This window comes from Labrus bergylta, chromosome 18, assembly GCF_963930695.1.
Source record: "Labrus bergylta chromosome 18, fLabBer1.1, whole genome shotgun sequence".
Lineage (NCBI taxonomy): Eukaryota > Metazoa > Chordata > Actinopteri > Labriformes > Labridae > Labrus > Labrus bergylta.
The window spans coordinates 25467096-25594051 of record NC_089212.1 but is presented as its reverse complement, the minus strand read 5'-3'; the positions used below and the strand labels follow the sequence as shown (position 1 = coordinate 25594051).

Below are 126956 nucleotides of genomic sequence, written 5' to 3'. Positions count from 1 at the left end.
AGTCTGTGAAACCTGAAGAGCAGCTTCAAATGATCTTATTTATCTAGCATCAGTAAAAACCCTCATTTCAGACAGTTAGTTTCAGTTGCCATCTCTTTAAGGCCCCTCTCCTAACGTGCCCGCTTCCTTCTGATTGGCCAGCTCTCTGGAAGCCTTCCAGTGATGGCAGAACGCTGCAGGGCTACCAGGGGAGGGCTGCTCTCCAGTGCTGGGAGAAGAGATGTTTTGCTTGTTTTTTGTTGAATTATATAAAAAGACAGTTAAAGGAGCAGTATGTAACTCTGACCCCTAGTGTTTAAAATGGGTACTGCAGTCTAAGTTCTAACCTCTCTCCATTTTTCAAAAGCATCTCCAATATTGATCCTAGTTTGAGCACGTTTCTGCTCGTGGAGCTTATTAGAAACATGCAGAGGCTTTTTAGGTCGGGTACAATCACTTCTATCTGAACCACTTCTCTTGACCGCTTCCATCACTGCAACACCTGTTGACCTGATAACTGCTCTCATATCTGACAAACAGAGGGGTGTCCAAACAAATCCAGAGCATTCAGGAGCAGAATCTAAAGTTAGAAGGAGGACATACTGGCTGCTGCATTGTTGTCAGAGAAGCCAGCACTTCAACATAGCATGTTTCCTTAATGATCAGATAGTAAGATACCTTTATCATCTCACTCTCTACACAGCTTACTGATTGAACCTTTAACAAGATTTTTATCCAAAAGATAATAACTGCACAAAGGGAACATTTGCTCAGCTGTTGGCCTTATCCTTCACACACATTCAGGGTAATGATAATTAAGGAAAGGACGGGGAAATCACTTTAAAAAGAAACAAATCAATTTGAGTTTGAATCTGAATGTTTTAAAGTGGATTCCTCTTTTTGAAACCTAACATACATTCAAAATGGACAAATGCCTTTACAATTAAATCCTTCAGCTGTGTTTAATCCCAGCTGACCCTCCAGTCAGTCATCTGTTCATCAGGTTATAGAAACACTGATCAGCTCACTGGTGCACATTCCTCTAAAGACCAGTCCACGAGCTCTCAGGGTATTGATTAACATTTTAGAAATGAGCAGAGTGGAGGATCAATGTTTGCTGTTCTATTAGTAAAACGTGCCCAGAGCAGTTTTGTTGTTTGTTATCTGAACGGAGATAAATGCAGAGCTTTGAGGCTTCACTCGGGTCGACCTCCTTCAAGGAGAACAAACGCAAAACAGATTGTTGCTCTTATTTTACTTTTTATAAAGAATACACAAAAAACACCAAATCAGAAATGAGTGGGATATGAGAAATGTTCAAAAAGGAGGATGAAGCTGGAGAAATGTTGCAGAATTAAAAATGTTCCAAAATACAAAATAATTCAGCAGACCTTGGGTCAGATTTGCCCAAATTCCTGAACGTGTAGTTTATAGGCATGATCCTCTAGACTGGATCTGAATCACAAGTAAAGTAACAAAACACAGGGATGGATTCGACGTATGGGTTGAACATTGTTTTGCACTCAGTGTGCAAAGTTTCTGTGTTACAGCTTTTATCGGATTACAAATCCAAAAAAGAAGGAAAATGGACTCAAAGTGCAAAGACTGAAAGTCACATTAGTTACATTGTTCTGTGCCCGAGTACACAGTCCACAGTCCGATACAGCAGGGGGCAGTATGCACATTAGTTGGTTTGCAAATCCACCTAGAAGCAGAAAGGAGAAGAAGTAACCATGGCAACCAGCTAGCTGAGTCCATCCTGCTAACTTTGGATGTTTTTGTCATTTCTGAGACAACGACCCTCTTAACTACTTCAGTTGGAAGAGTTTATTAGGATGGGGAGGGAAATATGGGGGAGAAGAATGGATATATCAGTTTTCTGCAAGTGTGCAAGCCATAGTTACAGTAACCAAAGGGGGCGGGGCTTGACGAAGGGTCAATTAGCAAAATAGCAACATATTGAAAATGTCTACGTTATTATATGAAATATGAGGGTTGTTTCCTCTCACGCTTATGTTACTTTTCTAACTAGTTACTAAGTTTTCAGTAACTGGTCGTGACAGGTTCGGCCACTAGAGGTCGCCACCTCACGAGGAATGTAAAAATGTTGTAAAAATAGTTTTGCACAGACGACCTTTACAAACGATTTCTGTGAGGACGGTCCAGAGTTTGAGAAAAAGAGTATCACAGGTCAAGTTTAGATGATATTATAAAAGTTATTAAATAATATTTATTATGATTATGTCACACAGAAACATACTTTAGATTCTTCCACTGAAGTCCAGCTCAAACATGAGAGGAGGAACCGGTTCTGTCTATGACGTGTCGCTGATCGTTTGCTTTTGCCTTTGTGTCCTCCTGCCACCTTAAACCACAAGACACCTGTCTCTCTGTGTGACACTTTCAGCACACACACACACACACACACACACACACACACACACACACACACACACACACACACACACACACACACACACACACCCTTTGAAAACCTCTGTGGGGGGGGGGGGGGGGGGGAGTTCTGCCCAGCCATTTGGCACATTTTTGATGTTGAATCAAAAAAGACAAAATGAGAGAGAGGAGAGAGGAGAGAGAGAGGAGCAATCTACGCTTTCCCACTCCAGTGAAAGGCACTCTTTGTTGAGCACTCCTCCACTCCCCCCCCCCCCCCCCCCCCCCCCTCCAAAGCCCGGGTGGATTTTTCATTAAATGCTATCAGAAATGTGACTGGTCTCTATTCATGGGCAGATGGAGGGCTGGCTGTGCGGCTGGAGACCAAATACCCTGAGTGGAGAATGACAGGAATCTGAGCTGTAGGTGAAAGTCCAGGTGGATGGACGAGGGAGACTTTAGAGGAAAGTGTTCTTCTGCCTGGTTTTATTTGTGTGTAAAAGCCCCCTTTTTCCTTATTCCTCAATAGAGTTTTTCTCCGCTCCATCCTCCTTTTGTTTGCAGAGAAAAAGAAAAACAAACCCCACTTGTTTTTATATTCTAAAGCAGCTGAGGGTTTTCTCTCTTTGTGTTCTGTGACTCCTCCTAAGTAAGACCTCCTTGTCCTGTTTTTGTCCCCCCCCCCCCCCCCCCCCGGACAAAACAAGGTGACCGGATCCGTCCGCTGTTCATTTCTTCACCAAAGAAAGAGATGAACCTCTCGTATTGTCAGAGCGCCTCTCGATTATGTCACAGGACAATGGGAGGCAACGGGTTGGAAGAGAAAAACACAAACAATGATTTCCGCAACAGCAATTTAATCCTCACGGTGTTAAAAACCTGACACAAAGTGGACAAAAGCGAGGATGAATAAACCGCCGAATCTGAAGATTAAGCACAAAAAAAAGGCCCTTTATCTGCGTTTGAAGTCTGAGACCTGCCAGCCGTCCTCAGCCTCTCTTTGTAAGCGGCCCCCGTGTCCCACAGCAAAACCACCTCCTCACTTTCATCTGCCCGTCATCTTAGAGGGCAATTAATGCCATTCAGGCCTGCACACACACACACACACACACACACACACACACACACACACACACACACACACACACACACACACACACACAACACACACACACACACACACACACACACACACACACACACACACACACACACACACACACACACACACACACACTACTTGTTGAAGCAGGTTATAACACTCTGAAAATGCTTTTTCATATTTTTTTCTGTCATTTTGTTTTATCAGTGCATCAAGTTAAACTAAATTAATTTCCAGAAGTATTTAAGTTGATTTACATTTCTAAGATCATCAGTAAAATAAAACAAAGTTATAAACAGTAAATACTGTGTGTTTTATTTCATCTACCTTTAAGATTAAGACACTGGCCCTTTAAGAGCGGCTCAGTGAAGAAGACACAGAGGAGTGTGTAGGCTGAAAAATGAAGCTTGTGTAAAGCTGTGGGCATTTTCTTTAAAGTCTTTGCAGTTATTTTTCACACTTAAATATAATATAAATCAAGTATCTCCTCTGAAAATAACTCTGAGTCATGACTGTCTACAATGGGTGTAACACCGAGTCCCACTGTCTGTGATGTTTTCAGAGTTTTCAGAGTCCTATCTTCACTTTGTTTACATCGCCAGGACGGCCGGCTGACTCCTCCCCTCGTGTATAAAAGTTGTTTAATTGAGGGACTAGAGAAAAGAAGAATAACATACTGTACTCACTGCTTAACTGTGTTTCTAGATCACGCTCATTTCAGGTAAATTTACATGCAGTGTGAAGATACCAGCATAATAAAGATCGCTAGCATTAGCATGCTAACACAACAATGCAGCGCGAGTTGTTTTGGTTTCATGCTGGTGCTCAAGGGCGACATCTGCTGGATCAAAACATCACATATAAAGCCTTTAATAAAAGTTGCTAAAAGTGAAGATGGACGAGTTCTGACCATTTCATTTCAAGGGTGCAACACGGGCTCTTGACAACAGTTTAGTGGAGCCTAATTTGGTGCATATATGCAGCAGGAGCCATTTCTCCATCCGATCAAATTCAGCGGCGCCCTCCCCCCGTCTCCCCCCCCCCGTTATTATCTATATTTGATTTGATTGGCTGCTGTTTACAGGCAGCACAGCGTGGAAAGCAGCCAGGCTGTTGCTTAATGAATATTTCACTGCCTCCACACAATAAGCCTCCCATGATAGCCGATGTGAGCAGCGTCCCACTCCGCTCGGCTCTGCGGCGTGCAATAACTCATACTTGATAAAGCTGCATGTGAGAGGAGGCGGAGCCCCCCCCCCCCCCCCCCCGGGTTATATCGTTGACCTTTTTGCGCTTCTCTGCTGTAGTTCTGCTTCACCCAGGGGGACTCCCCCACTGTTTCTGCTCTGCTGTTCTCATACAGTGGGCCCCGGCGCCGGCGCCTGCGGAGAGAGGCAGGGGAAATAAAGCCTCCCATTTGCATTACGTAATTTCATGCATTATTCAGAGCTTCAGAGAATCATTTTCACCTAGACAACTCCTCAGAGGGCAGCGAGGAGATAACTGTTAGTGACAGGACCGGCTCATGAAATGCAGATTGACTTAACCACCCAATCTGCAGATATTATCCCCGGCCTGAATTGGAAATAGAAAGCGGCGCGCTCACACAGATGTGCTCCTACACACACTGTTTCTCTCTGATCACTGAGGGGGAACGAGAATGCACAATTTACGGTAGATCTCTTTTAAGATGCTTCTGATATTTTACAGGTTATAAAAGACTACAGCAGGGGTGATTAGAGCTCTGAGGGTCAGAGGTAATGTGGCTTTTTTTAAGGCCTCACACACAAAAGAATTAAAGATTTTGATTCAGAAACTGTTAGATGATGTTCATTCTTGTCTGGTGCTCACTTCTCTTCTCTGCAGCCTGTTGTGTTGTCAAAACAGAACAGAGTATGGAAAGCCTTTGTCTCCTTGTTTTACTAAATACGACTAAGTTAAGAAGTGCAAAATATTCAACCCTCACAGGGACAAGAAACTGCAGAATGTTTCCTTTAAAGTAACACTGGTGTATGTCGCATCAGAAGACTATATTACACAACTAGAACAATATATTGCACAATAAGAAACAGGTTCGTACAAGTAGAACTCTGCATGCTGCAGAATAAATATATAGCACAAGACATAAATAACAAATAACAACAGCCACTAGACAAACATAAGGTGCTAGAAGACAAATATTCTGCACAAGAAGAAATATACTGTAGGTATAGTCGGGGGGATAAGAGAGAGGGGATCTTGCGCTGGACAACGGGTGTGAGTTTTAGTTTGGGTTCAATACTTATTGAACTTAAATGTGGCTTTGAAACTGTTTTTTAAAATGGAGTTCAGAGTCTGTTGACATGATCTGTGTCGTGAGATAGAGAGAGAGAGAGAGAGAGAGAGAGAGAGAGAAGAGAGAGAGAGAGAGAGAGAGAGCGCAGACAGGCCAATTAGTGCAAATCAAACAGCTACTGTAGCTCGTCAGCTGCATGCCACGGTTGCTCACGGCGACCGGACATTGTTTCTGTTATTGTCAGGTGATCACACAACAGAGGAGGACAGTGTGAAGAGCCACGGCCCCTCGTTGGTGGTGCGGGCTGTTATCACCGCCAGGAAAACACTGAAAACACCACAGAGAAATAAAGCTTTCTCTCCTCCGTCTAATCACAGACAATGGAGTGTATTTCATTAAGCCAGATAATGGTGTGTGCATTTCATTACCATAGATAACAAGGAAAATTTAGATGAGGGATGAGGTGCTCGTAAAGAGCCAGTTGGTAGCCATGGTAACCCGGATCTTGGCAAACAAAAGATAGGGGAGAACTGTTTTGCTCGGGGAAAAGGGGGGAAACAGAGAGAGAGAGAAAAGGAGGCAGACAAGAGAGGAACCGCGGTCCCAGGCCGAGGCAGCCGGGCCGAACGCCTCCATGTTGTTTTTTCTTCCTGTTTTCCAGAGAGAGGCTCAGGTGATCCGCCTTTGTTCTCTAAAAAGTTAAATATGCCCCCCTCTCCGCAGGATACCCCGGGATAATCACATGCTAATGCAGCCGCGGGGCCAAATGATAAACTTAATCATCCAAATTGTAAAAAAAAAATCAACGCTCGGTAAGAAAAACTAGCCATCCACGACCCCCTCGTGTCCTCCTCGTGCTGCCAGTCAAACCTGACTTAATGTTGGGCGCTTACCCCGACAATAAGAAGAAAGGCCCTCAGAGCCTGAATCAGACCCGACCGTGACCTTGACCTTGGGAGATGGTTTCTCATTCATCCTGTTTCAGAGCTGTCAGTTTGAGGACAGAAAACGGGACGGGTTATATTACTGCAGATAAAACTAAAGCGAAAGAAATCCATTTATTTTCTTTATTGGCAGCGTGCAACATTAACCCCCCCCCCCCTCCCCCCCCCCTCCACATAGGAGTCTGTCATTAATGATGCAGGAACAACATTTGCCGGCTGGGAAATTAACGGATTGTGGAGTGAGCGGCAACTCAACGCAGCTGATTAGGAGTTTGTAAATTATAACATCGATTACAGCTTCTCACATTTCTCATCATAAATTGGCCCGTCAGGCTCCCGTAGGCTGTAATTACAACGCTGCCATATAATTAAACAGATTCAAACATTCTCTTTTTCTACTTTCTTGTCACTCTGAATTCATGCTTTTCATGGAGACAAAAATGATTTGTATTCCTTTTGCCAATTTTGCATCTTTGTTTACTTCACTTCATTTATTTGTCGCTGTGATGAATCATGAGCTTCTGATTTATAAATCTCCTTTTTAAAAAAAACTCTTTTTAATGTTTAAATTCTGAGAAGACAAAGATGAAGCCTTGAGGCTCATTTTCGCTCGACGTCTGATCCACATACGGACACAGACGGAGTCCTCTGCCTCGTCTGTATTTCTGCACGTTTCCCGGAAGCTGACGTTGCAATACCACTGGGGGGGGGGGGGGGGGGGGCGCAAAACACAACAAAGAAGAATACTTTGGCTTTTTTTAAGCCTTTATTTAGAGACAGGACAGTGGATAGAGTCAGAAATCAGAGACAGAGACAGAGAGAGAGAGAGAGAGAGAGAGACAGAGAGAGAGACAGAGACAGAGACAGAGAGAGAGAGAGAGAGAGAGAGAGAGAGAGAGAGACAGAGAGGGGAATGACATACTGGGAAGGAGACACAAGACGGATTTGAACCCGGAAGGACTACAGCCTCCGTACATGGGGCGCGCTGTTAACTACGCTAGGCCTGAAAATCTTGGATCTTTTTGAGGAAAAATTGTGGAAGTTTGTTTGAAACTATAAACATATTTATGATGTTAGCTCGCCCGGGCACAAGGACAGACATGTACAACAGAACAGCGGGGCGGAGAACGGACAGGAACTCAATGCGAGTTGGACGTCAGCAAAGGAGAAGTGGAGGTCAACCTCAGGTATTTTTTTAAAAGTTTTTGCTTCTTCTTTTTTTTTACATCCATCCCGACGATAACATTTATTTAAATATGATTTGCTATTGTTGAGATATTGGAAGCCTCTGAGTTCAGTTTTTCTAAAACCCTTGACTTGCTATCAAGCGAACAAAAAACTGCAGTTCCTCGGGTGTCCACTTGAGGCAGCTTGCAAAAGCCATGGAATCCCAAATAAGTCCAACCATAGACTAAATATTACTGGATGAGGCCTGAGTGACCCGTCTGTTCCTGCAGGGGGCGCTGGAGTCCCATCGATGGCGGTCTCCATGCTGGAAATGCTGTCTCAGTCTAACTTTCAGTCAACCTAACGACAGGCTGAGAGCTGGAGCTGAGGCGGGTTTTAAACCTCCTGACAAACCGTTACACCGCACCCACCTGTCAATCAGGTCAGCTACACGCCTTATTGTGAATAACTCTTATCCTTCATCAAATCAAAACTGATGAGTCATCAAAACATTCACCCCCCGTACAGTGTGTGTCCATCCAGACATGAGCTAATCACACCTATTTGGTTTTTTGAACCAGGCTGTAAACATGTTCATCTCTGCTGTAAAAACAGGCTTTAGTTTTCACTCTTCTTTTCTGAAGTCTGGAATTCAGCGCAGCAGACGACACAGACAACAAGAAATAACTCCACATGTTGTTCCACCATTAGGGGTGAAAGCAGATAGGACTCCATATGGACGTCTCGTCTCCCTGTGACCGCTGATACTCCTTTAACAGGAATGCAGAAACGCTGCTGTCAAACCTCTGATCCTGAGAGGAAGAAAAAAATCCATCTTTTGAAACTTTTATTTATCCTGAGCACAGTTTGAGAGCGTTTTCACATTCACACACTTCCTCCCTCACATCCAGCAGCATTCGTCCATATCTGGAAACATATCGAATTCTCAGAGTGCAGCTGCAACTCGAGAAGCTCCCGGAGAAAATTCATTAAAATGTATGGATCTGCGGACTCTTTGTGACAGTATTCACGGAGGCTTGTTGGAGCGATGTAAGCAAGTGAGTGGAAATAAGAGATTCATGTTTGATACGTTTCTGATATGAATGAGATGTATTAAATATTAGCCACTGGTTGGTCCACGGCTAACGAGACGCAGGTTGCTCTCTGAAAACACACCGGGGGGGGAGCAGTGCACTTGCCCCAAAAATAACATCGACATGGACAGACCTGGAGCAGAAAACGTACCCTTCAAAGACTGTTGGACAAAATGAACTCTAAAGCCAGTTGCACATCCAGCATTCCATCCATCCGGAGTAACCGCAGAGGAAACCGTTTCCTGGGATGTGCGTTATCTAAACATGAGAAACCAACATGGAACCTGATTTTTCCGGCTTGAACAGCAAGGAAAACATCTCAGGTGAAAACACACACACACACACACACACACACACACACACACACACACACACACACACACACACACACACACACACACACACACACACACACACACACACACACACACACACACACAAGGGTGAATCCAGCCTGCGACACTCAGGCATGATAATGTGGATTCCCCTGATGATGATGTGTGTGTGTGTGTGTGTGTGTGTGTGTGTGTGTGTGTAGAACCAGACTCCAGTCTTGGCCCACAGTAATAAGATCAGCCTGTTTTGGGCCCGACAGGCTGAGACCCCCTTTCAGGGTGGCCCATCTGGCCAGCGCCCAGACCTCGGCGCCAGCCACCGGCTCCTCTGTGCGGGGACCCATCTGTGGTCCTGTGTGGTATATCGACCATCCCTCTGCCAGGGCCTGTCCCGGGTTCACACATGGGTCCACTGGTCTGTGTGTGTTCTGCAGATGGGATATCGGGGACAACCTAATAGCAGCAGATCACTCAAAGTGTGTGTGTGTGTGTGTGTGTGTGTGTGTGTGTGCGTGTGTGTTGGCCTGAAGGTGTGCAGATGGGCTGCAGCAGGATGATTTCAGGTAAGCAGACGAACCTGCTGAAAATTCACTCAAAATGAACTCAATTTCAAACGTTTGTAAATCAAGTCTCCTGCTGCTTTGAAGTAATCATCTCGACATCTTCAACTTTAATAAACGAGTGTAAGTCGATTTGTCCCACTCATCAAAATCCTTCCAGTTCAGAAAAATCAAAAGTGTCTCACAGTTCATGAGACATGTAGACACTAAGGATGTTTTTACACCTCTGGATCGTTTCCTCTGGTCTGAATCGGGGACCAGTTTGATCCATTGCTGCATGATTAGAGAGGGTCCACAGTGGGGACTTCCTGCAGTCGGGAAATGTTTGGTCAGAAAACACCTTTTGTTATTCTGGCTTTACAAAGCCAACATCAGGTGTTTTCAGATCAAACAGTTTCTGGGAACTTTTTTAAAGAGGAACTTTTCACTAAAGAGTTCCCTGAGACCTGCACACCATGGGGACTTTTTTTCATTTCATTGTTGTAAAATATGGGGTATCAAAAAGTATCGAGGTATCCAACATTTTGACAACCTGAGCTGCAGATACTTCAGTAACCTACAGCAGAGAAAATAAAGGAAGTGGCTTCTTTTTATACGCTCTTATCTTAAAGGGATACTTCACCCATTAGCATGAATCTTTGTATCAACCTGGTAGTATTTTTGAATGGTCGTGCATCCCGCCCTCATTTTCCCCTGAGACGTTAAATCTTTGTATTTCTGAGTCTGAAAAGGAGCTTCCAGTGACGCAAAATGGCGATTTTTGCGTCACTGGAAGCTGTTGCGGTTAGCGGGGTGAAACTACAACGCTAGTTCCTCATTATATTCGACCACTGAAGCTACAGACCAATCACAGATCAGTGGGTGGGAACTCACTCCCAGAATCCAAACTTAATGTCCGCCATATTGCTTGGAAGCTAAGCTAACAGGCTCCATGGAGAAAGCTGATAATGGCGAAAAAATATAAATATAGCGGTGAGACGGCTGCTGCCGACAGGCCGGTCTTGTGTTTCAGCTGCGGCGGCCGCTGCCAGCTCAGCAGCCGAGACATAAGGCCGGCCTGTCGGCGGCGGTGAGGATGAGGAGCCGGGCCGGCTCGATCTGGGGCAGACTGGTAGTGTCGGTGCTCTCACTGTTTGTCTATGGACACAGACATAGAGTCTGTTTTCTGACAGGAATTTACAAGATCAATTCTGGAAGAAATCTCTGAATCAGCTGAGGAAACTTCTTATGTGTTGAAGTCTGTAAATGTTTTTATTTCTATATTTCTCCTGCTATATTTTATATTTTGGAGAAACTGTATCGATCAATTTTCCCTCTGGGAATAATAAAGTATCTCTGAAGTCGAGGACCTTAGTGGGAGTGGCCTGCGGTGCTGTGCATTCTGGGATTTGGTGTCTTTCATCCACATGAGCCAAAAAGACACTTTCTGTCTTTTCTCGGCCAAGAAGGCTCCAACTTCAAAATGTATTTCACATTTCTACATATATGACCCAAAGTCAACACAGATTCATGTTTCAACGGGTGAAGTATCCCTTTAAGCGTGGGGGATCAAAAAGTATCGAGGTATCCAACATTTTGACAACCTGAGCAGAGAAAATAAAGAAAGTGGCTTCTTTTTCTACACTCTCATATTAAAGATGTAGACTGAAGAACTGCAGGAAGATAATAATATGAATCAATCACGACAACTCGACAAATCTCAGGTCAAAACGATTTACAGCTCATATTAAATGTATCTTTGATCGTTTTGTGTGTTTTCATAATAAAGAAAAAAAAGATTCTTCTGGGAAATATCGGACATGTTTCCTTTCGTCTCAGTCTGCTGGTGGGGCGTGTTGCTGTTTGGGTTTGATTGACAGCAGCTGGCGAGCTGAGTGGCGGCGCAATTCCGCGGGGACGGAGGCAATAAAGAGAAACTCGTGCTGTAGCTGCACGCCATGAGCAGACAGCGTGATGTTAGTACACCAAACACAAAGCGCCAGTACGGACACAAGATTAGCTCTGAAGGGGGGAATATTGCAGAGCACATGTAGACGCTGAGGATTGGATTACTTTGAGTCGCCGAGGCCACTTATCCTCGAGTATGTTGTTGTCCGTAAGCGTTCGGTTTCTCTGTAATTCAGTTCCGGCGTGTTGAGAGCGAGATGAGAGAACAGAGACGACAGCAGCTGCATCGCTCAAAGATCACAGGAGACGAGCGGAGCGTGAACTAATCTGAGAGGAGACACATCTGTCTCTGAGATCTGATGGAGCAGGAGGTGGAGGAGACAAACACGCAGCCGAGCACAAAGACGGTTCATATCTGCAGTCATGGTGGTGCAGTGGTTAGAGCGGGCGCCCCATGTATGGAGGCTGTAGTCCTCCAAGTGGGCGGCACCGGTTCGAAACCCACCTGTGGCTCCTTTCCCATACGTCATTCCCCACTCTCTCTCTTTCTCTGATTTCTGACTCTATCCACTATCTCTACATTAAAAGCACATTTTTACAGTCATTCTCTTGAAGAGAGGCGCAACAAACATCGTTTTTTATTTATCTTTAAGGTTCTTATTGGAAAACTTCCACCTTACATCACAGACCTGTTGGAGTGGAATACAGATGCCTACATAACCGATTTTCGAGACAACTTTTTGAAGGTCTCGGTCTCGTCTCAGAATCAAAAGCATTTTTACTTGGCCTTGTCTCGGACTCACCCTGCCTTGGTCTTGGTCTTGGTCTAGGTTAGTGTCTTCTCTACTACAACACTGTCTCAACTAGTGGTGCTCTGGATCACAGCTGATCTGAGATCTGATCTGGATCACCTCCCACAGTTCGATCAGCAGGTTTCACCCTAACTCCCCCGTGCAGTAATGTGTGTAGGCGCCTTGGAGAGCCGCTGTACAAATATGAAGTCTTTGCAAAAAAACGATTTGCAGAGATGTTTTCCACTGGTAACTGCCAGCGTCACTACTTGCACGTGTTCTGAGTTCACTGTCGTTGACTTCAGTTTCTGCTGTGCTGCTCGACTTTTCTTTCTAATATTTCCCGTCTGGAGCCACAAATGAAACTTTTTTTGATCCATCTCTTTGTGCTTCCTCTGCTGCTTGCCATCACAGCTTTTTTTTGACAAACATTTGATTTGTACGCCTTTGTTTTTTAAAGATCAGAGACTCCCAGCGTACTCCGAGAGTACCCCGGTTTGAGAATGAATGTTTGAAACAACTATCAGGACTTTTTCTTCTTTTCTTACTGAGTCTGCAGCTCACTTTATGTAAAAACACTGACATAATAAAGCCCCTAAAGGGAGCAGTGTCAGACATTTTGGATGGTTATGCTCAAACTTCTTCCTTTCATACACGCACTCACTCCTTTACGGCGGCGTCCCACCCCATTAAGTTCAGTAATACTGCATTTATCTCAGACATTAAAGCCCCTGGCAGTGCTGGTGTTAGCGTTACGACGCAGCCATAAAGAAGATACACATATCAGCATTGTTTCACAAAAAGGTTTATCGCTAGCGGGTGAAAAAAAAACCAGTACGAGTAGACTTCAAACGCCTCGCCGTGCACTCGCCTGGCTGCACAGTTTAAAAGCTCGACATGGCGTGTGGGACAATGGGAGCTCCCAAAAAAAAAGCATGGCAGTAATCAGGCCGATGGAATTTTTCCCTGCATCATTAAAAAGGGATTGGTCCGTTCAGCGCGTCCATGGGAAGTGCCGTTAGTTAACCCAACAAAGGTGCTCCGGCTGTGGACCCCCAGAGATGAAGGGCATCACAGGGGCTCAGTGAATCCACCTCTAATCCCCCCCCCACCCCCCCCCCCCCCGGCCCCCATTGTACCGATACACTTTAAACCCTTTGACCACTTCCCGCTTTAATCTCTGCAGATCTGAGTTAAACAAGTTTCTGATCCGTGGGCCTGAAACTTCCCACCTCCTCCTCTTCCTCCTTCAAGTTTAGTCAAAGTATCTGAGCTCAGCTAACAGTACAAACGGGTGTTGTGTAACTTGTGGGAAACTACTTTTTTATACTTTATTTATTTGGAATTGCAAAAGTAAAGTTATATTGCTCGCAGCTACCGCTGCCAGCTCAGCAGCCGGCTCGAGCTGGGGCGGACTGGTAGTGTCGTATAGACACAGACATAGAGTCAGGAATTTCCAAGATGCCAATTCATGGAAGAAATCTGTGAATCTGTTGAGGAAACGACCGCATGTGTTGAAGTAAATGTCTGTAAACCTGACCTTGGGACCTTGGATTTGGTGTCTTTCATCCACATGAGCCAAAAAGACACTTTCTGTCTTTTCTCGGCCAAGAAGGCTCCAACTTCAAAATGTATTTCACATTTCTACATATATGACCCAATGTCAGCACAGATTCATGTTTCAACGGGTGAAGTATCCCTTTAAGGAAACATGCTATGTTGAAATTTCTCTGACAACAATGTAGCAGCCAGTATGTCCTCCTTCTAACTTTACATTCTGCTCCTGAATGCTCTGGATTTGTTTGGACCAGAGAAGGTAGGAGGTTTAAAGGCGACCCCCCCACGGCCGTTTTGGACGCCCCTCGGTTTGCCAGATATAAGAGCAGTTATCAGTTCAAACCAACAGGTGTTGCAGCGATGGAAGCGGGCAAGATTTCTGACAACTTGCGCAATCCAACCCAACAGTTTAAAACCCCCAAACTGTTAACTGTTTACATTGAGGAGAAAAGCTCAAAATTCTTTTGGATATTGGAGAAAACGCAGAGAATCAACGGGGAATGTTGACAGTTTATTTTAGAAAAATATCTATAATGGTTCATCTGAGAGCAAAATAAATGACTTTTTAATCATCAAATCAAATGTTTTTTTATCCTAATTTAAAAGGACTTTCTTTGAAGGAAATCAAGCTTAAAAAAACTCTCGCTCTGCAAACATCGCTTCTCAATCCTCCACCACGTCAAGAGCATGTTGTGTATTTGTGTGTGTGAATATATGACTGAGGGTCTACTGAGAGGAGGGGGGGATGTGGGGGGGGGGGGTTTAAGTAAGTGCAGAGAGCTGCCGGTCGTGACAAAGCACTTGACAGGAAAAAAAAAGACACCCCCTAATTTCAGCTTGACCTCGCCTCCACCACTGCTGCTGGTGGCGGTGACACGCGTCTGCAGGCTGGGTCGACTCTAGGAGCCCGGGATCATAGAGGGGGTCGGCAGAAGGTGTGTGTGTGAGTGTGTGTGTGTGTGTGCAGATGGACGGACCGTTAGGGATGTTCCCAGGAGAGGAGGCAGAGGTCAGGGATCAAAGCCCCTCCCACCTCTCTGTGTCTGGGGGCACACGGAGATGCAGAATGAAGCTCTGCATTATGCAGCCTGTGCAATTAATGCAGCAGCGAGGGAGGTGTGTGTGTGTGTGTGTGTGTGTGTGTGTGTGTGTGTGTGTGTGTGTGTGTGTGTGTGTGTGTGTGTGTGTGTGTGTGTGTGTGTGTGTGTGTGTGTGTTTTGCCGGGCCGTTGCAGCTTCCACAATGTAGCAGTACAGCTGGCACGTGCCTCACACACACACACACACACACACACACGGGGTCTAGAGAGAGGTCTTTTAATTAAGGGATTTGTTAATTTTCTATTCAACGTGACAGTGATGAATGGGTTGGAGCGCCGCCTGCCCATCTCGGCTGCTCGGCAGGCAGAAGCGTCCTAGGAGGCCTCTGGGCGCCATCATCACCCCTCTGAAAACTGTGTTCACGCATGAAGATTATTAACCCCTCGGAAGTCAGAGCCAGCCACACAACATCCACTTGAGCTGGAGGAACACACACACACACACACACACACACACACACACACACACACACACACACACACACACACACACACACACACACACACACACACACACACACACACACACACAGTCTGTGGAGGCTAGATAGGACTGAGAAGTAAACAGAGTCAAACAAAGGCCTCACATTGTGTGAGCAGAGCGAGATTTGAAGCCACAGACAGGAACTCTAAATGATCTGTAAATAAAGTCGGAGTGTATCACATTAACACGACTATTATTAAAATAACGAAGCGGTTTAATTAGTCCGGTTGTTAGCGGTTGTTTTTGCCTTTTTGGGATAAGACAGACGACGAGGGACAGGAAACGCTGTGAGAGAAGAATGAGGAGGGATGACATGCAGCAAAGAGTTCAGGTTGGATTCAGTCCAACACCACGTACTACACACTCTAAATACACTAACCCGACCGTTTGCAACATACTCAAATACGGGTCGAGCGCAAGTGGCAACCTCAGGTCTTGAAAAATGAATCCAAAACGGAAGTGCAGTTTGTTGAGTGTCCACTAGAGGCTGGCTTCAGGAACACCGGAAGTCACATACAAACAACTGGCAAAAAAACATTAATTGCATAGCTGGCATAGCTGACGTGATTGACAGGTGGGCGCGGTGTAACGGTTTGTCAGGAGGTTTAAAACCCGCCTCAGCTCCAGCTCTCAGCCTGTCGTTAGGTTGACTGAAAGTTAGACTGAGACAGCATTTCCAGCATGGAGACCGCCATCGATGGGACTCCAGCGCCCCCTGCAGGGACAGATGGGGGACGACACTCAGGCTTCAAACATTCATATTTACAGTTTAGGTCAAGAAACGCACTTCTTGTCCGAGCTCTGTTCGATCAAGCTAGCGCGACCGTCTGTCCTCAAACAACAACAACAACATGCAAACGTTCATTCCTAATACAGCTTGTAGTCATTTCAATATAATTCTAGCCACAGTGCATTGTGGGTCGGTTTAGAATGACCGGTGTGCTTCCATACTTAAAAATTCTGTCCGATAAAGTAAACATTTCTTGCACGCACTTTGATTTTGTATCATACTGCATACTCAATGTGCAAGGACGGCGCTACACCGGGGCTAGGGGGCGCTATAGCCCCATCACAAATCCAGTCGAGTTAAGCCCCCTCAGGTATGGATGGAGAAAAAAAAGAGAGAACTTAAAAAGTAACTATGAATTCATGAAAATCAACTTTCCATAGCACCCTGACATATTAGTCAAGCTCCCCCTCAGCACCGCCGTCCCGATGTGACGTCACATTGAGCATGAAGTAGGAAAGTGTGCGGTTTCAGACACATCCTGACTCATCAAGTTGAATGTTCATGTTTTTTATTCATCATTATCAAAGCGTCTGTGAGAGAGGAAACTAACCAGTTCATCCGTTATCGAAGCTGCACAAGATGACGCTTTGTTTATCCGCTGCACACATGGAACCTCTTCTAACTGTATTGTTCTGTCTTTGATTAATTTCTCTCTTGCTCTTAAGTTTTCTTTTCATGCATCGAGATGATTTATCACCGCCGTCTTTTATTTTTATTTTTCATACCTTCCTTTCTGTGTGTTTTAAAGCTACTTTTCCTCCTGCATGGCTCTTTGAAATGTTCCTCTCTGAAAGCTGTAAAAACCCCTCCAATGTAAACTGAATGTATTTCATATTCATCGTCGATACTTCCTTTGTTGCTGCCAAACACGCTTTGCATTAAGATATAAGCAATATATGCACCCTGCAGCAGCAGCAGCCACATGTCATATCGTCCCCCTGTGCATTTTATCTATTGTGATTTGGCAGCCATTCATCTTTTTAAACGCTCTCTCATGATTTCCTTTGTGCACGCCGAGCCGGAGGTGACCTTGAAGACGGGAGCATGTGGTGTATTCTGATGATAATTTATTCTCACATATACAAGGAAACTGTCCCACTAACATGATTTTTTTTCTTCATGCTTTGTGCCGTCCTGCACGCGCTGGGAACTTTTTACAGCGGCAGACGATGCGTTCCCTCTGCACAGAAGACGTTTAAGGATTTATGCACTCACGCAGATTCTGTGCCGATTTCTCTTGGCATGATTTAAAGCCAAATTAAATCCTCGTGTGCCAACAAATACTGGCCTCATGTTACAGTATTTACACGGACTGGTGTTGTACATAAACTGGTAAAAACACATTTATAAAGTTGTCATGAAGTGATTAAAAAAAAACAGAGAATCCAATATAAGGAAGATAAAACAATAAATTAAAGTTTTTTTAAATACCTTTTGCTACAAGCTGTATCACAGGATCTTTTCTTCTGCAGCTGATTTACATCTGCGATGGTCTGTTGTTGATTTATTTGACTAATAAAAGCCCCCACAAAGCGTAAAGACGGATCTTTGCTCCAATTTTAAAATATAATTTGTGCAAATGACTTTTTGTCTCAACTTTGTCTCGCCCTAATATTTCACTCGGCAAAAATAGTAACAGTCATTGTCGCAGCAGTCAGGGCAGTCATCAAGCTACTCTTTTTTTTGGGGCAGTCTGCTTTGACTGACACACACACACACACACACACACACACACACACACACACACGGCACACTCTGTTTTCATGCATATTAATGAAGTTAAACGGCCCACTGTAGGGAGGAGACAATGGGCTGGTGGTGAGCACAAAGCGGAGGATTCGGGGGAAGCAGAACAGGTGCAGGGAGGAAGCTGCAGCTCCACATTGAAATATACACTAATCTGTAGGTTCACTGGTGCAGAAAAAGGATCGCTTTATGTCTTTGAATGCATCATCCTTTTGTTTTTGTTGACTAAAAGGTCATATCTGCAGTGTCGCTGCAGATTGTGTCCAAACATCTCCTTTAACCAAACACACACAGAGGCCCGTGCATGATTCATTCTTACATCCTTTAATTATGTTTTTAAATGAAGAACGTGCAACTTTTTGATCCAGTAGATGTCGCCCCCTTGAACTCCAGCATGAAACCAAAACAAACTTATTTTTGGCCACACCTCCTCCATACTGAAGCCCCCGCTCTCCTCCAACCCCCCTCCAGTCACGTTCACACCAAGGGGTTCAGCACAAGCGATGGACAAAATTGTCCTTTGCTCGAGCTGCAATCACCTGTGTCCTGCATGGTTGTGTTAGCATGCTAATGTTAGCGCTCTTTAGTTAGCTCGTAGCTTCACATTGTTGTGTTAGCATGCTAATGTTAGCGCTCTTTAGTTAGCTCGTAGCTTCACATTTCATGTAAACTGACACAGAATGAGCGTGATCTAAAAACTCTTACTAACATCCAAATAATCAGTGAGTATGTTCTTCTTCTTCTCTCTAGTTCTTGACTAAAACAGCTTTTATACACAAGGGGAGGAGCCGGCCGTCCCGTCCATGTAAACACGGCTCTGACAACAACACAGCCAGCGGGACTCGCTATGTGTACTTTAACAGAATCACAACATGAACTGAAGAGTGAAGAAGAACAAACTGGAGAACAGGAAACATGATGCAGCCATTTCATCTTGTGCACTGAGATCGTAGCAGTCGCCTGCCGACAATCAATGGCCGTGCACGAGTCACAGTATCATAATGATCATTAAAATATCCAACTGCTGCTGGAACAAAGGACCTCTTCAGGTCCTGATCCTGCTGCGTTCCCAGCTCAACAAATACTAAGAGTCTGACAGGAGAAGCTCTGAGTAAAGTCAGAGGGGAAATGGAGCTGTGCGAGTTCACACATGCAGCTCCTCCAAGAAATATCAGCATTTCCAAAATGTCGACCGCATTCTTTTAGCTTCAAAACACTGATTCAGGAACTAATGGGTGACGTCACTGAGACTACGGCCATGTTTCATACAGTGTAACTACGAACAGTTTTAGGTTGAAATTCTGGTGGGAAAAATTCCCAGTGAAGTCGAAGAGAAATATCTGCTGTTTGTGATCACTCATGCAGCTCACCCTGAAAGTTTCAGGAAGTTTGTTTCCACATGTGGAAGCACCAACAAGACTTCTATTCCTGAAGTGTTTTGGCCACGTTTACATCACTTTTAACTTTTCTTTTTCCCTCTTGCGAGTCCTCTCTTTTAATAAAAGCAGCTGGAAGCAAAGAAAACATAACTTCTACTATGCATGAAAAGTTTGTTTTCTATCAAGTACACTAAAAAATACTGAATCAAAACAGACTTTATTTATGTCAACAACAAAAAGAAACAGCACACTGGGTTTACTTCACTCCAGTAGCCAGGATGCAGGTTTTGTGGTTGAAACCCACCAAAGACTGAGGAAAAGACAAAGAGTGGCTGATATACCTAAGCCTTCTCCTTCAACAGAAAAAACTCTAAAAAAAAAAATACAGAAACAACAAATAAAGAAATAAAGAATGAAAGAAAGTGCATCATCAGTCTCCAACAGGATTAACTCTTCTGTTGAGGCACAAAGAAACTCTCTATCCTGCTAATCGTCCTAGCAGTGACTCCCAGCTCTGCTCTGTGGACCCTCCTCTGGACCCACACAGATCATCAACTTGAACCAAACCACGCCCCTTTCTTTATTCCGGGGATTTTATCAGCGCCTACATGTGGAGCTCTCTGCACACCAGACCGAGAGGGAGAAGAGAGAACACCCCCCCATCCAGAGACCCCTCATGCTGACAGACACTCCGTCCCAAACACCTCCTCACCTGTGTGGACATTAAAGGGTTCAAATCCAGGATGGATTTCTTGGACCGCGGTTACCTTGAAGCGCGCTCTCCGTATGATTACACCTTTAATTTTTGGAACGACTACCTCGGCCTGTCGACACTTGTGGCTAAAAATAAGATCCACAGCCCATCCTGCAGCCCCAACTCCATCACGGAGTCTCTCAAAGCGACGCTGGGCTTGGAGGATGAGTCCTCGGATTGTTCGTGCGTAATTGGGCACGGTGACGGACACTTGGAGTGCTGCTGCGCGGCGCCGGGTTCTCCTCCGATCTCCATCTACGATCTCAAGGAGCGCATGTCGCTTCTCAGGCCGTACGAGCACCTGGCGAGTGATTCGCCACTTGGAGACAGAGATTCACCTTCCTACAGAGGGAGCTACACCGGGCTCGATCTGCTGTCCAGACGCAAACAGACTCAGAGGGGCAAACCGGAGCCGAAAGTGTGCGTCTTCTGTCGGAATAACGGCGCGCCAGAGGAGGTTTACGGCACCCACATCCTGAAGACGGCGGACGGCAGAGTCCTGTGCCCCATCCTGAGGGCGTACACCTGCCCCCTCTGCAGCGCCAACGGAGACAACGCGCACACCATCAAGTACTGCCCGCTCTCCAGGGACCAGGCGAGCCAGAGAGTGGCCAAGGGAGGCAGAGGAGCGATCGGGAAAAGGCTGAAAATCTTCTGAATCAAGTTGCACTGTAACCCCCCTCCCCCAGTTTCATGCACAAGACAAGTCCGGAGAAAGATTTTTTTGAATTTAAAGTGTCACTGCTTCGTCGGTTCTCTTATTTCTTGTAACTCTTTGGGCACATAGTTTTACACATGGACGCACTGTGCGCATATTTACGCACCCCCCCCCCCCCTCCTCCAGCACTCTGAGATCCAAAAAGAACCAAAGTACTGTACAGATCGACCTGTGAATGAACACCTTCAGAAGCTTCAGTGCAAACAGCTGATGTCAACACAAGATGCAGCCCTCCTGATATGAGATGAATGTTTGGCCCATGTGGATGTATAACAACGTCTGACAGCAGACACTCCATGCAAGATGCAAAAGATCTTTATATCGAGCACATTTCTTTTTCCTGAGATAAATGTTTTCTACCAAAGGATTACACGTTTTGTATCGAGAGGTAAATTTCTGTACCGGTTTCTATGTTGGATGTCTCATAATCTGTGATTGTGTGTGTGCGTTGTACTCTGCAGACTGAATGTAAAAAACAAAAGGAAGGTAAATCTGACATGCAGTCTTCAAGCTTCAGAGAATTTATTTCATGTGGAAATATTTTCCTACAATTCTTGTAAATGTAAAAAAAAGAAAAGAGGGCGGATCATTTTGTAGCGATGAGAAGAAGCCTGACATCCAAAGTCTTTATCTGTCAATAGAAAATGTTTTATGTGCTTATTTTTTACCTTATGTATCATTGGGAAATATATTCACTGTAAATGATCTCTGAATAAAACACGTCATTTGCATTTTTCTTTGACTTTATGAGGCAACAAAAACTTTCTTCAAACTTAAATCTCTCACTTAGAAAATGGAGGTGATGTAATAAGTTAACGTATTCTTTATTTTCCCCCTGAAGGGAAATGTGTGCTGGACTCTGTGCTGCAGCTGCAAGAGAATTCAAAAGTACATAAATAGAGATCTTACAAAACAGCTGTGGCTCAGGTGGTAGAGTCAGTCGGGGGGTTCAATCCCCAGCTCCTGCAGCCACATGTCCGATGTGTCCTTTTGTAGGACACTTAACCCTGAGTTGCTCCCGCTGCTTCTTTGGTGGTGTGTGAATGTGATTAGTAACTTCTGATGGACTCTTTACTCAGCAGCCTCTACCATCAGTGTGTGAATGTGGAGGTGTGACCTGCGGTGTTTCTCAACACGTCTGAGCTCCGGATGCAACCCAAAGCGCTTTGAGTAGAAATATACAAGTCCATTTACCATGTACATAAAAACAACTTCCTGCAGAGGTGACATATTGCACGCCCCCTCGACACATCATTCTATGTTACCTGTTATTCAGAATATGAATGGACGTATAGATGTTTAAAGCATCTTGGGCTGAAGGACCCCGAGTCTTCTCCCAGAAGGTCAAAGGTGAAACTCAGAGTGAAGAATGTGGGTCGGGTCGGGTCAGACACTTTTTTCTGTTTCCTGTCTAACACACTGCTCATAGAGAAGCAGACACCATGAAACTAGAGAGAAGTGTTTCTTCAAGAAAGTAAAACATGCAGTGATGCCACCTAGTGTTCATCACCTGTAATGACAACACTCCGCTCACACATTCCCTGAAAAATACTCTGATTTAAAACAAGAAGACAGACTGTAACTGAGCCAAAAGAAAACTTTTCACGGTGAATTAAAGAATGTAAATGTGCCACTCGCCTACAAACAAAGTGAACTTAAAAAACCTTTAACCCTTTCATGCTGGTGGGAGTTTCCTCTCTTTTTAGGGGATCTGGATCATTTGGCTCAGGTCAGTAATAAGAGCTGGTGTTAAGATGACACGTCCCCGCAGAGAGCTGCATGCACCTAGCAGAACAGTTCTAAAAACAGTCTAACTCTGATCTCTGGGAGCGGATCTGTGATGATAAAGTATCTGAAGTTAAGAGTCCTTGTTGCTCTGCAGACTCGGTAAAAGACGCACTTTCATTAGCCTGAGTAAATATGAGCTGCAAACAATATTTCACTCTGAAGCGGGCTCTCCCAAACGTTTGTGTGATGATGTAGCACGTTGTGATTGGCTGTCAGAGAGTCAGAGAGAGCGATCAGTGTCTCCTTGTGAAAGAGGAAGAATTCAAACACACGGCCTCAGAACTAACCTGAAATGTTTAGCGTCCCTGTCTGAACATATTCACAGTACAATACTCATGTTTGTTATGACGCCACCTACTGGTAAGAGACAGTAATCCTCAAGTAACATATTTCACTCTCACTTCTTGTTGTGTCCAAAACAAGTGACCCGTTTAAACCAGTTTTGACTGCTCATGCATCCATTTTCCTCCACTTATCCGAATCAGAGTTATTGTCCAGGTATGCTTACACACACAAGGAATTTAACTTTGGTGAACTGTTAAATTAAATAATATATATATACATATATTCACAGTGACGGTTGGTTTATCCGAGGTCGGGTCGTGTGGAAGCAGGCGCAATAAGTCAGCCCAGACTTCCCCTCTCCCCAGCAACGTTTTCCATCTCCTCCTCCTGGGGGGCGTCCCCGAGGCGTTCCCAGGCGAGACCGGATACATAATCCCTCAAGAGGTACTCGTGTATTTCTTTGTAAAATGTCTCAAAAGATTCATAACGTTAATCGTTCATCCATATTCTCCTCTCAAAGACCCACAAAAACTACATCTGCAAACTCTCCGACAATCAGCCAATCACGACGTGCTATATCACCGTCGTGATTGGCTGTGTGTAGCAGACTCAGGACCCCGAGCAGATCTGGTACCTACATGTGCTCAGACAGGTGTGTGTGTGTGTGTGTGTGTGTGTGTGTGGGGGGGGGGGGGGGGGGAGGAGCCAGGTTATGGAGGGATTTGTAGGTGATGGTGAGGAGTTTGAAGTGGATACACATTTTTTTTTTCCCAGGCACACATTTGCGACCCAACAATTGAGAACCACTGAAGATAACATGTTGAAAACTGGCACAAAACAAATAAAGATTATTATAAGTCTCAGTCTCTCTCTCTCTCTCTCTCTCTCTCTCTCTCTCTCCCTCTCGTTAAACAGCAGGAGAGTTTTTCTGTGTCAGCAGAAAACACTGAATTCTATTCCCGTCTCAGCTGTGACACACACACACACACACACACACACACACACACACACACACACACACACACACACACACACACACACACACACACACACACACACACACACACACACACACACACACACACACACACACACACACACACACACACACACACACACACACACACACACACACACACACACACACACACACACACACACACACACACACACACACACACACACACACACACACACACACACACACACAGAACATCGGTGACTCATCACTTTGAAATCTAAACACATCAAACAGATCCGTCTAAAAGAGACGTTTGGATCGATGGCAGTTTATCGGTCATCACGCAGAGCTGTCTGTCTCACAGTCAGAGACCTACAGGAGACTTTTAAAAGAAGGAGATGATCAGAAAGAAAAGCCCAGAGTTAACACTTTCAGATATCTGTAAAGTTTAAAGTAATAAGGGGAGGAGTCATAATGTATGTTGTCTGTAGGCTGATGTAGAATTATTCTTTCAACATTTGTGATATTTAGATGTCGCAGTTGTCGATTATTCATCTACTTAAGTACCAAGAAATCTTTGTTTTCTATTAAATGTAAAGCTTTTAGTGCTGGATGTTAAAGTCCATCACTCGCTCTTTATGCACTCAGTATTGATTTTCTCTAACCGGGTTGCAGAAAGGACTTTGTTTCGAGACATTTTTCGTTGCATTTAATTGCTGGTTATGGATCAAAAGACGCATCTGAGGTCTTAGAGTAGATTTAAATGTGCCTCCAGAAGTGTCCAGAGTGAATAAGGTGGTACATTTGAAGCCTATTTTTAGGTGAGCTGCTCTGCCACATCAGCTCTGCCTAATATGAGAGTCATAAAAACCAACTTCCTCTCTCCTCACTGCAGCAGTCTGCGATTGGTTCTGTGGATGCTGACAGCACTGATGCTCCTCCGTGTTAGAGGAGGGAGGGAGGGGGGGGGGCGGCAGCCTCTCTCTATATAAGCTGAGGATCTGCAGCATCACCGAGCTGGTGCAGTGCAAAAACGCTCGCTCATCCTCACCGATGGTGTGCAGAACAAGGGGGACATAAAGAAATCTTCTGAAACTAAAAAAAACATTCTTTTCTAAACATAAGAAAAATCCACCACAAAAAAAAATCATCATGAGCTACGATTCCTTCTACTCCTACCGCCGCCCCTGGGACGGCTACAGAGGAGGCTCCCAATCCACCACCAAGTCCTCCATGTCGTCCTCCCTCTTCTCGTCTCCTCGGGCTCCTCCGGCGGTGAAGAGGATCCTCAGGCTGGCGTCCTCTTCTCTGCCGGACGGGTCGGAGAGGATGGACCTGACTCAGGCCAGCTCCCTGAACACCGAGCTGCTGGGGCTGCGCTCCCAGGAGAGGGAGCAGCTGGTCGACCTGAACGACCGCTTCGCCACCTACATCGAGAAGGTGAGGCGCCTGGAGCTGCAGAACCGAGCGCTGCAGGCCGAGCTGGAGGCGCTGAGGAGGCGGCAGAACGACCCGTCCCGTCTGCGGATGCTCTACGAGGGGCAGGCGAGGAGTTTGAGGGCCATGATCGACTCGGAGAACGGGGACAAGATGCGCATGGAGGCGGAGAGGGACTACCTGCGCGACGTGTACGAGCAGATGAAGGAGCGGTGCGAGGAGGAGGCGAGGAGGAGGATAGACGCAGAGGAGGCCCTGCAGAGGGCGAGGGAGGACTCCGACAGGGCCGTGCTCGCCAACTGCGACGCCGAGGCCTCGGTGGTGTCCCTGTGCGACGAGCTGGCGTTCCTGAAGAAGGTGTTCGCCGAGGAGCAGGCGGAGCTGCAGGCCCAGCTGCAGGTGGCGAGCATCAGCGTGGACGTGGAGGTGTCCCGGCCCGACCTCTCCACCGCCCTGCGGGACATCCGGGCGCAGTACGAGCGGCTGGCCAGCAAGAACATGCAGGCCGCCGAGGACTGGTACAAGGGCAAGTTTGCGAGCGTGGCGGAGATGGCGAGCAAGAACAACGAGGCGGTGCACGCCATTCGGGAGGAGACGATGGAGTACCGGAGGCTGCTTCAGTCCCGCTCCTCGGAGATCGAGGCTCTCCGGGGCGTCATCGACTCCATGAACAAACAGCTGGAGGACCTGGAGGAGACGCAGGCGAAGGAGGTGACCAAGTACCAGGTGAGGACAGGAAATATAAATCCTGATGTTTGATGTTTAACCTCGAGAGTTTTCACCTTAACAAGAGAAGAAGAATTCTCTGATTTGAGGGAGTCTGTTCTGAAACAGAAAAAAAGGTGAACAAGGAAAAAGGAAAAAGGAAAGAAGGAAGGACTGACAGGTGAAAACTGATCGGTGTAATGACTTGAAAAGACGACACAGAATACAAAATAAAAGAAATCAGACTGAGGGAGAAAAGTAGAGCGACAGCAGAAGGCTCCAGATTGTAAATGTATTCTCTGCAGCAGCACCCCCCCCCCCCCCCCCCCCACACACTGATGACAGACTCACAGCAGAGGTGAAAATCTGCAAGGTTATGGTTAAAAAGAAGCTAGGGAGCGAAGCATAGTTACACACAAATGAAGGATAAGATAGGATAAAAAACTATACTTAAAAATATACACATTTTTAAATCATTTTTCTGTCCAACAGGTTTTCTGATTTTTCTCTTTTTGTGTCTTGCACCATCAACTCTGATATTTACTGACTGAATGGCTGTGTGCTGTTCTCCGTTCACAGATAAGGATCAGTGAGCTGGAGCGAGACATCACCGACGCCAAGCATGAGATGGCGCGCTACCTGAGAGAGTACCAAGACCTCCTGAACGTGAAGATGGCTCTGGACATTGAAATAGCTGCGTACAGGTGAGACAGCCTCAGAGTCACTTGGTGTTACAGTAACACTTCCTTATCCATGATTCCTCTTCAGTATTATGTCAGTAAATCAAATCTTTTTATTGGATTTCATATTGTAAACTTCTGCACCTTTACTGGCCAACATCCTGGACATTTGCAGCTCCTTTACGCTTTAAAGTTGACCTATTTTTCTGACCCCCATAAAACTCACATATAGTGCTACAATGCTGGATACTCAAAATAAATGTGGGCAAAGTTTCAGATCATGAGGTATGTTGGAGTAATGCCAGGATGAGTCTGCAGAGGGAACGATCTCATTACTTTCTAAAACCAGAGCACATTTTTACCAAGCGGCGCCCTCCGTTGTTGAAACATGAAGGCGATGCGGAAGTGTAAAACCCTGCAGTTCCTCAAGTGTCCACTAGAGGCTGTCTGCAGAAGCACAGGAAGTCACATACACACCCATTCTAAAAAGTCTGTTTTTACAGCAGAGATGAACATGTTTACAGCCTGGTTCAAAAAACCAAATAGGTGTGATTAGCTCATGTCTGGATGGACACACACTGTACGGGGGGTGAATGTTTTGATGACTCATCAGTTTTGATTTGATGAAGGATAAGAGTTATTCACAATAAGGCGTGTAGCTGACCTGATTGACAGGTGGGCGCGGTGTAACGGTTTGTCAGGAGGTTTAAAACCCGCCTCAGCTCCAGCTCTCAGCCTGTCGTTAGGTTGACTGAAAGTTAGACTGAGACAGCATTTCCAGCATGGAGACCGCCATCGATGGGACTCCAGCGTTATTCCAAGTTAATTTAGAAATATATAGATATCTATTTTCTTGATTTTCTTCATGAGTGCGACACGACCTCCATACGATGTTTATAATCTTTCTTCTTCTCTTTTCAGGAAACTCCTGGAGGGGGAGGAGATCCGACTGGCGTACCCTTCCCTTCCAGCCCTAAACTAAACAATGCCTCCAGCCTGGCATTAACCTGAATTCTTCATCCCCCAACCTGAACATCCTCATCTACTCCCTTCTTTCACCTCCTCCCTGCCCCTAAAAATATCTCCTTCTTCTTCTTCTTTACTCCCAACATCCAACATCCAAAGCTCATCCTTCTCAAGACAGATGCGCCCTTGTGCTGAACAAGAGGTCCACCAGAAGTCCCCCTTCTTCTACACACATTGTGACACCTCATCATGAAGACGGAGTGGCTGCACTGCATTACTCACAAAAACAAGCTACGCCGGACTGCACCATTGTTTTGGTTTTGGTTCTTCAGGGGGCGGCACAGGTTAAGGTCCAAGAAGCAGAGTTACTGTTTGAGCCGTCCGAACCCCCTCGCTGTGCAAACATCTGACCAAGTGTTTGTGAAGGGGGGGGGACAACACAAAGAATCCGTTTATCTCTCGCTGCTTGGACTTTATCTGTGTTCAAACTGATGCAACAAACCTGCAAACCAATCAATTCTGCATTGTCCCGCCCCCCTCCCGCCCCCCTCCTGGTTCTGCAGTCGTAGTCAGTGAACCAGTAACCTTAAACGTTTTCTTTTTAACTAAATTCAATTAGAGACTCATTTTTTTGTCCTCTTTTTGTTATTCTTCCGCTGCATTTACATCCACACAAACACCACGGTGAGTTTGTGTCTTTGACCGATTGGCACTTTGTTTAAACGTCTAAAAAAATTAAAAAATGAAGTGTAAGTAGATTTTCTTGCAGCATGTAAATGTAGTGGAAGACAAATAGTTACTGGGTTCTCCTTATAGTCATGCAGTGTGTTTCACAGGCCTTTCTGTTTTTTGTTTTTTTTCCTGTTTTCTGTGATTTCATTCCAAGCTAAACGACGAAACTGAAAGAAAACATGCAGGAGCTCCTTGTTGTCTGTCCGCTGACGTTCAGAGGTCAACGTTCACTTTTAAAAATCTGAGAAACTAATAAATAAAAAGTCTGCACCATCACGCTTGGTGTACCTGTAACAGCAAAACAACAAGCTGAATAAACTTAAAACTGACCTGCAAATCAGCTCACATCTCCTGGTTTTTATTTGAACATCTGCACGGCACAGTCAGGATTTTATTCCTTTTAGACTTTAGGGGTCTGTTCAGATTGTCCTTTTTGTTCTGGAAGGTTCCTAACTGAAAGAAAAGACCTGAAAGTATTTGAGTGTCAGACATGATAAAAGCTGTTTGAGCTATGATGGGGGGAGGTAGTGTTGAAGTATTCGAGATGGATCGAGACTACCTTTAAAAGGTCTCCATCTCTGAAGCATTTTTACTCGGTCCTGTCTCGGTCTCAGGCTCTGTAGACTCCAGATTTTAAATCAAGACCGGTCACTGAGAGGCTTCTTTCTCACTTCATTCCTGTGATTGGAAGGAAAACACCTCTTTCTAAAAGAATGAATAACTTCAATTGATTTGTAGTTCTGTTTTCCCCCCCGGTTTAAAAGTTGAATCGTTTATTTGAATCAGGGACAGTGTACAAAAGAAGACATTAGTCTCAGAAGAGAAGAGATGCTTTGTACCAGATTTAGCTAGCTAGCTAATTTCCTTCCTTCCTTCCTTCCTTACCTCCTTCCTTCCTTCCTTTCCTCCTTCCGCACGCACAAGTTGGAAGACTGCAAACCTCCCCGGTGTTGACACTGAATCTACAGCCGACGTCAAAACTAAAACAAAGACGCAAAAATAAGAAGACGTCACAAGTCAAATCAAGTAAGAAGTTCAAATGATGAGATATGAACCCTTACAGTTGTTTTGAGCTCTTCAGACGCTAAAATCTCTCTCGTCCTGAACACGGTGAGAGAACTGATAGCCTAGCGGTTATGTTGGGCGCCCTATGTACAAAGGCTAGTCCTTGTTGCAGCAGCTACAGGTTTGAATCCGACCTCGGCCCTTTGCTGCGTGTCATCCCTCTTCAGCTGCCCTGTCTGTTAAAGGAACCCCCACCCCTCCAAAGAACAATGCACCAGGGGATTGTAGTCCATATTTGATAGATTGTAGTTCACACACAGCAGACCCGTTTGAAATCTGTAACATCCAACTCTGAGTGTGAGTGCAGTCAGATTCTCTTATCACCACGTTTGTCTTTTCCTCTCCTCTTAGTCCTTTCCTTCTTAACGTTTTTCCCCGAGGTTAAGGAAGAGCGAAAAGGAAAGGACTGTTCTAATGCAGCCGCTCAATCAGTAACACTACATTTTAAAGATGCATTCAGCGGAAAACAGAAACTGTTTAAAATTGTAAAAACATGTTTCTATGTAATGAGATAGATGCATCCTCGGTTTTAATACCTCAAAGCAGTTACAAAACACCTCTAAAGAAATATTACAAAAGTCTTCTATGAACATTAAAGGCACAAAAAGAGGATTGTCTTCATAGTGAAATTGTGAAACTTGAAGTTACTACAGTAGTTAAACGGTCATTACCAGAGTAGTACTTTAACTTAACACGTGTCATTTTGATTCAGGAATTGTTTTGTGTTGTTTCGGGGGCCGCTGTAAACACTTCCCCTCCCCCTGAAATGAATCCTGCTTAAATGTCTCTGTACTTACCGCCCTCAATGTCACAGGAGGAGCAACACAAACAGCGGCACTGCACCATTTCCCATCATTCCACGTTCCTGGCAGGCGGACTGTAGCTGTAAGGTGTTGGTGCTTTGCCTCAGCAGCATCATCCATCATCGGGGTGACAGCGGGCATCCCACTGAACCCTGGAGGAACAAAGAGTCTTCACATGATGTGTTTGTTCTGCATTAAGACTGTGAAACAAAACCTCAGAGAACAAAACGTGAAGTGTTGTGAAGAGAAAACCCAACATCTTTTATTACACTGATGCTAATACATGAGAGGGTAAAAGCCGGGGCTAGAAATGGGACATTATCGACTACATTTAATGCATGTTAGCTGCAGTGGGAAAAGAAGAACTCTTAAATTTAACAATAAAAAGCTATAACCTATAGTGCAAAAAGTATGAGGGACAAAAAATGGCTAAAGTACAAATAAATAAATAAATGAATGAATAAATGTTGTGAGAAATGCATACAATAATGTATAAATAATTAAATAAATGCATCAATAAATATATATAAATAAATGCAACAATTCATATAAAAATTAATATATAAATAAATATATTCATATATTTATTTATGTTTTTCTGTGTCCATGTTGTACAAGGAAAAGTAAATATATAAATTAAGTGGGCCGTCCTAACATTACTGAAGTAGGATTGGTCAATTTTGAAAAACAGACAGAAGCAAATTTACTTTTCCTCTTACGACCTGGACACAGAAATAAATAGATGTGTAAATGTAAAAATACGGAAATAAATTAATAACTCAATTAATGTGGAAATGTATGCATTGATACATATATAACTGTAGAAATACGCTAATAAATGAATAAATACATGTAAAAATATATAAATAGCCTTTTTCATTAACAAAGTGTATTTATTATTTAGTCATTGATTGATGGAGCTTCTTTCCTCAGGCTGTCCGGACTGTGAACTCCACTCTCCTCACTTAAAAATGAAACAGAACTGTGATTACATGATGCACACACACCACACATTCCAATCTGCACTTTGACACTTTACACTGTTTACATTATTCTATATTCTATATTTTGTATATTCAAATAATTATTTTTTTAAATTTGACATTATATTTCTATTTTACTGTATACATGTGTATTAGTAATTTGAGTGTTTATTGCATGGCCTTGCGGAACAGTCTTTACATTTCACTGCACATCTGAATGAGCATGTGACAAATACAAATCTTGAATCTTGATGTATTGTTTTCAGCATTTATATATTTATTTATATATTTATTGATGCATTTATTTATACATTATTGTATGCATTTCTCCCAACATTAATTAATTAATTAATTAATTAATTAATTTATACTTTAGTCATTTTTTGTCCCTCATAAGAAAGAAGTCTGGCACTGTAAAAAATAAAAGTCCAGTATTTAAACTTTGATAAACAAACAGAAGAAGCAGAAAGTTTAAGTAATGGATAAAAACACCTTAAAAGCGTTTCACTAAATTTAAGTTGTTACTTCTGATTGGTTGCACCTGTAAGCTATCCCGGTGATTTGGTCTCACTTGCGACCGTGTTAAGTGGTGACTAGTCGGTGGTTGTCATGGTTACAACAGAAGTTGAAAACTACGCGAATTACCTCCTTGAGTATTATTTATTTAAATACATATCTGACAAGTTTATCTTTAAATTATAAATACAAGTACAAAAACAAAATCTATATGCGATGAGGACTCTGAGTTTTCAACATTTAACTGTAACTATGACAACCACAGACTCATTACGGGAAAGTCGCCAAAGTTGCCGACACACCTGCTACTTTTTTTGTGTTGCTAACTAGCTTAGCTTAACTTGTTTGAGCTTCACTGTCATTGGGTTTTGCTTTCAAACTCGATTTCTATTTTAAAATAAACGCTTCTAGGAGAGTTATTACCTTTAAAAACACATATTTAAATGCATAGAAATCCGTTCCTACCTCCAGCAGATGGCAGTAGAGGCTAACACAGTGTTAGCTTGCTAATCACTTCCTGTTGTCAGAGGTTACCAACATGGCGGCTGCCTTGCGTCGATAACATTTCTGTGTCAATGTTAACTTTCAAACGCTTCGACAAAACGACACACTAAAGAATCCTAAAAAGCTGCACCTCGTCCCGCATCTCGACGCCGACATGTTCCAGGTCATCGGCGGGCGGAGCGTCCAGGCGGCCCGGCTCCTGTCCCCCCGGAGCGCCGTGCTCCTGGAGGCTGTCCGGGGCAGGAAGTCCCGCGGAGACCCGGTGGCCAAATCCAAAGAGGGGAGAATTAAAGAGCCTCCCCCCGTCGACCCGGTGGAGATGGTCGTCCTCAGGGAGAGATTTTCGGAGTACCAGCTGATCATGAGGGCGCTTCGGTACGTTAATCACCAGTTACTGAAATGTGTCACCTGGTGTTATGGAAAATTCTGTGACCGGATTGAAATGTGTCACCTGGTGTTATGGAACATTCTGTGACCGGATTGAAATGTGTCCCTTTTCTCTTCCTGCGCCCCAAACTGTTAAAACTGCAGGTTTTGATTGATTGATTGAATTTATTTCAAACATATCAAAAATACAAAACAAAATGAAAAACACGAAAATACAAAAAACAATGTTCAAATTATTTCACAAAAAAAGCAAATGACATAAATCCATTTGATATGCCTGAAAAGGAGTAGGAAGAAGTATAAAACTTATTTAATCCTACCCCCCTAGTGACTTTTTTTACTTTCTGTACATCAAATCAATCACTCAGTCAACTTTATTCACACAGCATCTGTCAGACAAATTCAAGTGATTTACAGAGGAGGGAAAAAGTGATTATATATAAATATATATATATATATATATTTATTTCTTTACTGCACATAGTTCTGTTTACATCTGTCAGTCTGATCACTGTCCACTTATATCTACTCTTTTTATATTTTGTATTTTAAGTTAAGTTTAAGCTTTAGGTTGTATTTAAATTGACACTTTCTATTTTAGGTTTTAAATGTTTCGTCTACCTGCACTGTTGTTAATTCACTGCTCTGTGTGTCTTTAAATTGCCTCCCGCGGGGACAAATAAAGTTTTTTGAATTGAATTAATTTAGAGACTAATGCACAGCAATATGAATTCTATAAAACACCAAATAAAATAAAGATGGATGATAAAAACAAAAGGAGACAAGAAAGAGTTGAAGTGATTTGGAGTAATTATTTGATCTGTTGTTTGTGTGTGTCAGTCTGGAATTTAAGGAGGAGGTGCTCAGGAAGAAATACCAGGAGGAGACCGGGTCCATGGCTGAGGAGAGAGCGAAGCAGGAGGCGGAGGAGCATCGCGCCCTCATGGCCTGGAACGACCAGGAGAACCAACGCCTGCTCAAACTCAGGTGGAGAAGAAAAACAGAAACATGAAGAAGAAACTCCCTGTGTGTGAGTGATAAAGGAGAATCCTGGACCTGGATCTCACCCTCTCTCTCTCTCTCTGCTGTTTCTTTCAGGATGCTGCGGCTCCAGAAGGAGAAGGAGGAAGCTGAGCGTAAGTGGGTCGAAGCTGACATTCAGCGAGAACAAGAACAACAAGAACTGATCACACAAAGAGAGAGAGAAATTTTACAGTTACAGGTATGACTTCACTGTCTCTTCTTCTACCCATGAACTTATTCAATGCTTTATTCAACTTGTGCACGTTTTTCTAGTTTTTGAAGATATTTTTCTGCATTTTGAAAACTTTTAATTCAAGATAAAAACGGTTGATCTTTGTTCTAACCCTCACCTGTGGTCATGAGCTTTGGGGAGTGACTGACTGGCGGCGGGTACAAGCGGCCGAAATGAGTTAGAAAGGCCAAAACGCACAGAAAAAGCGATGTTTACTAAAATACCCGCCGCGGCCGGTGTCCTCCAGTTTTGGCTTCATAATAACTTTTTTTCTTTTCTTCCAGGAGGATGCAAAGAACTTCATCACCTTGGAGAACTTGGACCAGCGAATAGAAGAAGCTCTGGACAATCCCAAGAATTACAACTTTGCCATCAATAAACAAGGGAGGGTCGTCAAACAGACGGTGCAGCAGTGAAACGAGGAAACACACAAGACTCACCTGTAGTGTCATCCCCGAGAGAGAGAGAGAGAGAGAGAGAGAGAGAGAGAGAGGTGGACAAACAGCGCTCTGTGTGTCAGTCTGAGCCGACCTGGAAGAGGAGCGTCGTCAAACTGACAGGAAAAGATGTCTGAGACTTTGTGTCTGCTGGAACTGAGCTGCTTTTTTTATCTTGTTTCTCGTCGTACTCCGTCTCATTTGAGTTCTGAACCTGAACCTTAACGTGTCCATTTGATCATATCTGTCTTCCTGTTGTTTGTAATGTGAAGTAAACTCATGATATCACAGTTCCTCTTCAACGATTCTGAATCTTTTTTGAACATCACAGGATGAAAATCAGATCAGGAATCCCTTTTTCTTTTTCATCTCTTGAGGCTCGTACTCTGCCTCAAAATTCAGTCAGAGCAGAAACAACCTGAATGACTCTTTTTTTTGGCATCGTTTTGGGATGTGTGAACGGATTAGTTGTAAGAAAAAAAGTAAAACATTAAAACTATCGTGGTGAGTTGTGTGGGCTTACGACGCTTTGACTCAGTATATTTTGTAGAAGTCGATTCTTCTCTTTATGTTCTCAGTCTGGTAACGTAAAGTAGAGATATGTAAGAGGAGGTCAAAGACACCCGAGCTCAGAGGACAACCTGACCTTCAGCTGACGGCCCATTAAAGGTTCCTATCCAGCCCCCTGAATATAAATCATCTTGTTGATTAAACATAAAAATAAAACCACAAGGCTGAAACACATTTGGTATTTTCCCCTTAAACTGTCTGATTTTGAAAATGTTTCCCTACAGCAGCAGCGTAGGAGAGTCTGACTTTTATGACGTTTTGGTTCCAGACATTCTTCAGGAAAGATTTGATTTTATGGAGTAAAGTAAAAAACTATGACTGAGGAAGTAAACATCTTAAATAAGAGACATTTTATCAGTAAGTGTTGTTTTGTTTTTGGAGTTGGATAGATATATTTTTCACCTTTTTTTAATCCTGCACTTTAAGCTTTCACCCACTAGGGGGCGCCATGCACACCTTCAACTTCAACGTTACTGTCCCTGGGGGGAAATGCAGCAAAGTGGAAACAAAGAAACACAAACAGAAAACACATGCACAAAGACTCAGACACTGTGAACAACACATCAATACTGGCGCTGAATTAGAAATATTTAGAGGACATGAATTCTAAGTTCTGTTCTTTGTAAAGACACCTGACACCAGAGGACAACCTGACCTTCAAGGCAGCAGTCATCAACTGGCGGCCCGTAGGCCAAATCCGGCCCCCCATAAGTTTCATGGCACCCAGAATACAAATCATCTCGGGTGATTACACAATAAACATAAATACTGTAAACAGTATTTTACAGGAAACTGAGGATGTATACAAACGTCCATAAAATCATAATTTAACAAAATAAAATGTATCAGTCGTCTTTGGAGTTCAGTCGTCTGACGGCCTGAGTTATAAAATAATTTGTTGACATGTTGGACTTTGCTTTAGGTGATCTGTCTGCTGTCTGAGGTGAGAAGCTCAAACTGACCAATCAGAGGAGGTGGACTCTGTCAGATGTCTCGAGCTTTAGCTGCAGCTCTTTGACTGAAGGTGAGAGACAGATCTTACTGGCAACTTTATTAATGTTTTTCAACCTCCTCTCCTCACTGTTGTCATTGTTGTTTAGCATCTCATGTGAACCAATGTGCGGCTGAACCGGGTTAATCCTCGTGTGTGAGGACGGAGCTTCGGAGGTGAAGACCTGAAGAGACAATCAGGCAACCTGCAGGTTTAGACTGAAGGTGGATAAACAAAGAGTTTAAAGAGGGATGATATCAAAGCTACTACCTCGGACTGAAATGTATGAAATACTTTAAAGTGTACATATCATCCCCCTCCTCCACCTTTTCAAACAGGCCCCTCCTCCACCTTTTCAAACAGTCCCCTCCTCCACCTTTTCAAACAGTCCTCCTCCACCTTTTCAAACAGTCCCCTGTGGTCTAAATGAAACATCTGTGCTGTGCTTTGGTCAAAATATAACATGAATCAAGCACCAGAGGAGGTTTGTGACCCTGTATAAACCAGCTCTCTCAGAACGCTCCGTTTTGGTGTGTGTCTCTTTAAATGCAATAACCCCCCCCCCCCCCCCCCCCTGAGTTTTCCCAGTAGACATCACTCCTCTGTAGTGAGAATAAAATGGAGGACCTGTGCAGAAGTTTTGTTCTAGTCTGGGGGTGGAGTCCATGGGTGGAGATACCAGGGGAGAGGAGGAGATTTTTTTTTTAACCAGAATCCCACTGTGACATCACAAGGAGAGCACATTTGAAACAGAGCATTTTTCTCTGTGTTGTAAGACTTATGCAGACCACAAACAAAGGACTGGATGCTTTATTTCACATGCTGTGGGTCAGTAGACTCTCAGGTTACCCAGATAAATGTTCACAAACACTGAAGTGGTATATTTTTATTATGTCAGGCATCAAGCTGAGTGTTTGAACACCGTGTGAACCCTCTGTAGCATGTTTTGGCTGCCTGCAGGGTTAAGTAGTTTGTAATGCGGTGCACACAGTTAATGCGATCACTCGGGGAGGTTGATGGGATTGCTCAAACACCGTAGAAGAGGTCAGGATCTGAGGAAGTAACAAGACAGACAGCTGTCCTCTGAAGGCGGTATCACCAGCAGTTCAACACTTATTTAAGAGTCATGTGATGTTGACTTTTAGTTCCTCCATAGCGTCATGTAAACAAGACTGAGCTCTCTTTTTTCAAGATTTATTTTTGGCATTTTTAAGCCTTCATGGGAGAGAGTCAGAAATGGAGAGAGAGAGAGAGAGAGAGAGAGAGAGAGAGGGAGGGAGAGAAGAGAGAGAGAGAGAGAGAGAGAAAGGGAGAGAGGGAGAGAGAGAGAGAGAGAGAGAGAGAGAGAGAGAGAGAGAGAGAGAGAGAGAGAGGGAGGAGAGAGAGAGAGAGAGAGAGAGGGAGGGAGAGAGAGAGAGAGAGAAAGAGAGAGAGAGGGAGGGAGAGAGAGAGAGAGAGAGAGAGAGAGAAAGGGAGAGAGGGAGAGAGAGAGAGAGAGAGAGAGAGAGAGAGAGAGAGAGAGAGGGAGGGAGAGAGAGAGAGAGAGAGAGAGGGAGGGAGAGAGAGAGAGAGAGAAAGAGAGAGAGAGAGAGAGAGAAAGGGAGAGAGGGAGAGAGAGAGAGATTGGATTCAAACCCCGGCTGCTCGCTTGGAGGACTATAGCCTCTCTACATGGGGCGCACACAGAGGCGCTGTTTGTCAACGGGCAACCGATTGGGGCTCCTGAGCAGCGGTTGAAGGTGTGCAAATTTTGCAATGACGGTCGGAAACCTCCCTAAGGGGTCCCCATCTGACAGCACTCATTGCTGTGCCTCTGAACGCTGGTTGCAGCCCCCCCCCCCCCCCCCCCCACTTGATTTTTGCCTGGGACTCTAGAATTGCCTCTGGGTGCACGCTCCTACCCACCGACGACCGGCGCCCCCAGAATGATCTGTTTTTTTCTGTTTTTTGAGCTTCAGAATCACCAGAATCTCTAAAATTGCTGCATGGTTGATTAAATGTAGACACACACACACACACACACACAGCTTTTATTCCTCTCCTTTTATTGGGTGCAGCATGTGAGAGTACATCAGCATACATGAACGTACGGCAACTCTTGAAGGTTATTGTAGTTTTTTTGTTTTTTGAGTCAGATCCTACATGGCGTTACAAACGACTACACATGACGCAGACTGAAGCTACAGGCGGCTTCAAACGGGATTTTAAAACCATGAAGCAAACTGAACGAGGTTTGTTTCTCAGACACCTTCCTTCATTTTTAGCAATAAATACATTCACCAAAGGAGCTGTGTGGGGAGGCGGGCGTGTTAGGACTTGGAAGCGGGTCCAATCCAGAGTGATGTTTCTCAGCTCGGAGGTCGTTTGGAATCAGGACAGTGTATCTATCTGTGACTCCCAGTATGAACCAGTTAGACCAGTGAAACTTTCCACAGAGCTGCATGTGTTCCCGTTCATGCCTCAGGTTTTTAAAAATGTAAAAAAAACACACATGGTTATAAAAAATAATAAACCTCATTCATAGCTACAAAAAGAACATTCAACAGAAGGCTGTACAACTGGCTTCATAGATTCTTGTGATAAACATAAAGCTCACATTCGACTAAAAAATTTAAGAAATAAGCACTTGAATATTCAAGTATAATAAGTCAGACATACGACACTCTCACCGCCAGAACACTGCTGATGGTGTCTTCATGAAACATGAAGTAAAGTGTTGTTTTTTAAAGGCGTGTGAGATTGTTTTTTATTTATTTTAACCACCTGATGTCGGTCTCACTTTGCGGTCGGTTTTGATCGTGGATTAAGAAACCTGATTGTTCAGCTGTCCGGGGTATTTTCAAACCTCCTCTCCGCCTCCTCGCTGAACGCATCGCCTGTGAAAGTCGTCAGAATGAGCTCGACGTCACATTTACATCTGGAAGATTCAGTGTTTCTGTTTGATATGAAACTCACCGACGTGGCAGTTATGCAGCCAGATTCGATGGCCGTCGTATTTGCAGTTGCATTTCATGCCGTTGTTGGTGAAGTCGCTCTCGGCCACCTCTTGATTTGGATTAATCACGATCTGAAGATGTGAGAAAGGTTAGAAAAGACGGATATAAAATATAAACCAGTGGTGTAATGGGTGTATTAAGAGGTGCTTATCGCTCACCTGCAGGATGTAGTTTCCAGGTCTGACGTCGGTGATGTCGATCCACTGGCAGTCGATGTCGTGGCGGGAAACACCTGAGGGGGGGGGGGGGAAGATTCACACTGAACTATAATGAGGAACCTGATGATGGATATGGGTTCTACTTTGGTTTTAAAGAAGGTTTTATGCACGTTCTTTTCGACTCTGTTTCCTCCTCTGATGGCGCTACAGAGGTGACATTTCATATTGAAGGAGAGACGTCTAAGAGAGGAGACACCTAAGGCAGACCTGGCAGTAACACAGGTTCCTCCTTACTTTAACTCTCTGATCCAGGTCTACACTCCCTCCTGCCCACTACGCTCTGCCAATGAAAGGCGTCTGATCCAACCTTCACAACAGGGTCCTAAGTCTCTGACTAGACTCTTCTCCTCTGTCGCCCCCCGGTGGTGGAATGAACTTCCAAACTCCATTGGATCTGCAGAGTCCCTCTGCACCTTTAAGAAAAAGCTAAAGAGCCAGCTCTTTCATGAATACCTACTAACTTAATGATGATGGTCTCCATATTATTGATGATGATGATGGTAATGACGATGGTTTTTGTTTGATAACGACGACTTATAAGATGGTTTCTATACTGATTAGAGCTCTCAAGAACTGCCCTCAATGTTGTGCTTTGCCTCTGGTCACTTCCTGTCAGCACCTGTGTGTCCAATCAGACTCAAAGCTGATCGTTTGCTCTTACTCACATTGTTCCCTTTTTTTTCCTTGCTTGTGTTGTTCTTACTCTCTGATGTACGTCACTTTGGATAAAAGAGTCTGATAAGTGAATTGTAGAATCTCAGGTCATTTACCCGATCAAGCTGTTGGCATTGTTGCCTTTATTCTTATATTATGGACTGTTGGACTAAATGTCTCATGTCTCACTCAGTCTATCATGATGACAGCCGTGGGGTCGTCTCTTAGATGTTTTTATGTCTGTGTGTGTTTCTTCATGTGTTGCCTGTGTGGACTTCTGCTGCAAACCAAATTGCTCCTGGAGGACAGTAAAGATTTGTCATCTCAATCCAATCTGTTCCTAAAAGAGCTAACAGACTTACGGTGAAGTCCCAGACTCACCCTCTTGACAGTCTGTGTCCTCCAGACAGAAACTGGCTTTGTGTCCTTCTGCCACTTTGGTACCGTTTGAGTTCAGCAGATCATAGTGTGTAAAAATATCCATGCTGTGGTAGTGTCTGCAGAACACAGAGAACATGTTGTCATTATGAGTCTCCTCTGGTGAACGACGACGTACTCAAACTTTAGACTTTAGACAAAGTTACCCGTGACAGGCGTGCCAGATCCACGAGTGGCGCCCGGCCTTGGGTTTGAAGTCGGCGCGGCCGATGTTGTGGATCTGCGAGGAGAAGCGGAGCAGGCGTCGGTGTCCGTAGGGCCAGTTGGCTTTGGCTGCAGATTTTGACAGACAGTCCTCCTCGGCGGCGCAGTAGAGCATGTGCAGAGGACGGTCTTCGATGTAAACAGTCTGCTGGACCAGAGGGGCGTTCAGGACCAGGTCAGAGGCCGCTGGGAGCAACGGGATTAAAGGAGGATTATGTTTTATGTCATTAAACATAAGGCTGCTCAGCCTGCAAGAACCAGTCAGATCTTAACACGTTGGTTATCAACCTAGGGGGGGCGCCAAAGACCTCAGGGGAGGCTCTGATAAAACAAAAGGAGGACTTTATTTAGAAACAGGATGGAGTCAGAAATCAGGGAGAGAGAGAGAGTGGGGAATGACATACAGGAAAGGAGCCACAGGTCGGTTTAGAACCCGGGCTGCCTGCTTGAGGATTCTTTTTTTTATTTTTTATATTTGACATTTTTAAATTCTATTTTATATATTGTAATGTCTTCTTATTCTGTGTTATTTAAGTTGTTGTTAGTTCTGCTTTATTTCCTTGTTAATTGTTTAGCACCAATACACCAAGTCAAATTCCTTGTATGTGTAAATGTACTTGGCAATAAACCCAGATTCTGATTCTGATTCTGATATTCTACACAAAATGTGTGGATCCAATCATGAAAATGAAACAGGATGTGTCTGCAGTCTGCACTAATACCTGCGTTCATTTGGGTGCATGCAATAAACCCCTAGGCTACCAGCGCCCCCCAATTTGGGTCTTTTTGCATGATGTGTCTGAACCTCCCCTAGACAGGACATAACAACCTTTTGACAACCTTACTTTTTACACAGTATTTAAAAAGTAAAAGTGAGATCATTTCAAGTCAATCCATAATCAGAGAAGAAAACCCAACAAGACGTGTTTTAAAATCTCAAAGTGTGGCGTTGGTCAGTCTCTGCCGCCGTCACTCACTGTCAGAACAGATGACTCCTGCTGCAAACTTTGCCGCAGACTTCTGGCAGCTGAGCGTCTTGTGGTGCTGACACTGACTCAGAGACATCTCGTTCCCCGTGCACTTCACCCCGCTCATCACCATGTCGGTCACATTGCTGCTGTCCCAGTACCACGTCTCCTTAAAAACCAAACAACAAGGAAACAAACATGCAAACAAAGTGCAATCGATCAGGAAAGAACCAGTGAGTTTTTATGAAACTGCTGCAGAGAGAACCAGATGTTGATGAGTCATGTTTGGCTGCTCTCTGAGGACACAGTGTGAGGCTGACTTTATGATCACTGGAGGAAAAAAACTTGGACAGCTTCTCATTTCCACACTACTATAAATGTAACTGTAAACCAGTTATGAATATTCCAGTTAACTTAAGTATTTTGGATCATTTATGGAGCTAATATTTAAAGAGTCTGAACCTAAATACATCAGCGTCAAGTTAAGTTTCTTGCTCTTACTAGCCTTTAAGTTAGGGCTTGACTGATTGTTGACCTGGACGATTATCGGAGGCTGATTTTCTGTATCCTCTATTTATTTCACAGATTGCTGATCAAATCTTTCTGTTTTTCTTCTTCTTTTTTTTTCTGTTTGGTTATTTCTTGGCTGATGGTCTTGGTTAATCTGTTCCCATTATTTTTGTTGTTGTTTTGTCTAAAAACTTAATTTGTCCAACATCATACACTGATGGATGAAAACATTTTTATTTTTCTGTGAATAATGCACAAAAATAAGAAAAGGTAGAACAGCCAACACTGAAGCTAAGAGACGAGAGCAGCCTGCAGCCGAGAGTCCTGGTTGAGTATTTAAACAAAGCAAATCCAACGGACACGCCCACAGCATGATTTTGAAACTTGATTTTATAAACTATCACTGAATGTCAATCACTGAAATTTGACCTGGTGGTTGATAACACACTCGTCTGTGTAATTTTATGTTTTATGTGATTCTATTTTTTTGTCCTGCGGGAAAGAAAATGATTTACGTCTCATTGTAGAAAGAATCTCTTCATGTTCGGTTCTACTTACAGTGATGGCATGCATGGAGTAGCCGAGCCCTAGCTGCCTGCAAACCACCATGGCTTCCTTTGTGGTCCAGCCTGTGCTGCACACTGTGCCCCACTTGGACCCCACCTGAACCTCCACCCGGCCCTCATAAGTGCTGCGGCCGCCCACTATCCGGATCTGCAGAAAACGTCCTGCTGGGAGTCAGTGAGGGGACACACACTTCCTGTCCTGTCTGTCAACTGTCTGCGCTCTAACTCTCATTGTGTCCCTGTGCCGTCCTGCAGCAGGGGGAGGAGGTTTTGTTGGAGTGGTGGTTTGGTTTTGGTTAGACTTTTTCTAGACGTGGAAAATGTCAGCGTGGTTTCCAGATGAGGTCACCACTTGGCTTTAGTGGTGAGTGGCTTCTTTTTTTTTTAGTTTGATTAGAAACTTCATGTGTGTCTGTGTTTGTCTGCCCACAAAGAGGAGACCAGAAACAGTGTCGTGTTTCTCCATGAAGGAAAGAAGCATCGAGTCCATATGGAACCTTTAATGTACTGTCAGACTTTCAGATGTGTTTGAGTACGTTTCCAAAATGAATCAAACTTTAACGTTGTAGTATGGAGGTTAATGAGAACAGGAAGTGTTCTGAGTGAGTGTGACAGTACATCATGTGTTCATATGTCAGATAGCAGCTCTGAGTTTTTTGCCGTCTTTGGTGTTAACGACCTACTTTCAGGCCCTGGTTAGCGTAGTTCAAGCCCAGCTGCCTGCAGGCCACCATGGCCTCCTTGGTGCTCCAGGTCTCTCCACAGATCAGACCCCAGCTCTGCGTCCCGTTCGAGTCTGTGCTCAGCACCTCCAGACGACCCTCGTAGCGGGTCCGACCGCCTGTGATTCTTATCTGTGTGAGGCCGAGGGGGTTAGAGAGCACACAGCAGAGCATAGATACACGAGACCGGGCTGGATAAAAACTCTGTCATGAGGTTCTTGTTTGTGTTAGTCATGGTTTCAAATCATCATTTTAAGTATCCATGAGATGAACCTGAACCCTTTCAGAGTTTTTATCCTGTCAGTGTATCTATGTGAGACATGGAAGAGCATGATCTGGTAAAATGCAAACTCCCCAACTAGTAATACTCTATGTTAAAAGGAAATCACTGCTGTCACAAAAACTATTTATTCCCTGCAACAGTTTTAGGTTTCAAGCAATGAGACTATTAGCTAAGGCCGGGAATACACCGTACAGCTGTATACAAGTCAAGGTGAAATGTCAGCTCACACAGTTGGACTGAATCGTTCAGATCTAATTTATGTGTATTTCTTTGGTCTCATAACAGCTCAAATAGAAACACCTTCAAAAAGGCTCTCACGCTCTCACATGAACAAACACTCAGCGTCACCAACAGACAAACAAAAGCTAACTAGCAGCTAAATCGTCAGCTGGAGATCTGCAGCTTTTTCCTGGCCATTGCTTCTCAGCGTTCATGTCTTTGGCGACGGGAGGAGGAAGAAACATCAAAACAAACATGCAACCTGCTGTTGCCATGGTGATTTCAGCTGCTGCCTGAGAATGAGAATGAGGAACAAAAGCCCTAACGTTTGGGAATCATCTTGTGGCTCTGCTCTCATTGCCAAGTGTGTGCAAGATGTACGATCAAACTTTTAAAATATGTAAAACAATTTAAAAATCACCTGACTGGTCAGGAGCAGCAGATCGGGACTTGTGCCTCTTTAAACACTGCACAGTAAACAATGCATGATCGGGCAGAAATTGAGTTGTACGGGTCAGAATCGGCCTGAATCACACAGTGTATACCCGGCCTTAGAGAATAATAAATGATGTAACTGTTTTTGTGACAGCACAGAAGTATTGGGTGTGAGTAGCAGCTCTAAATCTAAAATGTTTGTGCAAACCAACAACTCCTCCAGAGCAGCAAAGCACCAACTTATTAAGAAATACAAAATCTAAAAACAGTAAAACAGAACATTTATAAAGTAGAATAACTATAAAACAAATGTAATGCAGCTTATATTTCACATGTAACATTCATCATTTCCTGCAAAGCTGGCACAACTTTCTGACTTTTCTCAAGTTAATAAAAAATGAAGAAGAAAAATTTCAGTGAGACGTTTTCGCTCTGACCAAGTTCTCCAGTCCCAGGTAGGGCACGTTGCAGCGGACTGCAGCGTCCTCCATGTGCTGACAGTCCTCGGATGTGATGTTTTTAAAGGGACAGTTCCAGACGGACTTCTCCAGACCCAGACACTTCACCTCGTTCATGTAGATTGGACCCATTCCTGGACACACAGATACATAAATACAGTGAGAGAGACAGAGAGCAGCTGGAAAGTAAAAAAAACAATAAACTTGTTTGTAAAACCAGAGCTGTAGCTCTGGGTAATAGATCTGCTCTCCTTGCTCTACTACCCGGATGTAAACAAGCACAGTGAACAGAAAGAATCTCACAGTAGCAGCGTATTTTGTTCTGGAAAACTGAGATAAAAATACATCAATGAAACTGGCATATCGACTGGAGCAATGAGAAACCACACATTCATAGGCAAGTGGGTGTTAACCTGCAGGGAGGACCAATGCTGGCGATGCTAGCGCTGCTAACGTTAGCCACACTCTGCAAACCAAAAAACATGACTTACCCGCAGACAATTTTAAATAAATTGTGCTACATTTTTGTTCCTTTCTGTGTTTTTTTACCTTTAGACTAGTTGGTTAAAATATCCATTTGACAAACAAGGAAATTAGTCGCCTGAGAACATCCCTAATCCCTTTGTCATCGAGATAACCACGATGTAGGCTACTCTTTATATTCTGTAATATGTGTAGAATACAGCCAAAATAGTTTCAGAGAACTGAAGGCTGTGAGGTTCCTTCTTTTCTGGGATTTTGCCAACATTTGGATAGCAAAGCTACAGAGGGAGAGTAAATGTGGAGAGAGAGACTGAGGGAGGATAAGCACCAAACAGCGTCTGAACCCGGGGTCCAACCTGTGACGAGAGCGACGAGGACTGCAGCCTCTGAGCTAAACCAGAACCTTAAGTTCAGCCTTATAGACTTAAAGACTTCTTGAAACTAAACCTCAGCTTTCCTTTTTAACCTGAGGCAGGTTTGCTGAGTGTGCATGTCTTCTATCAGCAACACCCTGCTTTACTTTAAACCCTCTAAACTCTCACTCCATCTCTACCGGTCACTGAACTACACGGTGACTGAGGAAGAATTCAGTTTCCGACTTCAGGGATCTCAAGGAATGTGTCTTGGACTCATTTTCGCCCAGGTGGTGGTCTGACACCCGTCGGAGCACAGAGCAGTTCTGCTGCTGCTGCCTTAGAGTCTCCTCCACTCACTTCCTCTGTGGTAGAAATCAAAATGTACACACACACACACGAGAGAGCCGACATCCCCACCCAGTGCTTCTGAGAGCGGCTCCTCAAAAGACGCCTTGTTTCTCCGTCAGTGGAAACTCAGGGCAGTTTACCTGAAAGCTTCACACACCTTCAGAGAATCACCAGTGAGGCAACACCTCCACTAAAATAAATATTTGAACGTTACGCTGTGACTGTTCAACAGACACCACAGCACTCGCACAACCCGACGTTTTGTTTGCTAAGGGAATCATTAGGCACAGCCAAAAATATACAAGGGTTAAACTCATATGAAATGCTGTTTGACTGGTTTGAATAAATCGAGTAATATCAGCGCAAATCTGCGATACAATTAACCGATACTGATCGTCACTGGATATCCAAATATTGGGCGATTAATCGGTCGGGCTCTTCTTTAGACGACGTCTTTTTGACTCATTTCAACAGTTTCAGCGAGCACAAAAGTTTCCCAGTCCTTAAGTGATTCAGGCGCAGCGTGTTTAAGGAATTCTCTCTATTGGAGCAGCTCCAAATGTGGTGTTTCATCAGAGCTGTTGAACGTTTTATTTGAGCAGAAATCAGATCAGTTTCTTATAAAGAGCGTTCACAAACAGCTGCTCCAAACTCAAAAGAAATCTTACATCCTGCTTTCATCTTTTAGAGGAGAACTCTGAGTCAGATTAGCTTCTCTGCCAAAGTCTTCTACTCAGTTTTCAGCCAACCAAGGAAATTAATATGAAAGTGTGTGATATTAGAGTGTGTGTGTGTGAGTCCAGAAAAGACACAAAAAAGATCCTAAAACTCTGCATCAATGTTTTTATTCCCATTACCGCTGACACAAAGTTATTCAGCTTTTCTTTCAAACTCTGACATGAAGTGTTTGAGTTCCAATCATGTGGTGATTTACTCTCACTCATGTGGAGGCCAGCTGTGCTCAAACTGAAGATGGGCTCTTTAAAATCGAAGGCCTCACTCAGACATGAAATGGTGCACAGCCTCGCTGCAATAACACAGATGGAGATCGGCTCTGAAAAAAGCCCGACAGACTTAAGACTCAAAAACACACGCAGAAGAAATCTTTTTAATTTAACACTGACCTGTGTGGGGGGATTTAAGTCAGGGATGTAGTGCATCATCAGAATGATCAGAAACATGAGCAGCACATCAGTTTTCTCTGAGGGGTCGTCAGAAAACGTTCTTCCTTTCATTCTCATCTTTGTGTCTTTTCTTTCGTCATGCTCTGCATTCCTCTACTTATTAAAATAAGCGCTAACTGAAGAACCCGTTCAGGAATGTGGACTTGTTGAGTGCGGACCATCAGTTCTCCAAGGTCAAGTGATGACCTGAGAGATAACTCAGGCTGCAGATAAATAGCTGATGACTGAACTCCCGTCTGAAGACCCTAACAAACACATCCTGTGAGGCCTTTAGAGGGATTCAGTCTCTGAATGTGCAACGGCCAATATCTCTGAGCCTCAGATGAAGCCTTTGGATCCACTTCCTCTTCCATACGTTGCTTATTATTTACAGTCTTATTTAAAATGTAATATTCTGCTAGTAGAGATTCATTAAAAGCTGAACTGTAACCACAGATTTCCTCAGATTAAATTGAAGGTAAGTGCCCCCTTTCCTTTACCTTGTCCCATGCGGCCTCCCGTCAGAGCCTCCTTGGCCGTGCCGAAGCCGAGCTCTCTGCAGACGACGCTGGCTGACTGAAGGTTCCAGCGGTCGTCACACACCGTTCCCCACTCGTTGTCTTTCAGCACCTCCACCCGACCCTCGCCTAGCCTGGCTCCTCCCTTCAGCCTCACGTTGCTCTGGACAACAAGCAGACACATGAAACAACATTAAAATCTCCATTTATGGTTATTTAACTGAGGGATTCTACAGTTTACTGCTAATGTGTTTCTGTGGTTGTGTAATGAAGATAGCTATGCAAAATAACATTTGTGTTTTGGCAGTAGTGTTGTAGTCAAGACCACACTAACCGAGACCGAGACCAGAGTGCTCAGAGACCGAGACAAGACCAAGACCCCAGGAACTTGGACCCCAGGAAGAATAGTTGTTACTGTGGTAACACCTAACGGGGATCCAATGTAAATAAATAAATAAAGACCAAGGAAGGGCGAGACCGAGACAAGACCAAGAAGATAAATATCACTGTGAAATCCTCATCTTGTGTGCATCGTGTATCTCACTTAGACCGCAACACCGGGAAGGCTGCCGAAGTAATCGGGGAATAAAAATGACATCATGAATTCATTTAAATTATCTATTTTTTTTAGAAAGAGGCGTTTTCCTTCTCATCACAGTAATGACGTAGAAAAATAGCCAATCAGCGGTGGTCTTGATTTTAAATCTGGAGTCCAGTCTGAGACCGAGACAAGGCCGAGTAAAGATACCTTCGATTCCGAGACCTTCAAAAAGTGGTCTCAAGGACAATTTCAAGGGCTACTATTTGTCCTTATTTTCGTCCCCTTACCTTAATTAAAATATTCCACTAACACTTAAGTGAGAAGGTCGACCGTTACAGGACACTTAGATGTGACTGAACGTCCACTAACCAGCTTTTTTCTGATGCTTTCTGAACACATTTCACAGTAACTGAAGAGTCCAAACTAAGAGCGCTCTCAGAGACTGATTCATGAAGTGAGTTCAGGACAAAGAATACTTTACCGATATTTTAAGTTTCTTTTTCAATCCGCTGTTTTGCATGAACTGCGGCCCCGGCATGCAGCTGACCACGACCGCCATGCCGCCCTGGCAGGTGGACGTGGCGTTAGGTTTGCTGAACTCCAGCTGGCAGGCGGCCAGGTGGACCTCGGAGCCCGTGCACGCCACTGAGTGAACGTGGAAGAAGCTCTTCTGACGCTCCAGGTACAACCTGCAGGGAGCGGAGACACGGGCATTAGCTGTGTTCACAACCCGGCGGACTTATAACATCAAGTATTGACACATTGTACAAAAAAAATCAACCTGCTTTGAGTTAACTGTACTTTGTTACGTTTCTAGTGTGAATGATGGCGTTCTTTCTAACCTGCCACATGTGCAGCGCAGGAGCTCTGATGGGGGGGGGGGGGTGGATGTGTTTCAGAGAATAAACTATTTCTGTTGTCATGCACATCCAGCTCTTTATCAGAAGTACCTCAGATTGTCTTATCGGTGGATGAACATTTTTGTGAGTATTTCAGATGCAGCATGTGTGTGGGTCCTTAATGAACCCACTGAATAGTTTATCCTCAGATTACCTTTTGCCAGGGCTGCTCTGTTTAGACTTAGCGTTAGCTTTAGCTTTGGATGTCGGCCTGCAAGGTAAACACGGGTTAGACGAGAACACAACATGACAACGAGGACAATCATGGAACAACAGTTGCTGTACATGGGTTAGGGTTTAAGAGGATGCGTCTGACCACTCTTATAAACTGCACAGCAAAAAGTATGTGGACTCACTTTTCAACACATTCTTGTTTGGTTAGCCTCAGTCATCGTCTCTGATTAGAACGAGACGTGGTACTAATCGGTCTGCAGTTTGGGTGTCCATATACAGTTAACCATGTAGTTTATAACATCCTTAGCGTGATCTTTAACATGTTTGTTAGTAAACGATGCTACTAACCTCAGATTACCACACTGATTTGAACACAGCACAGCATCGCTTTTTGTTAGGAGAGGAGGTCGATAAATTACAAAAAGTTGGATGTGATAATCCAGCCATGATGATATGTGATTATATCTCACATCACACACAATCTATGTGAGGAAGTTCTTCAACCTCCTCAGAGCAGTCGAGGCTTTTTGTTGCTCTGGTCCAGACAGGAACATTTACAGATGATTATCAGTATGAGCTCAATTTGAATAGAATTCAGGATTCTTTATAAACGGTGTAACAGAAACAGAAGTAGGACTGTGACTGTCGTTTGAAGTTGAAGAACCCAAAAAGAGAAGTTATTTATTTCTCTCAGAAAGCATGCTCTTGGGGCGCTGGTAGTCTAGTGGTTAGTGTGAGAGTCTAAAAAAAGTCTCAGAGCTCCTCAAAACATGTGTGTGAAGTTTCTTGTTCTAAATCCACTCTGATCCTGTATTTGATCATGTCTATAAACCCCTCTATTTCAGCCCTGCTCAGATCAGGCTGTTTCTGTGTCTGTACCTTTAAATATGTAAATGAGCTGTGTCTGACCACGCCCCCTCTCTGGAAGGGCTTGGGTGTACTCGGTGCTTTCTCGCTCCATGTCCTATTGTTTACGGTGAGAAGGCAGACTCAGAGGGCAGAACAAACACCTAGCTGTGGGAGTGTCACCCACCTGGGGGAGGGGCTACTGCCCTTTGTGATGTCATAAAAGGAAAATCTCTAAACAGCCTGTTTGAGCACACATTTTCTGAAAAGTGGAGCAGGCAGAAGACGGAGAGGATGGACTTTTCTCATCATTGGGGGGTTTGTAGACGGACTAGAGACACATGTTAGAGTTAGAGGAACATGGAGAAGAGGATTTTAGATAATATTTCACTGTGTTATGCCAGTAGAAATATGAAAGAAAAGCCAAAAGAAACACGAACGAAAAGAATACAGAACTCCACCCGATGCATCCTAAACCCATTCCCGTGCTGCTCATCATAATGATGTGATATTAGAGAGAAGGGAAGTGGTCATCTATTTTCTACGCCAACAGGAAACCCACTGTCAGTCTACAGTTAGCAGAGCGCAGGCGGAGGTGGACGGAGGGTTTCTCTCTCAGACAGTGTACCTTCCACCAGCTGAAACATTAACCTTTGACCTGGAGACCTTCTCGGCCGCTCGCCTTTTCAGACGTCTGCAACAGTGAGACGGCCAAATTCCATCACATACAGGAGAGAGACTACATGCAAACACTCACAGGCTCCTGCATACACAAACACACACGCTGACACACACACACACACACACACACACACACACTGTCGTCTCTGGGATGAACACATACACGTCTTTCAGGTGAAGTACCGGAGGGTCAGCGGTGAAAAACATTTTTGAAATTCCACAAGTCTCCACTAGATCATGTTACAGACTTCAGGCCACCAATGTACAACACAATTAGAAAGCTAACCCAGCTATTTAGCATTTAGCACAATGACCACCATTCAGCAGCTTTAAAATCTCATTGTTATTAGCATGATATGGATATCCTGCTAACTGTCTGAGTGAGGGCTGTGCAGGAAAACACTGCCTACATCAGTGTAAATTAACACGGAGCCTCCGAAAGCTCAGGTAAGAAAAAAAGTGTTTTTTTGTAAATCTGTGGGCATGGTTTCATAAATGGTGTGAAAGGATTTGTCAACTGTGGGGATGAATTTGTAGACTGTGTGCACAGCTTTGTAAAGCACTGTTTAAAAACAGTTTGAAAATTGATGCACAAACTTGAAAAATCTGTGCGGTCTGGGGCGCTGGTGGTGCAGTGGTTGGTGCGCGCGCCCCATGTACAGAGGCTGTAGTCCTCCAAGCGTCTCTCTCCCTGATTTCCAACTCTATCCACCGTACTATCGCTCTAATAAAGGCACAAAGAGCCCAAAAATAAACCTTTAAAATAAAATAAAATAAATCTGTGCGGTCTGATTGCAACTCTGTGGGCACAGGTTATTCACTTTTTTCTTGCCTGAGCCTTTGGGAGCTCTGTAGCAATAGGCCAGGATTCAAATGTACAAATATTGACACAAAAAAAAGGAAAACAAAAATGATTAGGCAACAATAATTGTCAGTAACAAAACGTTTTAGCTTGATGACTCAGTGTTGCTACCAAAGCAATGGATGACACAACAGCATAAGTGTCTTTTCTAGTTTGTTTGCTAACTGGGAACTTCCTTTACTCAACTGGTAAAGAAAGGACAAAGACAAAGACAAAGACAAAGACAAAGACGGGGTATCGAGGCCACTGTGGCTGTGGCGCTGGACACATCATTTTTTTGAGGGTCACAGCGAACATGACCTCAATGGTTTCTCTGGCCTCTGTGAAATTCCTGCTCTGGTTGATTCCCCTGTTTGCATGATGTTGCAGCGATTAAACCACATTTGATCGTCTCTTTGACTATTTCCTGTTTTTAAATGCTTTTAAGTGTTTTTGATAGGCAGGAATACAAACGAGGCCAAACAGAGGGAAATGACAAAATCCCCAAATTTGTACGTGGCAGTTATTCTCAGCATTAACACATCTGTCTTCAAACACCTTTATGAGCAAGTTACAGTCCATTCAAAGTGCTTGAAGAAGTTGGTTTTTGTTCTCATGCAGCGATACAAATGTGAAAAGCTCATTGTTTGTGTGCAGTCCCTCCCACTCTCATACATTCTGACCAAACAGACTAAAAAAGCCTCAGACAACACAGAACAACCGCGGTTCCCCTGAGCCTCAGCCTTCACACATACTCGAGAGAAAACACACGTTTCCCCCTCGTTCTGCTGCGAACCATCTGCAGGGGGATGAATAAGACGCCTTCAGCTGGAGTGCAGCCAGGAATGTGTGCAGTCATACTGGACGGATAAACTAGGATAAACTGAAATTGGGGGGGTCTGAGAGTCGACTGTACTCACATACCACAGCAGGCTCTGTGACTGTGAGGGTCAGTGGAGTTTACATTTGAACAGGCTCTAATGTGATGTAACCGCGCTATTAATCTTAAGACTCAGTCTAACTTTCCAACACTCCCATTAGATTGTAAAAATGGTTTTCTTGTGCATTGTAAACAACTTGCAGTGTTTTATTTTGAAGGGAACAGCTATTAATCATCTTATCCAGGGCTGAGACATTTAGGCTGGCTGCAAACGAGACCATTATTAAATCTTAACCAATTTAAAAACATGGGAGACCACAGACATGAGGACAGAATCAACTGATGTTTAACATTATAATCTAACAAACGCACACACTAGATGATTCAGCCAGATCGCGAGGGCAAACGATTCCACAGAAAGTTGTGTAATCAAATAGAAAAACAAATACGGAGGAGGATCTCTGCACCTTTAAGAAAAAGCTAAAGAGCCAGCTCTTTCATGAATACCTACTAACTTAATGATGATGGTCTCCATATTATTGATGATGATGATGGTAATGACGATGGTTTTTGTTTGATAACGTTGACTTATAAGATGGTTTCTATACTGATTAGAGCTCTCAAGAACTGCCCTCAATGTTGTGCTTTGCCTCTGGTCACTTCCTGTCAGCACCTGTGTGTCCAATCAGACTCAAAGCTGATCGTTTGCTCTTACTCACATTGTTCCCTTTTTTCTAGATCCTTGCTTGTGTTGTTCTTACTCTCTGATGTACGTCGCTTTGGATAAAAGAGTCTGCTAAGAGAATTGTAGAGTTGGATCTGGTGTGCGTTCTGCTTTGAAACAGAAAATGAATCATATTGACACACTTGAGGATTCTTTGGACTAATAATCTTTTACTACAAGCCTTGTATAAGGCCATGCCCCCGACCGTTGGAGGTAGGGGATCAGGATTTTCTCTTTTTTATTTTATGGCAAGCTGAAATTGTTTTGAAATGTTTACAACAACATTAACCGATAATGACAAAGTAATTGAAACGTTCGTCTTCCAGGTGAACCATGACTCATTGCTGCTCCCACCCTCTGGAACTCACTCCCAAAAAACATTTGAGACTCCCCCTCACTCTCACTCCCTTCAAGAAATCCCTAAAAACTCACCTCTTCAACATCGCCTACAACCACTAACTCCCCCCCACTTACATTACTTCTTCGTTGTGCTGTCCTCGTCGTTTTTTTTGTTGTTGTTTTTTTTGGTTGCGGTTTTTGTCAAAGCGTCTTTGAGTATTTAGAAAAGCGCTATTTAAAACTAATGTATTATTATTATTATTATTATTATCATGTTGGCTGTGGAGCTGAATGCCTTTTGAACACATCCCATCAAAGAGTTCTACAAATTATCAATTAATGAATAATGTAAAAATTATCAACGTAAAGAAGAAGTTAAAGTCAATCACCCAAAAATCTCTTTGATTTTCTGACCAACAAACCAAAACTAAGCTGCAGATGTGACAAACACACTTTGGTTCTTTCTGTTCCTTCTCTGCAGTTGGTTATTAATTGCTTTACAAAGTAATGCACAAAGACCAAAACCCTGTTTGGGCACCAAATCCCCGCTAAGGACGGCCTCTCTTGTTCTTTACTTTCCAAACAACGGCTTAAAAACACCAAAAACTTTAAATGTACTTCGGTTGAAGTCGAGCTCCTTACTTGTAGAAGTTCTTGTTGACCTTCCTCTCATGTGGGAATCCCAGCATGCCGCAGACCACACGGGTGTTTTTGATGGTCCAGCCCTGGTCGCAGATCTGCGCCCAGCCGTCTTTGTATTTCACCTCCACCACGCCCTCGGTGATGGGCATCTTCTTTTTGGCCACGGCGACCACGGGGCGCAGTCGCACCACCTCGATCTTGTTCTCATCGACGTGAGCCTGTGCGGAGACAAACAGGCAAAAAAAATAAAAATAAGAGGCTCAGGTCACACCTTTCATTCACACACTGATGGTAGAGGCTGCTGTGTAAAGAGTCCATAAATATTAACTGATCCATTCACACACACCGCCGATAAAGCAGCTGGAGCGACTTGGGGTTGTCTTGCTGCAGGACACATCGGACATGTGGCTGCAGGAGCTGGGGATTGAACCCCCCAACCTTCCAGTTGAGAGACGACCGACTCTACCACCTGAGCCACAGCTGCCCACAAACATTTGCTCACTTGTCCACGTTTCTTAAAGACTCTTGAATGAGTGAAACAGACTTCACAGTGAGTCAGAGCTCTTACTGAGAATCACTTTGGGTCAAATTCTCAGCCTGACAGCTCCTAAGGGGTAAACGTGACCGTCTGTGAGTCACTTCCTTTCAGCTTCATTTGGGAAAAAAAATTGGCAGTGGTCTGGAGGCCACAGCTCACTGAGCCTGACTCTCAGCGAGAATGTCTTAAAGAAAGCCCACTTTCTCTTACAGAATGTTTCATCCTTCTTTGTAACAGAGACACATCATCCAGTTAGGATCTGTGGTAGAGACGTTCCCGGTCTAACCTTGTTAACCTCAGGACCAATCAGTAACACACACAGAGATCAACGAGGACAAATGGGAAAACAACAGCTAGAAACAGCTAAGATGGAATCACACCACAACAGGACCAAAAGTTTCCTCAATTTGAATTCTTGAATTACTCAGGGAGGGTTATCGAGAACATTTTATCTGCTTCACATTATTCCCTCCTGCCGGTACAGGATGTGGATACAAACACTGATTCTACTAGAGGTGTGTAGCAAATCTAATGAACCTACTATCAGTCCATGAAAATGATATAAATCATCCACTCTTTTTTGTGTTTTTTCCTTTGGTTCACTGCATCATTTAGAGGCTGTGAGAATGTTTGTAAAATTCTCCAAATGAGATATATTCTAAAACTTGTAAAAAAAACTCCTGAAGTTTCCAGGAGGAGCTGCATGTGTGAACGCAAACAGCTGAGTTTTTTAACTCAGACTTTATCTCGTGTTTCTCCTCCAGCCTCCTAGTTTGTTTTCCACAGAAAGTCCGAGCAAGCTGATGTGAGAACACAGCAGGATATAATCAGGGTGAGAGGGGGCGGTGACGTCTATTCCCTGCAATCGGTGCACAACCATAGTCTGTCTGCAGGCGACCAGTGCGAATATAATGCACATAATGCAGCTATGTAGCTTCACTTAAAGGAAAAATATGCAATTTTTCACACTTAAATGTAGAAATCAAGAATATCCTCTGAAAATAACTCTGTGAGTCATGACTGTCTACAATGGGTGTAACACCCGAGTCCCACTGTCTGTGATGTTTTCAGAGTTTTCAGAGTCCTATCTTCACTTTGTTTACATCGCCAGGACGGCCGGCTGACTCCTCCCCTCGTGTATAAAAGTTGTTTAATTGAGGGACTAGAGAAAAGAAGAATAACATACTGTACTCACTGCTTAACTGTGTTTCTAGATCACGCTCATTTCAGGTAAATTTACATGCAGTGTGAAGATACCAGCATAATAAAGATCACTAGCATTAGCATGCTAACACAACAATGCAGCGCGAGTTGTTTTGGTTTCATGCTGGTGCTCAAGGGCGACATCTGCTGGATCATATTCTGCCTTTAACAGAAACATGATGGATATAAAAACACTATTTGAATAACTTTAGTTGCTGTCTGTGAGTGAGGTAATCCTTTAACTTTAGACTAAGAGTAGAATTTCACATCCAAGCCAGAGACACTGAGGTCACGACCTCGCTCTTCTCCACGACCCTACAGACAATCCATCAAAGGAACTGAAGCTGCAGGTTGTTATGAAAGGTGTTGAGTTTACTGCACACTCTGCATCACCTCAGGAGAATGCAGTTGGAGAAGCTGCAGCTGTAAACAGCTTCAGACACATGGTATGGAGCAGAGCTGATCGACACCATGTGTGTGGCAGCTACAGGTGGAGTTGCACTGAGGCGTTGAATGTCTGCCATGTGGGTTTTACCATATAGCCTATAGGCTGTGAAGCAGCAGCTGTTAACACACACGCCCACTTTACTGCCTATAACTGCAGCTTCATGAACTCTGTGCATCATTTTAAGCGCAACAAAATTACACAACATCTCTAAATGTATTTTAAGCGACTTACGTCAATAACATTTGAGTCCACAAAGCCCGGGATCCTCTCGTCTTTACACACCACTCCGGCGTCCTCGTCATGAGTGCAGTCACTGTTGCCCCAGCCGCGAGACTTGCAGACGTCGATGCTCCTCTCGCCCCCGCTACACTGCACGTTGTCCAGCCAGATTTTTCCTGGACAGTTAGCAGACAGTCAGAGTGGCTCCAGCACACTCCCAGGCCTGAGGAAGGTTTTCAATCCAGGCCTGGAAGTGACACTTTGCTGCTTGTAACGCACATCCCCTAAGTATCTGTTGCATCGTACTTGGATCAAAGGTTAGTGGGAGAAAGCTTCCCACGACTACCAGGGTTTAGACGGTTTAAATAACACTCATTGACAAAACCCTGATGCCCAAAACTGTCATTCTGAGCAGCATACAAAAATGATCTTGCAGAGCAGACTGTGTACAAAACAAAGAAACTGGATCTGAGGAAGTGTCTGAGGTCACTCTCACCTTGTCCTTTGCCATATTTGGCGCTGTGGGTCCATCCTGTGGCCGAGACGAAGCCCAGTTGGCGACAGAGCACGTTGGCGTTTGTTATTGAGAAGTCGTCATCGCAGATGGTTCCCCACTCTCCCTTGTAGAAAAGCTCTACCCGACCCTCGTTGTGTTTCCGTGGGAATCCGGCCAGTCTGACTTTTAGCCGCTCGGTCTGGGGCTGGGGGGACGGGGAGGACGGGGAGGGGGTGGGCGCTGGCGAGGCGGTTGTGCTTGATGGTGTGGTCTGGGCTAAACAGCAGGGTAACCACAACCCAAACAGAAGGCTGAACGCTAACTGCTGCCTGTGTCTTGACTTCATCGTTATTTTAGCTGCATTTGAAGAAAAAGAGAAACAATCAGAGGATCAATCTGAGGACAGGTGTTCAATTAACTTAATGCTGAATATCAGATCCATTAAGGCCCCGAGTCCACCTAGCTGCTCAACAATCCTGTCGCTATGACAACCGTCTGCTGACAGTTTTTTTTTTACCCGATCAGACACGGAGCAAAGAGGATGTGTTAGAAGATAAGATCCGTAGGAGATAAAAATACGGGGAATATCAAACATTTGTAAATGAGCGCCGGTGACGTCAACAGCGCTTTTCTGAAAAGTTAAACGTTTTTTAACTTGAGCGCTCAGAGCGGCTGCACAAAAACGGCAGAGACCTTGTAAAAGAGACACTGGGCACTGCACTTTTTAGTCCAGGCGACCGCTTTCTGCTGCAAACGCTCTCCTCCCAAGACACCAGCGCTCAGAAAAACACTAAGCTCACACGGGGCCTCAGGTGGATTTAACTGTTGAGTAGGAAACCAATCGACAGCGGATCTGCTTTTATGTATTCTTAAATGATTACTTTGACAGCAGCAAAAATTAAGCCCAAGTGGAATTGAGGAGAAGCCAACTGCGACAGTCATGAACCCAAAAAATGTTTGAAGGTGAAGGTAAAAAGATAGGCAGTCTGATTAAGGCTATAAACTTTATTTGGGCCTATACCGATGAAATATTATGTTTAATGCAGATAACAGTAACCGGGATGGACTAAAAAATGGTGTTGTCTCTGTAGGGCGATGGAGACACTGAAAGTGGTCGACAGCGTGGATGATGGTCCATATACGCCGTGAGAACAATATCAGGCTGCACAGTGAATGAAGGGAAATGATGGACGCAGACAAACTGACAGAAGCTACTGCAAATCGAAAAGTGGCCAGGCAGGAGGAGCTCAAGCAGGACTTTCCTGATGTGTAGTCTTTCATAACTCACTTTGACTCCACAGATAACTCTCAGCACTGTGTGCAGCACATGCAGCAGAGCATCACAGCAGGGCACACCAGAATTTAAACAACACCAATATATGAATTCTCTGGTAAAGTTATTAGATCAAGAAAGCGGTCTTGTGGGTATGTCTGCCCAATCAGTTCATAACTGTCATTAAAAACATTAACATCAGCCACTTTATGGATAATAAACCTTTTTTTTCTTCAGTGAAATAAACACATCTTCATCTCAAAAATCCAGTGTTGGTGTGGCTGTAGTTCAAACGTCTATAAATGTATGTTCAACCAGAAGAAGTCAGTTCCATTTTGGGACACGTCTCTACAGTAACTACCATTCTGCACTAAGATAATACGAGAGAGGACTAAAGGCAGCTGAAGTTACCAATGAGATGCCCTCTTGAACGTCTCTACGGTCTACAAAAACAAACTTCCTGTATAAATATCTCAAACCGAAAAGGGCTCACTTAAAACAGTGGAGCTTAAAATATGCTCAGCATATGGAGCGAGGATTGATGTGACTGTGTGGAGTCGCTCCGACTGCTTGATTCAAACCATCTGGTCAGTGTTTACTTGACTCTGATGTGGGGAAGAATCGTGGGGAACATTAAAAACGTGCAGGCCTCAGCGACCACATGATGAGGCCCAAAGACAAAAGACACATGATTGTTTATGTCTATTAAATTAACACTTTTACTGCATGTTTGTCTCCTTTCATAAAGCTTCTCTGAGGATGATTTTTCACTGCCCTGGTGCTAATGTTCACTTTTTAATCAGCAGATAAAAGTTTGTCTAGAGGAACATTCATTCATAATTCTTGTTTTTTCAAATGTTCACTCTGCAGTCAGAAACCTTCCTGTGCCGCTCTTGTCGACCCTGAATGCTAACATAGTCCTGCTATTGATACCTCGACAGCTTCACTCCGTCTTTGCTTTTAGGGAGTGGGGGGTTGTTCCTCCAGAGACACAAATACAGTAGTGTGGTGTGTTTGTACAGAGGCCGCAAACTTAAGGCGCACTTTCCAAAACATGTCTGAGGCTGACTGCGTCGTCTGAGTCCTGTTTCACAACGTATGGAAGGACACACACTAAGCTTTAGTCAGCAGGGTTTTTAAAAAGCAAAGCTGCTAACGGTCTAAAACTGAAGCAATGTGAGGCCACATTTTTGTCCCTAGATATTTAGAACATTTAAGCTTTTTTTAATCTTAATTTCAGTATAAGGGGTAAGAATGAAGTGTCCTCATGGAGCTAATGAAAAAGACAAGGACACTAATACCTCTAAGCAACATTTTAAGGAACGAGTGAGGAGAAAATGTTCAGTTCGTAATCAGTCCTCTGGCTGCACACGGCCTCTCTGTGGATAAGTGCTTTAAATGATCCATCAGAGTGCACAGATGAACTTCCTGCTTCGTGCAAATGAGGGGTAACAACATTTTGGCATGCTCTATTTCTGTCGTACCTCAGGATACAGTCGAGCAGAAATAAATTATTCTCAATCATTGTGCAGAAAACGTACAAGATAAATCGATTTAACTGCTAGTAATTGTCAAATTCTCATCATAATTTCTCAAAGACTAAAGTGGCATTTTGAAACAGCTGCTTTGATTCAACCAACTCTAAAGACTCTTCATTAACTATTGTAAAGGACAAAGAGAAGCATCAAATCTTTACAAGCTAAAAGCACATTTTAGAAAATTGTTGTTTCAATGAAGAGAAATCTGGACAAATCTTTTTTTTTAACTTATTGCTGCAGTTTAAGTTAAATAGTTAAAGGTGGAGTCAGAGTCAATCTCCTTCAAAATAAAATATATTAAAATAAAATCATCTCTTATCCTAAAGTGAAGCTGCTCCATCGTCCCCTTCTGGGCCTCCGTACATGTGTGGTGGTGACTGTGTCTCCTCTGACTGGATTTTACTGTTCTGGTTGCCTCGGGACGTTTCTGGGCGGGGGATGTTTCCATCAGCCAATGACAGCGCAGCAGGTGAGTTTGGGAGTGGATACAAAAACAGACTGATCCCCATTCAGACCAGACCGGCAGAGAAGGAAAAATATAACCAGTGAGGAAAAAAGCCAAGTGGTTAAAGCTTGAGGGTGAACCCTGGGTGGGCTTTCACCTACTTGGATGGAGAGAGTCGGCCCTCTTTCTGTTGGACAGGCAGATGCCACACAGCACACACCAGCGACTAGCTCGGTAAATGATCGGCTTTTCCATTAAAACAAATGTAACATTCTCAGGTTGCCAGGAGGAGGGGCCCAGTTTGAATGTTGTATTTACAAACTACTGACTCTACCTTTAAGATAACTTCACTAAAGGTTTCACAGCATCACTGATAATCTGACATCTTACATCGAAACGTTTCACATCTTCTCTGTTGCTTTGGTATATACGATGTTATCCTCACTGATGGTGCGATAACAAGACCTAAATTGAATTTAGGCAATTTAGACAATCAAGATGGCGCGGCCGTGTCCAGACGCCGTCCAGGTTGCTCCTCTGAGGCTGTGTGTTTTTTTCTTTATTTATGTTGTTTTTGAGAACTTTTTTATGGCTTTCCATTTCACTGCACATCTGTATGAGCATGTGACAAATACAAATCTTGAATCTTGAATTCACTGGAATAATCCAACTGAGCCACAGCAATGATTCAGGGGAAAGGGAGCCTAATAGAGCTAATCAACACCAACAACCAGGTGGGCCGTTATCAAAATAAGTAAGACATATCATCTATAATCAAAAGAAGTATCGAGGGCTGGATAGATGCAGCCTCCAGCGAAGACAACAGTATGGTTATTGTCTTGTGTTAATTCAAAAAGACCATGCCTAACAGTGTCAGTACAGCGCTAATTAAAAGCGTCTGTCTACATTCTGAGGCAGCGAGTCTCCGATGTGCTCACAGATCAGGTCTTAAGAAAAGCTCAGATCAAAAGGTTTAGCTGTCATTCCTGTCCCAAGACTCTGCATGCAAGCACCAAAAACACACTGAATCTGTTTGCTAATTACAACCAGAGGTCTGTACCTCCACTGAGATTCGGTAGACTGCACCGAGCCGGGAGTGAAAGCTCCCTGCATGGGGCGACAGGAAGAGATTTGCGTGCCTTTTCTGCGGCATGTTGTTGACCTCAGAGGAACTTTGTGAAACTTTTAACTGTAAACCAGCCAACATGAGCGTGAGCCACATCAGAGGAGGTCGGTGGATGATGGAAGGAATGACGATACAAGTGGCTACCGCGGTGTTTGATACGGTTTTACACAAATAAATACTCTAGATAGTCAGGAACAAAGAAAGTTGCTTGAAATGGAAAATAGGCAATAAGCCAAACAACGTTTCCTGGAGAATGTAAGAGGTGAGAAACTGTGAAGGTAAAACAGTCCAAACCATGATGCAGAGATTTAATCTTTACCAAACTCAGGAGAGAAATTTAACAGCACCGCTTTCTAATGAGGGATCCTTTAAAAGCTTTTAATAAGGACAAACTTTGGGTTTCTTTGCAGTCCATTTTCTCTCATGCTTCCTCTTTCACAATAAAATCTTCCTCATCTTTTTTTTTAGCTCCTGTAGACTTTATTCATTTACATATACAGCTGCAAAGCATCTCAAACAAATCCATGCATCACTGTATAAAGGTTGAAAAACACGATCACAAAGGACTCCAAGTGCAACCCAAAGCTGTTCTGTTATAAAACAGTTCTATGAAGCTCGTTTGATAAATACATTATTGATGTGAAAAGCAGATATTTGGCAAATTTGATTTCTACAAATGCACCTCAAACTTTTATTCCAAGTCTATATTCATTAGTCAATGGTTCAGCAGAGTAACTTTCTGACTTGCTCACAGATCCGACCCGACCCGGCCCCTCAGCTCATCAGGTGGAGGTCTTTAAGCCGTATCCAGAACCACATCAAAGCCCGGAGAGGGGTCTTAAGTTACTTCCTGCTGAACTGAGGTCCATCACTACTCTCTCTACTAACCTGTTTTCTTCTAGGCATATGAATAGTTACTTTGTGTGTTTGTATATTTGAGCACTTATTGAGGTTTGCTTTGTGGTGTGTATGACTTCATTGAATTGATTTCTGTATCTCATTCATGACTGTGGAAACTATTTTGTGTTGTATGCTGAGTATTTAACCTCACTGAGTTTACTCGTAATGAAATGTGCTTTATAAATAAAACTGCTACTTCTGTATTTGGCTTTGGAACAGTTTTATTGTTTTCTCTTTGCTGCATTCCTCACATTTTTCATCTAAGATTTCAAACATCCCGAAGGTGAAACTGTTTGATATAAAGATATAAAACACAAATAAACTGCTGCAGATGGGCTGTGGTTTGTATGAAGGGATTTTGAAGGCACACTGACACTTCACAAAGTTCAAAAGCAGAACCAAAATACAACATGTGCTGTTATTTCAGCACAAAGAAATACTTCTATTTAATCATTATTTCGTTTTCTGTTTAAAAAAAGTTCAGTTTTGTAGCTACATTAGAATTCCCCCTCCTTAAAAAGTCGAACTATTAACCAATCTGTCTTACCTTATGAGTCCAGTATGAGGAGGTTATAACGGTTCCAGTGGAGAAAGGGGGGAGCTGACTCTTGGGTTTTGGTTATCCAAAAAGCTATGAACCGACCCCCAGTGATCAAAAGTTAAAAATGATCCCAGCACTTCTGCTAATTCATCCTCTTATTAAACGCGGGTCCAGTTTGCAGGACAGTGGTCCACCAAGCAGCCAATTACTCCTCGCAGCGTTATTGTCAGTAAATTGCCAGCTGTGCAGCGTTCACTGAGACGGAGGAGGAGGAGGAGGAGGAGGAGGGTGCAGGACTGAAGGGGGCTGGTTCTATTCCCTGGAAAGACACTAACTCTTTCATGGATGGTTCTGTAACAGGCAGATGTGCTCTTTCATAACGCCAAAAAAACGAGAATTTGGCTTATTCTCGCGCTCAGCCTACGTGTCTGATCGAGCGCAACGTGTCCGCACATTTCTAAGGAAGAGGATTAGAGCCAGACAGGAGAAGTTCATAATGAGAGGAGATTTTAGTTACATTATGCAGTTGGAGAAAAAAAAGTCGAAATGTGGAGAAGGAAGTTAAAATACATTTTCTAGAATAAAATCGAAATATTCAGAAAAATAGTTGAAATTTCGAAAGGAAGACCAAATGTTGAAGAAAGACCAAAATCTTGAGAAAAAAAGAGAAAATGTAAATATAAAAATTAAACAATAGCATCAAGAGAAAAAAGTTGAAATGTCGAGGAAACTTGAAATGTTGAGAATGAAGTTTAAATAAAATAAAAGGAATAAAGTTTAAATATCAAGAAAAAACTCATCAAGAATAAGGTTAAAAAAAACAGAAAAAAAATGTTGAAATGTCGAAAATAAAATTTTAATAATTCCTATAATGAAGTCGAAATATTGAGATTTCGAGAAAAGGCCAAATGTCGAGAAAAGGTCCACATATTAGGCTATTTTAAAAAATGAAGTCGTAGTATAGAGAACAAAAGTTTCAATGTTTGTTGAGAATGTCAAGAAAAAAGTCAATAAGTCTTTTTTGAAATCTTGAATATATCGAGATTAAAACCGAAAAGAGAATTAAATTGAAATACAATTTCTTGAAATCTTGACTTCATTCTCCAGATTGTATTTCCATTTTATTCCCAACATTTCTCCTTTTTTTTCCACTAAGTACAAAATAAAAAATACATCTTCATCCTCTGACTGTTCGTTTCTCATCTTTTTTACAGTCTATGGTTTGGCCCTAATCGTCTTCCGTACATTTACAACTGGAGAAAAGCGACTGGTAATAAAAATCCAAAATGGAGGTGAAGACGCTAGCTAAGTTTTACGCAGAGAAAAAATAACACATTAGAAGTAACCATCACGCTCTTTACCGTTTCATTTATCCCAAGAAATTTGTTTTTAAAAATACTTTAAGAGCCTGAAAATGTAAAAATGTTGTACAGAGCAGCTACATCATGAACTCTACACTGGTTGCCTGGCAACAGCGAAGAAGTCGAACATCGAATGTAATTAGCACTTCACGCGCAGCTACGATGACAGCTGCTGCCCCCTGGTGGTGACTTCATGTTTACAACAACAAACAAAAACTAGAGTGCTGACTCTACCAGGGTTAAACAGTTTTAAAATGTTACATTAGTTTTGAATTTTGTTTTGATTACTGTTTGAATTTAAATTAAGTTTTAATGCTGCTTTGTTGGTTTAGATTCTATTTTATGAAAAGACTTAGTTTTTAAGGTTTTATAAGTTTTAGTTAACTTGTTTTTTTGTCTCTGTAATGTCAATGGTTCAGAGAGAGATATCAAGCATTTTCTTTAGAAAAAGTTCCCAATAAAATATTGTATATAGAACTAAGTTTGAACTTCTGCAGACAGCAAGCTCACCCAAAATTGAAAATGACACTTCTGAGACAAATCCTAAGGATAGGCTGTATCATCTGTACCTCCATGAATGCCAAAGAAATAATTTAATAAAACTCCACAGGTCGTCGTAGAAATATGGAAGGTTTGTATTTAACAGAGAAAATGCAATTAGAAAAATCTGTAATCACTGTGACAAAAACAGGTACAAAGTCGTCTTTGCAGAAGACAGAAAACAGAGCAAACTTTTCAAATGACAGATTCTGTTTTAAATCACATTGCTGAACACATTCATGTATTTTATACAAAAACATGACAGGCACTTATTTACTCGTTCACTAAATCCTCTCTAGAGATCCACAGTTAAACGTGTACGATGAATTTCCAACCGTGTTGGGAGTCAAATATATTCAGTAGTTCATCATTCATTCTGGTCCCTTATTCTCTCGTTGGACCAAAAACTGAACAAACACTCATCTATTATCTGCTGCTAATCCGGGGTCAGGTCGCAGGCTAAGCAAGTTGCCACAGTCCCTCTCCCCAGCAGTGTTTTCTAGCTCCTCCTGGGGGATCCCGAGGCGTCCCGAGGGTCACAGTAAAATGGGGAGGATTTGCATTAACTGACATAACAGAGAAAATATCATCTCTGATCCCAATCAAATAACAAACCACAAAGCTTCAGGGACTGACAACGATGCACATTCAATTCAAAACATTCACATTTCGGTACAAACTGAACATTCTGATGAAGACGGGCATGGCTTCGAGATATGGGGCTTTAAATCTCCGCTGGAGGGATGCAGCAAGCTTCTGGATAAAACATTTCCTGAATATGAAAAACAGTCAGAGATATAATGCCCTGATATTTAACTTGATTTGGACGCCTCACATTGTTGCTCTGTTTGTCGAGGGCACTTTAGCAGGGCGGATGTGGAAGCTCAAATGTACCGCTTTAACTTGACAGAACAGTCCCAGTAACCCTGACTTGTCCAGACTTCCTGATACTAAGGGCTCACTCACACTAGGCCAAGCTGCTCTGTTCTGTGTTGAAGCAGGACTGTCCCCCCCCACCATCCCCCAAAGTGTAACATGCTTGAACACAGATCAGAGCTCTCACACTGATCAGAATCAGAACTATTTTATTAATCCCAGGAAGAAATTCTAGTCAAACGACGTGGACTCTGGGGGGTCAAACGTGCTTAGAAACGATACAGATTGCCGAGTGCGCCCCAAAACCGTTAAATAAATCACAAAATAAAAGCTTGGCGAAAACAACCAGGTTTATAAACCCGAACTCTCCGTTTAAGAACAAGTCTATGAAATAGTGACCTCTTGTGCATGTTTCATAAATTAAGGTTTCACTTTAGAGATTGTTTGACGAGGCAGAGTCTTTTTTTTTACCAAGCGCTCTGAGTTGAAAATCGTTACACTTTTCAGAAAGGCGCTCTTTTCCATATATATGATATTCCTCATACTTTTGACGCCCACAGATCGTGTCTTGTACCCCATCCTCCTCGCTCCGTGTGACTCGTCGGGAAATAAACGATCTCAAATAAAAAACATGCAGTAAAAAGTAACGAAGCAGTGTCGGGTCATACAGCTACCGTTGTCAACAGACTGTTGTCATGGAGACAGGACGGACGCTTCATACAAGCCACAGCCCGCGTTTCCTACCCAGAACGAACGCCAGGCAGACACGGGGACTGAAGTGGTTTTAAATGAATCTCAGTGTTTTTACTACAAGAGTACAGGATGGATTTTTAAATGATTCTTCTTTGGTTCTGGAAACTATGAATGTGCAACGTTTCATGGATAAAAAGATTCATTAACAACATATCTGTGTCTCTCTTGTGATCATCTTTAAGTCGTAACTCCTCATTTTCATATCAACTCCCATCCATCTGGAGCCTAAGCGGAGAAATAACCATAAAAATACGAGGAAATATTTGGACCCGGACCTTATACCCACAGAGGGTCCAGAAGACAAACTAGGTGAAGACCTGAATGACTGACTTTGAAGTATTTCAGGCAAACGCGGTGACATGGTTCGAGGTGTTTCAGACCAAACGTGGACGGATTCTGCAACATCCAGAGTCAATTTATCTGCTTTAAAGTTTGATTGAGCAGGACTCAGACAACACTCTGATGTGCATCAACATTTAGAAACACCTTTCATAAACCTCTTTGATTATAGGACATCGAAATGTTTGCCTGCTTCATCCAAAATGTATCAGTAACCAACTGGTGGCATGCATGGAATTAATTCTCAACAGTCTAAAGTGCTTTTGGTCTTTGCAGCAGCTTGACGAGTACTTCTTTGGATGTGATTGGGACGGATTAGGACGGATGCAGAAGCTCCAACAAGGCTCCGACCGCTCCGAAGTAGCCCTGGAAAAAAGAGATAAGAGCATTAAATTAGAAAAGATGACGCACATCAAAGCAGGACATGAAAAAAAGCGTTTGGTCTCTGTGGTCTAAATGTGTTGATGAGTGGTTCACCTCGTGCTGTAGAAAGAGCGCCTTCAGCTGTCCCTTCGACCAGTAGTCCATGGCGTAGGCCAGCAGCTTCATGGAGAGGGTGTTCACTCTCAGGAAGTTTCCCACAAACACAACTCTCTCGATGTTCTTAGAATTGAGAGAGGAGTGATGTGTTAGTTTCATATTTGACACCATATGAACAGTCAGACGGCGGCTTTTTACTATCCTGAAGAGACGGTTTTTAAAAGCACTTAATCAATCTGTTTAAATATCTTCTTCAATAACTACATATCTGTAAAGATCTTTCTGCCTTTATTTGATAGGACATTGGAGTAGGAAATTGGGGGAGAGAGGGAGAGAGAGAGAGGGAGGGAGGGGGAGAGAGAGAGAGAGAGGCAGAGAGAGAGAGAGAGGGAGGGAGGGGGAGAGAGAGAGAGAGAGAGAGAGGGAGGGAGGGGGAGAGAGAGAGAGAGGGAGGGAGGGGGAGAGAGAGAGAGAGAGAGAGACAGAGAGAGAGACAGAGAGAGAGAGAGAGAACAGAGAGAGAGAGACAGAGAGAGACAGAGAGAGAGAGAGAGACAGAGAGAGAGAGAGAGAGACAGAGAGAGAGACAGAGAGAGAGAGACAGAGAGAGAGAGAGAGAGAGAGAGAGAGAGAGGGAGAGAGAGAGAGAGAGAGAGAGAGAGAGAGAGAGAGAGAGAGAGAGACAGAGAGAGAGAGAGGGAGAGAGAGAGAGACAGAGAGAGAGACAGAGAGAGAGAGAGAGACAGAGAGAGAGAGACAGAGAGAGACAGAGAGAGAGAGAGAGACAGAGAGAGAGACAGAGAGAGAGACAGAGAGAGAGAGACAGAGAGAGAGAGAGAGAGAGAGAGAGAGAGAGAGAGAGAGAGAGAGAGAGAGAGAGAGAGAGAGAGAGAGAGAGAGAGAGAGAGAGAGAGAGAGAGAGGGAAGAGAGAGAGAGAGAGGGAGAGAGAGACAGAGAGAGAGAGAGAGGGAGAGAGAGAGAAGAGAGAGAGAGAGAGAGAGGGAGGGAGGGGGAGAGAGATTATTCGTGACCAAACCGCTAGGCCATCTACACCCCGAATAACGGGATTTTTATAGTTTACATTTTTCATTTTTCTTGTGTTTTTTATGTCAACATGCATCCCTCATGTAAAGAGAAACTTCATTTGTGTCCTGGCAGCTCTATTACAATGTAAATACTGTAAAAAAACGACCTCATGTTTACTTCATTACTTTGCACTACTAACCACTGCACTATTATCCTATTTAGCCTTGTACATATTAGTCTTTGCTTATTTGTTTATTTTCTGTTGATATTTAATATTCTACCTTTTTAACAAAGAGAGCACAGTTCACCAAAGTTAAATTCCTTGTGTATTTAAGCATACCTGACCAATAAAGCTGATTCTGATTTACATTTCTTGATGTTTAACTCAAATGTACAGCGTGTTGGTCGACCGTTAAGTATATAGAGTAGATAAGAGTTTATTTAAATTGTAACCCCCCCCCCCACACACGCTTGCTCAAGCGTAACACAGATGACCTCCTCTACGCCTTCATAGCCCTGTACAATGCTGCTTGATCAAGACGCCACAAGGCAGCACCGTAAAGAGGCTGAACGCAGAGAGGAAAGTGACAGCAGGAACACCGCAGAGGAGGAGCGCCGTCTTATCTAAAGCCTGTCTTAATATATTCATCTTAACAACAAGCAGCTGTAATACCAAATACCATATGTTCTGACACCTTTCATGGAACAGCAGCTTAAGTATTTAGTGTCTCTATTTTCATGTCGGCTTTTCTGACAAGCTCCAACAACATTTTTACTTGACTGTTGATTTGTATATAAAGGATCAAAATGACTGAATATTTCCTTCCCGCTGCCTCATGGCCTCCCTTTCTCCACCTTGGACTCTTTTTTTGTTTTTTTACCAGCAAAGCACAGATGCCAATAAGACACCGCTGTCAGAGAGGATTGTGACACCTCCACCCTTTTATAACTAACCTCATTGAGGGCACACATTCTGGTGATGGAGCCGATGTTGTTGGTGATGGTGACCAGTGTCGCCCTGGCCAGGTCCTCTTTGGACACCGACTCCCTCTTCTCTCTGGACATCATGTTGCCAAAACTATCAAATCAGAACACAAGACAAATTATGTCAACAAAAAAACAAGCAACTTCTGTTGCATGATCCCAATAAAATTCTGCATTTAAGATATATGTGGACGCTACATACATTGCTGTTTACATTCTGTGACTGTCCTACAGTGCAGGGGGAAAAGAGAAGCTGCTGTAAACCGCACCTTGAGGCTACAGCCCAGCCTGGCAGCCCAAACCTCTCATAGTTTCCTCCGTAGATGTCCCGGACCAGCTTGTCCACGCGGGTGCTCTCCCCCTGAGAAGCCATTTCTAGAGCTTCCTCGAAAGTAGAGCAGCCAGTCAGCAGGCAACACAGGCCCAGGAAGGTCCCACCGCCGAGGCTGGAAACACACAGAGGGGACATATGGCTGTTTAATCGGCTGTGTAAATTGAACCGCTCTAGAGTTTTTAGATGCTTGCTGGCCTGGGTCTAAAATTAATTACACCTGACCACTTCAGAAAGCGTGTTTTAGAGCATCAAGTCTAAAGCATTAATTTTGTGTTTCTCCCTTCGAACAAAGAAGTCGCTTTATGTTGAGGGCAACCAAGCATTCCCGAGTCTCTTTCAAAGTCACCAGACAGAGAAGCCATGTCTGCATACAAACCAAAGAAGAAATAAATACTTTAAAACGAAGTCAAGCTAATTAAGAGCTTATATCTCTTTTACCTCAGCCTGTGTGCAGTTTACATGTTTTCTGTTTCTGCAGACCTGAGAGGCCACTGACGTGCAATGCAAACCAATATGTTTGAAGAATTTGCTTATTCTTTAACTTATTAAAGGTGACATATCCTCCTCCTCCTCTTCAGTGTAAATAAGTGTCAGAGCTCCTCAAAACATGTGTGTGAAGTTTCTTGTTCTAAATCCACTCTGATCCTGTATTTGATCATGTCTATAAACCCCTCTATTTCAGCCCTGCTCAGAACAGGCTGTTTCTGTGTCTGTACCTTTAAATATGTAAATGAGCTGTGTCTGACCACGCCCCCTCTCTGGAAGGGCTTGAGTGTCTCGGTCTTTCTTGCTCCATGTCCTATTGTTTACGGTGAGAAGGCAGACTCAGAGGGCAGAACAAACACCTAGCTGTGGGAGTGTCACCCACCTGGGGGAGGGACTACTGCCCTTTGTGATGTCATGAAGGGAAAATCTCCAAACGGCCTGTTTGAGCACACATTTTCTGAAAAGTGGAGCAGGCAGAAGACGGAGAGGATGGACTTTTCTCATGATTGGGGGTTTTGTGGACAGACTAGAGACACATGTTAGAGTTAGAGGAACATGGAGAAGTGGATTTTACAGAATATGAGACCTTTAATGAGAGGTTGAGTTTACGGAATATGTTTAATCTTTGCAAGAATTTTCTTGACATGATGGAAAAATCTGAAGTCTTCCTCATCAACAAATCAGTAAAGATTTGACTCCCCAACATGGCCACTGAGTGCACAGTAAGTCTTCATCACTGATTATTACCTGGTCCCTGTCACTCGTTTGTAGTTGTTCTCTGAGTAGACAGCCAGGATGCTGACCCCAGACCCTATGTTGACCAGCAGCAGAGGGTAGGGGTTCTCCAGTGTGTAAGGCTTCTGGGCACAGAGATCCGGATCAGTGGGGTTTTCAAAGTAGTAGCACTCAGAAGGGCCGCTGGACACCACCGAGTCGATGTACAGCACTCCCCGAATCAAGCAGTCCAACTCATCCAGCTTGTGGAGCTGCAGGTCCGCCATCTTTGTTTTGAGTGAGAGGGAAAGAGAACAAGGATAACATCACTGACAGGAAGTGGTCAGGAGAACACACAGGCAGGAAACCGGGGCAGGAAGGGTGTGACCGAGGGGTTAAGAAAACAGGAACCTTCATTATAACTACTGACTGAAACATGTCTGACTGCAAAAATAAATCTGTTTTAATTTAATTTACAACAATGCAGATGTTTTCTTTCCTGAAATAAAAGGTGCAATCACTCAGTTTGATAATAATGAAGCACTTAAAAGGACCAAGTGTCCTCGTCTTTCCTCCCTGTCCATCTTCAGCCTGTAAAAGCAAACAAAAAGATTAACAACTGCAGACCCACCTTGCGAAAATCAGACTCAAACTTGTACGCCCCTCCCCCCGTGGCGCAGAGCGCGGTGTGCAGGCTGGAGAAGTGCTTGTTGCGAACCATCTGCAGGAAGACCGGGAGGTCGTGCGTGGGGAAGCGAATGAAGTGCAGGTTGCCCGTCCTGCCACACAGCGTCAGGTCGGGCAGCTCCAGGTGCACGTCCCTGATGCCCGTTTTCCCGTAGGCGATGTTGGAGGTGAGGTAGCGTCGGATGCTCTTCAGGTTCTCCACCTCTTCCTGCTCCTCCTCTGCTGTGATGTCTTTGGGCTCGAAGTACACCAGCTTCACAAGAGTGCCTCCGATGTCCATCCCGAACCAGGGAAAAGCTGCAGTATCGAAAACAATGCAAGCAAAAAATGTAACCGACCAACGTATCGTGCATATTTACATTTTTGAATTGTATTTAAATCCTTAAAGTGTACATGTATGGAGGAGCCAGGTCAGCTCCTACAGATATATTTGGGATACACAGTTGAAAACACCTTGTTGATTATTTGTGTTCAGCAAAGAACGCATTTTTTACGCAGACACGGGATGGATGACGTTGAACAAGATATATATTTATCTTTCTTTTTTTTTTTTTAAGATTTATTTTTGGGCTTTTTAGTGCCTTTATTTGAGAGATAGGACAGTGGATAGAGTCGGAAATCAGGGGGAGAGAGAGAGAGAGAGGGGAATGACATGCGGGAAAGGAGCCATGGGTGGGATGTCAACCCGGGCCCCCCCGCTTGAGACGACAGCCTCCATACATGGGGCGCGCGCACTAACCAACGCACCACCAGCGCCCCAATATTTATCTTTTTTAAGTTTTTTTTTTCTTTTTTAGCCTTTATTGCATAGGACAGCTAAAGCGAGACAGGAAACGCTGGGAGGAGAGAGAGGGGGACGACATGCAGCAAAGCGGCAGAGGTCAGATTTGAACCCAGATTTGAACGAGGACTATAGCCTCCCTATATGGGGCGCGCAACATAACCGCTTGGCTGTCCGCCGCCCATCATATTTTGGTTTTATCAGGCTGTCAAGCGCCATCTATATGTAGATGTGGACTTGGTATTGTTAATTAGTTGAACATATTTTTTAAACGGTCAGAACTAGAGATGCACCGATTGGGAAGATCACGGCCGATTGTGATGTTAGAAATAACGATTTTGCTGATTGCCTATTCCGATGTTTGTTTCATGACTTCTTTTGGTGTCAGACTCCCACTGTGCCGACATATTCTGTCATATTTGACGATGAAAACAAGTCAGAGTTTGTTCCACAGATTACGTAATCTGCCTCATATAAAAAACTCTTCTCTGAATCTGTAGTTTGACGCACTAGATGCCAGAATTAAATTGATTTGGCACAACAAATGAACAGTTGCATACAGATGATTTTGTGAAATCTACAGAGTAGATTGAGTATCGGGCGGAATTGCACAATAAAAAAATGCACAATTTTTTCTCTTCAACTCTTTTGTACCTGTGTTGACCAATATTATGAATTATGTTTTTATCATCTGCATAGGATGTAAAATCGGGGAATTATGTTTCTATATTTTATCTTCTTATGTTTTATGCTGATTTTGTGCAAGAATGGTCTTGTGCAAAATGATTGTGTTTTGTGGTTTGAATTTGTGTGTGCATCTGTTTACATGTGGATTGTGTTTGTTTCTATTGTTGTATTATTATTTATTAATACTACTGTGGAGGCAGCATCACTCTGAGTCCCCACGGGAACACTGAGGTGTATTGTTTCGTTTGCTTATTGACTGAACAGGACAATAGATGAATGTGATGCCTCATAATGACAGGCAGCTCCATCAGTGAAACAGAACAGTGTGTACCCGGAACGCCATCTTGTTGCAGACGGGTCCTGGATATTTACTGAAATCATGATATGACATTGTTACACCAACGAAGACGTTTATTTAACCTTTTATTCGTAACATTTTTATTTGAGGAATTAATGCAGCAGATTTAATAATTATAACAGTCTTTATAATCATTGACTGCCTTTTTGTGCGGAAGGCCTTTTTTTTATTTTATTTTATTTTCTCCATCCCAGTAAATACACACAGCCCACGCTAAGTAACGGTTACACCTACGCGGCCTTGTCTTCTTCACCGAGTCACTCCGAAGCCTCGCCGTCGAGTTGGAGGTCCGCCGGTCAGACGCGGCTCTTCCCGCGGACGCAGACGCCTCATCGCTGGGCTTCTCCTTGTCGGACCGCGGCTGCTTCGTGGGCGTTTCGTCTTCGTCGATACCTTCATCGTCGCGTTGGTGGCCATTGAACGCCATTTAAATGATCAAATAACTACATAAATGCTGTAGTTTGTGATAAATTAAACCATTGAATGTCAATGATTTATCCGGACAATTGAGCCCCGGGTCCTGTGAGCTAGCTAATTAGCTAGCTAAGTAGCTGTGTCGTTATAAACGGACGGTGTACATGTCCTTTTTATGTTCGCTGTCAAGACAGGGGTGGGCGGGGCTAAGGTATGATTGAGGGACCCCAGAGCCAATCAGAATGCGAATGCGCCAGCCAGGCAGAAAAACAGCTTAAAAAGGCTGATGTCACATTTTTTTTTTTTTTAGTATGCAAGGATTCACGTCAAAAATGAAAGGAGCAACACTGTACATCTTACCAGAAGTACATGTACACAATCTCTCAGTATATAACCACTGTAAATACCACCAAACCCTTTATTTATTCATTTGTAATTTACATTTATATTACAATACAGAGACAAAGACCAAACACAATACAAAAACACAACACAGGGACATTTTGCCAGAGATTACAGATTAGATTTCATGAATATATTTGGGTTGCAGAGGCTCAGTCTGTAAGGACTAGGTTTGGGAACCAGAGGGGCACTGGTCCAAGTCCCAGTGAGGACTAAATTATGGAAGTCGGTCTGGTTGCTGGATTACTCGAGCAAGGCACCGAACCCACAACAACTCTGGCACGCTCCCTGTGGAGGAGCCCCACTCTGACAATCTCTCCATTAATGCATGTCCACAGATCCTGTTTGTGCATGTGTGTAATTCTTGCCAAATCATCCTCATTGCTCCATACAAAGGTTTCTGCCTTCTGCATGCAAGTCTCAGACACGTATTCATTGCACAGGCTGATTTAAGCTGATTTAAATTAAATGCCTCTTGTTTATATATTCTTTGATGCCCATCTAGGCCATCACTATAAAGCCTCTGCAGGGCCGAGGCTGCAATCCATCACTATTAGTTCTAAAAAAAAAAATCATTCAGCCAGTTAAAACAAATTAAAAATGAATGAATTTCCATACTTTCCAATTCACAAGGACAATTCTCTTCACAGAAATGAATGCCGATGGCAACAGATGCTGTGTTACTACACATTTTACTCCATTCAATCTAACTCCAAGTTGTCATTCTTCTGCACATACAGGTACAGATTCATTTAATATCAAACCGAACATACACCGAACACTTTTTACCAAAATGCTTTTATATGGCTTTATGTTAAAGATGTGATGCCAACCCTGCTCTGTGGGACCAAAGCTACAGGAGAAAGCTGGGATCATGTAGAGTTAATAAAAGCTTTTAGGGGGCGCTGGTAGCCTGGTGGCTAGAGCGAGCGACCCATGTACGGAGGCTGAGGTCTTCCAGGCGTGCTGTCTAGGTTTGAGTCCAAGCCCCAGGTCGGGTCGGAGCCACACTCCTCTCACTCCCTCCCTCTTTCATTTCTAACTCTATCCACTATCCTGACTCTAATGAGGGCATAAAAAGCAGAAAAATAAACCTTTAAAAAATATATATACAAGCTTTTGGTTTCCATGAAAGTAATTCAGCATGCACGTTCACAATAAATTCTTTAGCTTCAGGTTTATTAATGTGATTTTCCAGAGCATAGCGAGAGACAAGTGCTTCAAACTTGAGCTAAAACTTGAACTAAGATTACAATTTACACATGTCCACTGACGTTTGATCTGCAGAGCATTTTAGTAGATCAAATATCTTCTGAACATGTGCAAAACATTATTATGAATGAACCCCTTTCATAAACATTATTATCTTATCTTACAGAACATGACACTTGTTTCTTTTTTAAGGAAGAGAAAAAAAACCAATGGAAAAATAAAATGTAATCTCAATATTTACACAGGATAAAAGTCTGAAAGCAGTCGCTTAACTAGGCTGCTGTTTCAAGATGGGTTCTTTAAGGACCTATAAGTGCAGCAAAGGTTTTAGTCACAATTGTTATCTCCTTGTATATAAATCTAAGTTATGTTTACACATACTACATGTTCATATTTTCTTTTCACACATTAAAACAGAAGCGCAAAAGCTCAGTGAATTATGCAGTTTGTGTTCCAGCTGAGAGAGAAACAGGACTGTCGATGATGTGTTTTAAAGGGATTGTGAGCCAGTAGTCTGGACTACGAACGAGAGAGATGCACCAATCAGATGTTGACTTTAGTCCCGGGTCGGGAATCGATTACGATGGGACAAATCCTGGGGATATATTTGAAAAAAAAAAAAAAAATCCATGTTTTAATCCACATGTGCATAATACATCAGGGGGTTAGCATCATGTCAGGTTGCCATTTTGCTCAGAGACGGAGGCACAGAGCTTAGAGGGAGCTTAAGTGTCTGCGGCTCGGTGTTATTTCACACTTCCTATGCCAACATGTCCGATGGATCTACTACAGGCTTAAATGTGATATCAGCTCAGGGAGAGAGAGAACGCCAGTCAGTGCACAAATCAGACAGATACCATTTTTTTTAAAGCCTCAGAGAGAACACTGATGTTTTCTTCTTCTCACAGTGAGGCACACAGCAGGCAGACTGCCACTTAAAATCCTCCTGATCTGGTTGTTCACACATACACCTCACAGCGGGAGAACATCCTTATCAGACAGCAGAACTGTGGGGGTGGGTATCAATGGAAGGCACAACAGCGTGATACTGAGAATATTTGCCTTTCTATCAATGCTGCGTTTAGTTTGATGGCATCACAATATCGACCAAAGAGTGGAGAAGAACATCCTGGAGAACAGGAAACATAATGCAGCAGGTTCAGTAGAGCACGGAGATGGTAGAGGTGACATGCAGACAGTCTACGAATCGTGCACCGATCACAGAATCCAAATGTCACCACCCCCCTCCCACTCAATCGAGGTGAATTCTCCTGATTATATCCTGCTGTGTTCTCACAATCAGCTCACTCGCACGTTCTGCAGAAAAAAAAGAAACTCCGGGTGAAGTCTGAGTGGAAGATTCGTCTTGTTTGCGTTCACACATGCAGCTCAGAAAACCCCCTGAAGCCTGAAAGAGTCTGATTGGTGCATCCCTATGACACAGATTCCTTTGGGAATAAAGGTGAATAAAAAAAAGTGCAGTTTTTTTGGCTCACTGATTCTTCGAGTGCATACTTTTCTAAGACAATTCAGACATTGTGGAAGCTTTGGAATGCTAATGACACATCGCTCCTTATTAAAATACATATTCAGATATCTATATATATGTTTCTATATGTATGTACAAATAAATACAGACGATGCACTCACATCATTAAAAGCCTATTGTCCCACTATCAAGAGGATCCTCTGCAGCCTATATCCAGTTAAAGTAATCAGGTCCTTGGCAGACTTATCCTCCCTCGATGGACGCCAACAGTCTTATCTTCAAAGTGCTGATCAGACGAGTGCAAACATTTCCATCATGAGCGCGGAGCTTTTGTTCTGCCGTCACAAACCACATCACTGTTGTAAGTGCGCCATCAATAAACAACCTGAGATCCCAACCCCGGACCAAATCAAGTCCCCGAACTAAAAAAATAAAAAGGATGAATTTGGTTTCCAACAGTAAAATCATGAAACACAGTTCAACTTAAAGGCTTTATATGCATTTTTTTTTGATCCAGCAGATGTCGCCCTTGAGCACCAGCATGAAACCAAAACAACTGGCGCTGCATTGTTGTGTTAGCATGCTAATGCTAGCGATCTTTATTATGCTGGTATCTTCACACTGCATGTAAATTTACCTGAAATGAGCGTGATCTAGAAACACAGTTAAGCAGTGAGTACAGTATGTTATTCTTCTTTTCTCTAGTCCCTCAATTAAACAACTTTTATACACGAGGGGAGGAGTCAGCCGGCCGTCCGGGCGATGTAAACAAAGTGAAGATAGGACTCTGAAAACTCTGAAAACATCACAGACAGTGGGACTCGGGTGTTACACCCATTGTAGATTGTGTTTTCCGAGTTTTCTGACTACACAACAATGCAGCGCGAGTTGTTTTGGTTTCATGCTGGTGCTCATGGGCGACATCTGCTGGATCAAAAAATCACATATAAAGCCTTTAACAACTGAGGTGTTATTTATGACACGATCAAAGGTCGGGCCAGTCAGCTATTATTATTATAACCACGATGGGTAATTATTAAACAGCTGCCCAACGCCGTCCCAGCCTGTGACTACAATAAGGCACAGAACCCTCTAAGATCCTTCTTCTTCCAAAGCCCTTAAAGCCTAATCCTCTCTTCCTTTAAAAAGCCATTAAATCCCCTTAATTCTTAAACTTCCACGCCATGAACAGCGCCATGGCCCCCACTCCTGCAGCCACAATGTACTTTGTATTAGCGGGCAGCGTGCGAGAGGGCGTTTGCTCCTCTGAGTCCTGCGGCGTCTTCAGCTCTGTGGAAATATCAGCCGGTGCAGACTCAGAGGGGGGGTTGTAAGTCTCATTTGAAGGGGTCTTTACATCCGATGTGGTATCAGAAGGGTCTGTGGATGCCAGTGGGGCGGATTTGATCTCTTTGGCTGCTTCACCGTTGACGATTTGAGGTGGTGGTGGTGGGGAGTTTTGGCCGGCTAGGTTGAGGATAGACGGCTCCCCGGACACATGCCCCACGTTCACAAACACCTCCTGCATTCCCAAACTCAGAGAAGGAGAATCGTATTGGTTCTCCTCTGGTTCGTTGTGGTTATCAGCAAAGCCGTTCTCCATGCACGGCGGTGCAGAGACTGAATTTGCAGAGGCGGAGCTGACAGCAGAGCATGCAGGAGGGTCCGGTGAGGTGTCGGGGGCGGCTTCACTGAATTCCAGACGCTGACTGTCACCCGAGTACGGCTCCACAGGTGGGCTGGGTGCACGCATGGTAGGGGGGGCATCACTTTCTGGACAGACGCTGATGAGGTCGCAGGGTTTGCTCAGAAACTCGCTGCCGTCGTCACCGAGGGGGGGGTCCATCTCAGCAGCAGCAGCAGCGTGCAGGGGGGAGACTGAAGCTGCTGTTTCTCTCTGAGGGCTGCTTTCAACCGTCTGCAGGTGAAATCGATACAACACATAAAGGTGATGAAAGGAACAGTCAGAAGCATTTTTCCTACAAAATGAAATAGTAAAGCATCCAGAAGTAAAGCAGCTCGATCATCACTCCAGGGCCTCCACACGTGTTGTGGTGACCGTGTCTGCAGAGACTCTGTCCTCTGACTGGATTTTGAGATTTTGGTTAAACCGGGACAAACTCTCAGCTCTTTAAAAATCGAGGCTGAAAACACACCAGCTTACAGCTGCCTTTAAATAAACAATTTTAATATGATGACTCTGCACTGTAACTTTTAACTATTTTTACTTTTTTTATTTGAACATATTTTCAGATTTTATAATTTCAGTGATTTTTCTTTCGTCTGTCATGATGCTTTTGATGTCTTATGTGAAGCACTTTGAATTGAATAAATAAACTTGCCTTGCCTTCTGGGTGGAGAGTGGATGCTTTATACTGCAAAGAGAATAATTAACCTAAAAATGCTTCATCACAATGTAAGACTGATGTCTGATGTACCTTGAAAAGTTTCTTTAACTGCTGAATCATCTATGACCTTTCCGGTATAAACAAAATGATGTCAACAGAGAGATCATTTATGCGAAGTAGAAAAGTCAAATAAATATATTAAGCCCCTCGAAAAAGCTAAAATAACTCATGAATGCATCTAAAAGACTTGTCTTATGCAGGAACTCGGTTAAAGGGGTGAAGTGAGTACCAGAGTACTTTTCAGATGTTTTGTTTATCACCGAGTTAATAACCATATTTGTAATTTTTATTTTTAAACGACAAAATGTTAAACGAACATATTTCAGGACTCACTTGTTTAGTAGGAGGTTTAGATGTCTCTTCAGGCTCCAGGGCCGCAGCAGGAGGGGTGGTGTCCTGGACCGGAGGCTTGTCTGGGGTCATCGTAGTGACGGGAGCACCTTCAGTCACGTCTGAGTCGTTCTCAGTTGGAGAGGGACTCCGCGGTGGCCCGACCTCTGTGGTGGTTGTTGTTGTTTGGAGGAGGTCCAAGCAGGATGGACTTTCAGTTTCACTCTGCTCCACAGGACCGGGCGGTTCAGGAGCCTCCACAGAGTCGATCAACACCTCGCCTGCCTTTCCTGCGCCGGCCTCATCAGGAATCACTTCGTTATCGCCGGAGAGCTCCTGGACGTCCGATTCAGAGTTCTCCTCGGGCTCCCGCTGAAAATGAATCTCCCTCCGAGGCGAAAGGTCTCCGGCCACCTGAGAGTGCAGCGTTGCAGGAGAAGGGGGAGGTGTCGATGGAGGAGGTGCCACTTCAATCTGAGCCGCCTTTGGAGGCTCGGTGACGGGCTCGGGTGGGGGAACATCCTCTGGAACTTCGGCCGCTGAGCTCTGCGGGGCTTGTGGCCGCGCGGGGATTCGTAGAGGGGGCGAGGGCTGGGCGGCCGGCTCTGGAGGAGGAGCAGCTGCTGCTTCAGCTGGCGGAGAAACAGCAGCGGGACTGTCTGCACCGCTCTCTGGCACGGGCGGATGAACGGCAGATGGTGCTGGATGGACGTGTGCCCGGACGACAGTCGTTGGAGGGGAGCTGGGGTTTGAATCTGGGGCAAAGCAGACAATGTTATTTTAAACTGTTGTGAACACTTAAAAAACTACAACTAACCCTGAAACCATTCATGAAGTCAGATCTCATTTACTCATTTTATTAGTCCTTTATATGTCAGACTCTGATGTTAGACCAATCAGCACTTCAATAATTTAGTCCTGTAAACATCGTTTCCATGTCATTGTTATGTGTGACTGTTTTATTTGTCTGTTTTTATTTTTGCTCTAACGATGTTTATCATGCTCGCTAGTCCAGGTCGACCAATTGTTTTGGAATTCAAAGCTCCGATCTCAACCCTCCCACAGATCACGCCCACAACATGTCCGCTCAGAGTTGGGGGGGGGGGGTTCCTGCAGCTTGCACTGTTTTGCTTCAACTCACCAAACCCTATTGGACTTGCTTCCCTCTAAACTTTCTGTGTGAGTGTGTTAACAGAGATGACTGTGGACAGGAAGAATGTGCAACATGTTCCACATCAATAAATCATAAAGTCTGTCCTGTGTAAATGTGTCTCTGAGTCCTGACTGTCTACAATGAGGGAGAAGCTCGAGTCCCGCTGGCTGTGTTGTTGTCAGAGCCGTGTTTACATGGACGGGACGGCCGGCTCCTCCCCTTGTGTATAAAAGCTGTTTTAGTCAAGAACTAGAGAGAAGAAGAAGAACATACTCACTGATTATTTGGATGTTAGTAAGAGTTTTTAGATCACGCTCATTCTGTGTCAGTTTACATGAAATGTGAAGCTACGAGCTAACTAAAGAGCGCTAACATTAGCATGCTAACACAACAATGTGAAGCTACGAGCTAACCAAAGAGCGCTAACATTAGCATGCTAACACAACAATGTGAAGCTACCAGCTAACCAAAGAGTGCTAACATTAGCATGCTAACACAACAATGCAGGCCACAGGTGATTGCAGCTCGAGCTTGCGTTTCATTGTGCTTAATTATGGTGCGTTCTAATTGATAACTCCTGTGTGCGAGTGGGAGGAGAGCGGAGGTTTCAGTATGGAGGAGGCGTGGCCTAACAGCAGTTTGTTTTGGTTTCATGCTGAAGTTCAAAGGCGATATCTACTGGATCAAAAGGTCGCACATTCTTCCTTTAAATGTTTGAGGCAATAAAAGACCATAACTATAACCTTTGTACGATCAGTATTGTGGATATTATGTAATTAAATGATTCAAATGTCTCACCCTGAGTAGAACATAATGTATTCTGATGTTCACCAGAGAGAACAGAGCATGAAATAATCGTTTAAATATTGTTAATTTAGAGAAACAGTACAAAGCCCTGCCTCATATCCTACTTAGATCATAGAGATCGTATAAAGATGAATACTGTCCAGTCTTTGCATGAAATTAATTTAAAAAAGGGAAATAAAAATTACTCATTACTGCACTGTGAGTCAACGTGATGAGTAACTGACTTGCTGACTCACTGCTGGCTCCTCTCAGAGCGTCGTACTCGGCTCTGATCTCGGCTGCGATCGTCGTATGCTGACACGCCTCGATCGCTGCGATAAATTCCTCTGGCCAGTTCTCCCGTCTCTTCAGGCAGTCCAGGAGAAGCACCATGCCGTCATGGTTCCCATAAGTCTCTCTTTTGGCCTCGATATTTTCCTAAAGAAAAATCATTAAAAAAAAAGAGAACACATAACTTACTCTCTGATGTACGTCGCTTTGGATAAAAGCGTCTGCTAAGTGAATTGTCATATTGTAATATAACATCAATGAAGCGGAGGATCAGAGTAGACTTCCTGTTAGATAACTGAGGGTACTGAAGTTTATTCTTTAAAAAAGTGCGGTCACTACCCTCTGTGAGAATTAACCTGATTTGATTTATTCTGTCTAAATTCCAAACTAAATCTCTCTTGATTCTTCATTTGGTGGAGCTCTGCTACGTCCGTTTACAAGGAGCGGCAGCCCAGCCAATGCAGAAGTGCAAAAAAGCTGCAGTTCCTCGAGTGGCCACAAGAGGCTGGCTGCAAAAGCCCCAGAAGTCACATACACACCCCATAATAATATCTCAGTCCTTAAAGCAGAAATAAACATGTTTATAGTCTGGTTCACTTGGCCCTCAAAGCGACAGTCTTTATCTGCACCACTGTACGAAGTGTGAGAGTTATTCATAAATGGGGGCGTGGCTTATCTGAGTGACAGGTGGCCGTGTCGTAGCTGCAGGTTTAAGTCCCGCCTCAGCTCCAGATTTTTGTTGTTCTAGTTTGATCTAAAGTTAGTTTGAGTCTAATATGGCGACCTCCATCGATGTGCTTCAAATCAACACTTCACCGAGACTACGTCCATGTTATATACAGTCCCTGGTTTATACTTGTAATTTTAGGCATGCAGAAACTGTACTTCAAGACTATCCAGGTTGACTAGATTTTGAATTATTATTATTTCCTCATTATTATCAGAAAATATACTGGAATCACTCTACCTTACATTTTGCAAAATGACTTTTACTTTTGCTTTTATTGTATCGGACAGCTGAAGAGAGACGGGACATGTTGGGAGGAGAGAGAGGGGGGATGACATGCAGCAAAGGGCCGAGGCCGGACTCAAACCTATGACAGCTGCGTCGAGGACTTTAGCCTCTGTACATGGGGCGTGCAACAAAACCACCAGGCCACACGGCGCCCCAGAATCTGCCATTTTTTCATAAAGGTAAAATGTGTGCAGCCGAATACAAAAGATTATTCCAAATATATACAAATAATCCAGAGTTCAAGGACCTGTAACCAAAAATAAACTTACTCTGTCGTGATCCGTCAAACAAGGCAGATGAGGTATTATTTCTTTCACTTTCACCGTGGACACGATGGTCGGCATTTTTCGCCGTAAGTAGCCGCTGTACAGTTTGTCTCTGGCGAACGACATCTGGGGAAAGAGAAGCAGAAAAAGTACAACGTAAGTGAAAGAAGTCACAGACAGGCCACATTTGTATTCTGCACATGGGAACATTTATCAGTTCATACACACGCCTACACTTTTGTTCATAACTTTGCGTCACTTTAACGACCAAGAGATGTAAAAGTACCTAAAAAACTTCAGAAACACAATGAGGGGATAGACGATGAAACCGAAAGTGAAAGTGAAGGAGAGCCATGTGGCTGGAGGAGTAAAAAAAAAAGGAAATGATTTCCCTTTCTTTTTCTTTTTCTTTTCAGTTTTTATAATTTGGTCATCATGCACCAATTTCAGAAGGTTTTTCTTGTGGCTTTTTATGAGAGAGAGAGAGAGAGAGAGAGAGAGAGAGAGAGAGAGAGAGAGAGAGGGGGGGGGGGGGGGGGGGGAGAGAGGATAGCCATGCAGGAAAGGAACAACAGGTCGGATTTTAAACCGGGCCTTGCTTGGAGGACTAAAGCCTCCATACATGAGGCGAGGGGAAAACCAACAACGAGGCTCCCGTTGTCCCGACGATATCTTGTTTTTTGATGAAGTAATGAAAGCAGCGATATGAGTTCTTAGAAAAACAACACATGAAGGAACATATTTAAGAGAAATATGCATAAATGACACGCTCAAGGAAACACATCGAGCTGCAGTGGAGGCGATTACAAAGTCGAATAGAATCAACTTCACTTTATTTTTAGAGGAAGAATTATGTGACTCACACAGCCTCAACCCTTTTGTGCTGTTTTTTTTTTTTTTTTAATTCAAGGGGAGGACAAGGCTCGGGTTGTGTTTCAAGGTTGCAGCTGTCTGGAGAAAGAGGAGAGCGAGCAGACAGTGACTAGTTACTGATTAATCACCTGCAGACTCCAGGTTAATATCTGAACTTTTCATATTCAGCATCACAGCCATACACCCCCAAAACACACCCACACATTCCTCTGGCCTGTCAGGGTCAAATAGAGAGCGATCTGTGTGTGTGTGTGTGTGTGTGTGTGTGTGTGTGTGTGTGTGTGTTGAATCCTTCACCTTGTTTGTACATAAACACTCGGGTGCTGTAATCTGTTGTCAGGTGAAGTCAGGGGGAACGTTTTCATGGGATAATCTGTCGTCATATCTCGGCCATGTCCAATGGAGTGATGCGTTCAAGTTTAGTGTAAACGTGGGACAGATCAGGATCAGCGTCTCAAAGCAGAATAAATGTCAGAGGCAGCAGCCAAAGAGCAAAGTCTTCCTCCCTGTATCATTACCCCACGAGGTTAACGACACACACACACACACACACACACACACACACACACACACACACACACACACACACACACACACACACACACACACACACACACACACACACACACACACACACACACACACACACACACACACACACAGACTGTGTGTAGGTGTTCATAAAGAGCTGGGTCTTTAACTTTTTCTTAAAGGTGCAGAGGGAGTCTGCAGATAGAATTAAGTGTTGTAGTTTGTTCCACCACTGGGGGGAGACAGAGGAGAAGAGTCTAGCTAGACCTTTAGTTGGTTAGCCCCTTGTACAGAGACTTAATTCCTCGACCCGGGTCACATATGTTGATCCCCCTCTCTCTCTCTTCCCAGTTTCTGACTCACCTGCTGTCCTGTCGCTACAATAAAGGCATAAAAAGCTCAAAAATCCTCTTCGCCATGTTCCTCTAACTCTAACATGTGTCTCTAGTCTGTCTACAAACCCCCCAATGATGAGAAAAGTCCATCCTCTCCGTCTTTTACCTGCTCCACTTTTCAGAAAATGTGTGCTCAAACAGGCCGTTTGGAGATTTTCCCTTCATGACATCACAAAGGACAGTAGCCCCTCCCCCAGGTGGGTGACACTCTCACAGCTAGGTGTTTGTTCTGCCCTCTGAGTCTGCCTTCTCACCGTAAACAATAGGACATGGAGCGAGAAAGACCGAGTACACCCAAGCCCTTCTAGAGAGGGGGCGTGGTCAGACACAGCTCATTTACATATTTAAAGGTACAGACACAGAAACAGCCTGTTCTGAGCAGGGCTGAAATAGAGGGGTTTATAGACATGATCAAATACAGGATCAGAGTGGATTTAGAACAAGAAACTTCACACACGTGTTTTGAGGAGCCCGAACCATATCACCGATCGAGAAAGACGGTTGGCCGCTTTAAACATTCTCAGCTCGCAAAGTCTCGCTTTGAAAAACAATCAGTCGCCCCAGTCATGCATGAAGCGTTTGTGGGCTGAGAAGAAAATCCTAATTTTTTCTTTTTTTCCTCTATTGTAGATATCAGTATCGGTATTTATCCATCAGATCAGAACTGGGGGGAAAAAGCAGATCGGTGCGTCTCTTATCTTAAGATTACAGATTTATTTATGGAATTATATTCAAAGAATGTTCGAGGAGTTTCAGTAGTTACAGGACTCAGGCAGAGTAATATCAGGAGTATGCTTGTTAGTGTCAAGACTTGAGAGATTGCAGACTAACAAGACAAGGAAAGTAAAGTGGAGTGAGCAGGGGGGGGGGGGCCTTCACACGAGCCCAATGAATGACCTCTAAACCAGCAGTCCTTTTACTCTCAAGTCTCCTTGACTTCCCAAAGGCTCTGGATCAAATGTCATTCATATCAGATCATAAAAAAGCTGCACGATTGCAATAGTGAGCAAGAAGTGAAAGCAAAGACTCTCGTGGTGGTATGAGGAAATAAGTTCTTAAGCAGGAAAAGGGCTCTCTGAAAGGAGGTTAGGGTGACTTTAAAGAGGCTGCTCACGAACAAACACGATGATTAAGATAACACTCGCACCTGAATTATCAAAATATCATATGACAAAGACTTTTTAGGCGTTTTTTAGAAGGTTGTGAGGACTTAATGAAGGCTGCATACACGGATAAAGGAGACTAATAATCACAATATGTCCAAGAAAATAATAAACAGCAGGAGTAAATAGTGGTTTAACTAAGATAACAGTTAAAACGTATGAACAGGGCACTTTAAAATGAATAAATAGGGCACAACCTAACTAAAGTCATCGCTGTTTTCTTTCTAAACGTCGATTAAAAGGCTCAATTTTACACATTTCTAGATTTATTAAGCTTTCTTTTAAATCGTGTTATCAGGTATTTAGTCCTCACCTTTCGTGTTTCGGTGTCCCAAAGGTTCGTGACTCCTCTAAGGCTCCTCTCTCTGCTCTCTCTCTAAAAAGCAGCCTGCGCTGTGTCGACTTTCAGGACACATCTGCGCAGCGGTTCCCGAGGCAGGCCCGCGTTCTGCATTCCCATTGGACGACGGCGCCGCCAGTCACTTATTGCACCAATGAGAATGAGGTGATTCGACAGAGAAGGCGGGGTTGGGATTATTCTTGACCTCCAACCCCTCAAACGTGACATTTCCTCTGCTGTGCGATTGCTGGTTGACATCTGTGTCTAATCCCTGATCCTAATCCGTTCACATGGACACCCACAGAGAGAGAGAGAGACAGAGAGTGAGTGAGGGAGAGAGAGAGAGAGAGACAGAGAGAGAGAGAGAGAGAGAGAGAGAGACAGAGAGAGAGAGAGAGAGAGAGAGATTATCTGTGTTATTAATAAAAACAGAATATAGAACAGACTCTTGTAACATTGTGTTCTGATGGAAATAAAGATTGTATTGCACATTAGATTATCCTGGAGCACCGAGGCTATAGTCTAAAAAATAGTTACTTCGACCTCAGGGGTGGAGCTAGACTCTTTCTGACTGGGGTGGCTGAACCCCGGGCCACAGACTCCTGCAGGGGTGGCCTGGAAGTGCACGCACACATTCACAACAGTGAAAAACATTTATTAACCCTTTCTGTGTCCACAACAAAGCGGGAACATTTAGACCGTTAGTGGTTCTCTCGAGCCTCAGCACCCATCACCAACTCCTCATGAGAAATCTACACTATACGCTCTGCCAATGAAAGGCATCTGAACCAACCTTCACACCACTAAGTCTGCTGATAATGTTTGAAGTGACCCGTCTGTCCCTGCAGGGGGTGCTGGAGTCCCATCGATGGCGTCCCCCGTCTGTTCCTGCAGGGGGCGCTGGAGTCCCATCGATGGCGTCCTCCGTCTGTTCCTGCAGGGGGCGCTGGAGTCCCATCGATGGCGTCCCCCGTCTGTTCCTGCAGGGGGCGCTGGAGTCCCATCGATGGCGGTCTCCATGCTGGAAATCCTGTCTCAGTCTAACTTTCAGTCAACCTAACGACAGGCTGAGAGCTGGAGCTGAGGCGGGTTTTAAATCGCTTTTTTTTTTCTTTTACTTCTTTGATTCTTAGTTTCCTACAGTCCTGAAACACGTCATGGTAAATGTGTCTTCCTCTACTTTAAAGTCTAAACTGCTCCACAAAATAAAAACCTGTTCAAAGCTTGTTGGCAAACGACTCCAGAGAGAGGAGCATGTTAGGGCTGGCTAACGACAACATCGCCTCTTAACCTATAACCACGCCCTGAACTGTGAATATCACCATCAAACCTGAAACACAGGATCCCATGTTTTAAAAAGGTCAGACAGAAAAACTCTTTAGTTCACCAGTCAATCCTAAAATTGAACATGGAGCTGAATCCAATGAAGGCCTCTGAATATTCGTTAGTTTTTTTTATAGTGTCAAATGTTTGTTTGTTTCATGTCTTTCATTGTCATGTTTTAATGGATGCGAGACAAATTGCAGATGTATCGCATTATAATGTCAGTATTTGTATAGTATCACAGTCCGTTTACCATGCAACATATTATTTAATTCAGGGATTGAATGTCGAATTGTCTGCAATACAAGGAACACCAGCTGAAACCTCACTGCATGTTTCAAACACTTAAAATAAATAAATGTATTTTTCTCCACATAAATTACAACATTGGAGTAAAACTTTAAAGTGGGATGACAGTGAAATACTCAACAGAGGTTGCTTCGTAATGCTTAGTTAAATCCTGGTTGTATATATTCACATTCTTAGTTTTTTTTAGTGATTATTTACTTTGTATTTAATATTATATTATGTTTAGATTTGCTAACATTGTGTGTTTATTGCTCATATTGTGTGTTTGGATAACCTGCTGCTGTAACGCCACAATTTCCCAATTTGGGATCAATAAAGTCATTCTATTCTATTCTATAACAGGCAAGGCACCTGCTTGGTGCCCCGGGCCAGTAGATGGCCCCCAAGTGGCTGACAAACTTTAAATCCAAAGCAGTGGCCCAAAAAATGTGCAAATCTTGCAATGACAGTAAAAGAAAAACCTCCCTAAGGCGGACTCATCTGACAGCACTCTCTCTTGTTGCCCTGCTGAACGTTGCAACATTATTGCTGTGAAAACCAAAGTTTGCCGATGGAGGTCAACAAAGAAAAATGAAGAAGAATGATCTGTCTTTAGGAGAGAAAACAGAAAAGGGAAAAAAAAGAGGACGAGGAGTAATCGTTGGGACACGATGGTGATGAACCCTGGTGGGAGGGCCCCCAATTAATTTTTGCCTTGGGTAACAACAGACTCTAGAATCGCCACTGATACTCAAGTATGTCCAACATGCACCTAAAACAGTCCTTGAGTGAACCTACTCAGTTTCCTGTCATCATTATTGTTATATATTTGAATGTGCAGCACAGATTCAAAATGAACTAATCTGCATTAAATCATTACAAACCCGTGTGCAACAACTGCTGCAGCAACATTTATTCATTTTTATCTTTATTTATCCACACATGACATGTAACACTTCCCTCTTTGTGCTCTACAATCAGATTCTTCTTCAGCACATTACTGAGTTCACTGTGATGGATTTAGTGACATCTAGCGGTGAGATCGCAAACTGCAGCTAAACGGAAACCGCTCCCTTATGACCCAGCTTTTCCAAGTGTCGACTTTATATGTATAAATCTTTATATGTATAAATCTTTATATGTATAAATCTTTGCATGGATGTGATATGTCTCGAAAGTTGATCATTTAAATCATAACTTCCTTTTAACACAGTCTTTTTACAGTCTCTTCTGCTGGGTACCTACCTACGGAGATTGATTTGTCCTTTCCAGGCTTCTGTAGAAACATGGTGCTGCAGCATGGTGTGCTTTTCGAGAGGAATCTGTGATAAAGATCTCATTCAAAGGTAACAAAACAACACTGGTTCTTATTGTCAGGTCGTTATAAGACAACGAAACCATACCCGTGATGATTATAATCCGTTTTGACCGATAAATTCATCTAAATCTGAAAAACTTTTCTTTAAGGAGAGAGTCCCACCTACCTGAGAAATCAGACAGGTGAGCTGCTGACACCCACACACCTGTTCCTCTCATTTTCTGCACATGACAGCTTTCAAACACTTTGCACAAATCACTAGTTAACAGTCTGTACTCTCATTAAGACTTTCCCTCTAAGGTTGGCTGTATGATGAGTTAGTTGATTTAATATTAAGGCCTCTCTAATGTAAAATGTAAAGGGTCATAAAAAGTCAAAAATGAATCAATTTGACTAGAAATGAAGGGCCTGCTGTAAGGTCTTCAATAATCAGTTAATATTCAATGTTAGTGATGTTTAAGTAAATGAGCAGTTTATTATATTAAATAAACTTAAACCACCTCAGAGCGTTGATCTGCTTCGGTGTTTTCAGGGTCCTAAAGTGTCTTAGCAGGTCTGGTTTTAACTTGTAAGAGGTCTTAATTTTTAGATGGAACTTAGGCTGAGACATGTGTGATTCCTTTTTGATTATCTACACCGAGCGAAGACTGAAGACATGTCTGGTGAAATATAAGGGTAACACTCATATTTGTCTACAAACCCCCCAATGATGAGAAAAGTTCATCCTCTCCGTCTTCTGCCTGCTCCACTTTTCAGAAAATGTGTGCTCAAACAGGCCGTTTGGAGATTTTCCCTTCATGACATCACAAAGGGCAGTAACCCCTCCCCCTTTGTCTGTTCATGACTGTACAGCTCCACTGATTCAGACGATGAATAGCTTCTCAACCCTTTCTATTTATTTCCTAAGGAGAGCTGCAGCGGCTGTCTCACAGTGCATTTTGGGATTGTTGCGGCGAGTTTGAGGAGGGGCTCCGGCTTGTTGGACAGGATTAGACCAGAGCTCTATTCTATGCAAATGAGTTCAGGGACCGCCTGGACTAGCTGCACGTTTATCCAATCAGGTGCATTCACTGAGGCTACGTCACGTATTGTGTAACCTACAGTGACAAACTTGGCTATCAAGAGTGGGTGGAGAGGTCCAGGAGAAAACTGGAATAAGCCCGCTTTTCAGTGGGTATGCGCCCCTCAAGCGGCAAAGTTGAGTTCTCCTTATTTACACTGGTTGAAGAGGAAGAGAATATGTCACCTTTAATGTTTGATGTTTAAAAGTCAACCCTCAAACTCTCAGGTTACTTGATTTTTAAAAGACAGTTTTCTAACAACAGAGCAGGAGTCAAAAAATCATGACCTGTGATCCTTTCTGAACAGAAGGGGGCGCCACCTTCCCACTCACAGGAGGAGAGTGTTTCATGTGAATGTTGCAGTATAATGTATGGGATGCATTTAAAGTAATTTAATAACAGCAGCGTGACATTCAGCTTATATAATGCATTCCTTTGTTAACATGAACAGTGATCTAAGTGATGAGAATAACAGGAGGATTATGGGACAGGACAAACAGCGTCACGGAGGATGTTTGTTCTGATCAACACGGGGTTAAACATGTTTGATTGCAACGAACAGCTTTTAACCCTTACATGACTCTATTTCACCTGATGAAATAACAGATGTGTGAACATTTACTACAGGCAGCAACACAGAAAGCATCGCATGTAAAGGATAACATGTTAGAATTCAAGAATGAGTTAAAACAGAAAAATAATCATCTTTGTGTGGTTAAATCAGAGCCTTGTAACACTCCACAAATCTAAGAGCAAACGACAAAAACTATTAGTGAGTCCTTTTTGACTCCAGTCTGCTTCAAACCTTTCAAATGGTGCAGGGCAAAGAGAAGAGGAGGGTACAAATAAAGTCACAGAGACGTCCTGAGGCAGCAGCAGCAATCTGTCACGGTCGAGTGAGGAGGACAAACATCTTAATAAAAGAACAGGACGGTTTCCCATTCAGAGGCCTTTAGCTTTAAAACCACAGAACGCTGGTAAGAGAAAACTCACATGCAAGATCCTCCTTTTTAAATGTTTCCACTCAGAATTCAGCGGTGATAAAAGTTTGCAGAGATGAAGGAAGTATTCACGTCAAAGTCTGCAGTGGAACATGAAACAAGCGAAGGTTCAGCAAACTCTCAGATATCAGCTAATGCTAGTTATGGTTTGGTTAGCAGGACACATTCCTGTTTCACAGTTACTAATTTTATTTAGAAATGTTTTAATTTTCATAGTGAAAACAGGCGTCTGACAAAGTCGCCTGCCTAAAAAACTGAACAGCCAGCTCTTCAGACGGTTTATTTAAGACGAGCCGATGATACTGTCTCTGGGAGCGAACTATTTGCGGATCCCGGTGTAGCTAAGCGGCAACCTCAGGTGTTGAAAAATGAAAAACCCTGCAGTTCCTTGAGTGTCCACTAGAGGCTGGCTGCAGAAGCACAGGAAGTCACATACACACCCATTCTAAAAAGCCTGTTTTTACAGCAGAGATGAACATGTTTACAGCCTGGTTCAAAAAACCAAATAGGTGTGATTAGCTCATGTCTGGATGGACACACACTGTACGGGGGGTGAATGTTTTGATGACTCATCAGTTTTGATTTGATGAAGGATAAGAGTTATTCACAATAAGGCGTGTAGCTGACCTGATTGACAGGTGGGCGCGGTGTAACGGTTTGTCAGGAGGTTTAAAACCCGCCTCAGCTCCAGCTCTCAGCCTGTCGTTAGGTTGACTGAAAGTTAGACTGAGACAGCATTTCCAGCACGGAGACCGCCATCGATGGGACTCCAGCGCCCCCTGCAGGAACAGACGGGTGACGTCACTCAGGCTTGCCGTTGTTGTCAAAACAAACAATTGAGGATTTTTCCCTCAAACAGAATCCTTACTCCTGTAGTTTTCAGACATTTCCTCTGACTGGAATGTATTTTTTCTTGACGTCGCTCAGTAGCTGTTTATGTTCTGCCGCCTTTTAAACAGACCCGACCTTTAACCTGCATGGTATTACTACATGTATGAGCCATCCAGGACCCTGATCATATGAGCACTTAAAGGTTTCTGACAGACGCAAACTTTCAGCACTCAGCAGAGAATCAGCTCGAGGTCGAGACACTTTACTCATTACGCGGAGCGATGGAGTGTGCCGACTCCTCGCCCCCGCGTCGCTCAGAGATGCAGATGTGTTGGATGTAAAGAAACCCAAACATCCCTCGTCATCACTTTAAACACACATCGATATATGACATATGAATGTTGTCAGAGGGGACAAAAAAAGGAAAAATCCACAAATTATAATAAAGCCTGTTATGTAATGTTGTGCCACGCAGCCAGTGTTTGGTTCATTTGGCAATTTAAACATAAAGCCGGCATAGAGTTAATGAAACTGCCTTTGGGGGATAAAGTCCATAAGGTCCCATTTCAAAGATGGTGGGGGGTTTAATGTGGTATTATATGCCGGCTCTGCCCCTCATTTCTACTCGACTTGCTCAGAGGAGGAGGAGCTGCCTTTAGTTAATGGAAACCATCTCATTCATCTTTCATGCAACTCTGTGAGTTTCTTCACATCACCGGTTAAAGGTCAGCCGTCTCATCTGAAGAACTGAACTGATGAACTTCTAACCGAGCTCTGAACTCTGACGGTTCAAACCGAGCATCTGAATGAAATGAAAAGAGCAGTCAGGGTTCGATAAGCGGAAGGAGAATGGAAGAGACAAGGTGTGATTTAACCCTTTTAAATGCCAGAATCATGTAATAATTTAAAGGGTTAAATTCCTAACCATTATTGAATGTTTGGTAGTTTTGAGCAGGGCTGAATTTGTTTAAGAGATTTATGCAAAAAAAAGTAGAAAAAAATATTAATCTGTTGTATTTTTATAGCAGTTTTTGTAAACTGGACATTTTCACCCTCCTGTGTCCAAACAGGGAACTACATTTTAAATGTGACGCTACACAAAAACTAACAATGCATCAAAGTCAATACTCTGGATAATCTTTGACATATCCAAGACTGATTTTTTTTTTAAATCCCCCAGCCACCAAATATTTGTTATATGAAAAATAACTCATTTTTGTGTTTTTTCTTTTTTTTTCATAAATAACAACAGTGACATCAAGTAATCAAACTGGCATTTAAAGGGTTAAATTCCTAAAAAAATATTGAATGTTTGGTAGTTTTGAGCAGGGCTGAAGCTGTTTAAGAGATGTATGCAGACAAAATTAGAAAAAATATCAATCTGTTCTATTAACCCATAAAGTACTGATGCTTCTTGAACCTGCATTCAATCTGGTGGCCAGCAGGGGGCGACCCCACTGCTTAAGTACGAAGGACTTAATTCCTATAAAGCTGGCTACACATCAGACGATTTTAGGCCACAGACTGTAAATATTAAAGAACAAAGCCTGAGTGACGTCACCCGTCTGTTCCTGCAGGGGGCGCTGGAGTCCCATCGATGGTGGTCTCCATGCTGGAAATGCTGTCTCAGTCTAACTTTCAGTCAACCTAACGACAGGCTGAGAGCTGGAGCTGAGGCGGGTTTTAAACCTCCTGACAAACCGTTACACCGCGCCCACCTGTCAATCAGGTCAGCTACACGCCTTATTGTGAATAACTCTTATCCTTCATCAAATCAAAACTGATGAGTCATCAAAACATTCACCCCCCGTACAGTGTGTGTCCATCCAGACATGAGCTAATCACACCTATTTGTTTTTTTGAACCAGGCTGTAAACATGTTCATCTCTGCTGTAAAAACAGGCTTTTTAGAATGGGTGTGTATGTGACTTCCTGTGCTTCTGCAGCCAGCCTCTAGTGGACACTCAAGGAACTGCAGGATTTTTTAAACTTCAGCGTCGGCTTCATTTTTCAACACTGGATTTTACTACTTGTTTCAGCCGGATAGCAGTAACTCATCACCATATTACAATATTTTGTTTAAAAGGCACATTGATGGGGCGCTGGTGGCGCGTTGGTTAGTATGGAGCACTAACCTCCATAGCACTATGGAGGCTGTAGCCCTCAAGCGGGCGGCCCGGGTTCGAGTTCGACCTGTGGCTCCTTTTCCACAATTCATTCCCCACTCTCTCTCTCCCTCTGATTTCTGACTCTATCCACTTTCCTATCTCTACAATAAAGGCGCAAAACACCCAAAATTAAATCTTTAAAAATACGATTTAATCCATGTAACTCATCTGTTTTTATTTCATCTTTTTATGATGAAAAAAACAAAGCTCTATTATTTCTGTCTCTGCTGCTGTGAGACTTTAATTTCCCTGCACGCTTTAAAGACTTTTATCTTGTCAAACGTTTAGTAACAGGTCACCGCTCTTAAAGCTGAAAGTGTGAGTCATCTGCATAGAATCGTTTATCGTGCATTAACATTTTTACATTTGTAGCTGGGGCTGCACGGTGGTGTAGCCGTTAGCGCTGTCGCCTCACAGCGAGGAGGTTCCTGGTTTGAATCCCCGTCTGACAGGAGCCTCTCTGCTTCCTCCCACAGTCCAAACACATGCTCATTAGGTGACTCTAAATTGCCCGTATGTGTGAATATGAGTGTGGCTTGTCTGTCTCTATATGTGGCCAACAGTCCAGGGTGTACTCCGCATCTCGCCCAATTAACGTTCCAGCCCCCCCCCCGAGTGGGAAAAAAGCGTTAAAAGATAATGGATGGATTTGTATATCGTTCTCTCTCTGACAGGTTCGGAGCAGACTGTTTTCATAAGCAGAGTGTCTTTGTCTGTTATAAAAAGAAAAGTGTTGTTGTATGTAATATATTCCGTGGTTGGTTGAGGAGAGTTCTGCCCGTCATCTGTTGAGAAATCCTCCTACGGTGGAGATAAAAATACAGAGGGAATGATGAAAATCTTGGTGACCCGAGGGCAGACGGTAGAAGACACGCTGCTCTTTTTGTCAATGAATTAATGATGTTCAGGTCCACATTCAACCTGTAACCTTTTCTTTTCACTCAGGCTGACTAAAATGTCAAATCTGCCGGGGCGGCGCAGCCACAGGCGGCCGCTGCTTTACTGGTAAACACAGACGAGTAAAAGCGGGTTTTAGTTCCTCGTTAACGCGGGTCCTGTGTGGTGGTGTGGAGCGACTGACTTGTTCATTACCGGCAGCATCCAGACCAGGAGAGGAATAACATCTCTGAGCTCCTCGCACGGCCGGGATTCTCATTTTTAATGAGTTACAGGTGAAGATTCTTCCACACAGGAAATCAAAATTAAGGTGGGGGGGGGGGGGGGGGGGGTCGCCTTTAAACCGCCTACCTTCTCTGGTCCAAACAAATCCAGAGCATTCAGGAGCAGAATCTAAAGTTAGAAGGAGGACATACTGGCTGCTGCATTGTTGTCAGAGAAGCCAGCACTTCAACATAGCATGTTTCCTTAAAGGAAGAATGTGTGATTTTTTGATCCAGCAGATGTCGCCCTTGAGCACCAGCATGAAACCAAAACAAGCCTTTAGGTCAGTACCCTATGTGGGACACCCCTCTTTAAAAACGTCTGGACCCGGCCCTGGATCGTGCCTTTGCAGTCAAAACCTCTAAACTGTGGAACAGCATCGGGGGAAGACTCTTAAGTCCAGCCTGCCTCAAACCTTTTGAGTCCTCTAGGCCGTTGTCTATCAGGTGTTCTGTATTCTTATGATTCTGTAAAGTCCTGTATATCGTTTCTTTCTTTATGTCCACATACTGAATCTAGCTTTATGTGTTATTGAGACTCACCTCGAGGAAAAGTAAACACACCAATCATCACATGTTTTCATTATTGCACAAGCTGCAGAAATGCTGCTCATGAGGTATGATATGATGATTGAATTTGACCTGCTCTGCAGCTGGATTAGTTGAGGTTTAATATGGAGGAATGATCTGTGTTTGGGTCAGCTCCTGAATTAAATTGATTCCTGAGGTTCTGATGTTGGGATTGAATGTCATCTGTGATGTAATGAAATGTTTTTAGAGCCTCTGAAGAGAAAAAACAAAACAAAAAAAACAGAGCAGTACATGAGAAGGTTTTAATTTTCCACTTTATGCATCACACACACAGTCAGAAAGCTTGGATATTTACATTGGCATCATGTTTGTACAATAAGAAAGGTGTTTCACTGGACTGTGCAGGCAAGAAGGAACAAAAAGAAACGTGTGGAACATTTATAAAGTTTATAAATCTAATGAAGCTCACGACAGCACACAGGCCACTACTGCCGGTCAACAAGGGTCTGCACTGCGGGGCGACAAGCTACTGCACTATAAAAGATCACATCTGGTCCACTACAACATCTTCTCTTCTCTCTCCCACGGAACCGGATCCTGCTCCACCTCCACATGTGTATTCCTGCGCCCTGTCCAAAAGTGCTCCACGTCCGGGATGGTCTTCTCCGTGTTCCCTGAGACGGCGTTGGCGACGTCGTTGGCTCCGACTTCCGCTCCGTTTCCCTCCGTTTGGGGACACTTCTTCTTGTTGTTGTTGTTTTTCGGGAGATGCTTGGAGCCTCTGCAGGTCGCGATGAACCAGATGGTGACGAGTCCCTGGCGCACGTCGTCGTACATGGTCATGAGGATCACCGGGGAGAGCGAGCTGCACGCGTAAAGGAGGACCTGCGCGAAGATGATCAGTCCCACAGGAGGTTTGTTGTAGCCGAGTCTGATCCAGGTGAAAGTCCCCCACTCCGGCAACAGCGTGAGCCCCAGGACGCCGCTCAAACACAGCAGAACCAGGGTGACTTTGCTCTGGTGCTGTGGGCACGGTGCGTGGTTCACCGCGGCGTGGAGCGTTTTTGTGTAGTACGCGATCATGAAGATGACCGGGGCCACGAAGGTCGCAGTTGGATAAATCTTGTAGTACAAACTCATGAAGTCAGACGCGCACATCGGCATCTCAGAGACGCAGATTGTGTCGCGTCCGTGTGGCACCAACGAGGCGAAAAGCATCTGAGGAAGCGGAAGCATCATGGACACAACCCAGATGAACACCAGGGCTCCGTGGATCCACGTCGGGCTGGAGAAGGAGTTCGGGACCAGCACGGTGTGTTTGGCTCGAGTTGTAGAAGCAAGGATTAAAGTCTTTGCAACCACACACGAGTGCTGGAACCAGTCCGTGGTGCTGCACACGAAGCTCCCCAGGGTCCAGGTCTGCTTGTAGTAGGTGACAGCGCGCACGGGGGCGCACAGCAGCAGGATCACCAAGTCCGTGGTGGCAAGAGAGGCGAGGAGCGCTTTCACCTCGGAGCCCTTTCCGTTTCTGAAGTCACGGATGAAAATCAGCAAAACGAGCAGATTCCCAACCGCTCCGGAGATGCAGATCCCGATCAGGATAACGGGCATGGCTGTTCTGGTGTCCTCCCCCTGGAGAAGTTGAACTCCTCCGACGAAATCGAAAAAGGAGACATTTGCCGGTCGATTAACATCCATGTCTTCAACTGTGACTTAAAAGTTCCAGCGACAAACTAATCAGCAAAGCAAAATTCTTTCTTTTCCACTTTCTGTCCTGCAGCTTTCTGGTCCTGGAGTGGAGGAGCTGTCCAGGGCGCCGCGGTGCTGAAACGCTGCTAATGGGGTCGTGATCGCGTCAGCAAGTGGGAGTGCGGGCTGCCAGGTAGGGCTATTTCAAGTGCTGCCATTTAGCGTCGTCGTCAACCACTCACGTCACTTCATCAGTGTGGCTCCTCCAGGCTGCAGCCAGCCCAAATGTGAGCGCAGCGGGATGTGATTTACATCTGAAACCCTCATGAGGGATCCCGGCTGGAATCAAAGTGACACATTATCTCTTTAGATTTAAAATAAAAATGTATAAGTGAATAAAAAAACAACAGGAGTCTCTTACAAATGGATAACATGCTGTGTTTAAAGATAAACAGGGAATCATATGATGCGATGCTGCGAAAACATGAAATAAAGCAGATAGAAAAGCATGCAAAAAAGGGTAAACATCCCCTTAAATACATTTAAAATGTCAGGTTATGAAATCAACACGTGCAGCAGCAAATATATGACAGAAGAATACCCAACTAATGCTAAACTCTGGTCTTTGGAGCAGCTGTGTGTGCAGACTTTGGACTGTGGGAGCTTAACTGGGGTGCTGACTTATGCATCAGTGGCATACAGTATGTGCACACATGATTATATTTTATTTATTTACCTTTTCTATTTCCTCTATCTACTTTGAAGTAACAAAAAAGATGGTGACATGTAAATCTAGAAGAAGCAGAGCGGGATTTTCTGGCTCAACTTCACAAACTACCAACGTGCATGAAGACAATTTGTAGTATGAAGATCAACTTTATCTAGAAATAAGACTGAAGTGTTTCAGCTTGTGGATCAGTTGGTAGAGTCGGTCGTCTCCTATCAGGAAGGCCGGGGGTTCGATCCCCAGCTCCTGCAGCCACATGTACAATGTGTCCTCGGGTAAGACACTTAACCTCAAGTTGCTCCCGCTGCTTCGTCGGCAGTGTATGAATGGGATTAGTTCATTCTGATGGACTCTTTACTCAGCAGCCTCTACCATCAGTGTGTGAATGTGTCGGTGTGACCTGCGGTGTAAAAACACTTTGAGAAGTCAGAAGAATAGGAAAGAAATTTACAAGCTCAAGTCCATTTACCATATATCAGAGACATACAAATCTTCAACCCTTATCCTTAACTCAAACAGATGTTATCCAAAGTCACAAAAATGTTCATGCAAACTCCTGCAAACTGTGACAGAGTTTTCAAATGTTTGTGGACTTGTTTCCTTTCCTTTGCTCCTCTCTTATAAAATAGATATGCAAAGTTTTTATTTACTATTTAAAATACAAGATTGGAAAACATGTTGAATTGACATATAAAGAAAACTACTAGCAGCCTGTAGCAACACAGCCCGAAAGGTTGATTTTAAACATTAGTCCCACCTCTGAAAAGGATAGATAGATAGATACTTTATTGATCCCGAGGAAAATTCAAAGCATCCAGTAGCAGGTTACAAAGACATGACATGAAGCATTTGTTACACATTAACCACAAAACCGACCCCCCCCCCCCCATACATATATATTAACCTGAAAAAAAGATTTAAAGAATCCCCCTAGATGAATCAAACTTAAACTGTGCAATTAAAAAAAAAAATAGACTTATACAAGAAATGTACATAACCTGTGCAGGGATAAAAATATATGTGACATTAAAACAAGAACCTATAAACAGTGGAGGAAAAAATCTGTAATTAGACCTGAATATAAAAAAATAAAATAAAAAGTGTTGACCTTCTGGATGTATTTCACCTCAGCACATTATGAATGTTCACTTGTCACTTCGTTCAGGCTCTGTTTGATATGCTCAGCATCATGTTCACAAACAACTTTAAATGATCCATATCATGCCCTGTTTAACTCCAAGTTTTCACCGAGCATTTCATTGATTGGAGTATGAATAAATTAAGTGAAAAAGTGACATATAAAGCTCATTATCTGCCTGATACAGTGACCCTGAAGCTGAAGTGCTCGAAGCAGACTCCAGCACACAGCGAGGTGTGTTTACTCGACTCGACATCCGGATGATGAAGGGGGGGGAGGTGGGGTGGGCGACTGGTGATGGTAGGGAGGGTTGTATATCTAGAGGTGAGGGTGCCCACTCAAATGCTGTCACCTCCTCTAAGAGGGCCGGTTGCTAGGAGACCAGAGCCACCATCACAGTATGGGGTTAGGAAGATGTGAGGCGTCATGAAGCTCTGTGAGATCGAGGTGCTTGAAAGCCACTCTGGAGCTTCAGATCTAATGAATGAATCGTTACAACGCAGTGATTACGGACAGGAAGAAAAGGCTCTGGGGGTATTTAGAGTGATTGTAGAACAGCACAAGCAGGGTGCTGCATGTGCTGTGTGCAGCAATCAGGGATAATTGATTTGTTACGGACAGTTCAAAGCTAAGAATAAGAATCAGGGTCATTAGCAACCACTGATCCGCCTCTAGAAAAACACAGGCTAAATGTGTTCTCACTTCTACTGTGAAGCTCTGCAGGGTGTCCACATGACAAGACCTGCGACATATTTTTACGAGTTTAGAAGAATAGAACTTTATTTTAAATGTGGAAAATTGTCTTTGGCTTCACTAGAACAAAAAAAACAAAAGCATGATGTCAAACAAGACAACATTCAAGCACAGAAAAAAAAAACAGACGAGCGCCTGGAGTCCTGGACAACATCACAGTCAACATGGTTTGTCAATTTAAAATAATATAATATTGTTTAATGATAAGTCAGGGGGTCTGGTGCCTTGCTCAAGGGTACCTCTGCAGTGCTCAGGAAGTGAACTAGCACCTCTCTAGATACCAGACCAATTTCCCCAGATTTGACTTCTTGACTTGAGGTGGTGACCTTTCTGTAGAAAAGTGAAATTTAAGCCAAAAGTAAAATGAAAATAAGAGGCAGCACGGTGTTCAATTATAAAACATCTATTGGCAGTAAAAACCAAAAGAACATTTTTATACAAATGTTTAAAACGAGACAAGTTGGGTTCAAACTAAATAAAAAATCAGAAAGAAAATAAATGTATTTCTGTTAAAAGGATTTAAAAGAATAATCTACATCTATGATAACAGCTCTGTGAAGGCCGTACTTAAAGAAACAAAATGTCTTTTTTTTTAACTTTAAAATAATAGTTACAAAGTCGATCTCGTAGTACGATAACTTTCAACAGGGAGAATGAATAAATGGACTGCAGGATATGCAGATCTGTGTGATCCGATTTAAAAGATATTTGATGCTCAAAAGATAACGAGAAACCCAGATGTAAGGTGTCTGAAGAAAAAAGAATGGGGCCCAGTTTGTTGCCCTGAGGAACGCCATGATAAATGTCAGAGATGAAACAAGACCAGTTCTACACTCAGAAGATAAAAAATAACTTAATAATTGTGTCCAGTGCAATACTTAACAGGGATGTTCCTGGAAACTAATTTTCCTATCAAACCTACATTTAAATTCACAATTCGCCCTTGAGGACCAGCATGAAACCAAAACAAACTGCTGTTTGAAGACGCCTCCGCTATTCTGAAGCCTCCTCTCTCTTACAGCGGCAAACCTCCAACCCCTCTCCACTCACGTTCACACAGAGGAGTTATGAATTAGAATACACCATAATTAAGCACCATTAAGCTCAGGCGGTGAGCAGAATTGTCCTTTGCTCAACCTGCAATCACCTGTGTCCTGCATTGTTGTGTTAGCATGCTAATGTTAGCGCTCTAGCTCTAGTTAGCTCGTAGCTTCACATTTCATGTAAATGAGCGTGATCTAAAAACTCTTACTAACATCCAAATAATCAGTGAGTATGTTCTTCTTCTTCTTCTCTAGTTCTTGACTAAAACAGCTTTTATACACAAGGGGAGGAGCCGGCCGTCCCGTCCATGTAAACACGGCTCTGACAACAACACAGCCAGCAGGACTCGAGCTTCTCCCTCATTGTAGACAGTCAGGACTCAGAGACACATTTACACAGGATACACTCGATTTATGATATATTTATGTGGAACATGTTGCATATTCTTCCTTTTAATCTGCAGTGGAACATGCCATGTGACCAGAGCTGCAGCAACAATGCAAAAAATGCTGCTGGCGTGAGGCCTCACTGCAGACTGTCAGACCAGTTCTAGTCTATGAATAAAATAAATTACCATAAATTCAAAACCTCCTCATGCATTTGAGATGGAAACAGTTCTTGAAGACGATATTCTCCTCATGAGGCGTTATCATCCCGTCACTCTTGAAGGCTATTATCCTCTAAGAGGTGCATGAATAGTGCTGTGAGATTGGACCGTTTGTCATTTTAGAGAATAATGTTTCTCGGCTGGGTTGAAATGGATTTGTACGTTTCTACTGCGTGCAGCATCTGGCACTCTGGCTGTAATTGTTCACTCCTATTCGTGGGGAAATAACCCTGACCGACTGAGATGGACAAGAAAAAGTGCTTTTCACTTCCTGCTTTTTCCCTCTCTCAGCATCCACCACTCTGAGTCGGTATTGTGGGAGAGTTGGATCCTCACTTCCCCCCGAGGCTTTCACAGAACCAGACGAAGAACAGTGAAAAGGAAATGAGAGATAGGGAGGAGGAGGTGGGGGGGGGGGTTAACATGAACAAAACCCAAAGCTCAGGAAGAACTCCATAATGTTCCCTCCAGAGTTGAAACAAACATAAAGTACTTTTTCGACCACAGGGACTCTTAAAAAAGCAAAACCTTGCCATGACACATTTCTGTCCGGAATCCTCTGAAGCAGAAAAAGCTTTCATCGAATCAAACAAAAACAAATCCTTTTTTATGTTTATCATTAGCGTCATTCAGTGAGATCAAAGGTTACCCCACAGGTAACCGCACACAAACGTTGTTGTCATCAGAGCCTTCTCCTTATTGATGTGATCGCTCAGAAGTGGAGGAGCGATTAGCAGTTTGTTGTTGATGTTTGTGACCCTGTTTTACATGAACTGCTTTCAAGCACCGCCGCCGCCGCCTTCAAACGGAGCCAAAGATAGCAGACAGAGTGAAGGCTGCTGACATCGACGTGCTCCTATAGGTGACAGCAGTGACAGCTAACACAACAACCTGTGGATGGAAAACACTCGAGTCGCAAAGCTGCTGCTGACAGTTCAAACGCTTCAGACGGACGATTAGCTCCACTGATTTGTAGATTTAAAAAAACAAAACGATGAGAGAATAAAAAATAGAATCAAGAGAAGGTATTTGGTATATGTACCAAACCCTACTGTAGGTAAACATCCATCCATCCGTTTTATTTTATTCAGATGAAGCAGCTAAATCACGTCTATTCATTTTCAAACTGAACAGGATCAACCTCATCCAGGTGTGGACATTTAACATCACCAAATCTGAATTTCAAGTGCTTACCTCCAGCAAGTATTTTTACATTCAGTTGACAAACCTGAATAAATGTTGTATTTAAGTTTCATTTTTTTAACTAGTAGGAATGTTAAGTTAAATCCTTAATGTATAAATCTCTTCCTATTCTTATTTTTTATATTTTAAGTGCTTATTTACTATCTATCTATTCTTATATTGTTTTATTTGCTTTGATAACCTGCTGCTGTAACTCCACAATTTCCCAGTTTGGGATCAATAAAGTCATTCTATTCTATTCTATTAAGAGTCAGTGTCCCTTGACCTGGAAATTGTTCCCTCCAAAAGACCGGTCAGACTAACGCTTCCTCCGCCATTGTTGTTGACCAAGCTGTTGGCTGTGATTGGTCAGTGAGAGAGAAGTGACATTGACGAGTGCGGCGCTGCATTTAACATACAGCTGTTCTCAATGAGGCTTTAACCTGCAGTGAGGTGGTCAAGAAGAGCACACTAACTGTGACCAAGACATACCCGAGACCAGAGTGCAACGAGATCGAGACCGATACAAGACCAAGGTCAAGGCTGGGCGAGACCCAGACAGTTATTTGTTCTTGATTTAAAATCTGGAGTCTGCTCAGTCTGAGAGCGAGACAAGACTGCTTTTGATTCAGAGACAAGACCTTCAAAAAGTTGCCTTGAGACCGATTTCAAGTACTAAGTGAAGACTAAAGGCTGATGGTGCATTAAAGATAACCTCCACATATTTAACATTTTTAACCCCGCTTCAGCTGCAGGAAACCTCTTCATCTTCATGGCCGTTCATCGTTGGTTTGTTTCAGGCTTCATGCATTCGATAGATGACTCCCTTTAGCAAAAGGGCAGACTCCCGCCTGCAACACAGCAAATAATTAATGTCCACCTTTTTTTTATAGTGCGTCTGGGAGGGGGAGCGGATGGTAAGCTTTTCTTTTTTTCCCCCTCATCTTTAATTATAAATACATAGAAAGCAGGTGCTCTGCAAACAGAGCAGAGAGTGTATCGATTATAAGCTTAGTGAATATTACTCTCATCATCTGCTTTTTAATGATTCATTGTTTTTAATTCTTTTTATGCAGATGAGAGTCTCCGCTGTGCTGCTGCTGCCTGCTGGGCCTCCCTGCCGTCTGCTGGCACGGACAGCGAGAGCTCGTTGTGAGTCACATTCAGGCTGTTCAGCTGCTTTTTAAAGGAGCAGTATGTAACTCTGACACCTAGTGGTTAAAATGGGTACTGCAGTCTAAATTCTAAACATCATAGAGAGCTGTCCCCCCCCCTCCTCTCTAGAGTGGATGCTCACTCAGGTCACCATGTGGTGGACTCTGAAGCTTCAGTGTTTATCCAGCTCTGCATGGGTCTGTAAACCTTTCTGTGTTCTAACCTCTCTCCATTTTTCAAAAGCATCTCCAATATTGATCCTAGTTTGAGCACGTTTCTGCTCGTGGAGCTTATTAGAAACATGCAGAGGCTTTTTAGGTCGGGTACAATCACTTCTATCTGAACCACTTCTCTTGACCGCTTCCATCACTGCAGCACCTGTTGACCTGATAACTGCTCTCATATCTGGCAAACCGAGGGGCGTCCAAAACGGTCCGTGTGGGGGGGTCGCCTTAAAAGCGCCTACCTTCTCTGGTCCAAACAAATCCAGAGCATTCAGGAGCAGAATCTAAACTTGTAGCAGTAGTAGATGACATAGTAACTTACACTAGATAAATTCACTGGACTTAGGGGGTTTAACCTGATACTCATAAAAAGGTGTATTAAGATAACTTCAAGTACTTATGTAGGCGCTGAAACTGACATGCCCTTCTGGGATAAATACAGTCGTCTAAGTCTGAATCTGGAACTTTTCTTAGTGACCTAAGATTGAATTGACATTCGTTGTGATTGCTTGAGCTGCATCTGAAAAATGACTTCAGTGTCAGAGAGTTTTCAAAGTTGTGACATCAGACGGTCTGTGATCAGGAAGCTGTGCACTTCATGTCACTTCATGTCACTTCATGTGTGTGACCTTCAGATAAAAAGTGACAGAAGAGCGCCACCGTGTGTCAGAGGAGAGAAATCACTTCTTTGTTTGTACAGGAATATATTTCCTTTCGTTTCATGTTATCTTTTGTTAAACCTCACCTAAACAAAATAAATAACTACATTAATAAACAAGTACATAAATGATGCATACATACACAACATGGATATTACTGATTATTATTTTGTGGGTGGGAAAGTGCAGATTTATGTGCCCAGTCTAGAGGAACATAGAGGCAACATGATAAGTGACCCCGATTCTTCTCACTCCAAAGAAAGCCAGAAACACCAACCTGTCAAACTCAGATTTAAAGCAGCCGTTTGTGTTTGAAGGCGAGTAAATGACCAACATAACAAACACAATGTTTCTAATCAAATCCCTAATGTCATTCTGCAGAGAATTAAAAGATAAAACATGTGTTTAACAGCAGAGTGATGCACAGACAACCCTGCACTTTAGTACGTATTGCTCGTATTTTATTCCTTTTTTATATATTTATAAATATATATATTTTTTCAGCTTTATGTGTGTAAGAGCTTCTTTTATATTTCTGTTTCTAATAATTTAAACGTCAGTACTCGTTTACCAACACTAGGTGGCAGCAGAGGGCAGTTTGTAACCGTGTTGTATTTCCGCCTTTCAGCCGCTAGGTGGAGCCAGTGCCACTTGAAGCGTTTCAAACGGTGATGAATGGATTGAAGAAATATTTCCTCAGTTTTTGTTTTTTTTCGATTATCAATATGTCAGGGAGGGAGAGACAGATTCACACTCTGTTATTGACATAAACACACGCATGCACAAACAGGAGTGGGCGCCTGAGTGGGGCCGCTACCCGGAGCAGCTGTCGGGGGTCCTGTGCACCTCTGCAGGGCTCGAGAAGACAGGCACGTCCTCAGCAACCTGACCGACTTCTATATTTTTTATATATTAAAAATATTTTTTTTTTCCATGAATGAATCAAAAGTCTGAGATTAATGAAAACATTTTATTTTATTTGGGCTTTTTTGTCTTTATTTGAGAGGAAATGTTGGGAGGAGAGAGAGTGGGGGGATGACATGCAGTAAAGGCCTGAGGAGGGATTTGAACCCACAGGCGCTGCAATCAGGACTACATCCTCTGTGCATGCGATGTGTGCACACAACCGCTAGGCTATGGACCCTCCAGGTGTTACCTTCTTTTTGGGGAGGGGGAGGCTTTTTGTGCCTTCATTTTGGAAGTAGGACAGAGGATAGAGAGATTAGGAAATGACAAGCAGGGAAGGAGCTACATGCCGGGTTCAATCCTGGGGTGCCCTCTAGTACATGGGGCGTGCGCACTGACCACTACGCTACTGGCACCTCCCTCCCAGTATTGCTGATTCTGATTTTAAAAAACACATTTTAATAAAATCTGAACACTGATATTAAATCCAATATGCTTCACATGAAGACACATTATTAATGTTTAGGGGCGCCGATGGCCACGCGGTTGTGTGGCACACTCCATGTGCAGAGGCAGGGGTCGTGGGTTCGGTTCTGGCCACAGCCCTCGATCTACTGCATGTCATCCTCCCGGCATTTCCTGTCTCTCTTCAGCTGTCCGATCTAATGACGGCAAAAAGAATAATGTTTTTTTTTAAGGTGTTTTATGAGTTAAGTTAAAATAAAGAGCAGCCTGCAGCAGGAGCAGTGTGTGTGTGTGTGTGTGTGTGTGTGTGTGTGTGTGTGTGTGTGTGTGTGTGTGTGCGTGCATTTTAGAAACACTATTACACACACACACACACACACACAAAGGGATGGAAGGGAAAGTTTTAATGCGCACAATAAGAAACCAAATGTGTTTTGTTTACGGGAAAGAAAACAGCTTTTTTGTTTAATCTCGATGACTTGTATGTTTCCTCCTTTATGCGGCGCGCGGGGCCCCCCGCTTATCTTGTTCTCCATCGGGCCCCTGTGCATAATGAAAAGCAGCTTATCACGATGCTGGCCTCGGGGTGACGTCGACTTTCTCCCATTTCCCCCCGCTGCTGAATAAGGTGAACGCCACTTAAACCACGTGACCGCCGGGAAAAAAAAATCTCCCAGGAACCCATAGGTGCCGCCGCCCGCCGGAACGGGGAACAATAACTCAGAGAGAGAATAAAATGAAGAGTTCAATTGGGAAGCGATTTAAAATGAATGGAAGCTTTGACTAGATAAGACACATACCATTTCCTCATCTATTTAACATTCATTGAATTGAATAATCCGCTCTTATTATCGTAAATAGTCTGCATATTTACCCTGAATATGCTAATTTATGTTTGCTGCGAGCCCTCTGCGACTTAATAATTTTTTCCATCACTATATGCATATCTCTGCTTTTCCTCCTATAGCTATTTCTAGAGAGAGAGAGAGAGAGTGAGGGAGGGGCGAGAGAGACCTAGAGGAAGACGTGAACGCTGTCATATGAAACGCTTATTGTTTCTGTAACTTTTCCATCCTTCCCTCTCTGTGTTTTTTTTTTCCGCACTTTGCCCCGAGGCCGGCCGAGTTACATTTCAATCAAAAGATTCATTGTAAAGTCATTATCCCAAACTAGGCCCTGATAATTGGCTGTCATTTCTGCATAGTGGTGGCACTCTGGCTTTAGGGCGAATGACCGCGGCCTTATCTTTCACTTTTAAGGAAAAATAATGGAACAATTTATCATTAATCTTCTCCGGGAAATAATAACAAGTTAAATGTCAACCCCCCCCTCCCCCCGGACCCCCTCCCGGACACCCCCCCTCCCCCGTGTCGTGCCTTTACAAATAAAAGTGTGTCGCTCAGGGCCTGATCACCGGCTGACCCGTCCTCTTCACCGGGAAGCTGGAGGAGAAACCAACAGCCGGCGAACATACGTGTGATATGAGTCATAATGTCGTTTTTCAAGGTGCTTCTGTTTCCTTTAAGCGTCAGCAGAACATTTACAAAAAGTTTCAGAACAGCCGCCATGATTTAGGATTGAAAGTTAGAAAAAAGGCTCTGACATCAACGCCGCCGCCATCAGACTGTGTCATCCCCCAACCACCACCCGACGCCCAACCACCACCCGACACCCAGCCACCACCCGACGCCCAACCACCACCCGACACCCAACCACCACCCGATGCCCAGCCACTGCCATCGGACTGTGTCATCCCCCAGCCACCACCCGACGCCCAACCACCACCCGACGCCCAACCACCACCCGACGCCCAGCCACCACCCGACGCCCAACCACCACCCGACACCCAACCACCACCCGACGCCCAACCACCACCCAACGCCCAACCACCACCCGACACCCAACCACCACCCAACACCCAACCACCACCTGACACCCAACCACCGCCATCGGACTATGTCGTCCCTCAACCACCACCCGACGCCCAACCACCACCCGACACCCAACCACCGCCATCGGACTATGTCGTCCCACAACCACCGCTCGATGTCCAACCACCACCATCACACTGTGTCACGCCCAACCACCACCCGACGCCCAACCACCGCCATCGAACTATGTTGTCCCACAACCACCGCTCGATGCCCAGCCACCAGCCGACGCCCAGCCACCGCCATCAGACTGTGTCGTCCCCACATCCACCGGCGTCCTCATTCATGCACCGCCTGCTCCAACCTCCACCTCAGCGGCGATGAAGACGTAACAACAGGAACGTGAGGAACACAAAGGAGAAATCCTTCCTGCATCGTATCCCTTTGGCTCTTTTGTAAAGCGTCTCCAGATTACACTTGTTATGAATTGGCGCTTTACAAATAACGATTGATTGATTGGTCGATTGTGAAAAAGTGAAACGACTTCATTATTCGTCGTTCCCATGCAGCAGTTGTGATTTTAAGTCGGAGCAGCAGCAGGCCTCGGGTCAGTGACCCCGTCCGCTCCGAGTTGGTGCCTCATCAGTAAACAATCGGAGGTAAATGGAGAAGTGAAAGGTTGACATCAGCAGAGGACGACACTCATTCCCATTCGTTTACGGGATTAGGCGGCCGAGAGGCAGAATGACTCGTTTGGCATTCAAAAGGCAACTGTGGCACCGGGAGAGAGGCGTGTTTGAACAGGGATCAATTATCAATCAGTCCATACAGGCGAGGAACGCGGAGATTACCGACGCTGTTGCAATGGCCGTGTTGACAAATAACCCTCGGAGATCCTGACAATGAATGCACACGGACAAACGCCTTTGGCTTTGACACTGGCCACGGCTGAAATTCAGATTATTGTCCACCTGATCAGCAGATTAGAGCTGTTTATGTCTGCTCCGTCATCACACATCACACTCTCATTCTGCTGCTGACTGACTCCTCTTATGTCCTTGCAGGCTCCTTTCACTCCGTCATCAAATCACATTTTAATGACATATTTACAAACTAAACGACTCAATGCATTTGCAGGTCTGCTCTTTGTATCATACTAAACACATGTTGAGGGATTCTTATTTTTTACTCTGAGTCAACATACAAAAAAATCCATGAGGATGTGCTATAGCTGTGTTCACATTAGCACATTACTTTTATTGTGTTTTGGGTTTACCTTTCATTTTGATTTTGTATGACTGATGATTATATTTATGTTTTGTAAGGACCCCCTCGAAAATGAGATGATGCATCTCAAGGGGCTATCCTTTGAAATAAATTACTAAAATTAGCTGCATGTGTGAACACTACATTTGTCACTCTGACTTCATCCAGAGTTTCTCCTCCAGCCTCCTCGTGTATTTTCTGCAGAAAGTCTAATTCCGCTGATGTGAGAACGCAGCAGGATGTAATCAGGAGAATTCACCTGGAGTGGTAGTGCTTGGTGAAGACTATTCCCTGTGATCGGTGCACGAGCATAGACTGTCTGCACCAAACAGTCAGAATCTTTTGCTCTGCCAATGAAAGGTGTCTGATCCAACCTTCACAACAGGGTCCTAAGACGCTGACTAGACTTTTCTCCTCTGTCGCCCCCCGGTGGTGGAATGAACTTCCAAACTCCATTGGATCTGCAGAGTCCCTCTGCACCTTTAAGAAAAATCTAAAGACCCAGCTCTTTCATGAATACCTACTAACTTAATGATGATGGTCTCCATATTATTGATGATGATGATGGTAATGACGATGGTTTTTGTTTGATAACGACGACTTATAAAATGGTTTCTATACTGATTAGAGCTCTCAAGAACTGCCCTCAATGTTGTGCTTTGCCTCTGGTCACTTCCTGTCAGCACCTGTGTGTCCAATCAGACTCAAAGCTGATCGTTTGCTCTTACTGACATTGTTCCCTTTTTTCTAGATCCTTGCTTGTGTTGTTCTTACTCTCTGATGTACGTCGCTTTGGATAAAAGAGTCTGCTAAGAGAATTGTAGAATTGAAGAATTCTTATAGGCAGATATTATATATTATATTATATATTATATATAGCAGACTCTGTTGCTTACTTCCACTGCATTTTCATCATGTCTTGGGAATTTCTCAGGAGAGCATTTGCAAAAAAAATCAATTTGTGTTTTCACAGATCTCAAAAACTTTAAGAACTGTTGTGCATTTGCAGCATTTTCTGTTTGCTGTTGTTAGCATTCTTTATGTATCATGAAAAGCGTGTTTCAGCTTTATGCAGCACATTTCAGTCATTGCATTTTGTTTCTGACTTTTGCTTTTGAAAGAATATAGTTTATTATTTTGTTGCACGTTTTTCTTAATGTAAGTCATTCTGCTTGTCGGCCACCGTAGGATCCAGCTTCTGATGACGATTCATATCTTTGCAGCATTGTGTGGCAATTTCTCAAAAAGCAGCTGAGATATTTCAGAACTGGACCCAAGTGGTGCACAAACAACATATGACATGAGACCACAGATATTACCACGATTGAGCATCTTTTGATTTTAAATCGTTCAGTCTGCTCCCGGCTTAACACTGCCAGAGTTTGAAGAAAACGTTGCAGGAGTTTTCCCCAAAATGTTTAGTTTATAAAGAGTTGTAAAGTGTTGATAAATGTTGCTTTATATATTCAAGTCCATGTCACCATCAGCTGCAGCCGCTGAGCCATGAATACTTCATCATGTGTGTCTGCAAACAGACATGAACCTGCACGTTCTGGTTGTAAAGAAATGCAACAGATGAGGATTAATCTGACCAAATGCTGCTGTTGACTCATGCTAATGCCGTAAATAGACTCCTCTATTCTGAGGGCAACAAAGACGACGAGATCCTAACACTCTCAGGATGAATAAGAAAGGGGGCTTTGACGTTGTTCTGGGTTGTTGTTGTCTCACGACTGCATCGACAGCAGCGGTCAGTGTGTCGCTTTGGAGGGCAGGTTGAAGGTTACAGGGAGGCCTCGGAGAGCAAACAGTCCGCAGTAATCCTGACCTCGTCCTTTCTCCTGCAGGGAGAAGTTGACCGTGACAGTTAAGAACCCTAGAGGATCCTCTGGCACGTCTGGACGCCCCCCCTCCCCCCTCCCTCCCTCTCCCCAAAGTCAGGGGAACGGGACAGAGACAGGTCAGACTCAGACGGATGGGCCTGCAGTGAAGGATCATGGGTAGAGAGGTATGATTTATCAACTGGGGGAAGCAACATTTATGCAGAGTTTTTAGTACTATTTAGTTTTTAGACATTTAGTACCATTAACTTCAAACTAGGCTTAAAAAAAGTCAGTTTTTGTGGTAAAAAAAAAATCAACCACAAAAAATAGCTTTCTGCAAATCAAGAGACATTTACTTAGATTGAAATGTTAAGTTTCCCCCTTGTGCAGCTTTAACACCTAAAGGTCTTTTTAACTTGCATGTGCAGAGTTTCAAACCTTTTATCTCTCACACACACACACACACACACTTGCACACACTCGTAGTGAGTCGTGAGGAGCTCCTCTGCCCTCCTGACCTGCAGGGGGTCAACGAGAGCAGCTTTACAAATCCTGACTTTATAGAAAAACCCTGGAGAGAGAGAGGCTCCTCATGGGAATTAGGTCTACCCAGGCAACCCCAAACAGTAAATTACAGGGGGCTTACATGATTCCTGCGTTCCCCAGGGACATCAAACAGTCAGACAGGCTCCGTTTAACGCAGCGCCGCTCGCTCCACTTCAGATCTGCTCCTCTCTTTTGTTCCACTGTGTTAGCTCAATCCCTTAAAGACTGCAGGGAGGCTGCTCGCTCTCTGCATGCTGCTTTAAAATGACATCTTCTTTGGATTGTTGTTGACCACAAACTGATAGATTGAAGCTTTATGAATGAAGTTTAGAGAGGGTTAACTGGGAGAAAAAGCTTTGGAAAGTTGCATCATGTGGGTCAGAATAAAACATAAATTTAAAGGTTTTAAAATATCCAGAATGAATCTTGAATATCTGTCACTTCAGCACCTGTTCCTGCAAATTTTGTTGACGCTTAAAAGAGTATTAGACGTTACTTTAAGTTTAAGAGATGCATTCAAGCTTCTCTTCATACCTCTTTTAGTCACTATTTTGCATTAACTACATTTCCCAGGTTGTATTTTGCTGTCAGAGCAAACATAAACTTAGTGCTAAAATGCTGCATTTGCATGCTTATTGGATGGTCTTCTCTCCTGAGTGTGGACTCAAGGTTGCTATAAAGAAGATGTGTTGTATTTTATCTCCAAGTTGTGCACGAAAGATTTTGCAGCCTTTCCAAGTCGTTGTTTAGATTTGAGGGAACATTTTAACCGAGTTTGTAACAAGTTTTTTCTGATTGTTCTGACACCACGTGCATGCAGGAGACTGGAGATGTACTGACATCTTTTCCAGTCAACAAACTTCTGCTATCCACTGATAAAAAAAACAATCAGAATCAGATTTATTGTCCAGGTATGCTTACACACACAAGGAACTGAACTTTGGTGAACTGTGCTCTCATATGTACAGATACAACATTAAATATCAACAATAAACAGAATAAGAAAAGACTAATATTTACATGACTAAATATGAAACAGTGCAGTGGTGAATAGTGCAAAAAAATCTCTCAAGATCTCAAGAAGCGACTGATATTACTGGAAAAGGCATTTTATGTTCAGTTAAGAAATCTAACATTTTCCTTCATTTTGTAAGACGTCTTTCAAAGAGTTCTTCCTCTCTGCTTGAGTACAATCAAACGTTCTTTGATCCGAACAAATTAAAGTGCAGGACTGTGATTTTCTCATCATCACAACATGCGAACTAACACAGTGAGAAGGGCTTCCTGCGTGCTGACGTAAAGGCCGACTGGTATGTATTGACTCGGGGACAATAGCTGGTATTATGTCTGAGTGTGTGTGTCCCCCCCCCCCCCCCCCCCCCGCCCCCCGCCGGGAGCAGATTAGCCTCTTCATGGGGGATGTGACGCCCAGAGAGGAAGTATCAGAGGAGGACAAACACAAGGACAAATCACCGGGCCAACACTTAATATTCAGCACAGACAGTCAGACAGCAGGAGAGAGGGCTTCCTCTGAGACAAACACACAGGTTTCCTTTTTCTTCTCGTCTTTGTCTTCCTCCATTTTGATCTCTATTAGCTGCCACTGAGAAGAGGCAGACTTTTATATTAAGTAACAACGAGAGACAGAGAGGGCGTGAAAAATATCTAAATATGTAAAATTAAGAGAGACAGCATCATGGAATGAGCTTTTTCATTCTTATTATTTTTCTGTTTTCCCCCATAAGATCTGAACTGAAAGACGTAATTAAGTGTTTTAGTTCCTCAGTTTGGTCACCCCAGTCTAAAAAGTCTGGACACGCCCCTGCAGGTGGACTGAGGCTTGCTGGACGGAGGCACTGGTGAAACGGGGAACCACAGGGTTAGATCACTGGCAAAGCTCTGGGATAAAACGACAGATACTCGCATGCATTAGAGAGCAGAGAAAGTAGGAAGCACAAGCCGGCAACCAGAGGACTCTTGAGAGGGAGTGTATCAGCAGCCGTTGATTGCACCTGATGAGTCGCAGCTGTGCCTAATGAGCAGAGGTGCTGCTTGTGACCCAGACCAGCAGGGGGTCCCTGAGGGCTGACGAGCTTCAAACCACAGCAGGGACTCAAAATGTGCACATTTTTGCAATGACAGTAGAGCCCTTTTTCAAACCGGCCACTACACCCTCTCCCTCCCCACTGCACCCTCTCCCTCCCCACTACACCCTCTCCACTACACCCTCTCCCTCCCCACTACACCCTCTCCCTCCCCACTACACCCTCTCCCTCCCCACTACACCCTCTCCCTCCCCTCTCCCTCCCCACTACACCCTCTCCCTCCCCACTACACCCTCTCCCTCCCCACTACCCCTCTGTTTGCGGAGGGTCCTCCATATTAAGTCCGTCCCAAACCAACTAGCAGGGAGTGGTAGTGGGTTATAAAACCCTCCACCAGCGAGTCTGCACCGATGACGACTTTCGGATCACGTGCAACACCTATTGTGTCCGGTCGTCATGGAGACAGTAACCTGTGAGTTCAAACACTGCTCCAACTAAGATAGACATTTAATATCATCATACAGACGTTAACAACTTCAAATGTGTTCTGAGGATCAAATATCTGTTTATTTATTGTAAAGTGTTTTATATTTACAGGGACTGTTGCAAAAACAAAAGAATATTAAATCATGTTGCAGACAACTTTTCACTGTTAATATTTATTTCTTATTTTTCTACTTTTGATGTCTTTGTGAAATCTCAATTCAACAATAGAAAATAGACTTTGTGCTGCTCTGATGTTCAACAATAGTCTTCTTGTCTTTGCATTAATTTAGGACACCCTGTTCTGAAAATTACAATAACATAACTTTAATTATAAATTATAATAAACAATGTAGGCTCAATCTAATAGTTTTGTTATAAGTCTACACTAATATAACTAAAGAAGAAGAAGAAGAATCTAGGCTACATTAATAATTTTACAGAATTCGTTAGCTACATAAAAAAAAGCTGTCATCGCAAGATAACGCTGAGTAACCATGGTAACACACAGTTCCTGTTTCCGTGTGAGAGAGGGAAGTTTGTCGCCGCTGTATTTCTACCTACACCTCGATGAAGGGGACTTCACTCAGATCAGAGTGTCACAGAGGGGGAGTGTGTAGGGGTTGGTTTGAAAAAGGGCCTAGGATACCTCCCTAATGGAGGCCCCAACCGACAGCACTCAGAGAGTCAAGACCGAGACCGAGACATTTAGGGATCTAGACCGAGTCAAGACCAAGACATTTAGGGATCTAGACCGAGTCAAGACCGAGACCGAGACATTTAGGGATCTAGACCGAGTCAAGACCGAGACCGAGACATTTAGGGATCTAGACCGAGTCAAGACCGAGACCGAGACATTTAGGGATCTAGACCGAGTCAAGACCGAGACCGAGACATTTAGGGATCTAGACCGAGTCAAGACCGAGACCGAGACATTTAGGGATCTAGGCCGAGTCAAGACCAAGACCGAGACATTTAGGGATCTAGGCCGAGTCAAGACCAAGACCGAGACATTTAGGGATCTAGACCGAGTCAAGACCAAGACATTTAGGGATCTAGACCGAGTCAAGACCAAGACCGAGACATTTAGGGATCTAGACCGAGTCAAGACCAAGACATTTAGGGATCTAGACCGAGTCAAGACCAAGACCAAGACATTTAGGGATCTAGACCGAGTCAAGACCAAGACCGAGGCATTTAGGGATCTAGACCGAGTCAAGACCAAGACATTTAGGGATCTAGACCGAGTCAAGACCAAGACCATAAATATCACAAAAAAAATCATCATCTTGTGTGTCACTAACTTAGATCGTCACACCGGAGGATCAAGAAATCAAATTATGTATGAATTGAAGTTATTTGTCTTTTTTTTAAAGTGTTTTCCTTCTGATCACAGTAATTTACAGCCTGTCTGTGGTGGACTTGATCGGTCTTGATTTAAAATCCGGAGACCGTCCAGTCTGAGATCGAGACAAGACCGATTGAATTTTTTTTCTGTCTTTTGTATTCAAATTTAAAAGAAGCAAATTAAAATATTCAACAACGAAGATAAGATTTCCAGGGGGGCATTGTTGCATCATTGCAGTAAAAATATAAAGAATGCAAGTTTAAAAATGTATATTAAATCTGTCAGTACCTGATGCACAAAACAAACCTTTACGTTCCATTTGGTGGATTACAAATGAAAGACAGAAAACATCTTGAGTGTTTGTATTCTGCACAGATGACCTTCTTGACCAACAGATGGCGTCAGACACACAGTTATTCAGGATGAGCAGACTGTATTACAGATCATCACTCAGCAGCCTTTACTGACCCGGAGGTTACCTGTTTGAGAAGAGGAACGAGAAGCTGCTTTAAAAACTGTACAACTGCCAAATTACTTCAAAAGGATTGTCTCTAAGTTTGATGTTTCACTCCTCTGGTTCTCTGATCGTGGGAGTCTCTGAGGCCGCTGTGGGAGCGTGATATGGGGGAAACACCGGGACACTCAGGTCGATGTAAAAACACTCAGCGTTGAAGATCTACCTCGATCTTTTCAGAAGAGGATTAGAGTCAGACATGAGACATAAATAATGAGAGGAGGAACATTTATTCCCACTATGCACTTCGACAAAAGAGTTGAGAAAAAGTTGGATTGATTGGGGATGCAGGTAGCTTAGTGGTTAGAGTGCACACCCCATGTACGGAGGATGATGGCCCAGGTTTGAATCCGACCTTTGGCTTCTTTCCCGCATGTCATTCCCCGCTCTCTCTGACTGTATCCACTGACTTTTGACTTGATCCGTTTGACTTTTTACTCGACATTTCAACTTTTTTCTCAAAGTGCAAAATGAAAAATAATCATCCTGTCATTGTTTAGCCTGCTTCCTATTTCCTCCTTCATTCGATCTCTATACTGTACATGAAAAAAAATGTTTACAAGAGGATTATGTTGTTGGCACAAGATTTATTTTTTCACTTTTTGGGACTTCAGGGCCTCCGTACTTGTGCATTCTTATTGTTTGTGTCTCAATAAGAAAAAACGTTTTTCGACTATAACATAACATATATCTGATTAACTCTCCTTCCTGCTACTTGCTGTGTGATTGACAGCTGCTGAGGTCACCCCCCCCCCCCCCCCCCCCCCCCCCCCAGCCGCAGTTTAGCAGATAATTAAAATATAACTCAGACAAAGACCACTAAGTCTGGTTACAAAGGCAGAGCCCACATCCCCAGAGCTGGTAAACCAACACCGCATTATTGACCCGCAAAGAAAAACACGCCGCTCCCTCTCTCTCTCCGCCAGCTGTTCGAGCCGCCGAAACGAGCTCCAGACCGCGGGAAACACGCTGCCTTCAGGGACTGCTCGGAAATCTCAGCACCCTTAATTTACCTACACCATCAGTTAGATATATATATAATATATATATTAGTTTAATTTGGGGGAATAAATCAGGTAGCATGACGTGATTTTTTGTTTGCAGTCGTTCTTCTTATTAATAATATCTTATTATTTTACCAAATTCTTTATTGTCATAACATTTACAGCCAAAAACATTAACAAAAAAAGCTAAAAGGACGGTTAGCCTAGCGTAGCTGTAAAAGTAGTTATACCGAACATGCGGTCTACTTAGCAAGAAAATATCTCCCCTACATGAAAATACTACGTGAAAACTACAACATACTAAAGTTTAACACTTTTTTTAGTCAGGTTATTGTTACTTTTTCTTGTCCCAACTTTAAAGGCTAATTAATGTTAAATTTGAGAGTTGTGTATGGCCTCTGATTGTCTGAATAGATTTCGTTTTGATTTCTCAAGGTCCCGATTCAGTTAGATAACCGATTCAATTCAATTCAATATTGATTTGTTTAGGGATACTGCAGTTACAATCATAGAATAGTAATTATTATAGGACCAAGCCTGAGTGACGTCATCCATCAGGAGACTGTTTTGGAAGCCGATCCACAGCGGTAGCCATATTGGAAATTCTCAGTATCAAACTTTCGTAACCGTACAACAGGCCAGAGCGAGAGCTGAGGCGGGCCTTGTGGCCGATTTGAAATAATTTCTATATTAAATGACTCGTCAATAAATTGGATTTCATTCTAATTCAACTAAAGGAAAACTGATGTTTTATACGAGGATGTTCTGGCCGACACGTTTCCTTTTTTTAATGAACATTTTATACAAACAAATTAAAAAGAAAAGGCCAAACACTATATATGCCGACTCATAAACTGCGTTAAAACTTACTGATAGGTAAAAAGCGTCAACTCAGAGGTGGAAATGAGGCTTTGTGTTGTTAAAATCTTCACGTTTGGGTTATTTGTATAAGAGAAGAGACTTTACATACAGACACAAAAAGGCTGGAGTGCAGAAGTTGAAAACAAACTCAACATCTGCTGAATAAGCAGTTAAAAAGGTCTCTTGACATTAAATGTTGGCTGAATTGTGTACTAAGCATCTGATGATTGTGGTCCACTTCTTGTGTCCTCTCTCCGTCCCAGTCCAGATAAAAAACTCATTATGGATCCTCAGGTCCTGCAGACACCGGATCTCTTTGCACACAGTCTAAATATTTGGAATCACATAAAGCCCAGTAACACCAGTATCACCAGTGATCACTGCCCAGTAACAGCTGCTGCTCACCAGCTGAGAAACATGACAGACAGGAGGGGATGCAGTCACATTGTGTGTATGCTGACAGGTGGATAGATTAGTTCAACCAATAAGGGACAAACCGAACGTTAATACATTCATCATGGGAGGTTTGATCGTTGTTGTATAAGACTGAATTTCCTCAAGGTACATACAGTATGTATCTAATGAAGAGTGTAAGGACCTGCTTTACTGCAGTCCAAAGCATTAAAGCAACATTGCCAATTCCAGCACATAAATCCCGAAGTTGCCCATGTCAATACAAATAAATCCCAACATTGCCAATATCCAACGCATTGATCCCAATATTGCTTATCTTCACATGTAATCCCAACGTTGCCAATATCGAGCACATAAATCCCAATGTTGCCACATTGACAATGTCCAACGCATAAATTCCAGTGTTGTCATGGTTGAAAAAAAATACCAACTTTGGCAATGTGCAGCGCATTAATCTAAATGTTAATTATGTCCACTGTATAAATCCCAATGTGTCCAACACATTGATCCTTATGTTGCTTAACTACACAATTAATCCCAATATTGACAATGCCCAATGTATGAATGTCATTGTTGTCAATGTCTGACACATTAATCCCAATGCTACCAATATTTCTTCAATTTGTATGAAAGAAAAACAAGACTTTACTCATTATTGGCTGCCTAGGAGTATTTTTATTTTTGTTCCCTTGGTATCAAAACAGGGTCTCTATATCGTTTGATATTTCTAGGATCAAATCAAAGTTTGAAATTCTGGTATTCATACAAAGAGCCCCTTCCTCCATTGGGGCCCTGGGTAGTCAGGCGCTGGATTTTAAGTCTTAATTTTAGATTTTTAATTTTTTGTGTATTATTTTTAATTACTAAAGTCAGAAAAAGTATTTTTATTATTTGTGTAACAGCAGACGTTGTTCTGTGTTTTATACACAAGTTGTTGAATGTATCAAATCACTAAAGAAGTTCACAGGATTTAAAGTCTGTCAATCAGTGCACGAGTAGTTGCTGTATCGCCGTACCTGTCGACATCATATTATGCTGTGAGGTGTATTTACAGGCAGTCACAGCTGGTTTTTTGGCCCTGTGTCGGTGTGTCATGTATACGAGGAGAGCAGCTTTTCATTACGTTCATAGTGGTGAGAAAGTGAGCCCTGATTAGGTTTCTTAATTACCCAGTTTAAACTCTAAGTAGGCCATTTGCACTCCGCTGCTTGAACTGGATCCATCTCAGGCCTGCGTCTTTCTGTTTCTCTTGGCTCCATGGAAAGTGTGTGTGTGTGTGTGTGTGTGTGTGTGTGTGGGGCAGCTGCTCACCCCTTATTGTCTATACCAGAGTGTGTGTGTGTGTGAGGATTAGCTGTGGTTATGTAACAGCTGTTGGTGTCAGATATGAATCAGTGAGCCTGATGAGCATATGATTGGCAGCTCGGCTCCCAGAATAGACGAGGAATCCGTCTTTGATGAGGGCGCTGTTAGCTCCGAGCTGATCTCTTCACGGGGCTTTCTATAGAAATCTCTCTGTCGTCTGTGTGATCGGCGCGGATAACATCTTAATCACGCAGATTAGATTGTAAGAAAAATATTGCTAAACATTTCGGGCCCTCGTTTAGAGCCTGTCAGATGCCTGTATGGCTCTCAAACAGGTTTAGTCTGTGGTGTGATTAGAGGACGTCCAGGGATGTTTGGCAGCTTTAAAGCATCATGTTTGTCTGTGTATACTTTGGAAATTAAACTAAATGTAACGGGGACGTGATGGAAAGTTATCAATTCATAGTTTTTTTCTGTCATTATGCGAGGACCTTGATAAATTATCATCATTTTATGTTTTTATCTGTCTATCTCTTTCTGGTTGTGGTTTAGGCTGATTGTTGCAGGGTATTCAACCTGTACTTTAGGACAAGGGGTCCCAAACTTTGCCAAGGACCCTCAGATGGGGAAATATTCATAAATTACTTTTACATCACGATTGCAAATATCAAAAATAAAATAAACAGCTTCTTAATATGTTTCATTATGTTATTATATTTATTAAAAATCTTGTTTTGGGCACAGGAGGCCAAGCGGTTAGTTCATGTTCCCCATGAGCAGGCGGCCCAGGTTCAAATCCGACCTGTGGCTCCATTCCCGGGTGTCGTTCCCCTCTGTTTCTCACTCTATCCACTGTCCTGTCTCTTTAATAAAGCCCAAAAATAAATCTTTAACAATCTTGTTTTTCATCCATTTCATTCGATGTATGTTTTTGTCCCAACAACAATCAACAGTCAAAGTAACAGGAACACATTTTCTTCTCCCTCGTTAATCATACTTCACTTTCATTATGTCATTCTGTTTCTTGTTATTTTAAAATACTGAAAGATTATCAAAGAAGAAGAATACACATCTCTATAAGCAGTGATCAATAACATCTAAAAAGACATTAAAATGTATAATAATGGGGCGCCAATTGGCACAGTGGTTGGTGTGTGGGCCCCAAATTGAAACGGAAATATTGTGGCCGTCAGAAAATAGTTTCAAATTAAAGCATTCTCAGTTTATCAATATTGGAAAACGTGTAAATGTAATTTTAAGTCATTTGTTAATTTTAATTTGCTGTAAAAACATGCTGAACACATTTTTTTTTTTTTAAATCAATACATTTTGAGAACTAATTCATAAACAAAGAGTAAATAAAGGTTCTTTCAGCAGCCTTGAGGATATGCTTTCATAATAAAGACAAATGTCTGACTGTAACTGTATGCTGTGCCCACCAGAGGGCGCTGTTTGCCTCAGCTGGAGTCCTTGCAGCCCCTGTCAGCTGCAAACTGGACAATTTTGTGTTTGAGATGTGTGAATGATGCAGCGACAGAAGGAAGTTAACCCTTTTTATCAATCATTGAACCAATGATAGATGTGATTCTCCGTCATTACCTTCAGCTGTGTGGGTAAAAACAGAGCTTCACTTCATACATCATGCAAATAATGTCAGCCTGTCCTCCACATTCACAGGTTTCTGATTTGCATGGATGCAGAATAGAGAGATTTATGTAAAGTAAGAAAGGCCAAAAACGTTTGCATGCTGGATTATTTTCAGATTATTGCTGTTGGACTATGGACGTCACAATAGAAGACTTTTAAACTTAGATATCCATCCATTATCGATACTGCTTTATCCCATTCTGGGTAGCTGGAGCCGATCCCAGCTGCCATTGGACAAGAGAGGCGGGGTTACACTATGGACTGTTTGGCAGTCAACCACAGGTCTGACATATAGAGACAGACAACCAGCCACACTCACACCTACGGACAATTTTAGAGTCAGCAGTTAACCTAACGAGCATGTCTTTGGACTGTGGGAGGAAGACGGAGAACCAGGAGAGAACCCACACATGAACGAGGAGAACATGCAGACTCCACACAGAGAGACTCCTGAAGGACGGGGATTCAAACCAGGAACCTCCACACAGAGAGACTCCTGAAGGACGGGGATTCAAACCAGGAACCTCCACACAGAGAGACTCCTGAAGGACGGGGATTCAAACCAGGAACCTCCTCGCTGTGAGGCGACAGTGCTAACCATTAGCCATTAGCTGCAGCATTGATATTTTTCTTGGGGTCCACGACAACATATACAGTGACTGTGTCATGACATGTTACACTTAAAATCAACATAACACTCCTAACATCATGACACAAAACATCAATTACCATCACTATCCTTACCAATAATACAATCAGAATGATGGTAAATGGACTTGAGCTTGTATAGTTGTTTTCTAGTCTTCTGACTCCTCAAAGCTCTTTTCACACTGCAGGTCACACCTACACATTCACACACTGATGGAAGAGGCTGCTGAGGAAAGAGTCCATCAGATGTAACTAATCCCATTCATACACATTCATACACCACTGACGAAGCAGCAGGAGCGACTTGAGGTTAAGTGTCTTGCCCAAGGACACATCGTACATGTGGCATCAGGAGCTGGGGATTGAACCCCCGACCTTCCTGTTGGTTGAGAGGTGACTGACTCTACCAACTGAGCTGCAGCCGCCTACAGTTATAAGAATCATTGTTGGTTTCGCACTTTAAATGATCATTAGTAGTAAGAACAACATACTAAGACACCCAACCAATACTGAGAAACTGAATACATGTTCTGATACCTCGGCTGACAAGACACCTCTAGATTTTCATCAGTAAGCAGACTCCTGCACACTCTGTCTTTCTATATCTGCAGCTTTGTGTTAAAAATAGGACTGAAGATCTCAAGTTTTTTTTAAAAGTTTGGGGTTTTTTTTAGATACCAATCGTTAAAACGACGGTGATTGAATTCTTGGTTTTGAAAAATGTACTGAGGTATCAAAACAATTTGACAACAATGAGAACTTCTTCACGAAACTGCTTAAAAAAGAGCCTCAATTTGCTTAAACATATATCACTGTACTTAACAGACAACGTTCCCTAAACAGTCTGAATGAGGTTAAATCAACACGTTAAAGATGTACTCCCTGATACTGTTTGATACGAGTCTGGATGTAACCGCCTGCCTGCTGCCCTCACTGTTCAACCGATATCTGGACTTCAACCAACCAAACCTGTTTCATCACTCTGCCAAAAAAATCTTTCTACAGCCAAGACTTCAACTTGGCATTGCTGAAATATTTCGGCACAGAAATATCACAAAACTGAAATAGTGGAGCCGTTTCTCCTCCACAGATAGTTGACTGAGAATGAAAACGGTCTGTACATGGAAATCACAACCTTTGCTTTTGCACCTGCATCCCCACAAAAACTAATTTACTCTCAAACCTCATTACTGCCTCCACTAAAATTAACTTCCCATGAAACATATTATCTGAAATGGCCTGACCACTATGGATAAATTAAATAGTACACTGGACCTGTGTGAGTCAGAACATTATTATTATTATTATTGTTATTACATTAAAAAATAACTATTTTGATAAAGGAAACTATATGGAAGAAGATTTGGAACCAGGCATGAGAAATAAATAATGAGAGGAGGAATATTTATTTCATTTTGTACTTCAAGAATAAAGTCAACATTTTGAGAGAAAAGTTGAAATGTCTGCCTTTGTGCTGCAGATGTTTATTTTTGGAGGTGGTTACAAGGGTATGAGTGAACTTCATTCATAAATTTGAAGGTTTGTTTTGTGGATGAACAGAATTGACACAGAAAGAAGTGGAGAAGGATATCTTGCGGTCAGTAACGACTGCTGCATCACCCACATTTTCAGCCTCCTAGATGACACAACACTTCACATTTCATGGGTACAAAGATTTGTTAAGTAGCACCGGTTGCCACTTCAGAGCCAGTCTGTTTACCCGGTCTTTACCTGAGTGGAAAATCTCAAGTGCTTCTGTCAAAATACCTTTCAAAGAGAGGATATCCTCCTCCTGTCGGCATAAAATTGGCTCATAAAGTGTTATTTTAAATGTGGGTGGCAGCAGACCGAAGATTGGATAAAAGCTTGCTTCCCACTTGAAGGCAGGCGCTTTGAAATGAGGGAACAAGTGATACTCTTCTGGATTTCAATAGCTGTTGATGTGCTTTCAGCCAAGGAGCTGCCTAGAGAGCTACACAGGAAGCTTTTAGTTTAATTGTGTTACTGTGAAGTTCTGTCTCTGCAGGGTGCCTATTTTTGCAGGAGAGAACTCAAAAAAATAGGAAAGGATAGGAAAGGATAAATAAAATACAAAGATAAAACATCACATGTAAATGAAGTGTCTTCATGACCCATTCAGGACAAGAACATTTACAAATCTTATTAAAAACGTGTCGCAGCCAAGGTAGGATAATCAGAGCTCTGATAAACTTTAAAACAGCGTCAAACTTGAATTATATATATTTTTTTATTTCTGTCAAACTATTACACAAACTATAAATAACAATGTCATAATTGTCCATTTAGTAAAAAATAAATTGAAAATTAAAGACTAACATCTGCCGTTACTTTTTCAAATCTCAGCTTGTTACCTAGCAACGGCTCCCAACCAGGAAGTAGTCCGCCACATAACATTACAACTAGAAACGACGTAATATCTTTCTTATGCTTCGGTTTTTCTGGACTCACTGATGGCCATTTAAATCCTTCACCAGGTTTGTAAAGTCCAATGTTTGTTCTTAGTAAATAAGCTATAGTTATAGTTAAAATGTTAAATATGTGATTAACTGTTGACAGTTTTAGAGGAGATATAAGTTAGAGGGATATATTTGATTTCCCACCAAACTGCAGATTCTTGGTTTATCAGATTATCATTTAATACACATTGTGCTATTTTGTACGGTGGCTGAAAAGTGCAAAGCAAAATTACAAATGTGAGACAAATTTAGATTTTGAAAAACCTTTTTACATTTTTAGAAAACAAAATTATAAAATCAAAACACTTATACCAAGGAAAAAACACATTTACATTTTATAAAACAAATTTACAAGATGTGAAACACTTTTACAATCGACGAGACAAATTTATAAACGACAGAATCTTGACGGAAAGGGAACGTACCGCGACAAAACAAACAAAATGACCCCTCACTCCATCACTTCCGGGTCACTTCCTACATCTGGTACGTTCCCATTTTGTTAAGATTCTGTCGTTTGTAAATTTGTAAAAGTGTTTCACGTCTTGTAAATTTGTTTTGTCCTTGGTAAGTGTTTTTGGTTTTGTAATTTTGTTTCATAAAATGTAAAAATGTTTTTCAAAATGTAAAGTTTTTAACACTTTGTAATTTTGCTTTGCACTTCCCAGCCACCGTAATTTTGGTTATTTACGAAGCCCTTGAAGTGCAACCCCCCCCCCCCCCCCCCCCCAAAAAAAAAAATATATATATCTTGTGCACACAAATTAGATCATAACTTGTATGCACAAGAAAAGAAAATGCAGATAATTATAAGATAATTATTTTATGAGCACAAGATAAAAAAAATTAAATCTCAAACTGATTTGCTGCTTTTTCCTCCAAACCCTCTCTGAGGTCGCTCAGGTCTGTCTGTGAGTTAATCTACATTTACATTTACCGCACGGAGAATATTTTCACCTTTGATGTTTGCAAACTAACCCATCTACTAGGAGACATGATCTCTTAAACCATTCAGCCAATAAACAGTCTTAGATACGACGAATAGCAAAGGTCTTCCTCAGGTGAAGCAGCGGCGGCAGCGTCTTCCTGGTTTATATTGATTTTCTCACATGTAAGCCGTGCACAACCTCAGCACTTCATCACCAACACCAGCGGCAACATTGACCGGCCCCAGTCCTCCCATCAGTCACCCTCAAACAGACGTAACCTCACATGCCCCGGGTTGAAGCGAGGCCTTTCACAGCAGCACGTCAACAAACACCAGACAGAAAGAAACAGGCAAATCAACTGGGAGCGATTCTTCCACACAATGACAGCTCAAAAGAGGCAAAGTGGGTCTCAGTGGTGAACGAGGCGGGGGGACAAAAAAGGACTGTAAACAAGACAAATGACATTAGAAACCACTACTATATTCTACCAGAAATAAAATATCCATGAACACATAAGGAAGCACTCCTGGAGATTTTGTATTTTCAGAGAACAGTAGCATCTGTGCACTGCTTACTCTGCACCCACGGGACTTTTACAGAAAAATCCTGCAATATGGGATAATCTGCTGTTATTATCTTTGCTGCTGTGATCTAGAGACATCTCTGAAGTTGTTATGTTAGCACCCAAACAGGATGTGCCACTCAGTATCTGAAGGTTATCTCTCAGATGTGGGTGATAAAATGTCATGACCTAGAAGAATATGATGCCAGTGGCTGTTAGAGTAAACTTAATAACCATAATAATAATATAAAAAACTATCATTGTGCTTAATACAGGGCTTGACAACAGATAAGATGTGTATGTAGGCTAGGAAGAGTCTTAAGCTAAATGCGAATAGCATGTACCCGATGCCAAAGCTGTTGCTCATATCCAGCAGGTATAACAGTTAGAGTTATTCACAATAAGGCGTGTAGCTGACATGATTGACAGGTGGGCGCGGTGTAACGGTTAGGTTGTCGTTAGGTTGACTGAAAGTTAGACTAAGGGCGCGGTCACACTGGTCATCTGTACCGTGCTGTACCCAAGCACAATTGCCCCCCCGCTGCGCCATTTCCA

At 43.3% G+C, this 126956-nt stretch overlaps 7 protein-coding genes across 12 annotated transcripts; 3 read left to right on the top strand and 4 right to left on the bottom strand.

Annotated features, from left to right (window-relative positions):
• Positions 1 to 20189: 20189 nt before the first annotated feature.
• Positions 20190 to 21786, top strand: LOC110002038 (nanos homolog 1). The gene has a single exon (XM_020657660.3). The coding sequence runs from the start codon at positions 20327 to 20329 to the stop codon at positions 20993 to 20995; it is 669 nt and encodes a 222-aa protein (XP_020513316.1). The 5' UTR covers positions 20190 to 20326; the 3' UTR covers positions 20996 to 21786.
• A 3315-nt stretch (positions 21787 to 25101) lies between these two features.
• Positions 25102 to 28949, top strand: neff2 (neuronal intermediate filament family member 2). The gene is made up of 3 exons (XM_020657656.2): positions 25102 to 26252; positions 26811 to 26935; positions 27833 to 28949. Exons 1-3 carry the CDS (start codon positions 25242 to 25244, stop codon positions 27891 to 27893), a joined length of 1197 nt encoding a protein of 398 aa, XP_020513312.1. The 5' UTR covers positions 25102 to 25241; the 3' UTR covers positions 27894 to 28949.
• Positions 28950 to 32492: 3543 nt separating this feature from the next.
• Positions 32493 to 34852, top strand: mrps26 (mitochondrial ribosomal protein S26). The gene is made up of 4 exons (XM_020657657.3): positions 32493 to 32855; positions 33708 to 33854; positions 33966 to 34089; positions 34407 to 34852. The coding sequence occupies exons 1-4, from the start codon at positions 32635 to 32637 to the stop codon at positions 34536 to 34538; spliced, it is 624 nt and encodes a 207-aa protein (XP_020513313.1). The 5' UTR covers positions 32493 to 32634; the 3' UTR covers positions 34539 to 34852.
• Positions 34853 to 38148: 3296 nt separating this feature from the next.
• loxl3b (lysyl oxidase-like 3b) lies at positions 38149 to 63221 on the bottom strand. Its single transcript, XM_065966630.1, is given in 19 exon segments — positions 38149 to 38958; positions 38961 to 38996; positions 39076 to 39187; positions 39275 to 39348; positions 39483 to 39514; positions 40351 to 40485; positions 40573 to 40816; positions 41608 to 41767; positions 42667 to 42822; positions 43358 to 43528; positions 44771 to 44925; positions 47642 to 47822; positions 48682 to 48889; positions 49254 to 49310; positions 50748 to 50813; positions 54227 to 54444; positions 56647 to 56810; positions 57131 to 57487; positions 62960 to 63221. Coding segments are annotated over 18 exon segments (2550 nt in total). The 5' UTR covers positions 57477 to 57487; positions 62960 to 63221; the 3' UTR covers positions 38149 to 38923.
• Positions 63222 to 64925: 1704 nt separating this feature from the next.
• Positions 64926 to 73976, bottom strand: pank2 (pantothenate kinase 2). 3 transcript variants are annotated; one of them, XM_020657655.2, is made up of 7 exons: positions 73595 to 73973; positions 71479 to 71831; positions 70881 to 71134; positions 69616 to 69759; positions 69284 to 69407; positions 67300 to 67425; positions 64926 to 67188 (listed from the first exon to the last, which is right to left on the bottom strand). In XM_020657655.2, the coding sequence occupies exons 1-7, from the start codon at positions 73785 to 73787 to the stop codon at positions 67138 to 67140; spliced, it is 1245 nt and encodes a 414-aa protein (XP_020513311.2). In that variant the 5' UTR covers positions 73788 to 73973; the 3' UTR covers positions 64926 to 67137. The 3 variants fall into 3 exon arrangements, 2 of the variants coding, with proteins under 2 accessions (XP_020513311.2, XP_020513310.2); XM_020657654.3 differs by having other exon boundaries at positions 69583 to 69759; positions 73595 to 73972; XR_002278823.3 differs by having other exon boundaries at positions 67176 to 67188; positions 69516 to 69759; positions 73595 to 73976.
• A 196-nt stretch (positions 73977 to 74172) lies between these two features.
• mavs (mitochondrial antiviral signaling protein) lies at positions 74173 to 86553 on the bottom strand. 4 transcript variants are annotated; one of them, XR_010669077.1, is made up of 6 exons: positions 86402 to 86553; positions 83130 to 83252; positions 81761 to 81992; positions 79619 to 80370; positions 77039 to 78795; positions 74173 to 76705 (listed from the first exon to the last, which is right to left on the bottom strand). XR_010669077.1 is itself a non-coding variant. In XM_065966055.1 (5 exons), the coding sequence occupies exons 2-5, from the start codon at positions 83250 to 83252 to the stop codon at positions 78040 to 78042; spliced, it is 1863 nt and encodes a 620-aa protein (XP_065822127.1). In that variant the 5' UTR covers positions 86402 to 86553; the 3' UTR covers positions 74173 to 78039. The 4 variants fall into 4 exon arrangements, 3 of the variants coding, with proteins under 3 accessions (XP_065822127.1, XP_065822128.1, XP_065822129.1); XM_065966055.1 differs by having other exon boundaries at positions 74173 to 78795; XM_065966056.1 differs by having other exon boundaries at positions 74173 to 78795; positions 81800 to 81992.
• Positions 86554 to 96396: 9843 nt separating this feature from the next.
• LOC109977689 (G-protein coupled receptor 151) lies at positions 96397 to 98012 on the bottom strand. The gene has a single exon (XM_020627395.3). The coding sequence runs from the start codon at positions 97805 to 97807 to the stop codon at positions 96668 to 96670; it is 1140 nt and encodes a 379-aa protein (XP_020483051.2). The 5' UTR covers positions 97808 to 98012; the 3' UTR covers positions 96397 to 96667.
• Positions 98013 to 126956: the final 28944 nt, after the last annotated feature.

Bases quoted from the DNA above. Each gene is read 5' to 3' on its own strand.
- LOC110002038 (XM_020657660.3), top strand. From the start codon at position 20,327: ATGGATTTCTTGGACCGCGGTTACCTTGAAGCGCGCTCTCCGTATGAT.
- neff2 (XM_020657656.2), top strand. From the start codon at position 25,242: ATGAGCTACGATTCCTTCTACTCCTACCGCCGCCCCTGGGACGGCTAC. The intron at 26,253-26,810 runs GTGAGGACAGGA...CTCCGTTCACAG, and splicing joins AGGAGGTGACCAAGTACCAG to ATAAGGATCAGTGAGCTGGA. The intron at 26,936-27,832 runs GTGAGACAGCCT...TTCTCTTTTCAG, and splicing joins ATTGAAATAGCTGCGTACAG to GAAACTCCTGGAGGGGGAGG.
- mrps26 (XM_020657657.3), top strand. From the start codon at position 32,635: ATGTTCCAGGTCATCGGCGGGCGGAGCGTCCAGGCGGCCCGGCTCCTG. The intron at 33,855-33,965 runs GTGGAGAAGAAA...TGTTTCTTTCAG, and splicing joins CAACGCCTGCTCAAACTCAG to GATGCTGCGGCTCCAGAAGG. The intron at 34,090-34,406 runs GTATGACTTCAC...CTTTTCTTCCAG, and splicing joins GAGAAATTTTACAGTTACAG to GAGGATGCAAAGAACTTCAT.
- pank2 (XM_020657654.3), bottom strand. From the start codon at position 73,787: ATGGCGTTCAATGGCCACCAACGCGACGATGAAGGTATCGACGAAGAC. The intron at 69,760-70,880 runs GTAATAATCAGT...GTGTGTTTCCAG, and splicing joins AAACGAGTGACAGGGACCAG to CCTCGGCGGTGGGACCTTCC. The intron at 67,426-69,283 runs GTTAGTTATAAA...CTCAATTCTAAG, and splicing joins GAATGTGTGCCCTCAATGAG to AACATCGAGAGAGTTGTGTT.
- mavs (XM_065966055.1), bottom strand. From the start codon at position 83,252: ATGTCGTTCGCCAGAGACAAACTGTACAGCGGCTACTTACGGCGAAAA. The intron at 81,993-83,129 runs GTAAGTTTATTT...ATTTTTCTTTAG, and splicing joins GTTTGACGGATCACGACAGA to GAAAATATCGAGGCCAAAAG. The intron at 80,371-81,760 runs GTAATTTTTATT...GCTTTGCCCCAG, and splicing joins GACTCACAGTGCAGTAATGA to ATTCAAACCCCAGCTCCCCT.
- LOC109977689 (XM_020627395.3), bottom strand. From the start codon at position 97,807: ATGGATGTTAATCGACCGGCAAATGTCTCCTTTTTCGATTTCGTCGGA.